Source organism: Rana temporaria (assembly GCF_905171775.1).
Source record: "Rana temporaria chromosome 2 unlocalized genomic scaffold, aRanTem1.1 chr2p, whole genome shotgun sequence".
In the NCBI taxonomy this organism is placed as follows: domain Eukaryota; kingdom Metazoa; phylum Chordata; class Amphibia; order Anura; family Ranidae; genus Rana; species Rana temporaria.
This window is the reverse complement of record NW_024404418.1, coordinates 53,010-197,188: the sequence shown is the minus strand read 5'-3', so window position 1 is coordinate 197,188 and position 144,179 is coordinate 53,010. Positions and strand designations below refer to the sequence as shown.

Sequence of the window (144,179 nt, the reverse complement as noted above, 5' to 3'; positions counted from 1 at the left end):
GCCAGACACAGAACAATGGAGCAGTCTGGAGCCTTAAGACAGAGCAGAAGACCCCCCACTGTGTAACAGATTTCAAGGAAGAACACTTCCGCATTCCAAGGTCCATGACAGGGTATCAGTAGGGTTTGGGACTGGTGTGGTGCAGATGGGGTACAAGTAGGGTTTGGGGCTGGTGTGGTAGATAAGATAAGGTACTAGTAAGGGCTGGCGTGGTGCAGATGGGGTACCGGCAAGGATCAGACACTGTGGAAGCCTCTGCAGCAGATTGTATGGGAGGGTCCTGCATCCCGTGTCCTACAATACATTCTGTATATTTCCCATTTGTTACCCAATCTAGATGAAATGGATGGAGTCCTAGGTCCTTGTCCTATGAATGGATGGAGTCCTAGGTCCATGTCCTATGAATGGACAGAGTCCTAGGTCCATGTCCTATGAATGGATGGAGTCCTACGTATATATGTCTTATGAATGAATGAAGTCATTACAATATCTTTTGCAGGTGAGGCTCTCCAGGAATCTCGGGTGAAATGCTCTGCCATGTTCTCTTCTCCAGCATTATGCTGCATTCAAACTGCACAGCAGATAGTAGAAGGTAAGTGAACCCTTCAATTTCTACCCTTCATTAGGAAGGGAAACCTAAAATGTTTACCAATGTATCAATATTATCTCCAATATGGAAGTAAATGGGCGGACCTTATTAATAGGGGTGATGGGTCTGACCATAGGATGGGTGATGGGTCTGATCATAGGATGGGGTGATGAGTCTGACCATAGGATGGGGTGATGGGTCTGACCATAGGATGGGGTGATGAGTCTGACCATAGAATGGGGGATGGGTCTGACCATAGGATGGGGGATGGGTCTGACCATAGGATGGGGTGATGAGTCTGACCATAGGATGGGGTGATGGGTCTGACCATAGAATGGGGTGATGAGTCTGACCATAGAATGGGGGATGGGTCTGACCATAGGATGGGGTGATGAGTCTGACCATAGGATGGGGTGATGGGTCTGATCATAGGATGGGGTGATGAGTCTGACCATAGAATGGGGTGATGGGTCTGACCATAGAATGGGGTGATGGGTCTGACCATAGAATGGGGTGATGGGTATGACCATAGGATGGGGGATGGGTCTGACCATAGGATGGGGTGATGACTCTGACCATAGGATGGGGTGATGGGTCTGACCATAGGATGGGGGATGGGTCTGACCATAGGATGGGGGATGGGTCTGATCATAGGATGGGGGATGGGTCTGACCATAGAATGGGTGATGGGTCTGATCATAGAATGGGTGATGGGTCTGACCATAGGATGGGGTGATGAGTCTGACCATAGGATGGGGTGATGAGTCTGACCATAGAATGGGTGATGGGTCTGACCATAGGATGGGGTGATGAGTCTGACCATAGAATGGGGGATGGGTCTGACCATAGAATGGGGGATGGGTCTGACCATAGGATGGGGTGATGGGTCTGACCATAGGATGGGGGATGGGTCTGACCATAGGATGGGGGGTGGGTCTGATCATAGGATGGGTGATGGGTCTGACCATAGAATGGGGTGATGGGTCTGATCATAGAATGGGTGATGGGTCTGACCATAGGATGGGGTGATGAGTCTGACCATAGGATGGGGTGATGAGTCTGACCATAGGATGGGGTGATGGGTCTGACCATAGGATGGGGGATGGGTCTGACCATAGGATGGGGGATGGGTCTGATCATAGGATGGGGGATGGGTCTGACCATAGAATGGGTGATGGGTCTGACCATAGGATGGGGGATGGGTCTGATCATAGGATGGGGTGATGGGTCTGATCATAGGATGGGGTGATGGGTCTGACCATAGAATGGGGGATGGGTCTGACCATAGGATGGGGTGCTGGGTCTTACCATAGGATGGGGTGCTGGGTCTTACCATAGGATGGGGTGATGGGTCTGACCATAGGATGGGGTGATGGGTCTGACCATAGAATGGGGGATGGGTCTGATCATAGGATGGAGTGATGGGTCTGACCATAGGATGGGGTGATGAGTCTGACCATAGAATGGGGGATGGGTCTGATCATAGGATGGAGTGATGGGTCTGACCATAGGATGGGGGATGGGTCTGATCATAGGATGGGTGATGAGTCTGACCATAGAATGGGGGATGGGTCTGACCATAGAATGGGGGATGGGTCTGATCATAGGATGGAGTGATGGGTCTGACCATAGGATGGGGGTGATGAGTCTGACCATAGAATGGGGGATGGGTCTGACCATAGAATGGGGGATGGGTCTGCCCATAGAATGGGGTGATGGGTCTGCCCATAGAATGGGTGATGGGTCTGACCATAGGATGGGGTGATGAGTCTGACCATAGAATGGGGGATGGGTCTGACCATAGAATGGGGGATGGGTCTGACCATAGGATGGGGTGATGGGTCTGACCATAGGATGGGGTGATGGGTCTGACCATAGGATGGGGTGATGGGTCTGACCATAAGATGGGGGGATGGGTCTGACCATAGAATGGGGTGATGAGTCTGACCATAGAATGGGGTGATGGGTCTGACCATAGCATGGGGTGATGGGTCTGACCATAGGATGGGGGGATGGGTCTGACCATAGGATGGGGTGATGGGTCTGACCATAGGATGGGGTGATGGGTCTGACCATAGAATGGGGGATGGATCTGTCCATAGAATGGGGGATGGGTCTGACCATAGAATGGGGGGATGGGTCTGACCATAGAATGGTTGATGGGTCTGTCCATAGAATGGGGGATGGGTCTGATCATAGGATGGGGGATGGGTCTGTCCATAGAATGGGGGATGGGTCTGATCATAGGATGGGGGATGGGTCTGTCCATAGAATGGGGGATGGGTCTGATCATAGGATGGGGGATGGGTCTGACCATAGAATGGGGGATGGGTCTGATCATAGGATGGGGTGATGGGTCTGACCATAGGATGGGGGATGGGTCTGTCCATAGGATGGGGTGATGGGTCTGATCATAGGATGGGGTGATGAGTCTGACCATAGAATGGGGGATGGGTCTGATCATAGGATGGAGTGATGGGTCCGACCATAGGATGGGGGATGGGTCTGATCATAGGATGGGTGATGAGTCTGACCATAGAATGGGGGATGGGTCTGACCATAGAATGGGGGATGGGTCTGATCATAGGATGGAGTGATGGGTCTGACCATAGGATGGGGTGATGAGTCTGACCATAGAATGGGGGATGGGTCTGACCATAGAATGGGGGATGGGTCTGCCCATAGAATGGGGTGATGGGTCTGCCCATAGAATGGGTGATGGGTCTGACCATAGGATGGGGTGATGAGTCTGACCATAGAATGGGGGATGGGTCTGACCATAGAATGGGGGATGGGTCTGACCATAGGATGGGGTGATGGGTCTGACCATAGGATGGGGTGATGGGTCTGACCATAGGATGGGGTGATGGGTCTGACCATAGGATGGGGGGATGGGTCTGACCATAGAATGGGGTGATGAGTCTGACCATAGAATGGGGTGATGGGTCTGACCATAGCATGGGGTGATGGGTCTGACCATAGGATGGGGGGATGGGTCTGACCATAGGATGGGGTGATGGGTCTGACCATAGGATGGGGTGATGGGTCTGACCATAGAATGGGGGATGGATCTGTCCATAGAATGGGGGATGGGTCTGACCATAGAATGGGGGGATGGGTCTGACCATAGAATGGTTGATGGGTCTGTCCATAGAATGGGGGATGGGTCTGATCATAGGATGGGGGATGGGTCTGTCCATAGAATGGGGGATGGGTCTGATCATAGGATGGGGGATGGGTCTGTCCATAGAATGGGGGATGGGTCTGATCATAGGATGGGGGATGGGTCTGACCATAGAATGGGGGATGGGTCTGATCATAGGATGGGGTGATGGGTCTGACCATAGGATGGGGGATGGGTCTGTCCATAGGATGGGGTGATGGGTCTGATCATAGGATGGGGTGATGGGTCTGACCATAGAATGGTTGATGGGTCTGTCCATAGAATGGGGGATGGGTCTGATCATAGGATGGGGGATGGGTCTGTCCATAGAATGGGGTGATGGGTCTGACCATAGAATGGGGGATGGGTCTGACCATAGAATGGGGGATGGGTCTGATCAGATGAAGGTAACCAGGTAAAGCTCTGTCTTGTAGGAATGACTCTGCAGCATCAGGTGAAGATCTGTGTGGATCGGCGTCTCTGTGATTGGATGGAGAGTTCGGATCGTCCACATTTCATGGGTATGGAGGACCTGGAGAGAGGCGGGTACAATGTGGATTATAGGTGAGAACATACATAGATTATCACCCGTCATTACCGTGTGTCATGTGATGGACGAGTCTCTGTGCTTATTCCCGGGTCGGTGTATAGACGGTGACTGTGCCTATTCCCGGATTGGTGTATAGACGGTGATATGGTGACTGTGCCTATTCCCGGGTCGGTGTATAGACGGTGATATGGTGACTGTGCCTATTCCCGGGTCAGTGTATAGACGGTGATATGGTGACTGTGCCTATTCCCGGGTCAGTGTATAGACGGTGATATGGTGACTGTGCCTATTCCCGGGTCAGTGTATAGACGGTGATATGGTGACTGTGCCTATTCCCGGGTCGGTGTATAATGACTGTGCCTATTCCCGGGTCGGTGTATAATGACTGTGCCTATTCCCGGGTCGGTGTATAGACGGTGATATGGTGACTGTGCCTATTCCCGGCACACCCGCTTATAGTTATAGTATAATCTCCAGGAACTATTCTTAGTAAAGTATAGCATGTATGTAGCGCTCACCCCGAAGGAGCCGCTGGTTGATTTTGGGATCGGCCTCCTAAGTTACCCTGGCGGTGTCTAGGGGTGTAGTTGTGGGAACAGCGGTAGTGAGCGAAGGTCCAGACAGCCCATAAAAGGTTTTCAATGCTTTATTGTCCAGGCCAAACACGGCAACATCACCATGTATTGGGAAGGTTGATGAAGGAAAGAAAGAGAAAAATGGGGTATCCAGCCTGGATAACAATGGAGGAGTCAGTACTGCTCTGTATAGTACCAATTTCTCTAACTCGTCCCCACTCTGCTCGGAGTGGGTAAAGTGCCCCCCGGACAGACCCCTATAATAGGCCTGGCAGCCGAAGCGTCACTCTGAACTAGCTGGGAGGAACGAGTCTCTCTCACAGATCCGGCTCTAGGGTCTCTCTCACAGACCCGGCTCTAGGGCCTCTCTCACAGACCCGGCTCTAGGGCCTCTCTCACAGACCCGGCTCTAGGGCCTCTCTCACAGACCCGGGTCTAGGGTCTCTCTCACAGACCCGGCTCTAGGGTCTCTCTCACAGACCCGGCTCTAGGGCCTCTCTCACAGACCCGGCTCTAGGGCCTCTCTCACAGACCCGGCTCTAGGGCCTCTCTCACAGACCCGGCTCTAGGGCCTCTCTCACAGACCCGGCTCTAGGGCCTCTCTCACAGACCCGGCTCTAGGGCCTCTCTCACAGACCCGGCTCTAGGGCCTCTCTCACAGACCCGGCTCTAGGGCCTCTCTCACAGACCCGGCTCTAGGGCCTCTCTCACAGACCCGGCTCTAGGGCCTCTGCCACAGGCCAATCACAATAAAGGACTTTGGTGAATAACGAGAGCGAATCCTCCCAGTAGACTTTTCCTATATAGGCCCCCGGATGACAGCAAGCATACCTGTCAGTGGTCCGGACGCCCGATCCCAGACTGGGATTCTCTCAACAAGTCATGGAACCCAGCGAAACACTGGGGTCCCTTTTCTCCTTAGGATGAGGTTCAATGCAGCTTTCAGCTTTGGCCAGGTGGGCCGCGCCGGCGGGGTCCATGGATGCGCATACCATGAAGGTGGATACCGCACCTGGAACGGGGACCCCGCAAAGATTTTTCAACACATGACCCCTGTCACAGATATACTCTCCCCCCCCAGCATGCCCCACGAGGGAAAACTCCTCTAATTGGCTGCTGGGGAAACCTTGCTCTGCCAGAACCCCTCTGGCGCTAACTGCTGGCCAGGGGTGGTATTGCACCCCTTGACCACAGACTGACCCAGTGGACATTTCAGGGTGTAAGGGCTTACCTTGAGTGGAGTCCATTTTGCAGGTTTGTAAGCTCACCCTTACAAATACACACAGCCCACAGTAATAAGGTAAGACACTACCTGGGCTGTGAGTCTGTGCATGGGGGCTTGATAGGGATTTGCCAAGGATAGTCGATGTATAGCCGTGGTCCAGGATTCCAGAGAGAGTTAGGTAACTACTGACGGAAAGTTCAGGGTTGCAGACAGGACGCAAAGACAAGTCCGGGGCACAAGCAGTGGGTCAAGGGCTGGAGAAGGCAGGGAAAATCCGAAAGTACAGGCCGGGGTCAGAGGGCAGGAGACAGCAGCATTCCAGGGTACATAAGCCAAAGGGTCAGAAGCCGGGGTCAGTCTTGTAGCTGAAGACAACCACAGGAACACAGGAACCGTTGGCACAGACAGGACCATCAGAGAACAATGAACTGACACCTCCCTCATAGTGAGGCAGGGCTTTATATCCTGGTTGATTAGGAAACCTGCCTCAGCTGGACCAGGATAGACAGGTGCAGATTGCAGGGAGATCCAAAGGCAATCAGCACGTAGTTCAGAACCAGGCTCTGACGGACAGCAAGCAGAATATCAACTTGAGAAGTGGCTCAGAGGCAAAGACCTGGAGCAGCAATGGAGAGGTCCTGGGTTCAATTCCACCCAGAGCCACCTGGGGCGTGACCACGTCTCGCTGTCTGGCACGGTAGCGATCGTGACACAGGGATGACAGAAGTCCCACATTTAGACAAACCACAAATGGGAGCAAAGTAACTCTCCCATTCCCACTAACTTTAGCGTAGTGCCCATGCTGAAAGCAAGGGGGCGCTACATACTCCCCCCACTTGAAATGACACTGTCCCCAGTGTCCTAAGGCATTCAAGCCTGAATGCTGACCTGATACCTAACAAAAAAAATAGAAAAAGGAGGAAAAGAAGAGAGGACAGAATTCACACATGGTAATACAATTCTTAAAATGGCCTAAGACATACAACATACACACAATCCTGCTATCTATCTGCCCATTCTCCGCAGTGTTTGATAGCAGGTGGGTCCAGAAGAAATCCTGTATATAGAAAAAAAAACACAAAAAGCATACAGGATGTACAATATACTCTCTAATATTTACAACCTCTGAGGTTGATATTGAGGCTGTACGCTCAAGCCTGAACGCAAAGTCTCCTCCCCCAAAGAGCTCTAAACTGTAAGTGCTGTGGAAGATACTCTGTGCAAGAATTATCAAAGGTAAAATTTAACAGTATAATCCTACAAAGAACGGTGCAGAACACTGCCCCTAGCGGTCAGTGCACTGGTACTACAACAGTCACAAATGCAAAGGTGAAAAAATAGCAGCAAAGGGAAGTGAATACAAAAATAGTTCTTTCTCTTGGTAGAATGTTCCAAAGCTGCTCAAAGAAAGTTGGCAAAGTCCCCACTCTAACTGACTGATCCCAAACCCCTCCCAAGAGTTCTGCACAACAGTTTATGTGGTTCTGGAGAAGTAGGGGGGGGGGGAAACTGGGAAGAAAATTTAAATTTAGTGGGGGGCATACTTGTCCGTAACTTCTGTGAGGTAAACAGGCCATGCAAGGTCCGCATGATCTTTACTTATAATAACAAGGGTCAGGCAGCCAAACAGTGTCTCCTCTTGAAGTAGTAGATTGCACTGTGAAGACCTGGTCCTCTTTTCCGGGACACTTCACCACCACCCGATCCTGGTAGATGTGGCGGCCCCAGCTCCAATCTCGGCGGCAGTGCTCAGATCTTCTGTTTAAATAAGGCACTTGAGGATCAGCCCCCACCAAAATGCAGGGTGCCTTCAGATGTACCCAAATGGCCTTTTGACACCAAGCTTCTCTCTCCTGGTCGATTTGGTAAAGGAGAGGGGGCGGCACATATGGGTATTCATACCCGTATTCAGTGGCAACCTTCTGGTCTACCACACATTGTAATCGAGCTAGTCTAGGTAGGGTGCAAGGATCCCCACATCCCGGTAACACCAAAGCGTCCGGTGCCCTCCTCAGAATGGGAATAGCCCGGGGCACGGGGGTAGTGAGAGTAGTAACAGACATAAAACTCGACTCACCAACTCCCCAGGTCAAGCGCGGGACTTCCACGGGCAGCTGTCGAGACCCATTCGGTGCGCTCAGATCCTCAGAACATCGTCGGAGGTGCTGGGTTCCCGAGAGTCTTGCGATTCTGAGGGACAGTCACGGTCATCAATAACAGAGTCATCTGGTGGTAGGTCAAAGTCTGTTAGACGCCATTCTTCGGCCGACAGGAAGGTGCAGGGTCCGACCGCTGCAGGGCCCTCCGGCCAATCTAAAGATTGCTGAGCCGGTAGGCCTCGACCGCTGCTGCGGGCGGCCGGAGAAGTTCCTTTTCGATCAGGGGCACGCCACACGGAGATTGCTGTGGAAGTTGTAGTCGTCTCCGACATGGTCTCACCCTGGGTGCTTGTCACGTCCGATAAGCTTGTCACACTGGATAGAACGCTCTCTCTTTCCCCGAGGCTTACCTCCAATGAGGAAGGTGGTGAGGTAGCCGAAGGTAAAGTTAAGGTGGACGACACTGAAATCACATCGGAGTCCCGGACTTCTGGTTCCACGATCATCACCGACGGGGAGGGTTCTGGCCATGAGACTTCCTCCTCGGCGGTAAGGGTGGCGATGATAAAGTTGACCCGATACTCCTTCGGTGCCTGTGTAGATGAGACAGCCACAAACAAGTACGCTCGGCATCGCTGGCATCGAGCAAAAGGCTGGATCTTTACAGATAGGTCCCCGCAACGGGGACAGGTCAAGCCCAGCATTTCCGTTCCGCCACTAGACAGGAGGACAAACCGCCCTTGGGTAGATAGGTGAACGCCTGTATCTGTCACAGGCACTCCCGATGGTGCAAATGCACTGAAACCCCTCGGCAAAGTGGTTGGAGGCCTCAGCCTCGGGGCGGCAACACCCGGCTGTCGGAAGGCAGACATCTTAGTAATAATCCGTCTGCTTAAGGAAAAGGGTGGGACTGCTGATTTTGGCGTGCTAGTAGGCGTTTCTCCCTCACTTGGTGCGAAACTCTCTGCACGTTGCACGCAGGGGAGGGTGGCTCCGCCCACTTGAAATGAACTTGTCCAGACACGCTGCAGGCGCATGCTAGGCTGCACGCACGCCCAAGCTTAGTGATGCAAGGTTAACCCCCTCGCTGCCGGACAGTTCAAAGTACACAACACCGGACACTCTTCGCTCTTCAATAAATAATCTCACTTTCTGGTTGCCAATGGTAACGGCCGATTCCCGGACGAGCCCCCACGTGTAGCGCTCACCCCGAAGGAGCCGCTGGTTGATTTTGGGATCGGCCTACTGAGTTACCCTGGCGGTGTCTAGGGGTGTATTTGTGAGAACAGCGGTAGTGAGTGAAGGTCCAGACAGCCAATAAAAGGTTTTCAATGCTTTATTGTCCGGGCCAATCACGGCAACATCAACATGTATCATGTATTGGGAAGGTTGATGAAGGAAAGAGAAGAGAACATTGTGGTATCAGGCCTGGATGTTGAATGGAGCAGTCAGTACTGCTCTGTATAGTACCAATTTTTGTAACTCATCGCCACTCTACTTGGAGTGGGAAAAGTGCCTCCGGACAGACCCCTATAATAGGCCTGGCAGCCAAAGCGTCACTCTGAACTAGGGTGACCACGTGTCCCGGTTTGCCCGGGATCGTCCCGTAATATACACTTTTGTCCCGTGTCCCGGGAGCCTTCAAACCGGGACAATAGAGAGTCCCGGAATCAACTGCCTGCCACACTCACTGCCGCTGCTGCCGCTGTAATTAAATGATTCTAAATCACTGGTTGCTAGGGACGCCCCGCTTGGCGTGTAGCAACCAGTGACGTCACCGTGTCCCGCTCTCTCTGCGGCTCCGACTCCACCCCCACCTCCTCCTCCTCCAGCGGCCAGCCGCGGTTCTTGCTGCAGAGAGAGCAGCAGCGTAACAGGCAGAGAGACAGTCAGTGAGTCACCTACCGCGGCACAGACCAAGACCTCCTCCTCCTCCCCTCCAGGCCTCGGTTGCTCAGCTGGACTCGATCCACCGTCCGTCCTGAGTCCCGACCTCCCACGAGTCCCGACTTCCGCTGCGCCGCGCCGGCCATCCTTGGAGCAGGGGCAGAAAAGGTAGGTGCACGGGGAGGGGGGGTTGACCATGCAATGGGGGGAGAGATTATACAATCCAGATTACAATTTGCAGGGGCAGCAGAGGTGAGAGAGGGGGGGGGTTGCATGGTGCACCCCCCTTTCTCTGTCACCTTTGCTGCCCCTGCAAATTGTAATCTGTACTGTATAATCTCTCTCTACCCAGTCCCTCTGTCACCCAGTCCCCTGTCACCCAGTCCCTCTGTCACCCAGTCCCTCTGTCACCCAGTCCCCTGTCACCCAGTCCCTCTGTCACTCTGTCACCCAGTCCCTCTGTCACCCAGTCCCTCTGTCACCCAGTCCCCTGTCACCCAGTCCCTCTGTCACTCTGTCACCCAGTCACTCTGTCACCCAGTCCCTCTGTCACCCAGTCCCTCTGTCACCCAGTCCCCTGTCACCCAGTCACCTGTCACCCTGTCACCCAGTCACTCTGTCACCCAGTCCCTCCGTCACCCAGCTCTCCGTCACCCAGCTCTCCGTCACCCAGCTCCTCTGTCACCCAGTCCCTCTGTCACCCAGCTCTCCGTCACCCAGCTCTCCGTCACCCAGCTCTCCGTCACCCAGCTCTCCGTCACCCAGCTCTCCGTCACCCAGCTCTCCGTCACCCAGTCACTCTGTCACCCAGTCACTCTGTCACCCAGTCCCTCTGTCACCCAGTCCCTCTGTCACCCAGTCACTCTGTCACCCAGCTATCCATCACCCAGCTCTCCGTCACCCAGCCATCCGTCACCCAGCTCTCCGTCACCCAGCTCTCCGTCACCCAGCCGTCCGTCACCCAGCTCTCCGTCACCCAGCTCTCCGTCACCCAGCCCTCCGTCACCCAGCCATCCGTCACCCAGCTCTCCGTCACCCAGCCGTCCGTCACCCAGCCCTCCGTCACCCAGCTCTCCGTCACCCAGCCCTCCGTCACCCAGCCCTCCGTCACCCAGCCCTCCGTCACCCAGCCCTCCGTCACCCAGCTCTCCGTCACCCAGCTCTCCGTCACCCAGCCCTCCGTCACCCAGCCCCATGTCACCCAGCCCCATGTCACCCAGTCCTCTGTCACCCAGTCCTCTGTCACCCCGCCCTCTGTCACCCTGTCCCCTCACCCAGCCCTCTGTCACCCAGTCCTCTGTCACCCAGTCCTCTGTCACCCCGCCCTCTGTCACCCTGTCCCCTCACCCAGCCCTCTGTCACCCAGTCCTCTGTCACCCAGCCCTCTGTCACCCAGCCCTCTGTCACCCATCCCTCCGTCACCCAGCCCTCCGTCACCCAGCCCTCCGTCACCCAGCCCTCCGTCACCCAGCCCTCCGTCACCCAGCCCTCCGTCACCCAGCTCTCCGTCACCCAGCCCTCCGTCACCCAGCCGTCCGTCACCCAGCTCTCCGTCACCCAGCCGTCCGTCACCCAGCCCTCCGTCACCCAGCTCTCCGTCACCCAGCCCTCCGTCACCCAGCCCTCCGTCACCCAGCCCTCCGTCACCCAGCTCTCCGTCACCCAGCTCTCCGTCACCCAGCCCTCCGTCACCCAGCCCCATGTCACCCAGTCCTCTGTCACCCAGTCCTCTGTCACCCCGCCCTCTGTCACCCTGTCCCCTCACCCAGCCCTCTGTCACCCAGTCCTCTGTCACCCAGTCCTCTGTCACCCCGCCCTCTGTCACCCTGTCCCCTCACCCAGCCCTCTGTCACCCAGTCCTCTGTCACCCAGCCCTCTGTCACCCAGCCCTCCGTCACCCAGCCCTCCGTCACCCAGCCCTCCGTCACCCAGCTCTCCGTCACCCAGCCCTCCGTCACCCAGCCCTCCGTCACCCAGCTCTCCGTCACCCAGCTCACCGTCACCCAGTCCTCCGTCACCCAGCTCCCTGTCACCCAGCCCCCTGTCAACCAGCCCTCTGTCACCCAACCCTCTGTCACCCAACCCTCTGTCACCCTGTCCCATGTCACCCAGTCCCATGTCACCCCACCCTCTGTCACCCTGTCCCCTCACCCAGCCCTCTGTCACCCAGCCCTCTGTCACCCAGCCCTCTGTCACCCAGCCCTCTCTCACCCAGTCCTCTGTCACCCAGTCCCCTGTCACCCAGTCCCCTGTCACCCAGTCCTCTGTCACCCTGTCCCCTGTCACCCAGTCCTCTGTCACCCAGCCCTCTGTCACTCCGCCCTCTGTCACCCCGCCCTCTGTCACCAAGACCTCTGTCACCCAGTCCTCTGTCACCCAGTCCTCTGTCACCCAGTCCTCTGTCACTCAGTCCCCCCTCACCCAGTCCTCTGTCACCCAGTCCTCTGTCACCCAGTCCTCTGTCACCCAGCCCTCTGTCACCCAGCCCCATGTCACCCAGCCCCATGTCACCCAGTCCTCTGTCACCCTGTCCCCTCACCCAGCCCTCTGTCACCCAGTCCTCTGTCACCCAGCCCTCTGTCACCCAGTCCCCTCACCCAGTCCTCTGTCACCCAGCCCTCTGTCACCCAGCCCTCTGTCACCCTGTCCCCTCACCCAGCCCTCTGTCACCCAGTCCCCTCACCCAGTCCTCTGTCACCCAGCCCTCTGTCACCCAGCCCTCCGTTACCCAGCTCTCCGTCACCCAGCCCTCCGTCACCCAGCCCTCCGTCACCCAGCCCTCCGTCACCCAGCCCTCCGTCACCCAGCTCACCGTCACCCAGTCCTCCGTCACCCAGCTCCCTGTCACCCAGCCCCCTGTCACCCAACCCTCTGTCACCCAACCCTCTGTCACCCTGTCCCATGTCACCCTGTCCCATGTCACCCAGTCCCATGTCACCCAGTCCCATGTCACCCAGTCCTCTGTCACCCAGTCCTCTGTCACCCAGTCCTCTGTCACCCAGTCCTCTGTCACCCAGTCCTCTGTCACCCAGCCCTCTGTCACCCAGCCCTCTGTCACCCAGCTCTCCGTCACCCAGCCCTCCGTCACCCAGCCCTCCGTCACCCAGCCCTCCGTCACCCAGCCCTCCGTCACCCAGCTCTCCGTCACCCAGCTCTCCGTCACCCAGCCCTCCGTCACCCAGCCCTCCGTCACCCAGCTCACCGTCACCCAGTCCTCCGTCACCCAGCCCCCTGTCACCCAACCCTCTGTCACCCAACCCTCTGTCACCCTGTCCCATGTCACCCTGTCCCATGTCACCCAGTCCTCTGTCACCCAGTCCTCTGTCACCCAGTCCTCTGTCACCCAGCCCTCTGTCTCTCCACCCTCTGTCACCCCGCCCTCTGTCACCCCGCCCTCTGTCACCAAGCCCTCTGTCACCCAGCCCTCTGTCACCCAGTCCTCTGTCACCCAGTCCTCTGTCACCCAGTCCTCTGTCACCCTGTCACCCAGTCCGGGTCTGGAGGGTGAGTAGATGAAGCCGGGTCTGGAGAGTGAGTAGATGAAGCCGGGTCTGGAGAGTGAGTAGATGAAGCCGGGTCTGGAGGGTGAGTAGATGAAGCTGGGTCTGGGGGGCGAGTAGATGAAGCCGGGTCTGGAGGGCGAGTAGATGAAGCCGGGTCTGGAGGGCGAGTAGATGAAGCCGGGTCTGGAGGGCGAGTAGATGAAGCCGGGTCTGGAGGGCGAGTAGATGAAGCCGGGTCTGGAGGGCGAGTAGATGAAGCCGGGTCTGGAGGGCGAGTAGATGAAGCCGGGTCTGGAGAGTGAGTAGATGAAGCCGAGTCTGGAGGGTGAGTAGATGAAGCCGGGTCTGGAGGTTGAGTAGGGTGAGTAGATGAAGCCGGGTCTGGAGGGTGAGTAGATGAAGCCGAGTCTGGAGAGTGAGTAGATGAAGCCGGGTCTGGAGGGTGAGTAGATGAAGCCGGGTCTGGGGGGCGAGTAGATGAAGCCGGGTCTGGAGGGCGAGTAGATGAAGCCGGGTCTGGAGGGTGAGTAGATGAAGCCGGGTCTGGAGGGTGAGTAGATAAGGCCGGGTCTGGAGGGCGAGTAGATGAAGCCGGGTCTGGGGGGTGAGTAGATGAAGCCGGGTCTGGGGGGTGAGTAGATGAAGCCGGGTCTGGAGGGTGAGTAGATGAAGCCGGGTCTGGAGGGTGAGTAGATGAAGCCGGGTCTGGAGGGTGAGTAGATGAAGCCGGGTCTGGAGGGCGAGTAGATGAAGCCGGGTCTGGAGGGTGAGTAGATGAAGCCGGGTCTGGAGGGTGAGTAGGGTGAGCAGATGAAGCCGGGTCTGGAGGGTGAGTAGATGAAGCCGGGTCTGGAGGGTGAGTAGGGTGAGTAGATGAAGCCGGGTCTGGAGGGCGAGTAGATGAAGCCGGGTCTGGAGGGTGAGTAGATGAAGCCGGGTCTGGAGGGTGAGTAGATGAAGCCGGGTCTGGAGGGTGAGTAGATGAAGCCGGGTCTGGGGGGTGAGTAGATGAAGCCGGGTCTGGAGGGCGAGTAGATGAAGCCGGGTCTGGAGGGTGAGCAGATGAAGCTGGGTCTGGGGGGTGAGTAGATGAAGCCGGGTCTGGAGGGTGAGTAGATGAAGCTGGGTCTGGAGGGCGAGTAGATGAAGCCGGGTCTGGAGGGTGAGTAGATGAAGCCGGGTCTGGAGGGTGAGTAGGGTGAGCAGATGAAGCCGGGTCTGGAGGGTGAGTAGATGAAGCCGGGTCTGGAGGGTGAGTAGGGTGAGTAGATGAAGCCGGGTCTGGAGGGCGAGTAGATGAAGCCGGGTCTGGAGGGCGAGTAGATGAAGCCGGGTCTGGAGGGCGAGTAGATGAAGCCGGGTCTGGAGGGTGAGTAGATGAAGCCGGGTCTGGGGGGCGAGTAGATGAAGCCGGGTCTGGGGGGTGAGTAGATGAAGCCGGGTCTGGGGGTGAGTAGATGAAGCCGGGTCTGGGGGTGAGTAGATGAAGCCGGGTCTGGAGGGTGAGTAGATGAAGCCGGGTCTGGGGGGCGAGTAGATGAAGCCGGGTCTGGGGGGTGAGTAGATGAAGCCGGGTCTGGAGGGTGAGTAGATGAAGCCGGGTCTGGAGGGTGAGTAGATGAAGCCGGGTCTGGAGGGTGAGTAGATGAAGCCGGGTCTGGAGGGTGAGTAGATGAAGCCGGGTCTGGAGGGTGAGTAGATGAAGCCGGGTCTGGAGGGCGAGTAGATGAAGCCGGGTCTGGAGGGTGAGCAGATGAAGCCGGGTCTGGGGGGTGAGTAGATGAAGCCGGGTCTGGAGGGTGAGTAGATGAAGCCGGGTCTGGAGGGTGAGTAGGGTGAGTAGATGAAGCCGGGTCTGGAGGGCGAGTAGATGAAGCCGGGTCTGGAGGGTGAGTAGATGAAGCCGGGTCTGGAGGGTGAGTAGATGAAGCCGGGTCTGGAGGGTGAGTAGATGAAGCCGGGTCTGGAGGGTGAGTAGATGAAGCCGGGTCTGGAGGGTGAGTAGATGAAGCCGGGTCTGGAGGGCGAGTAGATGAAGCCGGGTCTGGAGGGTGAGCAGATGAAGCCGGGTCTGGGGGGTGAGTAGATGAAGCCGGGTCTGGGGGGTGAGTAGATGAAGCCGGGTCTGGGGGGTGAGCAGATAAAGCCGGGTCTGGAGGGTGAGTAGATGAAGCCGGGTCTGGAGGGTGAGTAGATGAAGCCGGGTCTGGAGGGTGAGTAGATGAAGCCGGGTCTGGGCGGTGAGTAGATGAAGCCGGGTCTGGGGGGTGAGTAGATGAAGCCGGGTCTGGGCGGTGAGTAGATGAAGCCGGGTCTGGGGGGTGAGTAGATGAAGCCGGGTCTGGAGGGTGAGTAGATGAAGCCGGGTCTGGGGGTGAGTAGATGAAGCCGGGTCTGGAGGGTGAGTAGATGAAGCCGGGTCTGGAGGGTGAGTAGATGAAGCCGGGTCTGGGGGGTGAGTAGATGAAGCCGGGTCTGGGGGGTGAGTAGATGAAGCCGGGTCTGGAGGGTGAGTAGATGAAGCCGGATCTGGGGGGTGAGTAGATGAAGCCGGGTCTGGAGGGTGAGTAGATGAAGCCGGGTCTGGGGGGCGAGTAGATGAAGCCGGGTCTGGGGGGTGAGTAGATGAAGCCGGGTCTGGAGGGTGAGCAGATAAAGCCGGGTCTGGAGGGTGAGCAGATAAAGCCGGGTCTGGGGGGTGAGCAGATGAAGCCGGGTCTGGAGGGTGAGTAGATGAAGCCGGGTCTGGAGGGTGAGTAGATGAAGCCGGGTCTGGAGGGTGAGTAGATGAAGCCGGGTCTGGAGGGTGAGTAGATGAAGCCGGGTCTGGAGGGTGAGTAGATGAAGCCGGGTCTGGAGGGTGAGTAGATGAAGCCGGGTCTGGAGGGTGAGTAGATGAAGCCGGGTCTGGAGGGTGAGTAGATGAAGCCGGGTCTGGGGGGTGAGTAGATGAAGCCGGGTCTGGAGGGGTGAGTAGATGAAGCCGGGTCTGGAGGGTGAGTAGATGAAGCCGGGTCTGGGGGGTGAGTAGATGAAGCCGGGTCTGGGGGGTGAGTAGATGAAGCCGGGTCTGGGGGGTGAGTAGATGAAGCCGGGTCTGGGGGGTGAGTAGATGAAGCCGGGTCTGGGGGGTGAGTAGATGAAGCCGGGTCTGGGGGGTGAGTAGATGAAGCCGGGTCTGGGGGGTGAGTAGATGAAGCCGGGTCTGGAGGGTGAGTAGATGAAGCCGGGTCTGGAGGGTGAGTAGATGAAGCCGGGTCTGGAGGGTGAGTAGATGAAGCCGGGTCTGGGGGGTGAGTAGATGAAGCCGGGTCTGGAGGGCGAGTAGATGAAGCCGGGTCTGGAGGGCGAGTAGATGAAGCCGGGTCTGGAGGGTGAGTAGATGAAGCCGGGTCTGGAGGGCGAGTAGATGAAGCCGGGTCTGGAGGGCGAGTAGATGAAGCCGGGTCTGGAGGGTGAGTAGATGAAGCCGGGTCTGGAGGGTGAGTAGATGAAGCCGGGTCTGGGGGGTGAGTAGATGAAGCCGGGTCTGGAGGGTGAGTAGATGAAGCCGGGTCTGGAGGGTGAGTAGATGAAGCCGGGTCTGGGGGTGAGTAGATGAAGCCGGGTCTGGGGGTGAGTAGATGAAGCCGGGTCTGGAGGGTGAGTAGATGAAGCCGGGTCTGGAGAGTGAGTAGATGAAGCCGGGTCTGGAGGGTGAGTAGATGAAGCCGGGTCTGGAGGGTGAGTAGATGAAGCCGGGTCTGGAGGGTGAGTAGATGAAGCCGGGTCTGGGGGGCGAGTAGATGAAGCCGGGTCTGGGGGGCGAGTAGATGAAGCCGGGTCTGGAGGGTGAGTAGATGAAGCCGGGTCTGGAGGGTGAGTAGATGAAGCCGGGTCTGGAGGGCGAGTAGATGAAGCCGGGTCTGGAGGGTGAGTAGGGTGAGTAGATGAAGCCGGGTCTGGAGATTGAGTAGATGAAGCCGGGTCTGGGGGGCGAGTAGATGAAGCCGGGTCTGGAGGGCGAGTAGATGAAGCCGGGTCTGGAGGGTGAGTAGGGTGAGTAGATGAAGCCGGGTCTGGAGATTGAGTAGATGAAGCCGGGTCTGGGCGGTGAGTAGATGAAGCCGGGTCTGGGGGGCGAGTAGATGAAGCCGGGTCTGGGGGGTGAGTAGATGAAGCCGGGTCTGGAGGGTGAGTAGATGAAGCCGGGTCTGGAGGGTGAGTAGATGAAGCCGGGTCTGGAGGGTGAGTAGATGAAGCCGGGTCTGGAGGGCGAGTAGATGAAGCCGGGTCTGGAGGGTGAGTAGATGAAGCCGGGTCTGGAGGGTGAGTAGATGAAGCCGGGTCTGGGCGGTGAGTAGATGAAGCCGGGTCTGGAGGGCGAGTAGATGAAGCCGGGTCTGGGGGGCGAGTAGATGAAGCCGGGTCTGGAGGGTGAGTAGATGAAGCCGGGTCTGGGCGGTGAGTAGATGAAGCCGGGTCTGGAGGGCGAGTAGATGAAGCCGGGTCTGGGGGGCGAGTAGATGAAGCCGGGTCTGGAGGGTGAGTAGATGAAGCCGGGTCTGGAGGGTGAGTAGATGAAGCCGGGTCTGGAGGGTGAGTAGACGAAGCCGGGTCTGGAGGGTGAGCAGATAAAGCCGGGTCTGGAGGGTGAGTAGATGAAGCCGGGTCTGGAGGGCGAGTAGATGAAGCCGGGTCTGGAGGGCGAGTAGATGAAGCCGGGTCTGGAGGGCGAGTAGATGAAGCCGGGTCTGGAGGGCGAGTAGATGAAGCCGGGTCTGGAGGGCGAGTAGATGAAGCCGGGTCTGGAGGGTGAGTAGATGAAGCCGGGTCTGGGGGGTGAGTAGATGAAGCCGGGTCTGGAGGGCGAGTAGATGAAGCCGGGTCTGGAGGGTGAGTAGATGAAGCCGGGTCTGGGGGGTGAGTAGATGAAGCCGGGTCTGGGGGGCGAGTAGATGAAGCCGGGTCTGGGGGGCGAGTAGATGAAGCCGGGTCTGGGGGGTGAGTAGATGAAGCCGGGTCTGGAGGGCGAGTAGATGAAGCCGGGTCTGGAGGGTGAGTAGATGAAGCCGGGTCTGGGGGGTGAGTAGATGAAGCCGGGTCTGGAGGGCGAGTAGATGAAGCCGGGTCTGGGGGGTGAGTAGATGAAGCCGGGTCTGGAGGGTGAGTAGATGAAGCCGGGTCTGGAGGGTGAGTAGATGAAGCCGGGTCTGGAGGGTGAGTAGATGAAGCCGGGTCTGGAGGGCGGATAGATGAAGCCGGGTCTGGGGGGTGAGTAGATGAAGCCGGGTCTGGAGGGTGAGTAGATGAAGCCGGGTCTGGAGGGTGAGTAGATGAAGCCGGGTCTGGGGGGTGAGTAGATGAAGCCGGGTCTGGGGGGTGAGTAGATGAAGCCGGGTCTGGAGGGTGAGTAGATGAAGCCGGGTCTGGGGGGTGAGTAGATGAAGCCGGGTCTGGACGGTGAGTAGATGAAGCCGGGTCTGGGGGGTGAGTAGATGAAGCCGGGTCTGGAGGGTGAGTAGATGAAGCCGGGTCTGGAGGATGAGTAGATGAAGCCGGGTCTGGAGGGCGAGTAGATGAAGCCGGGTCTGGGGGGTGAGTAGATGAAGCCGGGTCTGGAGGGTGAGTAGATGAAGCCGGGTCTGGAGGGTGAGTAGATGAAGCCGGGTCTGGAGGGTGAGTAGATGAAGCCGGGTCTGGAGGGCGAGTAGATGAAGCCGGGTCTGGAGGGCGAGTAGATGAAGCCGGGTCTGGAGGGCGAGTAGATGAAGCCGGGTCTGGAGGGGTGAGTAGATGAAGCCGGGTCTGGAGGGTGAGTAGATGAAGCCGGGTCTGGGGGGTGAGTAGATGAAGCCGGGTCTGGGGGGTGAGTAGATGAAGCCGGGTCTGGAGGGTGAGTAGATGAAGCCGGGTCTGGAGGGCGGGTAGATGAAGCCGGGTCTGGAGGGCGGGTAGATGAAGCCGGGTCTGGAGGGCGAGTAGATGAAGCCGGGTCTGGAGGGCGAGTAGATGAAGCCGGGTCTGGAGGGGTGAGTAGATGAAGCCGGGTCTGGAGGGCGAGTAGATGAAGCCGGGTCTGGAGAGCGAGTAGATGAAGCCGGGTCTGGAGGAGGGTGAGTAGATGAAGCCAGGTCTGGAGGGTGAGTAGATGAAGCCGGGTCTGGAGGGCGAGTAGATGAAGCCGGGTCTGGAGGGCGAGTAGATGAAGCCGGGTCTGGAGGGTGAGTAGATGAAGCCGGGTCTGGGGGGTGAGTAGATGAAGCCGGGTCTGGAGGGCGAGTAAATGGTAGAAATTTCAAAAGGATGGACAGCCGCACTCCAATAAAACTCTTAAGTTGTCTTTATTGGTAAAATCAATAGAAAATGCACCACAGGAAAACAGCAAAAATCGGGAAAAGAACAGCCTACGCGTTTCACACTGGTTCAGTGCTTAGTCAGGGCTAACATGCAGATAAAACACACTTAAAATATATATGATTCCTGTAAAAAAACATGTGACCACTGCTGACCAATGGCGGGTGGCCCTAGAATGAATCAGTAACAATGGTCACCTGAGCACACAGAAGAAATCTAAAAAATGCACATATACATAAAAAATACGTTCAAATAAAACACGTCATCACTAAACACAAATGTGGAAAATATATAAATATATGAGATGTGTGAAAATCCTTCCAATGATGGTGACTGAGTAAATGAAGACACGAGTAATATGGAATATCCCAGACATTATGGCTGGATAAAGTGTTATGTAAGCGAGATTTCAAAATTAAGGCCCGGATTCACAAAGCACTTGCGCCGATGTATCTTGAGATACGCCGCGTAAGTGCAAATATGCACCGTCGTATCTGTGCGCCTGACCCACAAACTGAGATACGCCTAAAAATAGGCTTCATCCCACCGACGTAACTTGCCTACGCCATTGTATCGTGGGCGCATATTTACGCTGGACGTATTTGGCGCTCCCATTGATTTTCTATTCAAATATGCAAATGAGGGAGATACGCCGATTCACAAACGTACTTGCGCCTGACGCAGGCTACGACTGGTGCGCGTAAGTTGTACGTGCGGCGTAAAGTTATGCCCCATTAAGGAGGTGTAACCCGGCAGCAGACATGTAAAGGGCTGCACCAGGGAACACAAGCCGGCGTATTTTACGTATTTTACGTGGTACGTGAATAGGGCTGGGCGTAGGTTACTTTTACGCCGTAGGCAGTGATCCGACGTATCATAGGGAGTCGTTCCGACGTGATTCTGAGCATGCGCACTGGGATGCGTCCACGGGACGGCGCATGCGCAGTTCGTTATACGTATCTGTCTGGCGCTCGACCCATCATTTGCATGGGGTCACGCCTCATTAGCATGGCTCACGCCCACTTCCACTTACGCCGACTTACCCCTTGGAAACCCAGCGCAGATTTGGCAGCATTGGCTTTGTGAATCCCAGTGCTTGCCTCTCTGCGCCGTGTCGGCGTAGTGTAAAGGAGATACGCTACGGTGGCATAAATGTGCGCTGATGTCTGTGAATCCGGGCCGTAGTGTATATATTGTTGCAATACACCATAAAAGGAAGGAAAAAAAGAAAATAAATGGTATCATTGTGTACACCTGGACAGTGTTGTGTGGAAGATGACATTCCTGTCAATAGGTGAGAAAAAAAAGTGAAATAAATCGTGTAAATTGTCCAATCACCACAATGGAAAGGTAATGAAGTGTATTAAAAAGTGAAATGTGTGATATAGAAGATAAAAGATTTTTCTTTCTCTCCAAAATTGTATAGATCCCGTATATAACAATAGTGTGGTATCTAATATATTGATTCATGTGAAAAATATATATTTTTATATATACGGTATACAAAATATCCCATCAAGTGTGTATCGTGTCTTGAAAGATGTAGACAAAAAGAAAAAATGATTGGTCCAGATTCACGTAAACGGCGCATCTTTTGGCCGGCGTAGCGCATCTCATATGCGCTGCGCCGACGTAACATAGAGAGGCAAGACCAGTATTCACAAGGCACTTCCCCTGTAAGTTACGTCGGCGCAGCGTAAATTGGTCGGCGTAAGCCCGCCTAATTCAAAGTAGGTTGAAGGAGGGCATGATACATGTAAATGAACCGTGACCCCATGCAAATGAATGGCCGAACGAACGACGCATGCGCGCGCATGCTCAGAATCACGTCGCATATACTCCTTAAGATACGACGTCTCAATGCCTTTGACGTGAACGTAACCTACGCCCAGCCCCATTCATGTACGACTTACGTAAACAACGTAAAATACGACGGCTGTTCCGACGTCCATACCCTAACATGACTTAGACCAGCTATTTGGTGGTTTATCTTTACGCCGAACGTACCCCTTACGTAAACGGTGTAGCTTACTGCGACCGGCGCAAGTACGTTCGTGAATCGGCGTATCTAGGTCATTTACATATTCAACGCGTAAATCAATGGAAGCGCCCCTAGTGGCCAGCGTAAATATGCGCCCAAGATACGACGGCGTAGGAGACTTACGTCGGTCGGATGGAGTCGAAATTCAGGCATTGTACATTAATACAAAAAGTAATAAATGGAAAAAGTTGCTGTAAAAATAGTTTGCTTAAAGCTCTCTGTATCCAAGACGGTACAGGGGGAGCGCGCTGCGCATATTAATATCCATGAACGTAATATAACAATGCACTAATGTCCATGGGACCCCTATACCCTATATGGGCCAGATTCAGAGAGATCGGCGGATCTTTAGAGCGGCGTAGCACATCTGATATGCGTTACGCCAACGTAACATAGAGAGGCTTGTACTGTATTCACAAAGCACTCGCTCCCTTTCATGCGCCGGCGTAACGTAAAATGGCCGGCGTAAGCCCGCCTAATTCAAAGTAGCAAGGCAGTGGGCGTGTAGTATTATAATGAAGCGTAACCCCATGTAAATGCATGGCCAAAGGAACGGCGCATGCGCGCGCATGCTCAGAATCACGTCGCAAATACTCCCTAAGATACGACGACTCAATGCGTACGACGTGAACGTCACCTACGCAAACGACATAAAATCCGACGTCCATACCCTAAACGACTTAGACCTGCTTTTTGGTGGTTTAACTTTACGCCGGAAAAACGCCTTACGTAAACGACGTAGATTACAGCGACGGGCGCAAGTACGTTTGTGAATCGGCGTATCTAGCTCATTTACATTTTCAACGCGTAAATCAACGGAAGCGCCCCTAGCGGCCAGCGTAAATATGCGCCCCGAGATACGACTGCGTAGGAGACTTACGTCGGTCGGATCTTGGAAGAATTCAGGTGTAGCTCATTTTAAGAATCAGCGCATAGATATGACGGCGCACATTTGGACTTACGACGGCGTATCAGTAGATACGTCGGCGTAAGTCTCTGTGAATCCGGGCCTATGTCTTCTAATAGAATATACCTGATCTAAAATGATGCATTTGAAGCTCCGGCCTATCAGTAGAGTATCAGTAGAGTATCAGTAGATTATCAGTAGATATCAGTAGAGTATCAGTAGAGTATCAGTAGAGTATCAATAGAGTATCAGTAGAGTATCAGTAGATTATCAGTAGAGTATCAGTAGATTATCAGTAGATATCAGTAGAGTATCAGTAGAGTATCAGTAGAGTATCAGTAGAGTATCAATAGAGTATCAGTAGAGTATCAGTAGATTATCAGTAGAGTATCAGTAGAGTATCAATAGATTATCAGTAGATTATCAGTAGAGTATCAGTAGATTATCAGTAGATATCAGTAGAGTATCAGTAGAGTATCAGTAGAGTATCAGTAGAGTATCAGTAGATTATCAGTAGAGTATCAGTAGAGTATCAATAGATTATCAGTAGAGTATCAGTAGATTATCAGTAGATTATCAGTAGAGTATCAATAGATTATCAGTAGAGTATCAATAGATTATCAGTAGAGTATCAGTAGATTATCAGTAGAGTATCAGTAGAGTATCAATAGATTATCAGTAGAGTATCAATAGATTATCAGTAGATACGCCGACCTAACTCGGAATCTGCGGCGTCCTAAGTGTAAGTGTATTCTATTCTCAAACAGAGATACACTTAAACCTATCTAAGATACGCCGGCCTGCGCCATCCTGTCTTAGGGTGCAATATTTAGGCTGGCCGCTAGGTGGCGCTTCCATTGCGGTCGGCGTAGAATATGTAAATCAGTAGATACACCTATCCACCAACGTACGCCCGGCCGACGCAGTACAGATACGCCGTTTACGTAACGCTTTATCAGGCCTAAAGTTATTCCATCAAATAGTTGGAATAGTAATGTTAAGTATGGCCGCCGTTCCCGCTTCGAAATTCGAAAATTTTACGTTGTTTGCGTAAGTCGTCCGTGAATAGGGATTTATGTAATTTACGTCCACGTCGAAATCAATAGGACCGTGCGGCGTACTTAGCCGCAATGCACACTGGGAAATGTAGGCGGACGGCGCATGCGCCGTTCCAAAAAAACGCCAATCACGTCAGGTTAAAGCAAATTATCATAAATTACGCCCCCTCAGCCTATTTTGAATTAGGCGCGCTTGCGCCCGCTGCATTTACGCTACGCCGTCGTAAGTTAGGAGGCAAGTACTTTGTGAATACAGTACTTGCCTCTCTGACTTAAGGCGGCGTAGCGTAAATACGATACGCTACGCCGCGTTAAAGTTGCGGCAATCTACCTGAATCTAGCTAATAACTTATAATGATGCATCATACAAAAAAAGAGGTTTTAAAAACAGACACAGGTCCGGATTCAGATACCTGAGCGCATCTGTCCGGCCGGCGTAACGTATCGCCGCTGTAACTTTGGGCGCTTAGTTCTGTATTCAGAAAGAACTTGCACCCATATTTACGGCGGCGTAACGTATGTTTTGCGGCGTAAGGCCGCGTAATTCAAATGGGGATGTTGGGGGCGTGTAGTATTTACATTTGTCTTGACCCCGCGTTTTTTACGTTTTTAAAATATCCCAGTGTGCATTGCTCTAAATGACGTCGCAAGGACGTCATTGGTTTCGACGTGAACGTAAATTACATCCAGCCGTATTCGCAAACGACGTAAATTTTTCAAAATTTGACGCGGGAACGACGGCCATACTTAAGATAGGATACGCCGCACATACCCCTCATATAGCAGGGGTAACTTTACGACGGAAAAAGCCGAACGCAAACGACGGAAAAAAAAGCGCCAGGCGGTCGTTCGTTTCTGAATCGGCGAAAATCCTAATTTGCATATTCCTTGCGTAAAAATACAGAAGCGCCACCTAGCGGCCAGCCAGAAAATGCAGCCTAAGATACGACGATGTAAGACACTTACACCTGCCGGATCTTAGGGATATCTATGCGGAACTGATTCTATGAATCAGGCGCATAGATACGACCGAGCGCACTCGGAGATACGACCGAGCGCACTCTGAGATACGACCGAGCGCACTCAGAGATACGACCGAGCGCACTCTGAGATACGACCGAGCGCACTCGGAGATAGGACCGAGAGCACTCAGAGATAGGACCGAGCGCACCCAGAGATAGGACCGAGCGCACCCAGAGATAGGACCGAGCGCACCCAGAGATACGACCGAGCGCACTCAGAGATAGGACCGAGCGCACTCAGAGATACGACCGAGCGCACTCGGAGATACGACCGAGCGCACTCTGAGATACGACCGAGCGCACTCAGAGATACGACCGAGCGCACTCAGAGATAGGACGGCCGCACTCAGAGATAGGACCGAGAGCACTCAGAGATAGGACCGAGCGCACCCAGAGATAGGACCGAGCGCACCCAGAGATAGGACCGAGCGCACCCAGAGATACGACCGAGCGCACTCAGAGATAGGACCGAGCGCACTCAGAGATACGACCGAGCGCACTCAGAGATACGACCGAGCGCACTCAGAGATACGACCGAGCGCACTCAGAGATACGACCGAGCGCACTCAGAGATAGGACCGAGCGCACTCAGAGATACGACCGAGCGCACTCAGAGATACGACCGAGCGCACTCAGAGATACGACCGAGCGCACTCAGAGATACGACCGAGCGCACTCAGAGATACGACCGAGCGCACTCAGAGATAGGACCGAGCGCACTCAGAGATAGGACCGAGCGCACTCAGAGATACGACCGAGCGCACTCAGAGATAGGACCGAGCGCACTCAGAGATACGACCGAGCGCACTCGGAGATACGACGGAGCGCACTCAGAGATACGACCGAGCGCACTCGGAGATAGGACCGAGCGCACTCGGAGATACGACCGAGCGCACTCGGAGATACGACCGAGCGCACTCGGAGATACGACGGAGCGCACTCAGAGATACGACCGAGCGCACTCAGAGATAGGACCGAGCGCACTCAGAGATAGGACCGAGCGCACTCAGAGATAGGACCGAGCGCACTCAGAGATAGGACCGAGCGCACTCAGAGATAGGACCGAGCGCACTCAGAGATAGGACCGAGCGCACTCAGAGATAGGACCGAGCGCACTCAGAGATAGGACCGAGCGCACTCAGAGATACGACCGAGCGCACTCAGAGATACGACCGAGCGCACTCGGAGATAGGACCGAGCGCACTCGGAGATACGACCGAGCGCACTCAGAGATAGGACCGAGCGCACTCAGAGATAGGACCGAGCGCACTCAGAGATACGACCGAGCGCACTCAGAGATAGGACCGAGCGCACTCAGAGATAGGACCGAGCGCACTCAGAGATAGGACCGAGCGCACTCAGAGATAGGACCGAGCGCACCCAGAGATAGGACCGAGCGCACCCAGAGATAGGACCGAGCGCACCCAGAGATACGACCGAGCGCACTCAGAGATAGGACCGAGCGCACTCAGAGATAGGACCGAGCGCACTCAGAGATAGGACCGAGCGCACTCAGAGATACGACCGAGCGCACTCAGAGATACGACCGAGCGCACTCGGAGATAGGACCGAGCGCACTCGGAGATACGACCGAGCGCACTCGGAGATACGACCGAGCGCACTCGGAGATACGACCGAGCGCACTCAGAGATACGACCGAGCGCACTCAGAGATAGGACCGAGCGCACTCAGAGATAGGACCGAGCGCACTCAGAGATACGACCGAGCGCACTCAGAGATACGACCGAGCGCACTCAGAGATAGGACCGAGCGCACTCAGAGATAGGACCGAGCGCACTCAGAGATAGGACCGAGCGCACTCAGAGATAGGACCGAGCGCACTCAGAGATACGACCGAGCGCACTCAGAGATACGACCGAGCGCACTCAGAGATACGACCGAGCGCACTCAGAGATACGACCGAGCGCACTCAGAGATAGGACCGAGCGCACTCAGAGATACGACCGAGCGCACTCGGAGATACGACCGATCGCACTCGGAGATAGGACCGAGCGCACTCAGAGATAGGACCGAGCGCACTCAGAGATAGGACCGAGCGCACTCGGAGATGGGACCGAGCGCACTCGGAGATACGACCGAGCGCACTCAGAGATAGGACCGAGCGCACTCAGAGATAGGACCGAGCGCACTCGGAGATGGGACCGAGCGCACTCAGAGATAGGACCGAGCGCACTCAGAGATAGGACCGAGCGCACTCAGAGATAGGACCGAGCGCACTCAGAGATAGGACCGAGCGCACTCAGAGATAGGACCGAGCGCACCCAGAGATAGGACCGAGCGCACCCAGAGATACGACCGAGCGCACTCAGAGATAGGACCGAGCGCACTCAGAGATAGGACCGAGCGCACTCGGAGATGGGACCGAGCGCACTCAGAGATACGACCGAGCGCACTCAGAGATACGACCGAGCGCACTCGGAGATAGGACCGAGCGCACTCGGAGATACGACCGAGCGCACTCGGAGATACGACGGAGCGCACTCAGAGATACGACCGAGCGCACTCAGAGATAGGACCGAGCGCACTCAGAGATAGGACCGAGCGCACTCAGAGATACGACCGAGCGCACTCAGAGATACGACCGAGCGCACTCAGAGATAGGACCGAGCGCACTCAGAGATAGGACCGAGCGCACTCAGAGATAGGACCGAGCGCACTCAGAGATAGGACCGAGCGCACTCAGAGATACGACCGAGCGCACTCAGAGATACGACCGAGCGCACTCAGAGATAGGACCGAGCGCACTCAGAGATACGACCGAGCGCACTCAGAGATACGACCGAGCGCACTCAGAGATAGGACCGAGCGCACTCAGAGATACGACCGAGCGCACTCGGAGATACGACCGAGCGCACTCGGAGATAGGACCGAGCGCACTCAGAGATAGGACCGAGCGCACTCAGAGATAGGACCGAGCGCACTCGGAGATGGGACCGAGCGCACTCGGAGATACGACCGAGCGCACTCAGAGATAGGACCGAGCGCACTCAGAGATAGGACCGAGCGCACTCGGAGATGGGACCGAGCGCACTCAGAGATACGACCGAGCGCACTCAGAGATAGGACCGAGCGCACTCAGAGATAGGACCGAGCGCACTCAGAGATAGGACCGAGCGCACTCAGAGATAGGACCGAGCGCACCCAGAGATAGGACCGAGCGCACCCAGAGATAGGACCGAGCGCACCCAGAGATACGACCGAGCGCACTCAGAGATAGGACCGAGCGCACTCAGAGATAGGACCGAGCGCACTCGGAGATGGGACCGAGCGCACTCAGAGATACGACCGAGCGCACTCAGAGATACGACCGAGCGCACTCGGAGATAGGACCGAGCGCACTCGGAGATACGACCGAGCGCACTCAGAGATACGACCGAGCGCACTCAGAGATAGGACCGAGCGCACTCAGAGATACGACCGAGCGCACTCAGAGATAGGACCGAGCGCACTCAGAGATACGACCGAGCGCACTCAGAGATAGGACCGAGCGCACTCGGAGATACGACGGAGCGCACTCAGAGATACGACCGAGCGCACTCAGAGATAGGACCGAGCGCACTCAGAGATAGGACCGAGCGCACTCAGAGATACGACCGAGCGCACTCAGAGATACGACCGAGCGCACTCAGAGATAGGACCGAGCGCACTCAGAGATAGGACCGAGCGCACTCAGAGATAGGACCGAGCGCACTCAGAGATAGGACCGAGCGCACTCAGAGATACGACCGAGCGCACTCAGAGATACGACCGAGCGCACTCAGAGATAGGACCGAGCGCACTCAGAGATAGGACCGAGCGCACTCAGAGATAGGACCGAGCGCACTCAGAGATAGGACCGAGCGCACTCAGAGATACGACCGATCGCACTCGGAGATAGGACCGAGCGCACTCAGAGATACGACCGAGCGCACTCGGAGATGGGACCGAGCGCACTCGGAGATACGACCGAGCGCACTCAGATACGCCGTCGTATCTCTTTCTGAGTCCGGCCCACAGAGTCCATGATTTCATGCGCATAAATATAATATATTGGTTGTAAAGTGAAAAGCTTCATGTGGGGACAAACAACCCGATAGAGACTTCCCGATTCCAATATATCAAACCGGAGTTCCCAGCAAAGGGCGGGAAATATAAAATATATGGACTCCGTGTAGCAAAACCTCTACAGAGGCCCAGATTCACAGAGAGCGGGCGCACAATACACAATAATATTCGCTACGCCGACGCAGCGCAGAGAGGCAAGCAGGGAATTCACAAAGCCAGTGCTCCCAAAACTGCGCTGGGTTTCGAAGGCGTAAGTCGGCGTAGGTGGAAGTGGGCGTGAGCCATGCAAATGATGGGCCGAGCGCCAGACAGATACGTATCACCAACTGAGCATGCGCCGGGACGTGGACGCATCCCTCTGCGCATGCTCACAACCACGTCGGAACAACTGCCTAAACTACGCCGGATCACTGCCTACGGCGTGAACGTAACCTACGCCCAGCCAGACACACGACCAACGTAAACAACGTAAAATACGCCGGCTTGAGTTCCCTGGTGTAGACCTTTGCATGTCTGCTGCTGAGTTACACCTCCTTTATGAGGCGGGGAGGGAAGGATCATTGATGGAGGTGGGGGAGGGAAGGCTCATTGGTGGAGGTGGGGAGGGAAGGCTCATTGATGGAGGTGGGGGAGGGAAGGCTCATTGATGGAGGTGGGGGAGGGAAGGATCATTGATGGAGGTGTGGCGGGAAGGATCATTGATGGAGGTGGGGGAGGGAAGGATCATTGATGGTGGTGGGGAGGGAAGGCTCATTGATGGAGGTGGGGAGGGAAGGATCATTGATGGAGGTGGGGAGGGAAGGCTCATTGATGGAGGTGGGGGAGGGAAGGATCATTGGTGGAGGTGGGGAGGGAAGGCTCATTGATGGAAGTGGGGAAGGGAAGGCTCATTGATGGAGGTGGGGAGGGAAGGATTATTGATGGAGGTGGAGAGGGAAGGCTCATTGATGGAGGTGGGGGAGGGAAGGATCATTGATGGAGGTGGGGAGGGAAGGCTCATTGATGGAGGTGGGGAGGGAAGGCTCATTGATGGAGGTGGGGAGGGAAGACACATTGATGGAGGTGGGGGAGGGAAGGCTCATTGATGGTGGTGGGGAGGGAAGGCTCATTGATGGAGGTGGGGAGGGAAGGCTCATTGATGGAGGTGGGGAGGGAAGACACATTGATGGAGGTGGGGGAGGGAAGGCTCATTGATGGTGGTGGGGAGGGAAGGCTCATTGATGGAGGTGGGGAGGGGAAGGATCATTGATGGATGTGGGGGGAGGGAAGGCTCATTGATGGTGGTGGGGAGGGAAGGCTCATTGATGGAGGTGGGGAGGGAAGACACATTGATGGAGGTGGGGGAGGGAAGGATCATTGATGGAGGTGGGGAGGGAAGGCTCATTGATGGTGGTGGGGAGGGAAGGATCATTGATGGAGGTGGGGAGGGAAGGCTCATTGATGGAGGTGGGGGGGCTCATTGATGGAGGTGGGGGGAAGGCTCATTGATGGAGGTGGGGGGAGGGAAGGATCATTGATGGAGGTGGGGAGGGAAGGATCATTGATGGAGGTGGGGGAGGGAAGGCTCATTGATGGAGGTGGGGGAGGGAAGGATCATTGATGGAGGTGGGGAGGGAAGGATCATTGATGGAGGTGGGGAGGGAAGGATCATTGATGGAGGTGGGGAGGGAAGGATCATTGATGGTGGTGGGGAGGGAAGGCTCATTGGTGGAGGTGGGGAGGGAAGGCTCATTGATGGAGGTGGGGGAGGGAAGGATCATTGATGGAGGTGGGGGAGGGAAGGATCATTGATGGAGGTGGGGAGGGAAGGCTCATTGGTGGAGGTGGGGAGGGAAGGATCGTTGATGGAGGAGGGGAGGGAAGGCTCATTGATGGAGGTGGGGAAGGAAGGCTCATTGATGGAGGAGGGGAGGGAAGGCTCATTGATGGAGGTGGGGAGGGAAGGATCATTGATGGAGGCGGGGAGGGAAGGCTCATTGATGGAGGCGGGGAGGAAAGGCTCATTGATGGAGGTGGGGAGGGAAGGATCATTGATGGAGGTGGGGAGGAAAGGCTCATTGATGGAGGTGGGGAGGGAAGGCTCATTGATGGTGGGGGAGGGAAGGATCATTGATGGAGGTGGGGAGGGAAGGATCATTGATGGTGGGGGAGGGAAGGATCATTGCTGGAGGTGGGGAGGGAAGGATCATTGATGGAGGTGGGGAGGGAAGGATCATTGATGGAGGTGGGGAGGGAAGGATCATTGATGGAGGTGGGGAGGGAAGGATCATTGATGGTGGGGGAGGGAAGGCTCATTGATGGAGGTGGGGAGGGAAGACTCATTGATGGAGGTGGGGAGGGAAGGATCATTGATGGAGGTGGGGAGGGAAGGATCATTGATGGTGGGGGAGGGAAGGCTCATTGATGGAGGTGGGGAGGGAAGGCTCATTGATGGAGGTGGGGAGGGAAGGCTCATTGATGGTGGGGGAGGGAAGGATCATTGATGGAGGTGGGGAGGGAAGGATCATTGATGGTGGGGGAGGGAAGGCTCATTGATGGAGGTGGGGAGGGAAGGCTCATTGATGGAGGTGGGGGGAAGGCTCATTGATGGAGGTGGGGAGGGAAGGATCATTGATGGAGGTGGGGGGAAGGCTCATTGATGGAGGTGGGGAGGGAAGGATCATTGATGGAGGTGGGGGGAAGGCTCATTGATGGAGGTGGGGGGAGGGAAGGATCATTGATGGAGGTGGGGAGGGAAGGATCATTGATGGAGGTGGGGAGGGAAGGCTCATTGATGGAGGTGGGGAGGGAAGGATCATTGATGGAGGTGGGGGGAAGGATCATTGATGGAGGTGGGGGAGGGAAGGCTCATTGATGGAGGTGGGGGGGCTCATTGATGGAGGTGGGGAGGGAAGGCTGGTACATGTTGTCCAATCCAATAGAGGAGCCTCTGGATCTCAGAGTCTCGGGTGGCTGTAGTGGTGAATGCTGGTTGATAGAAAGGGGTCGCAGTTTGTTGTGTAATTGTGGAGCGGTCCGGGTGCCCGTGCTGTCCGGTGTCTGCAGCCATAAGCACGTGAGCATGAGACCTGGGGCAATGGAATGTGGATGGCCGGGTGGGTCACTTACCTGGGGAAGAGATGCCACCAGGATGCATTATGGGAAGAAGACAAGCTGGCAGAGGTAGAGGAGTTCATGGAACCCGGACAGGTCCGGGTTGTTCTGGTGATAAGGGGAGGAGCTTCTCAGTTCTCACATTGCTGGATATTAATGATGAAGAAGCCTTCGGGAAACTATTGGGGTCCTATAAATCTGATCCTGTCGTGTCTTACAGAACCTCCCCCGAGGAGCCGCAGACCCCCATGGAATCAGCAATGCAATTCTTACAGTCCATCTACCCTCCCCCCGGAGACCCCGAGAGTTCTGGAGACTCCCAACAGAACAGCTGAGTAACCAATCAGATACATCATGTAGATCGCATAGTGGGGGGTGGTACGTGTGACCATCGATCATGTGACCAGCCCCAAACTATGTACATAAGTGCACGCCATCGATCATGTGACCAGCCCCAAACTATGTACATAAGTGCACGCCATCGATCACGTGACCAGTCCCAAACTATGTACATAAGTGCACGCCATCGATCATGTGACCATCCCCAAACTATGTACATAAGTGCACACCATCGATCATGTGACCATCCCCAAACTATGTACATAAGTGCACGCCATCGATCATGTGACCAGCCCCAAACTATGTACATAAGTGCACGCCATCGATCATATGACCAGCCCCAAACTATGTACATAAGTGCACGCCATCGATCATGTGACCAGCCCCAAACTATGTACATAAGTGCACGCCATCGATCATGTGACTAGTCCCAAACTATGTACATAAGTGCACGCCATCGATCATGTGACCAACCCCAAACTATGTACATAAGTGCACGCCATCGATCATGTGACCAGCCCCAAACTATGTACATAAGTGCACGCCATCGATCATGTGACCAGCCCCAAACTATGTACATAAGTGCACGCCATCGATCATGTGACCAGCCCCAAACTATGTACATAAGTGCACGCCATCGATCATGTGACCATCGATCATGTGACCAGCCCCAAACTATGTACATAAGTGCACGCCATCGATCATGTGACCAGTCCCAAACTATGTACATAAGTGCACGCCATCGATCATGTGACCAGCCCCAAACTATGTACATAAGTGCACGCCATCGATCATGTGACCAGCCCCTAACTATGTACATAAGTGCACGCCATCGATCATGTGACCAGCCCCAAACTATGTACATAAGTGCACGCCATCGATCATGTGACCAGTCCCAAACTATGTACATAAGTGCACGCCATCGATCATGTGACCAACCCCAAACTATGTACATAAGTGCACGCCATCGATCATGTGACCAACCCCAAACTATGTACATAAGTGCACGCCATCGATCATGTGACCAGCCCCAAACTATGTACATAAGTGCACGCCATCGATCATGTGACCAGCCCCAAACTATGTACATAAGTGCACGCCATCGATCATGTGACTAGCCCCAAACTATGTACATAAGTGCACGCCATCGATCATGTGACCAGTCCCAAACTATGTACATAAGTGCACGCCATCGATCATGTGACCAGCCCCAAACTATGTACATAAGTGCACGCCATCGATCATGTGACCAGTCCCAAACTATGTACATAAGTGCACGCCATCGATCATGTGACTAGTCCCAAACTATGTACATAAGTGCACGCCATCGATCATATGACCAGCCCCAAACTATGTACATAAGTGCACGCCATCGATCATGTGACCAGCCCCAAACTATGTACATAAGTGCACGCCATCGATCATGTGACCATTGATCATGTGACCAGTCCCAAACTATGTACATAAGTGCACGCCATCGATCATGTGACTAGTCCCAAACTATGTACATAAGTGCACGCCATCGATCATGTGACCAGTCCCAAACTATGTACATAAGTGCACGCCATCGATCATGTGACCAGTCCCAAACTATGTACATAAGTGCACGCCATCGATCATGTGACCATCGATCATGTGACTAGCCCCAAACTATGTACATAAGTGCACGCCATCGATCATGTGACCAGCCCCAAACTATGTACATAAGTGCACGCCATCGATCATGTGACCAGTCCCAAACTATGTACATAAGTGCACGCCATCGATCATGTGACTAGTCCCAAACTATGTACATAAGTGCACGCCATCGATCATGTGACCAGTCCCAAACTATGTACATAAGTGCATGCCATCGATCATGTGACCATCGATCATGTGACCAGCCCCAAACTATGTACATAAGTGCACGCCATCGATCATGTGACCATCGATCATGTGACCAGCCCCAAACTATGTACATAAGTGCACGCCATCGATCATGTGACCAGCCCCAAACTATGTACATAAGTGCACGCCATCGATCATGTGACCAGCCCCAAACTATGTACATAAGTGCACGCCATCGATCATGTGACCAGCCCCAAACTATGTACATAAGTGCACGCCATCGATCATGTGACCAGCCCCAAACTATGTACATAAGTGCACGCCATCGATCATGTGACCAGCCCCAAACTATGTACATAAGTGCACGCCATCGATCATGTGACCATCGATCATGTGACCATCCCCAAACTATGTACATAAGTGCACGCCATCGATCACGTGACCAGCCCCAAACTATGTACATAAGTGCACGCCATCGATCATGTGACCAGCCCCAAACTATGTACATAAGTGCACGCCATCGATCATGTGACCAGCCCCAAACTATGTACATAAGTGCACGCCATCGATCACGTGACCAGCCCCAAACTATGTACATAAGTGCACGCCATCGATCATGTGACCAGCCCCAAACTATGTACATAAGTGCACGCCATCGATCATGTGACTAGTCCCAAACTATGTACATAAGTGCATGCCATCGATCATGTGACCATCGATCATGTGACCATCCCCAAACTATGTACATAAGTGCACGCCATCGATCATGTGACCAGCCCCAAACTATGTACATAAGTGCACGCCATCGATCATGTGACTAGCCCCAAACTATGTACATAAGCGCATGCCATCGATCATGTGAGCTCTCGTGGCTCAGGTCATATATAGCAACAAAGTTTAACTTGTGCCCCCAAGTATTTCCGGCACGGTCATGTGACCTAAAGATTGTCCCATGTCCCGCGTCCCCTGTCCCGCATCCCGTGTCCCCTGTCCCATGTCCCCTGTCCCGTATCCCATGTGCCCTGTCCCCTGTCCCGTATCCCATCTCCCGTGTCCCATTTCCCCTGTCCCATGTCCCCTGTCCTGTGTCCCCTGTCCTGTGTCCCGTGTCCCCCGTCCCCTGTCCCGTATCCCATGTCCCATGTCCCGTGTCCCCTGTCCCATGTCCCCTGTCCCGTGTCCCCTGTCCCCTGTCCCGTGTCCCCTGTCCCATGTCCCGTGTCCCCTGTCCCCTGTCCTGCATCCCGTGTCCCGTGTCCCCTGTCCCATGTCCCCTGTCCCGCATCCTGTGTCCCGTTGTATATTCTCCATGATAGGATGACTATTGGATTGCGTGTTTCTGAATGTTCCTCATCGTCTCATCACACAGGAGGTGTCACCATTATCGTTGGCTCCAGTTCTTTCCTGATTCCTCTCAGCCGCATGATTCTGGGGATCCCCCCTCAGCAGGGAGAAGGCGGCTCAGCTGGAGCCACTATGAAGGTAAGTCCTTCCCCCACTTGGACCCTCGGAGTACCTACAGACATGAGGGGCCCGTTGTCTGATCCCCCGGCTGAGGGCTGCTTGGGGTTCTAGAGGGTAGAAAGGTGGAAAACTCATGTCCCATAATAAGCCGATACCAGCTTTCTACACCATTCCCGCTCCTTTCCCGCTCCCTCCATTATTCCCGATCCCTTCCCGCTCCCTCCATTGTCCACACCATTCTCCGATCCCTTCCCGCTCCCTCCATTGTCCACACCATTCTCCGATCCCTTCCCACTCCCTCCATTGTCCACACCATTCCCGATCCCTTCCCACTCCCTCCATTATTCCCGATCCCTTCCCGCTCCCTCCATTGTCCACACCATTCTCCGATCCCTTTCCGCTCCCTCCATTGTCCACACCATTCTCCGATCCCTTCCCGCTCCCTCCATTGTCCACACCATTCTCCGATCCCTTCCCGCTCCCTCCATTGTCCACACCATTCTCCGATCCCTTCCCGCTCCCTCCATTATTCCCGATCCCTTCCCACTCCCTCCATTATTCCCGATCCCTTCCCACTCCCTCCATTGTCCACACCATTCTCCGATCCCTTCCCACTCCCTCCATTGTCCACACCATTCCCAATCCCTTCCCGCTCCCTCCATTATTCCCGATCCCTTCCCACTCCCTCCATTGTCCACACCATTCCCAATCCCTTCCCGCTCCCTCCATTATTCCCGATCCCTTCCCACTCCCTCCATTGTCCACACCATTCCCAATCCCTTCCCGCTCCCTCCATTATTCCCGATCCCTTCCCGCTCCCTCCATTGTCCACACCATTCTCCGATCCCTTCCCGCTCCCTCCATTGTCCACACCATTCCCGATCCCTTCCCACTCCCTCCATTGTCCACACCATTCCCGATCCCTTCCCACTCCCTCCATTATTCCCGATCCCTTCCCGCTCCCTCCATTGTCCACACCATTCTCCAATCCCTTCCCGCTCCCTCCATTGTCCACACCATTCCCGATCCCTTCCCACTCCCTCCATTATTCCCGATCCCTTCCCGCTCCCTCCATTGTCCACACCATTCTCCGATCCCTTCCCGCTCCCTCCATTGTCCACACCATTCTCCGATCCCTTCCCGCTCCCTCCATTGTCCACACCATTCTCCGCTCCCTTCCCGCTCCCTCCATTATTCCCGATCCCTTCCCGCTCCCTCCATTATTCCCGATCCCTTCCCACTCCCTCCATTATTCCCGATCCCTTCCCGCTCCCTCCATTGTCCACACCATTCTCTGATCCCTTCCCGCTCCCTCCATTGTCCACACCATTCCCGATCCCTTCCCGCTCCCTCCATTATTCCTGATCCCTTCCCGCTCCCTCCATTGTCCACACCATTCTCCGATCCCTTCCCGCTCCCTCCATTGTCCACACCATTCCCGATCCCTTCCCGCTCCCTCCATTATTCCTGATCCCTTCCCGCTCCCTCCATTGTCCACATCATTCTCCGATCCCTTCCCTCTCCCTCCATTGTCCACACCATTCCCGATCCCTTCCCGCTCCCTCCATTATTCCCAATCCCTTCCCACTCCCTCCACTGTCCACACCATTCTCCGATCCCTTCCCGCTCCCTTCCCGCTCCCTCCATAGTCCACACCATTCTCCGATCCCTTCCCGATCCCTCCATTGTCCACACCATTCTCCGATCCCTTCCTGCTCCCTCCATTGTCCACACCATTCTCCGATCCCTTCCCACTCCCTCCATTGTCCACACCATTCTCCGATCACTTCCCACTCCCTCCTCTGTCCACACCATTCTCCGATTCCTTCCCTCTCCCTCCATTGTCCACACCATTCCCGATCCCTTCCCGATCCCTCCATTGACCACACCATTCTCCGATCCCTTCCCACTCCCTCCATTGTCCACACCATTCTCCGATCCCTTCCCACTCCCTCCATTGTCCACACCATTCTCCGATCCCTTCCCGCTCCCTCCATTGTCCACACCATTCCCGATCCCGCTCCCTCCATTGTCCACACCATTCCCGATCCCACTCCCTCCATTGTCCACACCATTCCCGATCCCTTCCCGATCCCTCCATTGACCACACCATTCTCCGATCCCTTCCCACTCCCTCCATTGTCCACACCATTCTCCGATCCCTTCCCGCTCCCTTCATTGTCCACACCATTCTCCGATCCCTTCCCGCTCCCTTCCCGACATCACAGCCCTATTTCTATCCCCACTCCTCCAGCCACCCCATCCAATAGGATGACCTCCTCTGACCTATAGGACATCACAGCCTCATTTCTTTTCCCCACTTGTCCACATCCATGCTCCACCACATTCTGCTCCAGCCCCTTCCTGCTTTCTCCATATTCCCCCTCCTCTCTGTTCTGACCACTTCCGGGTCCCTGAATACTCCACTTCCCCCATTAACCACACCCTGCTCTGACCCCTTCCTGCTCCCTCCATACTCTACCTTCTTTCCTGCCCCTTACATTGTCCACACCCTGCCCTGACACCTTCCTGCTCCTTCCATACTCCACTTCTTTCCCGCCCCTTACATTGTCCACACCCTACTCTGACCTCTTCCTGCTCCTTCCATACTCCACTTCTTTCCCGCCCCTTACATTGTCCACACCCTGCCCTGACACCTTCCTGCTCCTTCCATACTCCACTTCTTTCCTGCCCCTTACATTGTCCATACCCTACCCTGACACCTTCCTTCTTCTTCCATACTCCACTTCTTTTCTGCCCCTTACATTGTCCACACCCTGCCCTGACACCTTCCTGCTCCTTCCATACTCCACTTCTTTCCTGCCCCTTACATTGTCCACACCCTGCCCTGACACCTTCCTGCTCCTTCCATACTCCACTTCTTTTCTGCCCCTTACATTGTCCATACCCTGCCCTGACAACCTTCCTGCTCCTTCCATACTCCACTTCTTTCCTGCCCCTTACATTGTCCATACCCTGCCTTGACCCCTTCCTTCTCCTTCCATACTCCACTTCTTTCCTGCCCCTTACATTGTCCACACCCTGCCCTGACACCTTCCTGCTCCTTCCATACTCCACTTCTTTCCTGCCCCTTACATTGTCCATACCCTGCCCTGACACCTTCCTGCTCCTTCAGTACTCCACTTCTTTCCTGCCCCTTACATTGTCCACACCCTGCCCTGACACCTTCCTGCTCCTTCCATACTCCACTTCTTTCCTGCCCCTTACATTGTCCATACCCTACTCTGACCCCTTCCTGCTCCTTCCATACTCCACTTCTTTTCTGCCCCTTACATTGTCCACACCCTGCCCTGACACCTTCCTGCTCCTTCAGTACTCCACTTCTTTCCTGCCCCTTACATTGTCCACACCCTGCCCTGACACCTTCCTGCTCCTTCCATACTCCACTTCTTTCCTGCCCCTTACATTGTCCATACCCTGCCCTGACACCTTCCTGCTCCTTCAGTACTTCACTTCTTTTCTGCCCCTTACATTGTCCACACCCTGCCCTGACCCCTTCCTGCTCCTTCAGTACTCCACTTCTTTCCTGCCCCTTACATTGTCCACACCCTGCCCTGACACCTTCCTGCTCCTTCCATACTCCACTTCTTTTCTGCCCCTTACATTGTCCACACCCTGCCCTGACACCTTCCTGCTCCTTCAGTACTCCACTTCTTTCCTGCCCCTTACATTGTCCACACCCTGCCCTGACACCTTCCTGCTCCTTCCATACTCCACTTCTTTTCTGCCCCTTACATTGTCCACACCCTGCCCTGACACCTTCCTGCTCCTTCCATACTCCACTTCTTTCCTGCCCCTTACATTGTCCATACCCTGCCCTGACCCCTTCCTGCTCCTTCCATACTCCACTTCTTTCCTGCCCCTTACATTGTCCACACCCTACTCTGACCCCTTCCTGCTCCTTCCATACTCCACTTCTTTCCTGCCCCTTACATTGTCCACACCCTGCCCTGACACCTTCCTGCTCCTTCCATACTCCACTTCTTTCCTGCCCCTTACATTGTCCACACCCTGCCCTGACACCTTCCTGCTCCTTCCATACTCCACTTCTTTCCTGCCCCTTACATTGTCCACACCCTGCCCTGACACCTTCCTGCTCCTTCCATACTCCACTTCTTTCCTGCCCCTTACATTGTCCATACCCTGCCCTGACACCTTCCTGCTCCTTCCATACTCCACTTCTTTTCTGCCCCTTACATTGTCCATACCCTGCCCTGACAACCTTCCTGCTCCTTCCATACTCCACTTCTTTCCTGCCCCTTACATTGTCCACACCCTGCCCTGACACCTTCCTGCTCCTTCCATACTCCACTTCTTTCCTGCAGCTTACATTGTCCATACCCTACTCTGACACCTTCCTGCTCCTTCCATACTCCACTTCTTTCCTGCCCCTTACATTGTCCATACCCTGCCCTGACACCTTCCTGCTCCTTCCATACTCCACTTCTTTCCTGCCCCTTACATTGTCCACACCCTGCCCTGACACCTTCCTGCTCTTTCCATACTCTACTTCTTTTCTGCCCCTTACATTGTCCACACCCTGCCCTGACACCTTCCTGCTCCTTCCATACTCCACTTCTTTTCTGCCCCTTACATTGTCCACACCCTGCCCTGACCCCTTCCTGCTCCTTCCATACTCCACTTCTTTTCTGCCCCTTACATTGTCCATACCCTGCCCTGACACCTTCCTGCTCCTTCCATACTCCACTTCTTTCCTGCCCCTTACATTGTCCATACCCTGCCCTGACCCCTTCCTGCTCCTTCCATACTCCACTTCTTTTCTGCCCCTTACATTGTCCACACCCTGCCCTGACCCCTTCCTGCTCCTTCAGTACTCCACTTCTTTCCTGCCCCTTACATTGTCCACACCCTGCCCTGACCCCTTCCTGCTCCTTCAGTACTCCACTTCTTTCCTGCCCCTTACATTGTCCACACCCTGCCCTGACACCTTCCTGCTCCTTCCATACTCCACTTCTTTTCTGCCCCTTACATTGTCCACACCCTGCCCTGACACCTTCCTGCTCCTTCAGTACTCCACTTCTTTTCTGCCCCTTACATTGTCCACACCCTGCCCTGACACCTTCCTGCTCCTTCCATACTCTACTTCTTTCCTGCCCCTTACATTGTCCACACCCTGCCCTGACACCTTCCTGCTCCTTCCATACTCCACTTCTTTTCTGCCCCTTACATTGTCCATACCCTGCCCTGACAACCTTCCTGCTCCTTCCATACTCCACTTCTTTCCTGCCCCTTCCATTGTCCACACCCTGCCCTGACACCTTCCTGCTCCTTCCATACTCCACTTCTTTCCTGCAGCTTACATTGTCCATACCCTACTCTGACACCTTCCTGCTCCTTCCATACTCCACTTCTTTCCTGCCCCTTACATTGTCCATACCCTGCCCTGACACCTTCCTGCTCCTTCCATACTCCACTTCTTTCCCGCCCCTTACATTGTCCATACCCTGCCCTGACACCTTCCTTCTCCTTCAGTACTCCACTTCTTTCCTGCCCTTTACATTGTCCACACCCTGCCCTGACCCCTTCCTTCTCCCTCCATACTCCACTTCTTTCCTGCCCTTTACATTGTCCATACCCTGCCCTGACCACTTCCTGCTCCTTCCATACTCCACTTCTTTCCTGCCCCTTACATTGTCCATACCCTGCCCTGACCCCTTCCTTCTCCTTCCATACTCCACTTCTTTCCTGCCCCTTACATTGTCCACACCCTGCCCTGGCACCTTCCTGCTCCTTCCATACTCCACTTCTTTCCTGCCCCTTACATTGTCCATACCCTGCCCTGACCCCTTCCTTCTCCTTCCATACTCCACTTCTTTCCTGCCCCTTACATTGTCCACACCCTGCCCTGACCCCTTCCTGCTCCTTCCATACTCCACTTCTTTCCTGCCCCTTACATTGTCCATACCCTACTCTGACCCCTTCCTGCTCCTTCCATACTCCACTTCTTTCCTGCCCCTTACATTGTCCACACCCTACTCTGACCCCTTCCTTCTCCTTCCATACTCCACTTCTTTCCTGCCCTTTACATTGTCCATACCCTGCCCTGACACCTTCCTGCTCCTTCCATACTCTACTTCTTTCTTGCCCCTTACATTGTCCATACCCTACTCTGACCCCTTCCTGCTCCTTCCATACTCCACTTCTTTCCCGCCCCTTACATTGTCCATACCCTGCCCTGACCCCTTCCTGCTCCTTCCATACTCTACTTCTTTCCTGCCCCTTACATTGTCCACACCCTACTCTGACCCCTTCCTGCTCCTTCCATACTCCACTTCTTTCCCGCCCCTTACATTGTCCATACCCTGCCCTGACACCTTCCTGCTCCTTCCATACTCCACTTCTTTCCTGCCCCTTACATTGTCCATACCCTACTCTGACCCCTTCCTGCTCCTTCCATACTCCACTTCTTTCCCGCCCCTTACATTGTCCATACCCTGCCCTGACCCCTTCCTGCTCCTTCCATACTCTACTTCTTTCCTGCCCCTTACATTGTCCATACCCTAATCTGACCCCTTCCTGCTCCTTCCATACTCCACTTCTTTTCTGCCCCTTACATTGTCCACACCCTGCCCTGACACCTTCCTGCTCCTTCCATACTCCACTTCTTTCCCGCCCCTTACATTGTCCATACCCTGCCCTGACACCTTCCTGCTCCTTCCATACTCCACTTCTTTCCTGGCCCTTACATTGTCCATACCCTACTCTGACCCCTTCCTGCTCCTTCCATACTCCACTTCTTTCCTGCCCCTTACATTGTCCACACCCTGCCCTGACACCTTCCTGCACCTTCCATACTCCACTTCTTTCCTGCCCCTTACATTGTCCATACCCTGCCCTGACACCTTCCTGCTCCTTCCATACTCTACTTCTTTCCTGCCCCTTACATTGTCCATACCCTACTCTGACCCCTTCCTTCTTCTTCCATACTCTACTTCTTTCCTGCCCCTTACATTGTCCATACCCTGCCCTGACCTCTTCCTGCTCCTTCCATACTCCACTTCTTTCCTGCCCCTTACATTGTCCATACCCTGCCCTGACCCCTTCCTGCTCCTTCCATACTCCACTTCTTTTCTGCCCCTTACATTGTCCATACCCTGCCCTGACACCTTCCTGCTCCTTCCATACTCCACTTCTTTCCTGCCCCTTACATTGTCCACACCCTGCCCTGACACCTTCCTTCTCCTTCCATACTCTACTTCTTTCCTGCCCCTTACATTGTCCATACCCTGCCCTGACACCTTCCTGCTCCTTCCATACTCCACTTCTTTCCTGCCCCTTACATTGTCCATACCCTGCCCTGACACCTTCCTGCTCCTTCCATACTCCACTTCTTTTCTGCCCCTTACATTGTCGATACCCTGCCCTGACCCCTTCCTGCTCCTTCCATACTCCACTTCTTTTCTGCCCCTTACATTGTCCACACCCTGCCCTGACACCTTCCTGCTCCTTCCATACTCCACTTCTTTCCTGCCCCTTACATTTTCCACACCCTGCCCTGACACCTTCCTGCTCCTTCCATACTCTACTTCTTTCCTGCCCCTTACATTGTCCATACCCTACTCTGACCCCTTCCTTCTTCTTCCATACTCTACTTCTTTTCTGCTCCCTCCATTACCACACCCTGCCCTGACCCCTTCCTGCTCCTTCCATACTCCACTTCTTTTCTGTCCCTTACATTGTCCACACCCCGCCCTGACACCTTCCTTCTCCTTCCATACTCTACTTCTTTCCTGCCCCTTACATTGTCCATACCCTGCCCTGACACCTTCCTGCTCCTTCCATACTCCACTTCTTTCCTGCCCCTTACATTGTCCATACCCTGCCCTGACCCCTTCCTGCTCCTTCCATACTCCACTTCTTTCCTGCCCCTTACATTGTCCATACCCTGCCCTGACCCCTTCCTGCTCCTTCCATACTCCACTTCTTTTCTGCCCCTTACATTGTCCATACCCTGCCCTGACACCTTCCTTCTCCTTCCATACTCCACTTCTTTTCTGCCCCTTACATTGTCCATACCCTGCCCTGACACCTTCCTTCTCCTTCCATACTCCACTTCTTTCTTGCCCCTTACATTGTCCACACCCTGCCCTGACACCTTCCTGCTCCTTCCATACTCTACTTCTTTCCTGCCCCTTACATTGTCCACACCCTACTCTGACCCCTTCCTGCTCCTTCCATACTCCACTTCTTTCCTGCCCCTTACATTGTCCACACCCTGCCCTGACACCTTCCTGCTCCTTCCATACTCCACTTCTTTCCTACCCCTTACATTGTCTATACCCTGCCCTGACACCTTCCTGCTCCTTCCATACTCCACTTCTTTTCTGCCCCTTACATTGTCCATACCCTACTCTGACCCCTTCCTGCTCCTTCAGTACTCCACCACCTCTGGTTGGGAAACTACTGTAAGGAAGCTGTGACCAGCGAGGGGACACCATACTTTGGGGCACATTAAGAATTCTGACAGTATTACAAAATGCTGGGAGCCACATAAATATCCCCCAGCGTGGAAGACCCCCTGGCTCAGGAAAGGGCCGGGACACATTCCCAGTGGCCCCTTCAAGTCATAATGTAATCCAAAGTAATGTATTTGTCATCCTCAGGTCCCACCATTGGCTTCCTGCCTGTGCGAAAAGGTGTCGGAGGGAAGATGGGCCATGATGGAGCCTCTGCTGAAGAATTTCACTCACTCCTCCAAGCACCCTGTCCAATGGGATGACCTCCTCTGATCTACAGGACATCACTGACCAATGGGATGATCTCCTCTGATCTACAGGATATCACCGACCAATGGGATGACCTCTGATCTACGAGACACCACTGACCAATGGGATGACCTCTGATCTGCGAGACACCACTGACCAATGGGATGACCTCCTCTGATCTACAGGACATCACTGACCAATGGGATGACCTCTGATCTACAAGACACCACTGACCAATGGGATGACCTCTGATCTACGAGACACCACTGACCAATGGGATGACCTCTGATCTACAGGACATCACTGACCAATGGGATGACCTCCTCTGATCTACAGGACATCACTGACCAATGGGATGACCTCCTCTGATCTACAGGACATCACTGACCAATGGGATGACCTCCTCTGACCTATAGGACATCACAGCCCCATTTCTATCCCCACTCCTCCAACCACCCCGCCCAATGGGATGACCTCCTCTGACCTATAGGACATCACAGCCCCATTTCTATCCCCACTCCTCCAACCACCCCGCCCAATGGGATGACCTCCTCTGACCTATAGGACATCACAGCCCCATTTCTATCCCCACTCCTCCAGCCACCCCGCCCAATGGGATGACCTCCTCTGACCTATAGGACATCACAGCCCCATTTCTATCCCCACTCCTCCAACCACCCCGCCCAATGGGATGACCTCCTCTGACCTATAGGACATCACAGCCCCATTTCTATCCCCACTCCTCCAACCACCCCGCCCAATGGGACAACCTCCTCTGACCTATAGGACATCACAGCCCCATTTCTATCCCCACTCCTCCAGCCACCCTGCCCAATAGGATGACCTCCTCTGACCTATAGGACATCACAGCCCCATTTCTATCCCCACTCCTCCAGCCACCCCGCCCAATGGGACAACCTCCTCTGACCTATAGGACATCACAGCCCAATTTCTATCCCCACTCCTCCAACCACCCCGCCCAATGGGATGACCTCCTCTGACCTATAGGACATCACAGCCCCATTTCTATCCCCACTCCTCCAACCACCCCGCCCAATGGGATGACCTCCTCTGACCTATAGGACATCACAGCCCCATTTCTATCCCCACTCCTCTAACCACCCCGCCCAATGGGACAACCTCCTCTGACCTATAGGACATCACAGCCCCATTTCTATCCCCACTCCTCCAGCTAACCCGCCCAATGGGACAACCTCCTCTGATCTATAGGACATCACAGCCCCATTTCTATCCCCACTCCTCCAGCCACCCCGCCCAATGGGACAACCTCCTCTGACCTATAGGACATCACAGCCCCATTTCTATCCCCACTCCTCCAACCACCCCGCCCAATGGGATGACCTCCTCTGACCTATAGGACATCACAGCCCTATTTCTATCCCCACTCCTCCAACCACCCCGCCCAATGGGATGACCTCCTCTGACCTATAGGACATCACAGCCCCATTTCTATCCCCACTCCTCCAACCACCCCGCCCAATGGGACAACCTCCTCTGACCTATAATACATCACAGCCCCATTTCTATCCCCACTCCTCCAACCACCCCGCCCAATGGGATGACCTCCTCTGACCTATAGGACATCACAGCCCCATTTCTATCCCCACTCCTCCAACCACCCCGCCCAATGGGATGACCTCCTCTGACCTATAAGACATCACAGCCCTATTTCTATCCCCACTCCTCCAACCACCCCGCCCAATGGGATGACCTCCTCTGACCTATAGGACATCACAGCCCTATTTCTATCCCCACTCCTCCAGCCACCCCGCCCAATGGGACAACCTCCTCTGATCTATAGGACATCACAGCCCCATTTCTATCCCCACTCCTCCAGCTAACCCGCCCAATGGGACAACCTCCTCTGACCTATAGGACATCACAGCCCCATTTCTATCCCCACTCCTCCAGCCACCCCGTCCAATGGGATGACCTCCTCTAACCTATAGGACATCATCACAGCCCCATTTCTATCCCCACTCCTCCAACCACCCCGTCCAATGGGATGACCTCCTCTGACCTATAGGACATCACAGCCCCATTTCTATCCCCACTCCTCCAACCACCCCGCCCAATGGGACGACCTCCTCTGACCTATAGGACATCACAGCCCCATTTATATCCCCACTCCTCCAACCACCCCGCCCAATGGGACAACCTCCTCTGACCTATAGGACATCACAGCCCCATTTATATCCCCACTCCTCCAACCACCCCGTCCAATGGGATGACCTCCTCTCATTGATAGAATACATATAATGGGACGACCTCCTATTTCCTTGTAGGGCGTCACTATGCAATGGGACAGCCCCCCCCCCCGGGCCCTTCTATATCACCATCCAATGGGACAACCTCCTCTGACCTATAGGACATCACAGCCCCATTTCTATCCCCACTCCTCCAACCACCCCGCCCAATGGGACAACCTCCTCTGACCTATAATACATCACAGCCCCATTTCTATCCCCACTCCTCCAACCACCCCGCCCAATGGGATGACCTCCTCTGACCTATAGGACATCACAGCCCCATTTCTATCCCCACTCCTCCAACCACCCCGCCCAATGGGATGACCTCCTCTGACCTATAAGACATCACAGCCCTATTTCTATCCCCACTCCTCCAACCACCCCGCCCAATGGGATGACCTCCTCTGACCTATAGGACATCACAGCCCCATTTCTATCCCCACTCCTCCAACCACCCCCCCCAATGGGACAACCTCCTCTGACCTATAGGACATCACAGCCCCATTTCTATCCCCACTCCTCCAACCACCCCGTCCAATGGGATGACCTCCTCTGACCTATAAGACATCACAGCCCTATTTCTATCCCCACTCCTCCAACCACCCTCCAACCACCAGTGGGGATAGAAATTGGGACAACCTCCTCTGATCTATAGGACATCACAGCCCCATTTCTATCCCCACTCCTCCAGCCACCCCGTCCAATGGGATGACCTCCTCTAACCTATAGGACATCATCACAGCCCCATTTATATCCCCACTCCTCCAGCCACCCCGCCCAATGGGACAACCTCCTCTGACCTATAGGACATCACAGTCCCATTTCTATCCCCACTCCTCCAACCACCCCGTCCAATGGGATGACCTCCTCTGACCTATAGGACATCACAGCCCCATTTCTATCCCCACTCCTCTAACCACCCCGCCCAATGGGACAACCTCCTCTGACCTATAGGACATCACAGCCCCATTTCTATCCCACTCCTCCAGCCACCCCGCCCAATGGGACAACCTCCTCTGACCTATAGGACATCACAGCCCCATTTCTATCCCCACTCCTCCAACCACCCCGTCCAATGGGATGACCTCCTCTGACCTATAGGACATCACAGCCCTATTTCTATCCCCACTCCTCCAACCACCCCGCCCAATGGGATGACCTCCTCTGACCTATAGGACATCACAGCCCCATTTCTATCCCCACTCCTCCAGCCACCCCGCCCAATGGGACAACCTCCTCTGACCTATAATACATCACAGCCCCATTTCTATCCCCACTCCTCCAACCACCCCGCCCAATGGGATGACCTCCTCTGACCTATAGGACATCACAGCCCCATTTCTATCCCCACTCCTCCAACCACCCCGCCCAATGGGATGACCTCCTCTGACCTATAAGACATCACAGCCCTATTTCTATCCCCACTCCTCCAACCACCCCGCCCAATGGGATGACCTCCTCTGACCTATAGGACATCACAGCCCTATTTCTATCCCCACTCCTCCAGCCACCCCGCCCAATGGGAAAACCTCCTCTGATCTATAGGACATCACAGCCCCATTTCTATCCCCACTCCTCCAGCCACCCCGTCCAATGGGATGACCTCCTCTAACCTATAGGACATCATCACAGCCCCATTTCTATCCCCACTCCTCCAACCACCCCGTCCAATGGGATGACCTCCTCTGACCTATAGGACATCACAGCCCCATTTCTATCCCCACTCCTCCAACCACCCCGCCCAATGGGACGACCTCCTCTGACCTATAGGACATCACAGCCCCATTTATATCCCCACTCCTCCAGCCACCCCGTCCAATGGGACGACCTCCTCTGACCTATAGGACATCACAGCCCTATTTCTATCCCCACTCCTCCAGCCACCCTGCCCAATAGGATGACCTCCTCTGACCTATAGGACATCACAGCCCCATTTCTATCCCCACTCCTCCAACCACCCCGTCCAATGGGATGACCTCCTCTGACCTATAGGACATCACAGCCCCATTTATATCCCCACTCCTCCAACCACCCCGCCCAATGGGACAACCTCCTCTGACCTATAGGACATCACAGCCCCATTTATATCCCCACTCCTCCAACCACCCCGTCCAATGGGATGACCTCCTCTCATTGATAGAATACATATAATGGGACGACCTCCTATTTCCTTGTAGGGCGTCACTATGCAATGGGACAGCCCCCCCCCCCCCGGCCCTTCTATATCACCATCCAATGGGACAACCTCCTCTGACCTATAGGACATCACAGCCCCATTTCTATCCCCACTCCTCCAACCACCCCGCCCAATGGGACAACCTCCTCTGACCTATAATACATCACAGCCCCATTTCTATCCCCACTCCTCCAACCACCCCGCCCAATGGGATGACCTCCTCTGACCTATAGGACATCACAGCCCCATTTCTATCCCCACTCCTCCAACCACCCCGCCCAATGGGATGACCTCCTCTGACCTATAAGACATCACAGCCCTATTTCTATCCCCACTCCTCCAACCACCCCGCCCAATGGGATGACCTCCTCTGACCTATAGGACATCACAGCCCCATTTCTATCCCCACTCCTCCAACCACCCCCCCCAATGGGACAACCTCCTCTGACCTATAGGACATCACAGCCCCATTTCTATCCCCACTCCTCCAACCACCCCGTCCAATGGGATGACCTCCTCTGACCTATAAGACATCACAGCCCTATTTCTATCCCCACTCCTCCAACCACCCTCCAACCACCAGTGGGGATAGAAATTGGGACAACCTCCTCTGATCTATAGGACATCACAGCCCCATTTCTATCCCCACTCCTCCAGCCACCCCGTCCAATGGGATGACCTCCTCTAACCTATAGGACATCATCACAGCCCCATTTCTATCCCCACTCCTCCAGCCACCCCGCCCAATGGGATGACCTCCTCTGACCTATAGGACATCACAGCCCCATTTCTATCCCCACTCCTCCAACCACCCCGCCCAATGGGATGACCTCCTCTGACCTATAGGACATCACAGCCCCATTTCTATCCCCACTCCTCCAACCACCCCGCCCAATGGGATGACCTCCTCTGACCTATAGGACATCACAGCCCCATTTCTATCCCCACTCCTCCAGCCACCCCGCCCAATGGGATGACCTCCTCTGACCTATAGGACATCACAGCCCCATTTCTATCCCCACTCCTCCAACCACCCCGCCCAATGGGATGACCTCCTCTGACCTATAGGACATCACAGCCCCATTTCTATCCCCACTCCTCCAACCACCCCGCCCAATGGGACAACCTCCTCTGACCTATAGGACATCACAGCCCCATTTCTATCCCCACTCCTCCAACCACCCCGCCCAATGGGACAACCTCCTCTGACCTATAGGACATCACAGCCCCATTTATATCCCCACTCCTCCAGCCACCCCGCCCAATGGGACAACCTCCTCTGACCTATAGGACATCACAGCCCCATTTCTATCCCCACTCCTCCAGCCACCCTGCCCAATAGGATGACCTCCTCTGACCTATAGGACATCACAGCCCCATTTCTATCCCCACTCCTCCAGCCACCCCGCCCAATGGGACAACCTCCTCTGACCTATAGGACATCACAGCCCCATTTCTATCCCCACTCCTCCAACCACCCCGTCCAATGGGACGACCTCCTCTGACCTATAGGACATCACAGCCCCATTTCTATCCCCACTCCTCCAACCACCCCGCCCAATGGGATGACCTCCTCTGACCTATAGGACATCACAGCCCCATTTCTATCCCCACTCCTCTAACCACCCCGCCCAATGGGACAACCTCCTCTGACCTATAGGACATCACAGCCCCATTTCTATCCCCACTCCTCCAGCTAACCCGCCCAATGGGACAACCTCCTCTGATCTATAGGACATCACAGCCCCATTTCTATCCCCACTCCTCCAGCCACCCCGCCCAATGGGACAACCTCCTCTGACCTATAGGACATCACAGCCCCATTTCTATCCCCACTCCTCCAACCACCCCGTCCAATGGGATGACCTCCTCTGACCTATAGGACATCACAGCCCTATTTCTATCCCCACTCCTCCAACCACCCCGCCCAATGGGATGACCTCCTCTGACCTATAGGACATCACAGCCCCATTTCTATCCCCACTCCTCCAACCACCCCGCCCAATGGGACAACCTCCTCTGACCTATAATACATCACAGCCCCATTTCTATCCCCACTCCTCCAACCACCCCGCCCAATGGGATGACCTCCTCTGACCTATAGGACATCACAGCCCCATTTCTATCCCCACTCCTCCAACCACCCCGCCCAATGGGATGACCTCCTCTGACCTATAAGACATCACAGCCCTATTTCTATCCCCACTCCTCCAACCACCCCGCCCAATGGGATGACCTCCTCTGACCTATAGGACATCACAGCCCTATTTCTATCCCCACTCCTCCAGCCACCCCGCCCAATGGGACAACCTCCTCTGATCTATAGGACATCACAGCCCCATTTCTATCCCCACTCCTCCAGCTAACCCGCCCAATGGGACAACCTCCTCTGACCTATAGGACATCACAGCCCCATTTCTATCCCCACTCCTCCAGCCACCCCGTCCAATGGGATGACCTCCTCTAACCTATAGGACATCATCACAGCCCCATTTCTATCCCCACTCCTCCAACCACCCCGTCCAATGGGATGACCTCCTCTGACCTATAGGACATCACAGCCCCATTTCTATCCCCACTCCTCCAACCACCCCGCCCAATGGGACGACCTCCTCTGACCTATAGGACATCACAGCCCCATTTATATCCCCACTCCTCCAGCCACCCCGCCCAATGGGACAACCTCCTCTGACCTATAGGACATCACAGTCCCATTTCTATCCCCACTCCTCCAACCACCCCGCCCAATGGGACAACCTCCTCTGACCTATAGGACATCACAGCCCCATTTATATCCCCACTCCTCCAACCACCCCGTCCAATGGGATGACCTCCTCTCATTGATAGAATACATATAATGGGACGACCTCCTATTTCCTTGTAGGGCGTCACTATGCAATGGGACAGCCCCCCCCCCCCCCGGGCCCTTCTATATCACCATCCAATGGGACAACCTCCTCTGACCTATAGGACATCACAGCCCCATTTCTATCCCCACTCCTCCAACCACCCCGCCCAATGGGACAACCTCCTCTGACCTATAATACATCACAGCCCCATTTCTATCCCCACTCCTCCAACCACCCCGCCCAATGGGATGACCTCCTCTGACCTATAGGACATCACAGCCCCATTTCTATCCCCACTCCTCCAACCACCCCGCCCAATGGGATGACCTCCTCTGACCTATAAGACATCACAGCCCTATTTCTATCCCCACTCCTCCAACCACCCCGCCCAATGGGATGACCTCCTCTGACCTATAGGACATCACAGCCCCATTTCTATCCCCACTCCTCCAACCACCCCCACCAATGGGACAACCTCCTCTGACCTATAGGACATCACAGCCCCATTTCTATCCCCACTCCTCCAACCACCCCGTCCAATGGGATGACCTCCTCTGACCTATAAGACATCACAGCCCTATTTCTATCCCCACTCCTCCAACCACCCTCCAACCACCAGTGGGGATAGAAATTGGGACAACCTCCTCTGATCTATAGGACATCACAGCCCCATTTCTATCCCCACTCCTCCAGCCACCCCGTCCAATGGGATGACCTCCTCTAACCTATAGGACATCATCACAGCCCCATTTCTATCCCCACTCCTCCAGCCACCCCGCCCAATGGGATGACCTCCTCTGACCTATAGGACATCACAGCCCCATTTCTATCCCCACTCCTCCAACCACCCCGCCCAATGGGATGACCTCCTCTGACCTATAGGACATCACAGCCCCATTTCTATCCCCACTCCTCCAACCACCCCGCCCAATGGGATGACCTCCTCTGACCTATAGGACATCACAGCCCCATTTCTATCCCCACTCCTCCAGCCACCCCGCCCAATGGGATGACCTCCTCTGACCTATAGGACATCACAGCCCCATTTCTATCCCCACTCCTCCAACCACCCCGCCCAATGGGATGACCTCCTCTGACCTATAGGACATCACAGCCCCATTTCTATCCCCACTCCTCCAACCACCCCGCCCAATGGGACAACCTCCTCTGACCTATAGGACATCACAGCCCCATTTCTATCCCCACTCCTCCAACCACCCCGCCCAATGGGACAACCTCCTCTGACCTATAGGACATCACAGCCCCATTTATATCCCCACTCCTCCAGCCACCCCGCCCAATGGGACAACCTCCTCTGACCTATAGGACATCACAGCCCCATTTCTATCCCCACTCCTCCAGCCACCCTGCCCAATAGGATGACCTCCTCTGACCTATAGGACATCACAGCCCCATTTCTATCCCCACTCCTCCAGCCACCCCGCCCAATGGGACAACCTCCTCTGACCTATAGGACATCACAGCCCCATTTCTATCCCCACTCCTCCAACCACCCCGTCCAATGGGATGACCTCCTCTGACCTATAGGACATCACAGCCCCATTTCTATCCCCACTCCTCTAACCACCCCGCCCAATGGGACAACCTCCTCTGACCTATAGGACATCACAGCCCCATTTCTATCCCACTCCTCCAGCCACCCCGCCCAATGGGACAACCTCCTCTGACCTATAGGACATCACAGCCCCATTTCTATCCCCACTCCTCCAACCACCCCGTCCAATGGGATGACCTCCTCTGACCTATAGGACATCACAGCCCTATTTCTATCCCCACTCCTCCAACCACCCCGCCCAATGGGATGACCTCCTCTGACCTATAGGACATCACAGCCCCATTTCTATCCCCACTCCTCCAACCACCCCGCCCAATGGGACAACCTCCTCTGACCTATAATACATCACAGCCCCATTTCTATCCCCACTCCTCCAACCACCCCGCCCAATGGGATGACCTCCTCTGACCTATAGGACATCACAGCCCCATTTCTATCCCCACTCCTCCAACCACCCCGCCCAATGGGATGACCTCCTCTGACCTATAAGACATCACAGCCCTATTTCTATCCCCACTCCTCCAACCACCCCGCCCAATGGGATGACCTCCTCTGACCTATAGGACATCACAGCCCTATTTCTATCCCCACTCCTCCAGCCACCCCGCCCAATGGGAAAACCTCCTCTGATCTATAGGACATCACAGCCCCATTTCTATCCCCACTCCTCCAGCCACCCCGTCCAATGGGATGACCTCCTCTAACCTATAGGACATCATCACAGCCCCATTTCTATCCCCACTCCTCCAACCACCCCGTCCAATGGGATGACCTCCTCTGACCTATAGGACATCACAGCCCCATTTCTATCCCCACTCCTCCAACCACCCCGCCCAATGGGACGACCTCCTCTGACCTATAGGACATCACAGCCCCATTTATATCCCCACTCCTCCAGCCACCCCGTCCAATGGGACGACCTCCTCTGACCTATAGGACATCACAGCCCTATTTCTATCCCCACTCCTCCAGCCACCCTGCCCAATAGGATGACCTCCTCTGACCTATAGGACATCACAGCCCCATTTCTATCCCCACTCCTCCAACCACCCCGTCCAATGGGATGACCTCCTCTGACCTATAGGACATCACAGCCCCATTTCTATCCCCACTCCTCTAACCACCCCGCCCAATGGGACAACCTCCTCTGACCTATAGGACATCACAGTCCCATTTCTATCCCCACTCCTCCAGCTAACCCGCCCAATGGGACAACCTCCTCTGACCTATAGGACATCACAGCCCCATTTATATCCCCACTCCTCCAGCCACCCCGCCCAATGGGACAACCTCCTCTGACCTATAGGACATCACAGTCCCATTTCTATCCCCACTCCTCCAACCACCCCGCCCAATGGGACAACCTCCTCTGACCTATAGGACATCACAGTCCCATTTCTATCCCCACTCCTCCAGCTAACCCGCCCAATGGGACAACCTCCTCTGACCTATAGGACATCACAGCCCCATTTATATCCCCACTCCTCCAGCCACCCCGCCCAATGGGACAACCTCCTCTGACCTATAGGACATCACAGTCCCATTTCTATCCCCACTCCTCCAACCACCCCGCCCAATGGGATGACCTCCTCTGACCTATAAGACATCACAGCCCTATTTCTATCCCCACTCCTCCAACCACCCCGCCCAATGGGATGACCTCCTCTGACCTATAGGACATCACAGCCCTATTTCTATCCCCACTCCTCCAGCCACCCCGCCCAATGGGAAAACCTCCTCTGATCTATAGGACATCACAGCCCCATTTCTATCCCCACTCCTCCAGCCACCCCGTCCAATGGGATGACCTCCTCTAACCTATAGGACATCATCACAGCCCCATTTCTATCCCCACTCCTCCAACCACCCCGTCCAATGGGATGACCTCCTCTGACCTATAGGACATCACAGCCCCATTTCTATCCCCACTCCTCCAACCACCCCGCCCAATGGGACGACCTCCTCTGACCTATAGGACATCACAGCCCCATTTCTATCCCCACTCCTCCAACCACCCCGCCCAATGGGATGACCTCCTCTGACCTATAGGACATCACAGCCCCATTTCTATCCCCACTCCTCTAACCACCCCGCCCAATGGGACAACCTCCTCTGACCTATAGGACATCACAGCCCCATTTATATCCCCACTCCTCCAGCCACCCCGTCCAATGGGACGACCTCCTCTGACCTATAGGACATCACAGCCCTATTTCTATCCCCACTCCTCCAGCCACCCTGCCCAATAGGATGACCTCCTCTGACCTATAGGACATCACAGCCCCATTTCTATCCCCACTCCTCTAACCACCCCGCCCAATGGGACAACCTCCTCTGACCTATAGGACATCACAGTCCCATTTCTATCCCCACTCCTCCAGCTAACCCGCCCAATGGGACAACCTCCTCTGACCTATAGGACATCACAGCCCCATTTATATCCCCACTCCTCCAGCCACCCCGCCCAATGGGACAACCTCCTCTGACCTATAGGACATCACAGTCCCATTTCTATCCCCACTCCTCCAACCACCCCGCCCAATGGGACAACCTCCTCTGACCTATAGGACATCACAGCCCCATTTCTATCCCCACTCCTCCAGCCACCCCGTCCAATAGGATGACCTCCTCTGACCTATAGGACATCACAGCCCCATTTATATCCCCACTCCTCCAACCACCCCGTCCAATGGGACGACCTCCTCTGACCTATAGGACATCACAGCCCCATTTCTATCCCCACTCCTCCAGCCACCCCGTCCAATGGGACGACCTCCTCTGACCTATAGGACATCACAGCCCCATTTCTATCCCCACTCCTCCAACCACCCCGCCCAATGGGATGACCTCCTCTGACCTATAAGACATCACAGCCCTATTTCTATCCCCACTCCTCCAACCACCCCGCCCAATGGGATGACCTCCTCTGACCTATAGGACATCACAGCCCTATTTCTATCCCCACTCCTCCAGCCACCCCGCCCAATGGGAAAACCTCCTCTGATCTATAGGACATCACAGCCCCATTTCTATCCCCACTCCTCCAGCCACCCCGTCCAATGGGATGACCTCCTCTAACCTATAGGACATCATCACAGCCCCATTTCTATCCCCACTCCTCCAACCACCCCGTCCAATGGGATGACCTCCTCTGACCTATAGGACATCACAGCCCCATTTCTATCCCCACTCCTCCAACCACCCCGCCCAATGGGATGACCTCCTCTGACCTATAGGACATCACAGCCCCATTTCTATCCCCACTCCTCTAACCACCCCGCCCAATGGGACAACCTCCTCTGACCTATAGGACATCACAGCCCCATTTATATCCCCACTCCTCCAGCCACCCCGTCCAATGGGACGACCTCCTCTGACCTATAGGACATCACAGCCCTATTTCTATCCCCACTCCTCCAGCCACCCTGCCCAATAGGATGACCTCCTCTGACCTATAGGACATCACAGCCCCATTTCTATCCCCACTCCTCTAACCACCCCGCCCAATGGGACAACCTCCTCTGACCTATAGGACATCACAGTCCCATTTCTATCCCCACTCCTCCAGCTAACCCGCCCAATGGGACAACCTCCTCTGACCTATAGGACATCACAGCCCCATTTATATCCCCACTCCTCCAGCCACCCCGCCCAATGGGACAACCTCCTCTGACCTATAGGACATCACAGTCCCATTTCTATCCCCACTCCTCCAACCACCCCGCCCAATGGGACAACCTCCTCTGACCTATAGGACATCACAGCCCCATTTCTATCCCCACTCCTCCAGCCACCCCGTCCAATAGGATGACCTCCTCTGACCTATAGGACATCACAGCCCCATTTATATCCCCACTCCTCCAACCACCCCGTCCAATGGGACGACCTCCTCTGACCTATAGGACATCACAGCCCCATTTCTATCCCCACTCCTCCAGCCACCCCGTCCAATGGGACGACCTCCTCTGACCTATAGGACATCACAGCCCCATTTCTATCCCCACTCCTCCAACCACCCCGCCCAATGGGACGACCTCCTCTGACCTATAGGACATCACAGCCCCATTTCTATCCCCACTCCTCCAACCACCCCGTCCAATGGGATGACCTCCTCTCATTGATAGAATACATATAATGGGACGACCTCCTATTTCCTTGTAGGGCGTCACTATGCAATGGGACAGCCCCCCCCCCCCGGGCCCTTCTATATCACCATCCAATGGGACAACCTCCTCTGACCTATAGGACACCACAGAGCACAGTGACTAAGTGGTTAGCGCCTCTGTCTGACATCACTGGGGTAATTGGTTCAAATCGCCACCATGGCACTGCCTGCCTGGAGTTTGCATGTTCTCCCGGTTTCCTCCCAAACGTCAAAGACCTGCTAGGGGGCAGTTGGCTCCTGTCTAAGTACATGTATGAATGTTGGGGCCCCTAGATTGTAAGCTCCCTGGGAGCAGAGACAATGTACAGCGCTGTAGAAATATCTGTAAGAAATAAACTCTTAAATTTAAAAAAAAAGTTGGATAATGAAAATGTTGTACATAATGGTGGAGGAGAGCGGTGCATGATGGGAACTCAGGAGAATATGTCTGCGCTCTCTCTCTGCAGGAGGACAACTGCGCTCTCTCTCTGCAGGAGGACAACTGCGCTCTCTCTCTGCAGGAGGACAACTGCGCTCTCTCTCTGCAGGAGGACAACTGCGCTCTCTCTCTGCAGGAGGACAACTGCGCTCTCTCTCTGTGCAGGAGGACAACTGCGCTCTCTCTTTGTGCAGGAGAACAACTGCGCTCTCTCTCTGTGCAGGAGGACAACTGCGCACTCTTTCTGTGCAGGAGGACAACTGCGCTCTCTCTCTGTGCAGGAGGACAACTGCGCTCTCTCTCTGTGCAGGAGGACAACTGCGCACTCTTTCTGTGCAGGAGGACAACTGCGCTCTCTCTCTGTGCAGGAGGACAACTGCGCTCTCTCTCTGTGCAGGAGGACAACTGCGCTCTCTCTCTGTGCAGGAGGACAACTGCGCTCTCTCTCTGTGCAGGAAGACAACTGTGCTCTCTCTCTGTGCAGGAGGACAACTGCGCTCTCTCTCTGTGCAGGAGGACAGAGAGAGAGTGCAGTTGTACACGCCCCCCCAGCGCTCCCCCATGACGTGTACACGCCCCCCATCCAGCGCTCCCCCATGACGTGTACACGCCCCCCATCCAGCGCTCCCCCATGACGTGTACACGCCCCCCATCCAGCGCTCCCCCATGACGTGTACACGCCCCCCATCCAGCGCTCCCCCATGACGTGTACACGCCCCCCCCCATCCATCGCTCCCCCATGACGTGTACACGCCCCCCCCCATGACGTGTACACGCCCCCCCCCATGACGTGTACACGCCCCCCCCATCCATCCCTCCCCCATGACGTGTACACGCCCCCCCCCCATCCATCGCTCCCCCATGACGTGTACACGCCCCCCCCCATGACGTGTACACGCCCCCCCCATCCATCCCTCCCCCATGACGTGTACACGCCCTCCCCATCCAGCACTCCCCCATGACGTGTACACGCCCCCATCCAGCGCTCCCCCATGACGTGTACACGCCCTCCCCATCCAGCACTCCCCCATGACGTGTACACGCCCCCCATCCAGCGCTCCCCCATGACGTGTACACGCCCTCCCCATCCAGCACTCCCCCATGACGTGTACACGCCCCCCATCCAGCGCTCCCCCATGACGTGTACACGCCCCCCATCCAGCGCTCCCCCATGACGTGTACACGCCCCCCATCCAGCGCTCCCCCATGACGTGTACACGCCCCCCATCCATCGCTCCCCCATGACGTGTACACGCCCCCCCCATGACGTGTACACGCCCCCCCATCCATCCCTCCCCCATGACGTGTACACGCCCCCCCCCCCCATCCAGCGCTCCCCCATGACGTGTACACGCCCTCCCCATCCAGCGCTCCCCCATGACGTGTACACGCCCCCCATCCAGCGCTCCCCCATGACGTGTACACGCCCCCCCCATCCAGCGCTCCCCCATGACGTGTACACGCCCCCCATCCAGCACTCCCCCATGACGTGTACACGCCCCCCATCCAGCGCTCCCCCATGATGTGTACACGCCCCCCATCCAGCGCTCCCCCATGACGTGTACACGCCCCCCATCCAGCGCTCCCCCATGACGTGTACACGCCCCCCATCCATCGCTCCCCCATGACGTGTACACGCCCCCCCCATCCATCCCTCCCCCATGACGTGTACACGCCCCCCCCCATCCAGCGCTCCCCCATGACGTGTACACGCCCCCCCCATCCAGCGCTCCCCCATGACGTGTACACACCCCCCCCATGACGTGTACACGCCCCCCCCATCCAGCGCTCCCACATGACGTGTACACGCCCCCTCCATCCAGAGCTCCCCCATGACGTGTACATGCCCCCCCCATCCAGCGCTCCCCATGACGTGTACACCCCCCCCCCATGACGTGTACACCCCCCCCCCATGACGTGTACACCCCCCCATGACGTGTACATGCCCCCCCCATCCAGCGCTCCCCATGACGTGTACACCCCCCCCCAATGACGTGTACACCCCCCCCATGACGTGTACACGCCCCCCCATCCAGCACTCCCCCATGACGTGTACACGCCCCCTCCGTCCAGCGCTCCCCCATGACGTGTACACGCCCCCCCCTTCATGATGTGTACATGCCCCCCCCATGACGTGTACACCCCCCCCATGACGTGTACACGCCCCCCCCCATGACGTGTACACCCCCCCCCCATGACGTGTACACCCCCCCATGACGTGTACATGCCCCCCCATCCAGCGCTCCCCATGAAGTGTACACCCCCCCCCCCCATGACGTGTACACGCCCCCCCATCCAGCACTCCCCCATGACGTGTACACGCCCCCATCCGTCCAGCGCTCCCCCATGACGTGTACACGCCCCCCCTTCATGATGTGTACATGCCCCCCCCATGACGTGTACACCCCCCCCCATGACGTGTACACGCTCCCCCCCCATGACGTGTACACACACCCCCCATGACGTGTACACGCCCCCCCATGACGTGTACACGCCCCCCCCATGACGTGTACACACTCCAGCCCTTAAGATCAATAAATTCTCCTATCAGATATAAAAGTGGAGGAGATGATTATCTGCAGACAAACAAAGTGTGACGCAATTGCTGCATTTCTGGGTGTGGCCGTCACCTGGAGACATTCCTGGCAACTGGTCCAACCTGTCTGATCACCTGTAATAAAAGGAGGAGGGGCCACAGGTGAGGGTGGGAGGGGCTGGAGAGCTGCAGGTGAGAAGAGTGACTATGAGGAAGTTTATTCACTTCACTCTGAGCTTCTCCTGTAACCAGGAAACAGAGAGAAGAGACACAGAGAGATCACCAGAGAGGAGAGGAGAGACCGACTGAGAGGAGAGACCACCAGACACAGAGAGACCACCTGAGAGAGAGAGCTAAGGGGGGAGACCACCAGACACTGAGAGGAGAGACCACTAGAGACTGAGGAGACCACCTGAGAGAGAGGAGAGACAACCAGAGAGAGAGAGACCACCAGAGACTGAGGAGAGAGACCACCAGACACAGAGAGCTGAGAGGAGAGACCACCAGAGAGGAGTGGAGAGACCACCAGAGAGGAGAGGAGAGACCACCAGAGACTGAGAGGAGACCACCAGAGAGAGAGGAGACCACCAGACACAGAGAGCTGAGAGGAGAGACTACCAGAGACACCGAAATAGACCACCTAAGGCACAGAGAGAGCTAAGGGGGGAGACCACCAGAGACTTACACATTGCAGGTAAGTGATATGTGTTAACATTTCAGGTACATTGGTGGGACGGTATGGATGTGTGGGGCTCAGGGGTGGTGGAGATGATGGGGTGTAGGACTCAGGGGTGGTGGAGATGATGGGGTATGGGGGGCTCAGGGGTGGTGGAGATGATGGGTATGTGGGGCTCAGGGGTGGTGGAGATGATGGGGTATGTGGGGATCAGGGGTGGTGGAGATGATGGGGGGGTGTGGGGCTCAGGGGTGGTGGAGATGATGGGGTATGGGGAGCTCAGGGGTGGTGGAGATGATGGGGTATGGGGGGCTCGGGGGTGGTGGAGATGATGGTTTGGGGCTCAGGGGTGGTGGAGATGATGGGGGTGTGAGGCTTGGGGGTGGTGGAGATGATGGGGTATGGGGGGCTCAGGGGTGGTGGAGATGATGGGGTGTGGGGGGCTCAGGGGTGGTGGAGATGATGGGGTATGGGGGGCTCAGGGGTGGTGGAGATGATGGGGGGTGTGAGGTTTGGGGGTGGTGGAGATGATGGGGGTGTGGGGATGGGGTTTGTGGGATGGTGGCATGGCTGTGTGGGGTATGGGGTGGTGGAGATGATGGGTATGTGGGGCTCAGGGGTGGTGGAGATGATGGGGTATGGGGGGCTCAGGGGTGGTGGAGATGATGGGTATGTGGGGCTCAGGGGTGGTGGAGATGATGGGGGGGTGTGGGGCTCAGGGGTGGTGGAGATGATGGGGTATGGGGAGCTCAGGGGTGGTGGAGATGATGGGGTATGGGGGGCTCGGGGGTGGTGGAGATGATGGTTTGGGGCTCAGGGGTGGTGGAGATGATGGGGGTGTGAGGCTTGGGGGTGGTGGAGATGATGGGGTATGGGGGGCTCAGGGGTGGTGGAGATGATGGGGTATGGGGGGCTCAGGGGTGGTGAAGATGATGGGGGTGTGGGACTCAGGGGTGGTGGAGATGATGGGGTGTGGGGGGCTCAGGGGTGGTGGAGATGATGGGGTATGGGGAGCTCAGGGGTGGTGGAGATGATGGGGTATGGGGGGCTCGGGGGTGGTGGAGATGATGGTTTGGGGCTCAGGGGTGGTGGAGATGATGGGGTGTGAGGCTTGGGGGTGGTGGAGATGATGGGGTGTGGGGGGCTCAGGGGTGGTGGAGATGATGGGGTATGGGGGGCTCAGGGGTGGTGGAGATGATGGGGGGTGTGAGGTTTGGGGGTGGTGGAGATGATGGGGGTGTGGGGATGGGGTTTGTGGGATGGTGGCATGGCTGTGTGGGGTATGGGGTGGTGGAGATGATGGGGTATGTGGGGCTCGGGGGTGGTGGAGATGGGGTGGTGGAGATGGTGGCATGGCTGTGTGGGGCGCAGGGACGGTGTAGACATGTCCAGTATACGGCTGTGCGGAGAGTCCAGGGGTGGTGGGGTATGGGGATGGTGGCATGGCTGTGTGGGGCTTGGGGGTATGGGGTGGTGGAGATGATGGGGTATGGGGGGCTCGGGGGTGGTGGAGATGGTGGGGATGGTGGCATGGCTGTGTGGGGCGCAGGGACGGTGTAGACATGTCCACTATACGGCTGTGTGGAGAGTCCAGGGGATGGGGGTATGGGGTGGTGGGGATGGTGGCATGGCTGTGTGGGGCGCAGGGACGGTGTAGACATGTCCAGTATACGGCTGTGTGGAGAGTCCAGGGGTGGCGGGGATGGGATGGTGGCATGGGGGGCTCAGGGATGGTGGGGTGGTGGGGTTTGGGGGTGGTGGCATGGCTGTGCTGAGAGTCCAGGGGATGGAGGTATGGCTGTGCTGAGAGTCCAGTATCTGACATGTTTCTCTCTCTTTGGACACTAAAATGGTCATTAGAGTTTCTCCTGCAGCCCAGAAATTGCCAATCTACAGACATGAAGGAATCTCCTGGGTGATGCCATTTGCTGCCTGATATCAGTGTGAAGGAGATAAGTGGGCCTGTGATGTGATTGGTCTGTCTGTGATTGGAGATAAGTGGGCCTGTGATGTGATTGGTCTGTCTGGAGATAAGTGGGCCTGTGATGTGATTGGTCTGTGATTGGAGATAAGTGGGCCTGTGATGTGATTGGTCTGTGATTGGAGATAAGTGGGCCTGTGATGTGATTGGTCTGTGATTGGAGATAAGTTGGTCTCTCAGGTCCGGCTCCATGGCGTCTCCTTCGCTGACGTTTCGCTTTGTTTAGCTTTGTTTGGATTTGCATTGTGACGTCTCATTGTTCAGAATTAGCACAAATCTCATTACTGAGTAATCTCCTCCCCCCGGGGGGGTCACTGATAGAGAGACGTTCAGGACGTTTGTTTGTTGGGCGGCTTCATCCCAATCAGAGTTGGATGTTCTTCCTCACATCACATTGTACAATTGTCTGGTGACCCCAACCTCGCTGACAACCAGTGACCACCAGGGAGCCCCGCTGACAACCAGTGACCACCAGGGAGCCCCGCTGACAACCAGTGACCACCAGGGAGCCCCGCTGACAACCAGTGACCACCAGGGAGCCCCGCTGACAACCAGTGACCACCAGGGAGCCCCGCTGACAACCAGTGACCACCAGCGGGCCCCGCTGACAACCAGTGACCACGAGGGAGCCCCGCTGACAACCAGTGACCACGAGGGAGCCCCGCTGACAACCAGTGACCACGAGGGAGCCCCGCTGACAACCAGTGACCACGAGGGAGCCCCGCTGACAACCAGTGACCACGAGGGAGCCCCGCTGACAACCAGTGACCACGAGGGAGCCCCGCTGACAACCAGTGACCACCAGGGAACCCCGCTGACCACCAGGGAGCCCCGCTGACAACCAGTGACCACCAGCAAGCCCCGCTGACCACCAGGGAGCCCCGCTGACAACCAGTGACCACCAGGGGGCCCTGCTGACAACCAGTGACCACCAGGGAGCCCTGCTGACAACCAGTGACCACCAGGGAGCCCTGCTGACAACCAGTGACCACCAGGGAGCCCTGCTGGCAACCAGTGACCACCAGGGAGCCCCGCTGACAACCAGTGACCACCATGAAATATCAAAAACTCTCACTGATCACCAGTGGGGTTCTTTGGTGTCCATTGGTCATTACTGGGGGGGTCATTGGTGCTCCATGGGAATAGTTGGGGGTTATTGGTGTTCAAGAAGAATTACTGAAGGTCCCTGGTGGTCATTAGTGATCCATGGGGGTGTCATTAGTGTTCCATAGCGTGCCCTGGTGTTCATTGATTCTCTATGGGATTTATTGGACATCATTGGGGGGGGGGGGCATTGGTGTTCAATCGTGCTCCATGGGGGACATTTATGGTCATTGGGTGTTATTCCGGCTCCATGGTATTTATTGGACATCATTGGGGGGTCTTTGGGGCTCCATGGGAATTATTGGGGGTCATTGGTAATCAATAAACAGCCCAGTATTGGTCTCGGGGAACCCCAAGGACCCCAGAGACAAATGGGCAGAGGACTATCCCGGGAACAGGACGAGGAGATGAACTCGGAGAAGAGCAGAAATATAAAAACATAGAAACATTTATTAGTATAACAAACAAGTAAATACAAAACATTAAAGGACAATAAAAACGATCCACATATCAGGACAACCGATCAAATCACCGAAACTGCAATCCCCTGATGGGGAGTCCAGGTAAGTGTTGGGGTCACGGGGAGTCTCTCTACTAGTTTCGCCATATTACATCGGCTTCGTCAGGAGAAATTCCAGGAGCAGGTGTCCCGTCGGCTCGAATAGCCACGGAAAGGGGGGTAAGTATGGAGAGGAACCTGCATGACCTACACAGCAGGAGATCCTTGTGGCCACCCCTTACTAGTACAGGACCCCCCCCCCCACCATAGAGCTCCTCGTCCCCAGGGACCCCCCCTACCATAGAGCTCCTCGTCCCCAGGGACCCCCCCCCCCCACCATAGAGCTCCTTGTCTCCAGGGACCCCCCCCCCCTACCATAGAGCTCCTTGTCCCCAGGGACCCCCCCCCCCACCATAGAGCTCCTCGTCCCCAGGGACCCCCCCTACCATAGAGCTCCTCGTCCCCAGGGACCCCCCCCCCTACCATAGAGCTCCTCGTCCCCAGGGACCCCCCCCCCACCATAGAGCTCCTTGTCCCCAGGGCCCCCCCCCCACCATAGAGCTCCTTGTCCCCAGGGACCCCCCCCACCATAGAGCTCCTTGTCTCCAGGGACCCCCCCCTACCATAGAGCTCCTCGTCCCCAGGGACCCCCCCCCCACCATAGAGCTCCTTGTCCCCAGGGACCCCCCCCCCTACCATAGAGCTCCTTGTCCCCAGGGACCCCCCCCCCCCACCATAGAGCTCCTTGTCTCCAGGGACCCCCCCCCACCATAGAGCTCCTTGTCTCCAGGGACCCCCCCCCTACCATAGAGCTCCTCGTCCCCAGGGACCCCCCCCCCACCATAGAGCTCCTTGTCCCCAGGGACCCCCCCCTACCATAGAGCTCCTCGTCCCCAGGGCCCCCCCCTACCATAGAGCTCCTTGTCTCCAGGGACCCCCCCTACCATAGAGCTCCTTGTCCCCAGGGACCCCCCCCTACCATAGAGCTCCTCGTCCCCAGGGACCCCCCCCCTACCATAGAGCTCCTTGTCCCCAGGGACCCCCCCCCTCCTAATGGTCCTCATCCCCGGGGAACTGCTCATGTTGGGATGGAGATGTGATAATGCAGAGTTGCTGAACGTTCCAGGATTTCTTTTGTCACAGAATTCTCCCTCCCGGCACACCTGACAACCTCCACATCCTGGTCACATCCTGCTGGTGTGTCGCCTTTATACAGAGAGCGTGTGACTGCCAAGAACTGCCGCACCACCCCCACCGCGTCTCCATCCCTTACCTAGTATTACTTCCCTGACTGCCACCCCACCCCCACCACACTGCGTCTCCATACCTTACCTAGTATTACTTCCCTGACTGCCACCCCACCCCCACCACACTGCGTCTCCATACCTTACATAGTATTACTTCCCATCCTATTTATAATCAACATAATTCTCGGTATCTCTCCTTATTCTGTATGTATGGACTCTGCACAGTACTACTTCTCCTGTCCTGTATGTCGGGTGTAATTCTCGGTATGACATCTCCCGCCCTGGGTGGTGGAGGTCCGGAAGCATTAATAAGATGCAGGAAGTTGTAGTTCCTCTTTCCTCTGAGGGGTCATGTGACTGACGGTTCAGAATTTCAGGTGAATTGCTGGGACATTCTGTCCTCCCTCGTTCCCCCCCTCTTCCTCCCTCGTCCCCCCCCTTTTCCTCCCTCGTCCCCCCCCTTTTCCTCCCTCGTTCCCCCCTCTTCCTCCCTCGTCCCCCCCCTCTTCCTCCCTCGTTCCCCCCCTCTTCCTCCCTCGTTTCCCCCCTCTTCCTCCCTCGTTTCCCCCCTCTTCCTCCCTCGTTCCCCCCTCTTCCTCCCTCGTTTCCCCCCTCTTCCTCCCTCGTTTCCCCCCTCTTCCTCCCTCGTTCCCCCCCTCTTCCTCCCTCGTTCCCCCCTCTTCCTCCCTCGTTCCCCCCTCTTCCTCCCTCGTTCCCCCCTCTTCCTCCCTCGTTCCCCCCCTCTTCCTCCCTCGTTCCCCCCCTCTTCCTCCCTCGTTCCCCCCCCCTCTTCCTCCCTCGTTCCCCCCCCTCTTCCTCCCTCGTTCCCCCCCTCTTCCTCCCTCGTTCCCCCCCTCTTCCTCCCTCGTTCCCCCCCTCTTCCTCCCTCGTTCCCCCCCTCTTCCTCCCTCGTTCCCCCCCCTCTTCCTCCCTCGTTCCCCCCCTCTTCCTCCCTCGTTCCCCCCCTCTTCCTCCCTCGTTCCCCCCCTCTTCCTCCCTCGTTCCCCCCCTCTTCCTCCCTCGTTCCCCCCCTCTTCCTCCCTCGTTCCCCCCCTCTTCCTCCCTCGTTCCCCCCTCTTCCTCCCTCGTTCCCCCCTCTTCCTCCCTCGTTCCCCCCTCGTTCCCCCCTCGTTCCTCCCTCGTTCCCCCCTCGTTCCCCCCTCGTTCCTCCCTCGTTCCCCCCTCGTTCCTCCCTCGTTCCTCCCTCGTTCCTCCCTCGTTCCTCCCTCTTCCCCCCCTCTTCCTCCCTCGTTCCCCCCTCTTCCCCCCTCTTCCTCCCTCGTTCCCCCCTCTTCCTCCCCTCTTCCTCTCTCTCGTTCCCCCTCTTCCTCCCCTCTTCCTCTCTCTCGTTCCCCCTCTTCCTCCCCTCTTCCTCTCTCTCGTTCCCCCTCTTCCTCCCCTCTTCCTCTCTCGTTCCTCCCCTCCCTCCCTCGTTCCTCCCTCGTTCCTCCCCTCCGTCCCCCCTCTTCCTTCCCTCCCTCGTTCCCCCCTCTTCCTTCCTTTCCTCCCTCGTTCCCCCCTCTTCCTTCCTTCCTTCCTTCCTTCCTTCCTTCCTTTCCTCCCTCGTTCGTTCCTTTCCTTCCTTCCTTCCTTCCTTCCTTCCTTTCCTCCCTCGTTCCCCCCCTCTTCCTCCCCTCCCTCCCTCGTTCCCCCCCTCTTCCTCCCCTCCCTCCCTCGTTCCCCTCCCTCCCTCGTTCCCCCCCCTCTTCCTCTCTCGTCCCCCTCTTCCTCCCCTCCCTCGTTCCCCCCTCTTCCTCCCCTCCCTCGTTCCCCCCTCTTCCTCCCCTCCCTCGTTCCCCCCTCTTCCTCCCCTCCCTCTTCCTCCCCTCCCTCTTCCTTCCCTCCCTCGTCCTTCCTTTCCTCCCTCATTCCCCCCTCTTCCTTCCTTCCTTCCTTCCTTCCTTCCTTCCTTTCCTCCCTTGTTCTCCCCTCTTTTCCTTTCCTTTCCTTTCCTTTCCTTTCCTCGTTCCCCCCCTCTTCCTTCCTTCCTTCCTTCCTTCCTTCCTTCCTTTCCTCCCTCGTTCTCCCCTCTTCCTTTCCTTTCCTTTCCTTTCCTTTCCTTCCTTTCCTCCCTCGTTCCCCCCCTCTTCCTTCCTTCCTTTCCTTTCCTCCCTCGTTCTCCCCTCTTCCTTTCCTTTCCTTTCCTTTCCTTTCCTTTCCTTTCCTTTCCTTCCTTTCCTCCCTCGTTCCCCCCCTCTTCCTCCCCTCCCTCCCTCGTTCCCCCCCTCTTCCTCCCCTCCCTCCCTCGTTCCCCCCCTCTTCCTCCCCTCCCTCCCTCTTCCTCCCCTCCCTCTTCCTTCCTTTCCTCCCTCATTCCCCCCTCTTCCTTCCTTCCTTCCTTCCTTCCTTTCCTCCCTCGTTCTCCCCTCTTTTCCTTTCCTTTCCTTTCCTCGTTCCCCCCCTCTTCCTTCCTTCCTTCCTTCCTTCCTTCCTTTCCTCCCTCGTTCTCCCCTCTTTCCTTTCCTTTCCTTTCCTTTCCTTTCCTTTCCTTTCCTTTCCTCCCTCGTTCCCCCCCTCTTCCTTCCTTTCCTTTCCTCCCTCGTTCTCCCCTCTTCCTTTCCTTTCCTTTCCTTTCCTCCCTCGTTCCCCCCCTCTTCCTTCCTTTCCTCCCTCGTTCTCCCCTCTTCCTTTCCTTTCCTTTCCTTTCCTTTCCTTTTCCTTTCCTTTCCTTTTCCTTTCCTTTCCTTTTCCTTTCCTCTTCCCTTCCCTTTCCCTTCCCTTCCCTTTCCTTTCCTTTCCCTTTCCTTTTCCTTTCCTTTTCTTTCCTTTTCCTTTCCTTTCCTTTTCCTTTCCTTTCCTTTTCCTTTCCCTTTCCTTTCCTTTTCCTTTTCCTTTTCCTTTCCTTTCCTTTTCCTTTTCCTTTTCCTTTTCCTTTCCTTTCCTCCCTCGTTCCCCCCTCTTCCTTCCTTTCCTCCCTCGTTCTCCCCTCTTCCTTTCCTTTCCTTTCCTTTCCTTTCCTCCCTCGTTCCCCCCCTCTTCCTTCCTTTCCTCCCTCGTTCTCCCCTCTTCCTTTCCTTTCCTTTCCTTTCCTCCCTCGTTCCCCCCCTCTTCCTTCCTTTCCTCCCTCGTTCTCCCCTCTTCCTTTCCTTTCCTTTCCTTTCCTTTTCCTTTTCCTTTTCCTTTCCTTTCCTTTCCTTTCCTTTTCCTTTTCCTTTTCCTTTCCTTTCCTTTCCTTTTCCTTTTCCTTTTCCTTTCCTTTCCTTTCCTTTCCTTTCCTTTCCTTTTCCTTTCCTTTCCTTTTCCTTTCCTTTTCCTTTCCTTTTCCTTTCCTTTTCCTTTCCTTTCCTTTTCTTTTCCTTTCCTTTCCTTTCCTTTCCTTTCCTCCCTCGTTCCCCCCCTCTTTCCTTTCCTTTCCTTTCCTTTCCTTTCCTTTCCTTTCCTTTCCTTTCCTTTCCTTTCCTTTCCTTTCCTTTCCTTTCCTTTCCTCCCTCGTTCCCCCCCTCTTCCTTCCTTTCCTCGTTTTGATTTTCAGCCAACTTAGGTGCTCTTGATGAAGGTCAGCTGCTGACCTGTAGTGAGGACTTTTAACAGGAACTCTAATCGCTGGTATATATATATATTTTTTTAGCTGACGTGGGGGGGGGGCGGCTCCCCCCCCGCGACTGCCGCGATGAGCGCCGCCGAATCGGAGTGCCGAGCACCACGGTACAAGAGGAGGGGGGGTTGCGGGGTGACACCGCAGCACCACCTATCCCCTCCTCTCACAGCCACGGGCTGTTAGCGGTGCTCGGCAGTCGGCACACAGGCACAGCCCCCTCCTCTCTGTGTGTACAGAGGGGGAGGGGCCGAGGGGACCTTCTGTCCATGTGCCGTGGCGCTGCGATTATCTGAGGTACTGAATGGGGAGGGGGGGATTTCACTGAGGGGGGGTTTGCACTGGGGGTTTGCACTGAGGGGGGTGGATTTGCACTGAGGGGGGTGGATTTGCACTGAAGGGGGTGTCTGCACTGAAGGGGGTGTCTGCACTGAAGGGGGTCTGTGTAACATGCAGGGGTGCAGGGGGCTGTGTAATGTAAAAGGGGTGCAGTGATGCAGGGTGCTGTGTAATGTAAAAGGGTCCAGAGGTGCAGGTGGCTGTGTAGTGTAAAGGGGTCCAGTGATGCAGGGTGCTGTGTAATGTAAAAGGGGTGCAGAGGGCTGTGTAGTGTGAAAGGGTCCAGAGGTGCAGGCGGCTGTGTAATGTAAAAGGGGTGCAGGCGGCTGTGTAATGTAAAAGGGGTGCAGGCGGCTGTGTAATGTAAAAGGGGTGCAGGCGGCTGTGTAATGTAAAAGGGGTGCAGTGGTGCAGGGGGCTGTGTAATGTAAAGGGGTCCAGTGGTGCAGGGGGCTGTGTAATGTAAAGGGGTCCAGAGGTCCAGGGGGCTATGTGATGTAAAGGGGTCCAGTGGAGCAGGGGGCTGTGTAATGTAAAGGGGTCCAGAGGTGCAGGGTGCTGTGTACTGTAAAGGGGTGCAGAGGGCTGTGTAGTGTAAAAGGGTCCAGAGGTGCAGGCGGCTTTGTAATGTAAAAGGGGTCCAGTGATGCAGGGTGCTGTGTAATGTAAAGAGGTCCAGTGATGCAGGGGGCTGTGTAATGTAAAGGGGTCCAGTGATGCAGGGGGCTGTGTAATGTAAAAGAGGTCCAGTGATGCAGGGGGCTGTGTAATGTAAAGGGGTCCAGTGATGCAGGGGGCTGTGTAATGTAAAAGGGTCCAGTGATGCAGGGGGCTGTGTAATGTAAAGGGGTCCAGTGATGCAGGGGGCTGTGTAATGTAAAGGGGTCCAGTGATGCAGGGGGCTGTGTAATGTAAAGGGGTCCAGTGATGCAGGGGGCTGTGTAATGTAAAAGGGTCCAGAGGTGCAGGGTGCTATGAGATGTAAAGGGGTCCAGTGATGCAGGGTGCTGTGTAATGTAAAGGGGTCCAGTGATGCAGGGGGCTGTGTAATGTAAAAGGGTCCAGAGGTGCAGGGTGCTATGAGATGTAAAGGGGTCCAGTGATGCAGGGTGCTGTGTAATGTAAAGGGGTCCAGTGATGCAGGGGACTGTGCAATGTAAAGTGGTCCAGTGGTGCAGTTGTGGAGAGGGGTACACACCAGTAACAAAAAGATATTGAAGAATGCAGAGGTATGCAGGGGGCACAGTGGGGTGTTTTTACATTTTAACGTGGGGGGGGGTGCCAGATATTGGATCCGCCCCGGGTGCCAAATGCTCTAGGTATGCCCCGCTGGGCAGCCACAAAGGCTGGGAGAGAGGAGCGGGCTCCAGGGATAGCCCAGCTGGGCAGCCACAAAGGCTGGGAGAGAGGAGCGGGATTCAGGAACAGCCCAGCTGGGCAGCCACAAAGGCTGGGAGAGAGGAGCGGGATTCAGGAACAGCCCAGCTGAGCAGCCACAAAGGCTGGGAGAGAGGAGCGGGATTCAGGGACAGCCCAGGTGGGCAGCCACAAAGGCTGGGAGAGAGGAGCGGGATTCAGGAACAGCCCAGCTGAGCAGCCACAAAGGCTGGGAGAGAGGAGCGGGATTCAGGGACAGCCCAGGTGGGCAGCCACAAAGGCTGGGAGAGAGGAGCGGGATTCAGGGACAGCCCAGCTGGGCAGCCACAAAGGCTGGGAGAGAGGAGCGGGATTCAGGGACAGCCCAGGTGGGCAGCCACAAAGGCTGGGAGAGAGGAGCGGGATTCAGGGACAGCCCAGCTGGGCAGCCACAAAGGCTGGGAGAGAGGAGCGGGATTCAGGAACAGCCCAGCTGAGCAGCCACAAAGGCTGGGAGAGAGGAGCGGGATTCAGGGACAGCCCAGGTGGGCAGCCACAAAGGCTGGGAGAGAGGAGCGGGATTCAGGAACAGCCCAGCTGAGCAGCCACAAAGGCTGGGAGAGAGGAGCGGGATTCAGGGACAGCCCAGCTGGGCAGCCACAAAGGCTGGGAGAGAGGAGCGGGATTCAGGGACAGCCCAGGTGGGCAGCCACAAAGGCTGGGAGAGAGGAGCGGGATTCAGGGACAGCCCAGCTGGGCAGCCACAAAGGCTGGGAGAGAGGAGCGGGATTCAGGAACAGCCCAGCTGAGCAGCCACAAAGGCTGGGAGAGAGGAGCGGGATTCAGGGACAGCCCAGCTGGGCAGCCACAAAGGCTGGGAGAGAGGAGCGGGATTCAGGGACAGCCCAGCTGGGCAGCCACAAAGGCTGGGAGAGAGGAGCGGGATTCAGGAACAGCCCAGCTGGGCAGCCACAAAGGCTGGGAGAGAGGAGCGGGATTCAGGGACAGCCCAGGTGGGCAGCCACAAAGGCTGGGAGAGAGGAGCGGGATTCAGGAACAGCCCAGCTGGGCAGCCACAAAGGCTGGGAGAGAGGAGCGGGATTCAGGGACAGCCCAGCTGGGCAGCCACAAAGGCTGGGAGAGAGGAACGGGCTCCAGGGACAGCCCAGCTGGGCAGCCACAAAGGCTGGGAGAGAGGAGCGGGCTCCAGGGACAGCCCAGCTGGGCAGCCACAAAGGCTGGGAGAGAGGAGCGGGCTCCAGGGACAGCCCAGCTGAGCAGCCACAAAGGCTGGGAGAGAGGAGCGGGATTCAGGAACAGCCCAGCTGGGCAGCCACAAAGGCTGGGAGAGAGGAGCGGGATTCAGGAACAGCCCAGGATTAGGTGACCCCTGGCAAATCCTCATTTGACCCCCCAGGGGGGTCCCGAGAGCCACTGCCCTATACAATTCCTCAGAAAGCCAGTCACTCTCCTCAGGCTGGGGACCACATTGTGGTGTGAAGGAGAATAATATAGAGTGACTATGATCGGAGTAGGTGGGGCGGTGGACTTGACATCCAATATGGCGGCACCCAGTTGTAGAGCTGTTGGACGTCTACCCAAGGGAGAAGTAAATCTCAAGGTTCGCTCAAATTGCCTGGGCCCCTCCCCCCTTACAGATGAATATTAGTGGGTGTGCTCGTTAGAATTCCATTGTCTTCTCCTTCACTGGGCGCGATGATGTCACCACCTCTCCAGGAATCCAGCAAATGGCCGACACTTGTGAGGTCCTCTATCTGGTGAGGTTTGAATTTAGGTGGATGACGTGACCCGCCATGTTGGGCACCCCATTGGGGTCACTTGTACCCCGATATTGATATCCTGGTCTGACACGTCCTCAAACCTTTGGCTTCCCTCTTGGGATCTCCGGATGTCGGATGAGTCGGTTCCTCCGGACTTCAGGAATTCTAGGAAGTTGTTTCAGTCGTTTTGCCTGTTTTCTGTATAGTGGGGATTGTAGTGACCCCCAAACCGCTCGTATCTGTTGTAGATTGGTGTGTCTATGGTGAGATTGGGGAGCGCTGACCCCACTCCACTAACCTTCACTTGTTCTCCTTCCAGACCAACCCGCCAAGACCGACTCTCCTCCTCCGAGCAGCCAATGGCAGTTCTGCCTCCTGGGATCCGCTTTTTCATTTCCTTCTCACGGGACGAGTGGTAAGTGTCCTGCAGACCTACCTGAGGCTTCTACAATGTCCTGATTACAGGTGTGAGGAGGCGTGAGTGGGGTGGGTGTGAGGGAGGAGGTGTGAGGTGGGTGTGAGGGGGGCGTGTGAGTGGGGCGTGAGGAGGTGGGTGTGTGAGTGGGGGGGCGTGAGGTGGGTGTGGGAGGGGGTGTGAGTGGGGCATGAGGAGGTGTGAGGAGGTGGGTGTGTGAGGGGGGCGTGTGAGTGGGTGTGAGGTGGGTGTGTGAGGGGGGCGTGTGAGTGGGTGTGAGGTGGGGCGTGTGAGGGGGGCGTGAGTGGGGCATGAGGGGGGCGTGTGAGGTGGGGTGTGTGTGAGGGGGGGTGTGTGAGTGGGTGTGAGGTGGGGCGTGTGAGTGGGGGGCATGAGGGGGGCGTGTGAGGTGGGGCGTGTGAGGGGGTGGGAGTGGCGTGTGAGGGGGGCGTGTGAGGGTGGTGGTGTGAGGGGGGCGTGTGAGGGAGGGGGTGTGAGGCGTGGGGTGTGAGGGGGGCGTGTGAGTGGGGCATGAGGGGGCGATGAGCTCAATGTCGCACGTTCTATTCTGAATTTGTCATTGACCTTTATAAAGTAGTAATTCTGTGTGGTGCGTAATATAGAAACAAGATGGCGGTCCTGGAAATCTCCGCAGGTTGGTCCTCCTGCCTCCTCTAATTCTGTAGATTTCTGCCATGGCAGGTTTGGCTGTCTGTACGGCCGGGCTGCAGTGCGGGGCAGGCGTGTCTGGACTTGTGTATGATGACTGATCTCCTCTCTCTGCAGGTTCCGGGCTCTGGTGCTGCTCCTCACCTACCTCCTCTACTGCAGCTTCCACCTGTCCAGAAAGCCCATCACCATCGTCAAGGTGTGTGGGGGTGGGGGATGGAAGATGGGGGTGGGGGATGGAAGGGTCATGGGTAGAGGGATGGCAATGGGAGACGGGGTGGGGGATGAGAGGTGATGGGATTGGTAACGGGGCCATTTTATGGGCAATGGAGGGCAGATAGGAAGTGGGGGGATGATGGGAAGAGGGTGATTGGTATCGGGGGGGGGATGAGGGGGAAGTGGGGTGATTGGAGAGGAATGGGGGTGAGGGGATTGGTATGGGGGGTGATGAGGGGGATGATGGGAGATGAATGGGGGGGTAAGGGGATTTGTAACGGGGTGATCGGAGGGGATTGGTGGTATCGGGGGGGGGGGGGGGGATGAGGGGAAGTGGGGTGATCGGAGGGGATTGGTATCGGGGGGGGGGGGTGAGGGGATTGGTAACAGGGTAGGGGGGGATGAGGGGAAGTGGGGTGATCGGAGGGGGACGAGGGGAAGTGGGGTGATCAGAGGGGATTGGTAACGGGGGGGATGAGGGGAAGTGGGGTGATCAGAGGGGATTGGTAACGGGGGGGATGAGGGGAAGTGGGGTGATCGGAGGGGATTGGTAACGGGGGGAAGTGGGGTGATCGGAGGGGGACGAGGGGAAATGGGGTGATCGGAGGAGAATGCGGGATGAGGGGAAGTGGGGTGATCAGAGGGGATTGGTAACGGGGGGGGATGAGGGGAAGTGGGGTGATCGGAGGGGGACGAGGGGAAATGGGGTGATCGGAGGAGAATGCGGGATGAGGGGAAGTGGGGTGATCAGAGGGGATTGGTAACGGGGGGGGATGAGGGGAAGTGGGGTGATCGGAGGGGGACGAGGGGAAATGGGGTGATCGGAGGAGAATGCGGGATGAGGGGAAGTGGGGTGATCAGAGGGGATTGGTAACGGGGGGGGATCAGAGGGGATTGGTAACGGGGGGGGATGAGGGCAAGTGGGGTGATCGGAGGGGGACGAGGGGAAGTGGGGTGATCAGAGGGGAATGCGGGATGAGGGGAAGTGGGGTGATCAGAGGGGATTGGTAACGGGGGGGGATGAGGGGAAGTGGGGTGATCAGAGGGGATTGGTAACGGGGGGGGGGGGGGGGCGGGGAAGTGGGGTGATCGGAGGGGATTGGTAACGGGGGGGAATGCGGGGAAGTGGGGTGATCAGAGGGGATTGGTAACGGGGGGGATGAGGGGAAGTGGGGTGATCAGAGGGGATTGGTAACGGGGGGGATGAGGGGAAGTGGGGTGATCGGAGGGGATTGGTAACGGGGGGGATGAGGGGAAGTGGGGTGATCGGAGGGGATTGGTAAGAGGGTAGGATGAGGGGAAGTGGGGTGATCGGAGGGGATTGGTAACGGGGGGGATGAGGGGAAGTGGGGTGATCGGAGGGGATTGGTAACGGGGGGGATGAGGGGAAGTGGGGTGATCGGAGGGGATTGGTAACGGGGGGGAGGATGAGGGGAAGATTGCATAAACACTGTTCAGAGCCCCATGAATACTAGTGATCGTCTCTCTATTGTCTTCTAGGGGGAATTACATAAACACTGTTCAGAGCCCCATGAATACTAGTGATCGTCTCTCTATTGTCTCCTAGGGGGAATTACATAAACACTGTTCAGAGCCCCATGAATACTAGTGATCGTCTCTCTATTGTCTCCTAGGGGGAATTACATAAACACTGTTCAGAGCCCCATGAGATTGAGCCTCACAGCTACAAGGAATTTGTCATCTTGAAGCCGTCTTCAGAGAATGCCGTTCAGAACGCTTCCCGCTGTGGCTGGGCACCATTTGGTAAGATCTTGTGACGTCACTTCCTGTCCCGGTGATCGTATATTAATGTTGTGACGTCACTTCCTGTCCCGGTAATCGTATATTAATGTTGTGACGTCACTTCCTGTCCCGGTAATCGTGTATTAATGTTGTGACGTCACTTCCTGTCCCGGTAATCGTGTAATGTTGTCACTTTCTGTCCCGGTGATCGTGTATTAATGTTGTGACGTCACTTCCTGTCCCGGTAATCGTGTAATGTTGTCACTTCCTGTCCCGGTGATCGTGTATTAATGTTGTGACGTCACTTCCTGTCCCGGTGATCGTATATTAATGTTGTGACGTCACTTCCTGTCCCGGTGATCGTGTATTAATGAATGAATATCGGATCCCAGCTCACCGTCTCCATTCATCTCTCAACAGATAAGCAGAACTACAAGCAGTTACTGGGAGCTCTGGATTATTCCTTCCTGTGTGCATACGCGGTGGGCATGTTCCTCAGGTAACATTCATCTGCCATGGGAGCACCAATGGGATGGCTGCAGGTCATGGGAGCACCAATGGGATGGCTGCAGGTCATGGGAGCACCAATGGGGTGGCTGCAGGTCATGGGAGCACCAATGGGGTGGCTGCAGGTCATGGGAGCACCAATGGGATGGCTGCAGGTCATGGGAGCACCAATGGGGTGGCTGCAGGTCATGGGAGCACCAATGGGATGGCTGCAGGTCATGGGAGCACCAATGGGGGGCGGGGGGGTTGTTGGGTAGTGGATTGTCAGGGTGGTGTGTGTTTTTTATTTTTTTTTATTTACATTTTTTTATTTATTGCAATTTTTTTTTTTTTATCAGCCCTATTGGGGGGGCTTTGGTGAGATATCGGGGGTCGTAACAGACCTCTGACATCTCCCCTCTGAGACAGGGAAAGGGGTTAGGGACACATGTTCCCCTTTCTCTGCAGCCTCAGCTGCGCTGAAAATGAATGGAGAGAAGACAGCCGCTCCTCTCCATTCATAAACTGAAACATTGTAATCACAGTTTACAATGTTTCAGTTATGTGAATGGACAGAGTCAGTGATCACTGTACATTCAGAGCAGTAAGGAGCCGGATTTACTGGCTCCTACCCCACTCTCCATCCTGATAGTTCCAGGGGGTGGAGGAGGAGGAGAGAGAAACACAGAGGGGGACACGTGGATGGAGATGGCAGCGTGGAGGGGGACACGTGGATGGAGATGGCAGCGCGGAGGGGGACACGTGGATGGAGATGGCAGCGCGGAGGGGGACACGGAGGGAGGGGGACTGCAGCAAAACGGAGGGGGGCTGGAGGAGGAAAACGGGACAGTCAGCGGTGATCGTGTGTGGGGGAATTACAAGCACCGATCACAGCTGATTTTAAAGCAGCTGAAAGCCGCGCGGGGGGGAGGGGTGTAGAGAGAAGCGGAGAAATGAATTTTAAATCTATACAGCGGTGATCGGTACTTGTAACTTCCCCGCGCACTGATCACCACCGACAGTACAAGTATCGGGTGAGGCATCGGGAGCATTTGCCCGAGTACAAGTATCGGGTGAGGCATCGGGAGCATTTGCTGAGTACAAGTATCGGGTGAGGCATCGGGAGCATTTGCCCGAGTACAAGTATCGGGTGAGGCATCGGGAGTACAAGTGTCGGGTGAAGCATCGGGAGCATTTGCCCGAGTACAAGTATCGGGTGAGGCATCGGGAGCATTTGCCCGAGTACAAGTATCGGGTGAGGCATCGGGAGCATTTGCCCGAGTACAAGTATCGGGTGAGGCATCGGGAGCATTTGCCCGAGTACAAGTATCGGGTGAGGCATCGGGAGCATTTGCCCGAGTACAAGTATCGGGTGAGGCATCGGGAGTACAAGTGTCGGGTGAAGCATCGGGAGCATTTGCTGAGTACAAGTATCGGGTGAGGCATCGGGAGCATTTGCCCGAGTACAAGTATCGGGTGAGGCATCGGGAGCATTTGCCCGAGTACAAGTATCGGGTGAGGCACCGGGAGCATTTGCCCGAGTACAAGTATCGGGTGAGGCATCGGGAGCATTTGCCCGAGTACAAGTATCGGGTGAGGCATCGGGAGCATTTGCTGAGTACAAGTATCGGGTGAGGCATCGGGAGCATTTGCCCGAGTACAAGTATCGGGTGAGGCATCGGGAGTACAAGTATCGGGTGAGGCATCGGGAGCATTTGCCCGAGTACAAGTATCGGGTGAGGCATCGGGAGCATTTGCCGGAGTACAAGTATCGGGTGAGGCATCGGGAGTACAAGTATCGGGCTAATGCTTGGTATCGGGACAACCCTAGTTCCTATAAAGGATCCCATTGGAGGGCGGATGATTGTGTTTTTCTGTGGCTCCTCCTTCTTTATCCCGTTTTTATGACTCTGGAATCTTCCGCTCTTCTCTCCTCTTAGTGGGATGATTGGGGAGCGCTTACCCCTCCGCTATTTCCTGTCCTGTGGAATGGTGGCCAGCGGCTTCTTCACCGCGCTCTTCGGACTCGGCTATTTCTACAACATCCACAACCTAACCTATTATATTATCATCCAGGTAAGTGATCTTCCTTGCGGGTCTGTAGGTTGGTCCGGGACACACGGGGGGCGTAATTCATCCTTTCCTCTCCCCCCCAGGTGCTGAATGGTTTGGTGCAGACTACCGGGTGGCCGAGTGTGGTCACCTGCATCGGGAACTGGTTTGGGAAAGGGAGGTAAGTGATCTCTGGTAACTGCTGGGCTGGGAGTTGCTGGAAATGGTGGTCAGGAGGGACATACAGCAAGTACTATGGCTGGAATACCCTCCCCCCTCCCCCTCTCAGCACTTTGTCACCTCATCTATGGGCTTCATTCTTCATTGTATCTGACCTGATGACCCCTTCTGGGTCCTTCCCGTCCTCTTCACCTTCTGTGTCCTTCCCGTCCTCTTCACCTTCTGTGTCCTTCCCGTCCTCTTCACCTTCTGGGTCCTTCCCGTCCTCTTCACCTTCTGTGTCCTTCCCGTCCTCTTCACCTTCTGTGTCCTTCCCGTCCTCTTCACCTTCTGGGTCCTTTCCCGTCCTCTTCACCTTCTGTGTCCTTCCCGTCCTCTTCACCTTCTGGGTCCTTTCCCGTCCTCTTCACCTTCTGTGTCCTTCCCGTCCTCTTCACCTTCTGGGTCCTTTCCCGTCCTCTTCACCTTCTGTGTCCTTCCCGTCCTCTTCACCTTCTGGGTCCTTCCCCGTCCTCTTCACCTTCTGGGTCCTTCCCGTCCTCTTCACCTTCTGTGTCCTTCCCGTCCTCTTCACCTTCTGTGTCCTTCCCGTCCTCTTCACCTTCTGGGTCCTTTCCCGTCCTCTTCACCTTCTGTGTCCTTCCCGTCCTCTTCACCTTCTGGGTCCTTCCCCGTCCTCTTCACCTTCTGTGTCCTTCCCGTCCTCTTCACCTTCTGGGTCCTTTCCCGTCCTCTTCACCTTCTGTGTCCTTCCCGTCCTCTTCACCTTCTGGGTCCTTTCCCGTCCTCTTCACCTTCTGTGTCCTTCCCGTCCTCTTCACCTTCTCTGTCCTTCCCCGTCCTCTTCACCTTCTGGGTCCTTCCCGCCCTCTTCACCTTCTCTGTCCTTCCCCGCCCTCTTCACCTTCTCTGTCCTTCCCCGTCCTCTTCACCTTCTCTGTCCTTCCCCGTCCTCTTCACCTTCTCTGTCCTTCCCCGTCCTCTTCACCTTCTCTGTCCTTCCCCGTCCTCTTCACCTTCTCTGTCCTTCCCCGTCCTCTTCACCTTCTCTGTCCTTCCCCGTCCTCTTCACCTTCTCTGTCCTTCCCCGTCCTCTTCACCTTCTCTGTCCTTCCCTGTCCTTCCCCGTCCTCTTCACCTTCTCTGTCCTTCCCCGTCCTCTTCACCTTCTCTGTCCTTCCCCGTCCTCTTCACCTTCTCTGTCCTTCCCCGTCCTCTTCACCTTCTCTGTCCTTCCCCGTCCTCTTCACCTTCTCTGTCCTTCCCCGTCCTCTTCACCTTCTCTGTCCTTTCCCTCTCCCACCAGAATTCTCTGGCCTCCCCATGTGGGTCTCTCATCCATCCTCTGCTATTCTTTGTGAGCCTCTCTGGCTGTCTTGGTGACGCTCTCTCATCCTTCTTCTGACTGTCTTGGTGAGGATCTTGGCTCATCCTTTCTCTGGCTCTCTACCGGATCTTCTGAGTTTCTTCCTCTCTTAGCTGTGATCTCTTGGTCCATTTTCCATCCATTCGCTGTCTTGCTGAGGCTCCTGGTCCCTCTACTTTCCTCGGGTGTCTTGGTGGGATTATTGATCTCTAATGCTTTTTCTGGCCATTTTGATAATCCTCCCAAATGCTCCTCCTTTCTGACTATCTCAGTGAGTCTCTCGCCCCCTCCTTCTATCGGCCCCCCTTCTTCTATCCTCTGACTATCTTGGTGAGGCTCTCGGCCCCCCTTCTTCTATCCCGACTATCTCAGTGAGTCTCTCGCCCCCTCCTTCTTCTATCCCGACTATCTCAGTGAGTCTCTCGGCCCCCCTTCTTCTATCCTCTGACTATCTCAGTGAGTCTCTCTGCCCCCCTTCTTCTATCCTCTGACTATCTCAGTGAGTCTCTCGGCCCCCCTTCTTCTATCCTCTGACTATCTCAGTGAGTCTCTCGGCCCCCCTTCTTCTATCCTCTGACTATCTCAGTGAGTCTCTCGGGCCCCCTTCTTCTATCCTCTGACTATCTCAGTGAGTCTCTCGGGCCCCCTTCTTCTATCCTCTGACTATCTCAGTGAGTCTCTCGGCCCCCCTTCTTCTATCCTCTGACTATCTCAGTGAGTCTCTCGGCCCCCCTTCTTCTATCCTCTGACTATCTCAGTGAGTCTCTCGGCCCCCCCTTCTTGAATGAATGAAAAACTTATATAGCGCAGCACATGCGAACTGAATCGCCTCTGGGCGCTCGTTGTTCCTGTCTCCTTTGATATCAGAAGAGATGAGTTTTAATCTTTTTCCTGAAGGCCAAGTGGTTTTCCTCCAGTAGGATGCTGGTTGGTAGAGCGTTCCATAGTCTGGGACCCTGGACCGCGAATCTCCTTTCTCCTTTGGACTTGTATGTGGCTTTGGGTATCTGGAGGAGGCTTTGATTGGTGGATTGCAGAATGCGATTGGGGTTATGGGCTTTTATTTTTTCGCATAGATAATGGAGAGCATTTCCATAGATACATTTATGCGTTAGACAGAGTGCTTTAAAAGTGATTCTGTCTTTTACTGGCAACCAATGAAGGGCTCTCGGCGAAGGGCTCTCGGCGAAGGGCTCTCGGCGAAGGGCTCTCGGCGAAGGGATCTCGGCGACGGGCTCTCGGCGACGGGCTCTCGGCGACGGGCTCTCGGCGACGGGCTCTCGGCGACGGGATCTCGGCGACGGGCTCTCGGTGACGGGATCTCAGTGAAGGTGAGATTGATTCCCATGTTTTTTCCCGTCACAAGTCTAGCGGCCGTATTTTGAACGACTTGCAGACGGGAGATTTGGTACTTTGGGAGACCGAGGTAAAGGGCATTTGCATAATCCAATCTTGAGTTTACAATCGCTCCCACCACGACCGCTATGTCTTCTTTGGGAATAAAAGGAGTCAGTCTGCGTAGTAGGCGCAACAGATGGTGGGATCCGCTGACTACTGACCCTATTTGTGCCTCCATTGTCATGTAGGAGTCGAAGATGACCCCAAGACTTTTGACTTTGGCGCTAGGGGTGATGATTTTGCCCAGAATTGGCGGGGGGGGGGGTCCAAGTTGTTGCCCGTTGATTCATACGCTTGGCGTGAGAAGTTCTGTTTTCTCTCCGTTGAGTTTAAGATAACTCTTTGTCATCCAGTTATCTATTAGAGTGTGGCATTTCTCTAGATTGGGATGATGATCCTTTTTGTTGCAAATGCGGAAATACAGTTGCGTGTCGTCTGCATAAGAGTGATAGAGTAGTTTTTGGCTGCTGATGATTTCAAAAAGAGGGCGAAGATAGATGTTGAACAACACCGGCGACAGGGGGGATCATTGAGGGACTCCGCACGATACCGTGCGTTTCTCAGAAGTAAAAGGTCCCAATTTCACTATTTGTGATCGGTTTTCCAAAAGAGGAGAACCAGGGTAAATCGCCTTCTGCGACTCTGGCTACTTCAGCTAGCCGAGTCAATAATAGTTTGTGGTCTACCGTGTCGAAAGCTGCGCTCAGGTCTAACAGAACCAGAAGACAAGATTCTCCCTCGTCTGCGGCCTCGAGAGCGTCGTCCCATATTTTGAGCAATGCTGTTTCCTTCCCGTGTCCGGGTCGGAAACCCGATTGAAATGGGTCAAGTAGGTTGTGGGTATCTAGATGCTGTTGCAGCTGTTGTACCACTACTTTCTCCATTACCTTTGAAAAAACATTTAGGCCTGTTATTGGACGGCGGTGAATTGTGGGTCCTTGGGGTCTAGGGTGGGTTTCTTCAAGATGGGTTGGATTATGCCCTCTTTCAACTGGGAGGGCACTATGCCTTCCTTGAAAGACTGGTTTATAAGGTGCGTGATCGGGGGTGCCAGGATATCGGCGCATTCCTTCAGCAGTTTGGTGGGGATGATATCATTGGGCGCTGTGCTGTTTCGCAGAGTACCAATGATATTTTTTAGTGGCCTCGATAGAGATGGGTTCTTCTGTCCTCTGACTATCTCAGTGAGTCTCTCGGCCCCCCTTCTTCTATCCTCTGACTATCTCAGTGAGTCTCTCGGCCCCCCTTCTTCTATCCTCTGACTATCTCGGTGAGTCTCTCGGCCCCCCTTCTTCTATCCTCTGACTATCTCGGTGAGTCTCTCGGCCCCCCTTCTTCTATCCTCTGACTATCTCGGTGAGTCTCTCGGCCCCCCTTCTTCTATCCTCTGACTATCTCAGTGAGTCTCTCGGCCCCCCTTCTATCCTCTATCTCAGTGAGTCTCTTGGCCCCCCTTCTATCCTCTATCTCAGTGAGTCTCTCGGCCCCCCTTCTTCTATCCTCTATCTCGGTGAGTCTTTTGGCCCCCCTTCTTCTATCCTCTGACTATCTCAGTGAGTCTCTCGGCCCCCCCTTCTTCTATCCTCTGACTATCTCAGTGAATCTCTCGCCCCCCTTCTTCTATCCTCTGACTATCTCAGTGAGTCTCTCGGCCCCCTTCTTCTATCCTCTGACTATCTTAGTGAGTCTCTCGCCCCCCCTTCTTCTATCCTCTGACTATCTCAGTGAGTCTCTCGGCCCCCCTTCTTCTATCCTCTGACTATCTCAGTGAGTCTCTCGGCCCCCCTTCTTCTATCCTCTGACTATCTCAGTGAGTCTCTCGGCCCCCCTTCTTCTATCCTCTGACTATCTCAGTGAGTCTCTCGGCCCCCCTTCTTCTATCCTCTGACTATCTCAGTGAGTCTCTCGGCCCCCCTTCTTCTATCCTCTGACTATCTCAGTGAGTCTCTCGGCTCCCCTTCTATCCTCTGACTATCTCAGTGAGTCTCTCGGCCCCCTTCTTCTATCCTCTGACTATCTTAGTGAGTCTCTCGCCCCCCCTTCTTCTATCCTCTGACTATCTCAGTGAGTCTCTCGGCCCCCCTTCTTCTATCCTCTGACTATCTTAGTGAGTTTCTCGGCTCCCCTTCTATCCTCTGACTATCTCAGTGAGTCTCTCGGCCCCCCCTTCTTCTATCGGCCCCCCTTCTTCTATCCTCTGACTATCTCAGTGAGTCTCTCGGCCCCCCTTCTATCCTCTGACTATCTCAGTGAGTCTCTCGGCCCCCCTTCTTCTATCCTCTGACTATCTCAGCGAGTCTCTCGGCCCCCCTTCTTCTATCCTCTGACTTTCTCAGTGAGTCTAGATTAGAATGTAGTATATACTGCGCTGTTAATGGAAAATATAAATATATACACAGCAGCCAGAACAGCTAAAGACACAAAGCAATGTGAAAGGATAAAGAAAAAATGCAGCACTAATAATATATTCCGGTATTGTGATGAACCTGTTTGTGAATAAGATACAAGGAATGCAATAGTCACACATTAGACTCCTCTATAGAGAAACCAGAATACATTATGAAAGGGACCACAGATGTGAATCATGTGACTAATGGAGGCCAAACAAAATGAATGCTAATATCCAAAGGACTAAAAGTCCAAAGAATGTTTCTTTTCAAGTGAAGAGCAAAGTTTCTATAGAAGCACCACCAATGGAAAGGAGGCTCACCGCATATGGGGCTTGGAGGCTCACCGCATATGGGGCTTGGAGGCTCGCCGGATATGGGGCTTGGAGGCTCGCCGGATATGGGGCTTGGAGGCTCGCCGGATATGGGGCTTTTGATCATTGCGAGTACGTGGATACCGGCTGTTTGTCTCCATAAGAACCACGCCATACACTTTTTGAAGACTCGGTTTGCTGAGCTTTACCAACCAGTTCAGATCCAGGACCAGCTGTACCTTTTTGGTTTTCACCAACAAGCCCTCCATGACTTATGAGGTAGAAGCCTCCAAGCCCGATATCCGGTGAGCCTCCAAGCCCGATATCCGGTGAGCCTCCAAGCCCGATATCCGGTGAGCCTCCAAGCCCGATATCCGGTGAGCCTCCAAGCCCGATATCCGGTGAGCCTCCAAGCCCGATATCCGGTGAGCCTCCAAGCCCGATATCCGGTGAGCCTCCAAGCCCGATATCCGGTGAGCCTCCAAGCCCGATATCCGGTGAGCCTCCAAGCCCGATATCTAGTGAGCCCTCCAAGCCCGATATGCGGTGAGCCTCCAATTGGTGGTGCTTCGAGCAACTTTGCATCCTTTAGACTTTGTTTAGTCCCTTGGATATTAACATTCATTTTTGTTTGGCCTCCATCAGTCACATGATTCACATCTGTGGTCCCTTTCATAATTTATTCTGGTTTCTCTTTAGAGGATTCTAATGTATGACTATTGCATTCCTTGTATCTTATTCACAAACAGGTTGATCACAATACTGGAATATATTATTGTTTGTCCCTCTTCCATCCTCTGGCTACCATGGGGAATCTCTTGGTCCCTCTTCCATCCTCTGGCTACCATGGGGAATATCTTGGTCCCTCTTCCATCCTCTGGCTACCATGGGGAATATCTTGGTCCCTCTTCCATCCTCTGGCTACCATGGGAAATATCTTGGTCCCTCTTCCATCCTCTGGCTACCATGGGGAGTCTCTTGGTCCCTCTTCCATCCTCTGGCTACCATGGGAAATATCTTGGTCCCTCTTCCATCCTCTGGCTACCATGGGGAGTGTCTTGGTCCCTCTTCTATCCTCTGACTGGTGAGGCTCTTGGTCCCTCTTCCATCCTCTGACTGGTGAGGCTCTTGGTCCCTCTTCCATCCTCTGGCTTCCATGGGGAGTCTCTTGGTCCCTCTTCCATCTTCTGGCTACCATGGGGAGTCTCTTGGTCACTCTTCATCCTCTGGCTACCATGGGGAATCTCTTGGTCCCTCTTCTATCCTCTGACTGGTGAGGCTCTTGGTCCCTCTTCCATCCTCTGACCGGTGAGGCTCTGAGTCCCTCTTCCATTCTCTGGCTACCTTAGTGAGACTCTGTCTTTAATCTTTTCTCTGGCTGTCCGGATGACTCTCTAGGCCTCATCCATCTTCATTCTGTCTCGGCAAAGCCTGATCTCTAACCCACGTCATCTACCTTCTGTCCACAGGAGAGGTTTCATCATGGGAGTTTGGAATTCGCACACATCTGTTGGAAATATTTTGGGGTCCCTGATTGCTGGTTTCTGGGTGTCCTCATGTTGGGGGATGTCCTTTATTGTTCCGGGTATAATCATTGGAGTGATGGGGATCGTCTGTTTCCTGTTCCTCATAGAACGTAAGTGACCCATTTTGGAATGTGTGGCGTTGTGATCCTTGGCTATCTTACATGTGACTCTCTCTTCTCTACCTTCAGATCCTCGAGACGTCAACTCCGATCCTCCTCAGGTAAGAAGAATCTTCCAGCCAGGGGGTCCGGTCTTCTCCCTGTTCTGCCACACCTGGACCCACCGGACACGTCCACCCTTCCCCCTCCCTTCTCCTCTAGTGCTCCCTTTAGGCTTCACACACATGAGCATCTCCATACCTGGGGAGACAAATGCCCATAGTAATGAATGGAGGTCCTAACCCTAAGCCATGTATGCGTAAAGTTGGGTATGGGCTAAATAGTGGAGCATACAAGAAATCTGCAGAACCTCTCCCTGTGTACAGCCGTGCGTTGCTATCGACGGGCCGTACAATGCATCCCGATAAAGAAAAGTTCCTGCAATTTCCGTCTAGTGCCTAAACGCGTCCGTGTGCGCGAGTCCTCATTGTACGACATTCCCGGGAAGGTCTGTCCTCTTCCTCTTCCAATGTTCCTTCATTTGTATGACTCCCATCCCCCGACATGCTCCTCCTCTATTCACCACCTGATGTTCTTTTATCATGACTCCTCCTCCATTACCTGACACAGGTGTTCTCCCATCCACAGACTCCTCCCAGTTTGTCGTGTAACGGGTTCAAGATCCAGAATCAAATATTAAGAGCAGAAGAGTCTCTACCTGAGAAGGTAAATAATAATGGGGGTGCGGGGGTGGGGATTCTGGGTATTTCTGGTGCCGCCCGGCCTGTGGTAATCTAGCTGGGTAAAGGTTCCGCATGCCATGTTTTCTTGATACAGAACAATATACACCCGCTATATTCTGCTAGCCCAGTGATGGTGAACCTCGGCACCAAAGATGTTTTGGAACTTCATTTCCCATGATGCTCAACTACACTGCAGAGTGCCTGAGCATCATGGGAAATGTAGCCCCAAAACATCTGGGGTGCCGAGGTTCACCATCACGGAGCTAGTCTTATGATTGACAATGCACAGCCAGAGAGGTACTCCACCATTGTCTATGGCGGCTTCCATGTACCTATGACACATCGGCAAAGTCCGGAGGTTCCCATGTGCCTGAAACATGTTAGCTTGGGAACACTATGTAATACAATAGAGCCTTACTGTCTGACGTGTGCGCCATTAGCCAAGTACCAGTTGGGTGCTTCTCACCAAGTCTGCCACCCACCCCCCCCTTTCTATGCAAATGTTACTTCCATGCAGGCTCATTCAGAATATTGATGGCCAGAATTTTTATGTTCCAGAGTTGGGAAACCCAGAGCATGCTGGGACCATCCCCCGTCTACCCAACACATCACGTCGTTGTCCTACAGAAGGAGCCCAGTAATGGGAAAAGCGCTACATCTGCCATCAGCTTTATTGGCGCCCTCAAAATTCCGGTGAGTGTGACATACCATGCCAACCTACATCTGTCTGGGCTGGGGGGGGGGGGGGGGCGAGAGGAGTGTCTGGGGGGGGGGGGGGGGTTCACAGGTTCTGGATTATTTCCCATCGGTCTTCTCTGGGAAGATCCAGAAGGTTATATTTTGTGATGTCCAATGTATCTGGTGGGATGAGCAGAATGTCTTTGGGAGAGAAGGTCCTCAGATTGTCTCTGGGAAGGTCCAATAGGTTGTCCCTGGGGAGGATATGAACCCCTCCTATTCTTGGTGATCCGAAGGTTGTCCCTGGGGAGACTATGAACCCCTCCTATTTTTTGTGGTGATCCGAAGGTTGTCTCTGGGGAAGTTCAGAAACAGTAGAGTTCCATTTTCTTGAATTTTTACAACGGAAAACCCACCTCACTTTCCAGTATGACCTCCTTCTTCCCGCTGGGGATCCCTCTACTGATAAAGATCTATATAGAGGAATCTGGACCCCCTTCCTCCTGATGAAGACCCCTCTAGTGATATAAAGAGCTATATAGAGGAATCAGGACCCCCTATCTCCTGATGAAGACCCCTCTAGTGATATAAAGATCTATATAGAGGAATCAGGACCTCCTTCACCCTGATGAAGACCCCTCTAGTGATATAAAGAGCTATATAGAGGAATCAGGACCTCCTTCCTCCCCCTGATGAAGACCCCTCTAGTGATATAAAGATCTATATAGAAGAATCAGGACCTCCTTCCTCCCGCTGGGGATCCCTCTACTGATAAAGATCTATATAGAGGAATTGGGGCCCCCTTCCTCCTGATGAAGACCCCTCTAGTGATATAAAGAGCTATATAGAGGAATCAGGACCTCCTTCCCCCTGATAAAGACCCCTCTAGTGATATAAATATCTATATAGAGGAATCGGGACCTCCTTCCTCCCCCTGATGAAGACCCCTCTAGTGATATAAAGATCTATATAGAAGAATCAGGACCTCCTTCCTCCCGCTGGGGATCCCTCTACTGATAAAGATCTATATAGAGTATTCGGGACCACCTTCCTCCTGATGAAGACCCCTCTAGTGATATAAAGATCTATATAGAGGAATCAGGACCTCCTTCCTCCTGCTGGTGACCCCTCTAGTGATATAAAGATCTATATAGAGGAATCAGGACCTCCTTCCCCCTGATGAAGACCCCTCCTAGTGATATAAAGATCTATATAGAGGAATCAGGACCTCCTTCTCCTGCTGGTGACCCCTCCTGAGATATATGGAGGGATCAGGACCTCCTTATGCTGGTGACCCCTCTAGTGATATAAAAATCTATATAGAGGAATCAGGACCTCCTCCTGGTGACCCCTCATGAGATATACGGAGGAATCAGGACCTCCTTCCCCCTGATGAAGACCCCTCTAGTGATATAAAGATCTATATAGAGGAATCAGGACCTCCTTCCTCCTGATGAAGACCCCTCTAGTGATATAAAGATCTATATAGAGGAATCAGGACTCCCTTCCTCCTGCTGGGGATCCCTCTACTGATAAAGATCTATATAGAGGAATCGGGACCCCCTTCCTCCTCCTGGTGACCCCTCTAGTGATATAAAGATCTATATAGAGGAATCAGGACCTCCTTCCTCCTGATGGTGACCCCTCTAGTGATATAAAGATCTATATAGAGGAATTGGGGCCCCCTTCCTCCTGATGAAGACCCCTCCAGTGATATAAAGATCTATATAGAGGAATCAGGACCTCCTTCCTCCTGATGAAGACCCCTCTAGTGATGAATTCTATTCACTTTTCGCACTGCCTGGCCATGCCCTCATATCCCTTTCCTCTGTTATTCTGGGCAGCGCTGTACTCCCAATATTGTACTCTATCAAGGAATTCTCTTTTCCATGTGCAGATCTTCCCTCATAGGAGCTGCTGGATAGGTCCTCGGCCCCTCTGACACACCAGGCTGAGTGTACAAAGTATACAATATCACAGAAAATCATTGAAGGTAATGTCTGGTAACCATTAATACTACGATGTCCAAGAAAATAGGCAAAATGAATATATTGTCGCCCACTCTGGTGACCAAGGAGGCAAGAAAATGGATTTACAAAGGCAGTGACCGTTATACAGATTACCAGTGAGGAGGATTGGGTAAAAGATGGCTCCTGGCAACCAGATCGGCATAAACCGTAGGAAGGCCACCCTAGTGCAGGAGTAGCAAAGCTTACCGAGTACAGGAGACTCTACAGCCGAAGTGTACTGATGGTGACTATGCTAGGCCTAGACCAACTGGAGGGGCACTATCCAAAGAAAAGGGGTTTGCAGGATAAGTATTATGGGAGGGGCAGTCCTTATGTTCTTCTGCCGGCCATTGTTGGGACCCTTTAAAAGCATTGGTGTACTTAATTACAGTCCCAATTAACCTGGTACAAATGCTGGATCGGTATGGCAAAGGTGCGGTCTGGCTGTGGCAGACTTGACATCTGTGATGTGTGTGGAGCTGCGCTGCCCCCTGGTGTCCTCACTCTTAATCTCAGGCTTGTATTCCCGCTGGCAGGTGAATATTTGGACACAGTACCCCTCTCCTCTGTGCCAAGACCCAGAACCCCCCCCGGGAGTTTAATAAGAATCCCCTGCCGCTCCTCTTGCTGCCCTGGCCACACTGGAACCTGTAGTTCAGAAAGACCGTTCCTATATTCCCAGGATTCCAAGCGCCCTGCATTGAAGTCTATGGGGTTTCTTGGCTTTCTCCCAGCTGGCCAGAGGAAGATGGTTCCGTATCTCCAGTAGTAATTTGATTGTAAAGAGAGAAATGTCTCCTCTTCCATGTTTCTGTAGTCCAGCACCTGGCTACACATAAAGGTAGGGGAATTATTTTACATTTAGAAACTGCAGTTTCTATCACTTTGACCAATCTTTCAGCAAAGCGAAATCGTGTTCCATGTCGCAGACCCCCCCAGGAATATCTACCCGATTGCATCGGTGTAGCACTGCCCCCTTGGGGACTGCTTGGATTTACCTGCTCATCTGCACCATGGGAACATTCCAACCCACCTGACACTCTGGGTTCAGACATCCTAAAGTAATAAGTCAAACCACTCAATGAATTTATATTCTAATAATGTTTACAAAGAAGATTTTGTTGCACAAAGGAGGAAATAAATCAACTGAACTTTGGAGAACCATCCAAGCTCAGCAGAAGAATTCCTCCACAAAAGTACAAGTTGAGGCAATCTGGGAATACCAGTTTATTCTATACACGTATGTACAATGGAGTACTGCTTGAACAGGACCTGAAAGGATAAGAGACAGTTGGGCATTATTTCTGGCAAGACTTCTAAAGGGGGGGCCACAGGCCGGTCTATTCAACTTCTATCCTAATGAGAGATCAATTAAACAAGAACGGTATGAGGGCCCTTAGTGATGACCATGTTGCAGGCCCGATGGTCTTCACCGGCAGTTGGAGCTCATTGACTGTATCCAATCAGGTGCAGCAACAAGGCCATAGTATTTATTGGAATGGTTGGTGTGTATAAAATATAATTCTATGTTCAGTAGAGATGCAGTAAAGTGTTTCCCGGGTACAGTTGTCTGGACACGGCGTCCCAGTGACGCAACAAAAAGGTTTGTAAAGTTGGGCGATTTTAATGCCTTCTGAACAGCGGGTTCCCGGAGAGGCGTCCTTGCAGCGGCTCCCCTCGCGGCGATCATCCGATACGAAGCGCGGGTTGTCTGATTATCGGGGTGGTGCTGGAAAGATGTCTGATCAGAACGCGGCCATGGGCCCTTCTGGGCCGGGTTGGAATGTTGTACACCATGTGGTAGGCCGCGACCTCACTCTCCCGGTACAGAGAGATCATCACACACCAGGCCCAGGAGGAAGAGGGCGAGGGGCCAGCATTCTCTCTGATAGCAAAGATCCCTGGGATATGTAGTCCGGGTGCAAAGTCATACGGAGCAATTTCCATTCTGGGGAACTACTAATCCCACAATCCCTTTGGTTTGGCTCACAGATATGTCGGTGACGCTGAGGACTAGAGGAACAATACATTACATGGAAATGACGGGGAATCGCCATGCTTTGCAATTGTAGTCCACAATCCTACATCAGGGGAATGACCCCTTACCCACCAATCCTTCTATTACGAATGAACAGTGGAAGTAGAGCCTTGGGGTCCACCCCTAGTCAGGGCTGTCTTAATGAGAGGGCACACCTGGGCACTGCCCAGGGGCCCCAGCTGCATGAGGGGCCCCTGCACTTTCCCCAAAGCAGCTGGTCTTTGAGCCCACGCTGCCCTGAAATTGGGGGGCCTATGATGGCACTGAGTGATAGATACAAAGGGGAGGCAATCTGTCTCCTACCTACTTGATGTCCGTTTACCTGCACTGTCATCACTGTAGGGGCCCATGATGCTATTAAGACGGCACTGCCCCTAGTGACTGGCGTCTGTTCTGCATGAACCCCATTTATTACCACACTCTGAAATCTATTATTCAGCCAACGACACCTTGACCTATGATTGGCCAAATTCTGAACGGTTTATGAGCGTAACGTTGGTTTATTTTTGTGTCTCGCCAGGGCGTGGTGGAGTTCTCCATGTGCTTGTTGTTCGCCAAGCTGGTCAGTTACACCTTCCTCTTCTGGCTGCCCCTGTACATGGCAAGTGTCGGTGAGTATTATCCCCAGAAACACGCCAATCCCATACCATCTGTCCTCTTATCCAGAGAGACCCTCCATAGAGCTCCTCACCTACACCTCTAATACACCACCACTCCTATTATTACTGTACAGGACTACTGCTGAATAGAACTCCTCCCACCTGCCTAGAAGCCCCTCCCTCATACCACTCTATGGAGCTCCTCTGATATGACCTCATATTACTTCTTGGAACCCCAACCGCTTCTTCACATATCTTCTCCTCCTGCTACACCTTTTGGTGCCGCAATATTCCACAGTACTCCTCCTCCTTCCATGTAGCTCCTCCCACTGGTAACCTAACACTCCCCTTTGCTCTGCATCCATCCTATGATCTCCGTATAGTAAGTGTTTCCGCCATCTTGTTCTCCTGGCAGGTGGGATGGACGCCCGTCATGCTGGTGACATGTCCACTCTCTTCGATGTGGGTGGAATTTTTGGTGAGTTTGAAGTTTGGCTTGGCGGAGGGATTGGTGAGCAGTAAAGGGTGGGGATGGCGGAGGGATTGGTGAGCAGTAAAGGGTGGGGATGGCGGAGGGATTGGTGAGCAGTAAAGGGTGCGGATGGCGGAGGGATTGGTGAGCAGTAAAGGGTGGGGGATGGCGGAGGGATTGGTGAGCAGTAAAGGGTGGGGATGGCGGAGGGATTGGTGAGCAGTAAAGGGTGCGGATGGCGGAGGGATTGGTGAGCAGTAAAGGGTGGGGGATGGCGGAGGGATTGGTGAGCAGTAAAGGGTGCGGATGGCGGAGGGATTGGTGAGCAGTAAAGGGTGGGGGATGGCGGAGGGATTGGTGAGCAGTAAAGGGTGGGGATGGCGGAGGGATTGGTGAGCAGTAAAGGGTGCGGATGGCGGAGGGATTGGTGAGCGGTAAAGGGTGGGGGATGGCGGAGGGATTGGTGAGCAGTAAAGGGTGGGGATGGCGGAGGGATTGGTGAGCAGTAAAGGGTGGGGATGGAGGGATTGGTGAGCAGTAAAGGGTGGGGATGGAGGGATTGGTGAGCAGTAAAGGGTGGGGATGGCGGAGGGATTGGTGAGCAGTAAAGGGTGGGGACGGCGGAGGGATTGGTGAGCAGTAAAGGGTGGGGGATGGCGGAGGGATTGGTGAGCAGTAAAGGGTGGGGGATGGCGGAGGGATTGGTGAGAAGTAAAGGGTGGGGGATGGTGGAGGGATTGTTGAGCAGTAAAGGGTGGGGATGGAGGGATTAGTGAGTAGTAAAGGGTGGGGGATGGAGGAGGGATCGGTGAGCAGTAAAGGGTGGGGATGGAGGGATTGGTGAGCAGTAAAGGGCGGGGGATGGCGGAGGGATTGGTGAGCAGTAAAGGGCGGGGGATGGCGGAGGGATTGGTGAGCAGTAAAGGGTGGGGATGGAGGGATTGGTGAGCAGTAAAGGGTGGGGGATGGCGGAGGGATTGGTGAGCAGTAAAGGTTGGGGATGGCGGAGGGATTGGTGAGCAGTAAAGGGTGGGGATGGAGGGATTGGTGAGCAGTAAAGGTTGGGGATGGCGGAGGGATTGGTGAGCAGTAAAGGTTGGCGATGGCGGAGGGATTGGTGAGTAGTAAAGGGTGGGGATGGCGGAGGGATTGGGGAGCAGTAAAGGGTGGGGGATGGCGGAGGGATTGGTGAGCAGTAAAGGTTGGGGATGGCGGAGGGATTGGTGAGCAGTGAAGGGTGGGGGATGGCGGAGGGATTGGTGAGCAGTAAAGGTTGGGGATGGCGGAGGGATTGGTGAGCAGTAAAGGGTGGGGATGGAGGGATTGGTGAGCAGTAAAGGGTGGGGATGGCAGAGGGATTGGTGAGCAGTAAAGGGTGGGGATGGAGGGATTGGTGAGCAGTAAAGGGTGGGGGATGGCGGAGGGATTGGTGAGCAGTAAAGGGTGGGGATGGCGGAGGGATTGGTGAGCAGTAAAGGGTGGGGGATGATGGAGGGATTGGTGAGCAGTAAAGGGTGCGGATGGCGGAGGGATTGGTGAGCAGTGAAGGGTGGGGGATGGCGGAGGGATTGGTGAGCAGTAAAGGTTGGGGATGGCGGAGGGATTGGTGAGCAGTAAAGGGTGGGGGTGGCGGAGGGATTGGTGAGCAGTAAAGGGTGGGGATGGCGGAGGGATTGGTGAGCAGTAAAGGGTGGGGATGGCGGAGGGATTGGTGGGGGTGGCGGAGGGATTGGTGAGCAGTAAAGGGTGGGGGTGGCGGAGGGATTGGTGAGTAGTAAAGGGTGGGGATGGCGGAGGGATTGGTGAGTAGTAAAGGGTGGGGGATGGCGGAGGGATTGGTGAGCAGTAAAGGGTGGGGGTGGCGGAGGGATTGGTGAGCAGTAAAGGGTGGGGATGGCGGAGGGATTGGTGAGCAGTAAAGGTTGGGGATGGCGGAGGGATTGGTGAGCAGTAAAGGGTGGGGATGGCGGAGGGATTGGTGAGTAGTAAAGGGTGGGGATGGCGGAGGGATTGGGGAGCAGTAAAGGGTGGGGGATGGCGGAGGGATTGGTGAGCAGTAAAGGGTGGGGATGGCGGAGGGATTGGTGAGCAGTAAAGGGTGGGGGATGATGGAGGGATTGGTGAGCAGTAAAGGGTGGGGATGGCGGAGGGATTGGTGAGCAGTGAAGGGTGGGGGATGGCGGAGGGATTGGTGAGCAGTAAAGGTTGGGGATGGCGGAGGGATTGGTGAGCAGTAAAGGGTGGGGGTGGCGGAGGGATTGGTGAGCAGTAAAGGGTGGGGATGGCGGAGGGATTGGTGAGCAGTAAAGGGTGGGGATGGCGGAGGGATTGGTGGGGGTGGCGGAGGGATTGGTGAGCAGTAAAGGGTGGGGGAGGCGGAGGGATTGGTGAGTAGTAAAGGGTGGGGATGGCGGAGGGATTGGTGAGTAGTAAAGGGTGGGGATGGCGGAGGGATTGGTGAGCAGTAAAGGGTGGGGATGGAGGGATTGGTGAGCAGTAAAGGGTGGGGGATGGCGGAGGGATTGGTGAGCAGTAAAGGGTGGGGATGGCGGAGGGATTGGTGAGCAGTAAAGGGTGGGGGATGATGGAGGGATTGGTGAGCAGTAAAGGGTGGGGATGGCGGAGGGATTGGTGAGCAGTGAAGGGTGGGGGGGTGGCGGAGGGATTGGTGAGCAGTAAAGGTTGGGGATGGCGGAGGGATTGGTGAGCAGTAAAGGGTGGGGGTGGCGGAGGGATTGGTGAGCAGTAAAGGGTGGGGATGGCGGAGGGATTGGTGAGCAGTAAAGGGTGGGGATGGCGGAGGGATTGGTGGGGGTGGCGGAGGGATTGGTGAGCAGTAAAGGGTGGGGGTGGCGGAGGGATTGGTGAGTAGTAAAGGGTGGGGATGGCGGAGGGATTGGTGAGTAGTAAAGGGTGGGGATGGCGGAGGGATTGGGGAGCAGTAAAGGGTGGGGGATGGCGGAGGGATTGGTGAGCAGTAAAGGGTGGGGGATGGCGGAGGGATTGGTGAGCAGTAAAGGTTGGGGATGGCGGAGGGATTGGTGAGCAGTAAAGGGTGGGGGATGGCGGAGGGATTGGTGAGCAGTAAAGGTTGGGGATGGCGGAGGGATTGGTGAGCAGTGAAGGGTGGGGGATGGCGGAGGGATTGGTGAGCAGTAAAGGTTGGGGATGGCGGAGGGATTGGTGAGCAGTGAAGGGTGGGGGATGGCGGAGGGATTGGTGAGCAGTAAAGGGTGGGGATGGCGGAGGGATTGGTGAGCAGTAAAGGGTGGGGGTGGCGGAGGGATTGGTGAGCAGTAAAGGGTGGGGGTGGCGGAGGGATTGGTGAGCAGTAAAGGGTGGGGATGGAGGGATTGGTGAGCAGTAAAGGGTGGGGGATGGCGGAGGGATTGGTGAGCAGTAAAGGGTGGGGATGGCGGAGGGATTGGTGAGCAGTAAAGGGTGGGGATGGAGGGATTGGTGAGCAGTAAAGGGTGGGGATGGAGGGATTGGTGAGCAGTAAAGGGTGGGGATGGCGGAGGGATTGGTGAGCAGTAAAGGGTGGGGACGGCGGAGGGATTGGTGAGCAGTAAAGGGTGGGGGATGGCGGAGGGATTGGTGAGAAGTAAAGGGTGGGGATGGAGGGATTGGTGAGCAGTAAAGGGCGGGGGATGGCGGAGGGATTGGTGAGAAGTAAAGGGTGGGGATGGAGGGATTGGTGAGCAGTAAAGGGTGGGGGATGGTGGAGGGATTGTTGAGCAGTAAAGGGTGGGGATGGAGGGATTGGTGAGCAGTAAAGGGCGGGGGATGGCGGAGGGATTGGTGAGCAGTAAAGGGCGGGGGATGGCGGAGGGATTGGTGAGCAGTAAAGGGTGGGGGATGGCGGAGGGATTGGTGAGCAGTAAAGGGTGGGGATGGAGGGATTGGTGAGCAGTAAAGGGTGGGGGATGGCGGAGGGATTGGTGAGCAGTAAAGGTTGGGGATGGCGGAGGGATTGGTGAGCAGTAAAGGTTGGCGATGGCGGAGGGATTGGTGAGTAGTAAAGGGTGGGGATGGAGGGATTGGTGAGCAGTAAAGGGTGGGGGATGGCGGAGGGATTGGTGAGCAGTAAAGGTTGGGGATGGCGGAGGGATTGGTGAGCAGTAAAGGGTGGGGATGGAGGGATTGGTGAGCAGTAAAGGGTGGGGGATGGCGGAGGGATTGGTGAGCAGTAAAGGTTGGGGATGGCGGAGGGATTGGTGAGCAGTAAAGGTTGGCGATGGCGGAGGGATTGGTGAGTAGTAAAGGGTGGGGATGGCGGAGGGATTGGGGAGCAGTAAAGGGTGGGGGATGGCGGAGGGATTGGTGAGCAGTAAAGGTTGGGGATGGCGGAGGGATTGGTGAGCAGTGAAGGGTGGGGGATGGCGGAGGGATTGGTGAGCAGTAAAGGTTGGGGATGGCGGAGGGATTGGTGAGCAGTAAAGGGTGGGGATGGAGGGATTGGTGAGCAGTAAAGGTTGGGGATGGCGGAGGGATTGGTGAGCAGTAAAGGTTGGCGATGGCGGAGGGATTGGTGAGTAGTAAAGGGTGGGGGATGGCGGAGGGATTGGTGAGTAGTAAAGGGTGGGGATGGCGGAGGGATTGGGGAGCAGTAAAGGGTGGGGGTGGCGGAGGGATTGGTGAGCAGTAAAGGGTGGGGATGGCGGAGGGATTGGGGAGCAGTAAAGGGTGGGGGATGGCGGAGGGATTGGTGAGCAGTAAAGGTTGGGGATGGCGGAGGGATTGGTGAGCAGTAAAGGGTGGGGATGGAGGGATTGGTGAGCAGTAAAGGGTGGGGATGGCGGAGGGATTGGTGAGCAGTAAAGGGTGGGGATGGCGGAGGGATTGGTGAGCAGTAAAGGGTGGGGATGGAGGGATTGGTGAGCAGTAAAGGGTGGGGGATGGCGGAGGGATTGGTGAGCAGTAAAGGGTGGGGATGGCGGTGGGATTGGTGAGCAGTAAAGGGTGGGGGATGATGGAGGGATTGGTGAGCAGTAAAGGGTGGGGATGGCGGAGGGATTGGTGAGCAGTGAAGGGTGGGGGATGGCGGAGGGATTGGTGAGCAGTAAAGGTTGGGGATGGCGGAGGGATTGGTGAGCAGTAAAGGGTGGGGGTGGCGGAGGGATTGGTGAGCAGTAAAGGGTGGGGATGGCGGAGGGATTGGTGAGCAGTAAAGGGTGGGGATGGCGGAGGGATTGGTGGGGGTGGCGGAGGGATTGGTGAGCAGTAAAGGGTGGGGGTGGCGGAGGGATTGGTGAGTAGTAAAGGGTGGGGGATGGCGGAGGGATTGGTGAGCAGTAAAGGGTGGGGGTGGCGGAGGGATTGGTGAGCAGTAAAGGGTGGGGATGGCGGAGGGATTGGTGAGCAGTAAAGGTTGGGGATGGCGGAGGGATTGGTGAGCAGTAAAGGGTGGGGATGGAGGGATTGGTGAGCAGTAAAGGTTGGGGATGGCGGAGGGATTGGTGAGCAGTAAAGGTTGGCGATGGCGGAGGGATTGGTGAGTAGTAAAGGGTGGGGATGGCAGAGGGATTGGTGAGCAGTAAAGGGTGGGGGATGGCGGAGGGATTGGTGAGCAGTAAAGGGTGGGGATGGCGGAGGGATTGGTGAGCAGTAAAGGGTGGGGGATGATGGAGGGATTGGTGAGCAGTAAAGGGTGGGGATGGCGGAGGGATTGGTGAGCAGTGAAGGGTGGGGGATGGCGGAGGGATTGGTGAGCAGTAAAGGTTGGGGATGGCGGAGGGATTGGTGAGCAGTAAAGGGTGGGGATGGAGGGATTGGTGAGCAGTAAAGGGTGGGGGATGGCGGAGGGATTGGTGAGCAGTAAAGGGTGGGGGATGGCGGAGGGATTGGTGAGCAGTAAAGGGTGGGGATGGCGGAGGGATTGGTGAGCAGTAAAGGGTGGGGGATGATGGAGGGATTGGTGAGCAGTAAAGGGTGGGGATGGCGGAGGGATTGGTGAGCAGTGAAGGGTGGGGGATGGCGGAGGGATTGGTGAGCAGTAAAGGTTGGGGATGGCGGAGGGATTGGTGAGCAGTAAAGGGTGGGGGTGGCGGAGGGATTGGTGAGCAGTAAAGGGTGGGGATGGCGGAGGGATTGGTGAGCAGTAAAGGGTGGGGATGGCGGAGGGATTGGTGGGGGTGGCGGAGGGATTGGTGAGCAGTAAAGGGTGGGGGTGGCGGAGGGATTGGTGAGTAGTAAAGGGTGGGGATGGCGGAGGGATTGGTGAGTAGTAAAGGGTGGGGATGGCGGAGGGATTGGGGAGCAGTAAAGGGTGGGGGATGGCGGAGGGATTGGTGAGCAGTAAAGGGTGGGGGATGGCGGAGGGATTGGTGAGCAGTAAAGGTTGGGGATGGCGGAGGGATTGGTGAGCAGTAAAGGGTGGGGGATGGCAGAGGGATTGGTGAGCAGTAAAGGTTGGGGATGGCGGAGGGATTGGTGAGCAGTGAAGGGTGGGGGATGGCGGAGGGATTGGTGAGCAGTAAAGGTTGGGGATGGCGGAGGGATTGGTGAGCAGTAAAGGGTGGGGATGGCGGAGGGATTGGGGAGCAGTAAAGGGTGGGGATGGCGGAGGGATTGGGGAGCAGTAAAGGGTGGGGGATGGCGGAGGGATTGGTGAGCAGTAAAGGGTGGGGATGGAGGGATTGGTGAGCAGTAAAGGTTGGGGATGGCGGAGGGATTGGTGAGCAGTAAAGGTTGGGGATGGCGGAGGGATTGGTGAGCAGTAAAGGGTGGGGATGGCGGAGGGATTGGTGAGCAGTAAAGGGTGGGGATGGCGGAGGGATTGGTGAGCAGTAAAGGGTGGGGGTGGCGGAGGGATTGGTGAGCAGTAAAGGGTGGGGATGGCGGAGGGATTGGTGAGCAGTAAAGGGTGGGGGATGGCGGAGGGATTGGTGAGCAGTAAAGGGTGGGGATGGCGGAGGGATTGGTGAGCAGTAAAGGGTGGGGATGGCGGAGGGATTGGTGAGCAGTAAAGGGTGGGGGATGGTGGAGGGATTGGTGAGCAGTAAAGGGTGGGGATGGCGGAGGGATTGGTGAGCAGTAAAGGGTGGGGATGGCGGAGGGATTGGTGAGCAGTAAAGGGTGGGGGATGGTGGAGGGATTGGTGAGCAGTAAAGGGTGGGGATGGCGGAGGGATTGGTGAGCAGTAAAGGGTGGGGATGGCGGAGGGATTGGTGAGCAGTAAAGGGTGGGGGATGGTGCAGGGATTGGTGAGCAGTAAAGGGTGGGGATGGCGGAGGGATTGGTGAGCAGTAAAGGGTGGGGGATGGTGCAGGGATTGGTGAGCAGTAAAGGGTGGGGGTGGCGGAGGGATTGGTGAGCAGTAAAGGGTGGGGATGGCGGAGGGATTGGTGAGCAGTAAAGAGTGGGGGTGGCGGAAGGAATAAGGGTGTGGTTGATGTAAGCATTAAAGGGTAGCAAAAAGTGTGGAGGGTTTGCAAGGCAGAATGAGGGTAGTAAAGGTTCTGATTGGTGCATGGCTTGGAGGGTAGTAAAGAACATGGCAGATGGAGAATTGGGATGGAAGGACTGGTGGGTAGTAATGGGCGTGGATGGTCCAGGGATTGGTGGGTAGTAATGGGCGTGGATGGTCCAGGGATTGGTGGGTAGTAATGGGTGTGGATGGTCCAGGGATTGGTGGGTAGTAATGGGCGTGGATGGCCCAGGGATTGGTGGGTAGTAATGGGCGTGGATGGTCCAGGGATTGGTGGATAGTAATGGGCGTGGATGGTCCAGGGATTGGTGGGTAGTAATGGGCGTGGATGGTCCAGGGATTGGTGGGTAGTAATGGGCTTGGATGGTTTAGGGATTGGTGGGTAGTAATGGGTGTGGATGGTCCAGGGATTGGTGGGTAGTAATGGGCGTGGATGGTCCAGGGATTGGTGGGTAGTAATGGGCGTGGATGGTCCAGGGATTGGTGGGTAGTAATGGGTGTGGATGGTCCAGGGATTGGTGGGTAGTAATGGGCGTGGATGGTCCAGGGACTGGTGGGTAGTAATGGGCGTGGATGGTCCAGGGATTGGTGGGTAGTAATGGGTGTGGATGGTCCAGGGACTGGTGGGTAGTAATGGGTGTGGATTGCCCAGGGACTGGTGGGTAGTAATGGGCTTGGATGGTTTAGGGATTGGTGGGTAGTAGTGGGCGTGGATGGTCCAGGGACTGGTGGGTAGTAATGGGCGTGGATGGCCCAGGGATTGGTGGGTAGTAATGGGCGTGGATGGTCCAGGGATTGGTGGATAGTAATGGGCGTGGATGGTCCAGGGATTGGTGGGTAGTAATGGGCTTGGATGGTTTAGGGATTGGTGGGTAGTAATGGGTGTGGATGGTCCAGGGACTGGTGGGTAGTAATGGGTGTGGATGGTTCAGGGATTGGTGGGTAGTAATGGGTGTGGATGGTCCAGGGATTGGTGGGTAGTAATGGGCGTGGATGGCCCAGGGACTGGTGGGTAGTAAAGGGTGTTGGTTCAGGGACTGGTGGGTAGTAATGGGCGTGGATGGTCCAGGGATTGGTGGGTAGTAATGGGCGTGGATGGTCCAGGGATTGGTGGGTAGTAATGGGCGTGGATGGCCCAGGGATTGGTGGGTAGTAATGGGCGTGGATGGTCCAGGGACTGGTGGGTAGTAATGGGCGTGGATGGTCCAGGGACTGGTGGGTAGTAATGGGCGTGGATGGTCCAGGGACTGGTAGGTAGTAATGGGCGTGGATGTCCCAGGGACTGGTGGGTAGTAATGGGTGTTGGTTCAGGGACTGGTGGGTAGTAATGGGCGTGGATGGCCCAGGGACTTGGTGGGTAGTAATGGGCGTGGATGGTTCAGGGATTGGTGGGTAGTAATGGGCGTGGATGGCCCAGGGATTGGTGGGTAGTAATGGGCGTGAATGGTCCAGGGATTGGTGGGTAGTAATGGGCGTGGATGGTCCAGGGACTGGTGGGTAATAATGGGCGTGGATGGCCCAGGGACTGGTGGGTAGTAAAGGGTGTTGGTTCAGGGACTGGTGGGTAGTAATGGGCGTGGATGGTCCAGGGATTGGTGGGTAGTAATGGGCGTGGATGGTCCAGGGATTGGTGGGTAGTAATGGGCGTGGATGGTGCAGGGACTGGTGGGTAGTAATGGGCGTGGATGGCCCAGGGATTGGTGGGTAGTAATGGGCCTGGATGGTCCAGGGATTGGTGGGTAGTAATGGGTGTGGATGGTCCAGGGATTGGTGGGTAGTAATGGGTGTGGATGGTCCAGGGATTGGTGGGTAGTAATGGGCGTGGATGGTCCAGGGACTGGTGGGTAGTAATGGGCGTGGATGGTCCAGGGACTGGTGGGTAGTAATGGGCGTGGATGGTCCAGGGACTGGTAGGTAGTAATGGGCGTGGATGGTCCAGGGATTGGTGGGTAGTAATGGGCGTGGATGGCCCAGGGATTGGTGGGTAGTTATGGGCGTGGATGGCCCAGGGATTGGTGGGTAGTAATGGGCGTGGATGGTCCAGGGATTGGTGGGTAGTAATGGGCGTGGATGGCCCAGGGATTGGTGGGTAGTAATGGGTGTGCATGGTCCAGGGATTGGTGGGTAGTAATGGGCTTGGATGGTTTAGGGATTGGTGGGTAGTAAAGGGTGTTGGTTCAGGGACTGGTGGGTAGTAATGGGCGTGGATGGTCCAGGGATTGGTGGGTAGTAATGGGCGTGGATTGTCCAGGGATTGGTGGGTAGTAATGGGCGTGGATGGTCCAGGGACTGGTGGGTAGTAATGGGCTTGGATGGTTTAGGGATTGGTGGGTAGTAGTGGGCGTGGATGGTTCAGGGACTGGTGGGTAGTAATGGGCGTGGATGGTGCAGGGACTGGTGGGTAGTAGTGGGCGTGGATGGTCCAGGGACTGGTGGCCAGTAATGGGCGTGGATGGTTCAGGGACTGGTGGGTAGTAATGGGTGTTGGTTCAGGGATTGGTGGGTAGTAATGGGTGTGGATGGTCCAGGGACTGGTGGGTAGTAATGGGCGTGGATGGTGCAGGGACTGGTGGGTAGTAGTGGGCGTGGATGGTCCAGGGACTGGTGGGCAGTAATGGGCGTGGATGGTTCAGGGATTGGTGGGTAGTAATGGGCGTGGATGGTTCAGGGACTGGTGGGTAGTAATGGGCGTGGATGGTGCAGGGACTGGTGGGTAGTAATGGGCTTGGATGGTTTAGGGATTGGTGGGTAGTAGTGGGCGTGGATGGTCCAGGGACTGGTGGGTAGTAATGGGCGTGGATGGTGCAGGGATTGGTGGGTAGTAAAGGGTGTTGGTTCAGGGATTGGTGGGTAGTAATGGGCGTGGATGGTGCAGCGACTGGTGGGTAGTAATGGGCGTGGATGGTGCAGGGACTGGTGGGTAGTAATGGGCGTGGATGGTTCAGGGATTGGTGGGTAGTAATGGGTGTTGGTTCAGGGATTGGTGGGTAGTAGTGGGCGTGGATGGTTCAGGGACTGGTGGGTAGTAATGGGCGTGGATGGTCCAGGGATTGGTGGGTAGTAATGGGCGTGGATGGTCCAGGGACTGGTGGGTAGTAATGGGTGTGGATGGTTCAGGGACTGGTGGGTAGTAATGGGCGTGGATGGCCCAGGGACTGGTGGGTAGTAATGGGTGTGGATGGTCCAGGGATTGGTGGGTAGTAATGGGCGTGGATGGTCCAGGGACTGGTGGGTAGTAATGGGCGTGGATGGTCCAGGGATTGGTGGGTAGTAATGGGCGTGGATGGTCCAGGGATTGGTGGGTAGTAATGGGTGTGGATGGTCCAGGGACTGGTGGGTAGTAATGGGTGTGGATGGTGCAGGGACTGGTGGGTAGTAATGGGCGTGGATGGTTCAGGGACTGGTGGGTAGTAATGGGCGTGGATGGCCCAGGGACTGGTGGGTAGTAATGGGTGTGGATGGTCCAGGGACTGGTGGGTAGTAATGGGCGTGGATGGTCCAGGGATTGGTGGGTAGTAATGGGCGTGGATGGTCCAGGGATTGGTGGGTAGTAATGGGCGTGGATGGTCCAGGGATTGGTGGGTAGTAATGGGCTTGGATGGTCCAGGGACTGGTGGGTAGTAATGGGTGTGGATGGTTCAGGGACTGGTGGGTAGTAATGGGCGTGGATGGTCCAGGGATTGGTGGGTAGTAATGGGCGTGGATGGTCCAGGGACTGGTGGGTAGTAATGGGTGTGGATGGTCCAGGGACTGGTGGGTAGTAATGGGCGTGGATGGCCCAGGGACTGGTGGGTAGTAATGGGCGTGGATGGTCCAGGGACTGGTGGGTAGTAATGGGCGTGGATGGTCCAGGGATTGGTGGGTAGTAATGGGCGTGGATGGTCCAGGGACTGGTGGGTAGTAATGGGTGTGGATGGTCCAGGGATTGGTGGGTAGTAATGGGCGTGGATGGTCCAGGGATTGGTGGGTAGTAATGGGCGTGGATGGTCCAGGGACTGGTGGGTAGTAATGGGCGTGGATGGTCCAGGGATCGGTGGGTAGTAATGGGCGTGGATGGTCCAGGGATTGGTGGGTAGTAATGGGCGTGGATGGTCCAGGGATTGGTGGGTAGTAATGGGCGTGGATGGTTCAGGGACTGGTGGGTAGTAATGGGTGTGGATGGTCCAGGGATCGGTGGGTAGTAATGGGCGTGGGTGGTCCAGGGACTGGTGGGTAGTAATGGGCGTGGATGGTCCAGGGATTGGTGGGTAGTAATGGGTGTGGATGGTCCAGGGACTGGTGGGTAGTAATGGGTGTGGATGGTGCAGGGACTGGTGGGTAGTAATGGGCGTGGATGGCCCAGGGACTGGTGGGTAGTAATGGGTGTGGATGGTCCAGGGATTGGTGGGTAGTAATGGGCGTGGATGGTCCAGGGATTGGTGGGTAGTAATGGGCGTGGATGGTCCAGGGACTGGTGGGTAGTAATGGGTGTGGATGGTCCAGGGACTGGTGGGTAGTAATGGGCGTGGATGGCCCAGGGACTGGTGGGTAGTAATGGGCGTGGATGGTCCAGGGACTGGTGGGTAGTAATGGGCGTGGATGGTCCAGGGACTGGTGGGTAGTAATGGGCGTGGATGGCCCAGGGACTGGTGGGTAGTAATGGGTGTGGATGGTCCAGGGACTGGTGGGTAGTAATGGGCGTGGATGGTCCAGGGATTGGTGGGTAGTAATGGGCGTGGATGGTCCAGGGATTGGTGGGTAGCAATGGGCGTGGATGGTCCAGGGATTGGTGGGTAGTAATGGGTGTGGATGGTCCAGGGACTGGTGGGTAGTAATGGGTGTGGATGGTCCAGGGACTGGTGGGTAGTAATGGGCGTGGATGGCCCAGGGACTGGTGGGTAGTAATGGGCGTGGATGGTCCAGGGACTGGTGGGTAGTAATGGGTGTGGATGGTCCAGGGATTGGTGGATAGTAATGGGCGTGGATGGTCCAGGGATTGGTGGGTAGTAATGGGCGTGGATGGTCCAGGGACTGGTGGGTAGTAATGGGTGTGGATGGTCCAGGGATTGGTGGGTAGTAATGGGCGTGGATGGTCCAGGGATTGGTGGGTAGTAATGGGCGTGGATGGTCCAGGGACTGGTGGGTAGTAATGGGCGTGGATGGTCCAGGGATCGGTGGGTAGTAATGGGCGTGGATGGTCCAGGGACTGGTGGGTAGTAATGGGCGTGGATGGTGGAGGGACTGGTGGGCAGTAATGGGCGTGGATGGTGGAGGGATTGGTGGGTAGTAATGGGTGTGGATGGTGCAGGGACTGGTGGGTAGTAATGGGCGTGGATGGTCCAGGGACTGGTGGGTAGTAATGGGTGTGGATGGTGGAGGGATTGGTGGGTAGTAATGGGCGTGGATGGTGCAGGGACTGGTGGGTAGTAATGGGCGTGGATGGTCCAGGGACTGGTGGGTAGTAATGGGCGTGGATGGTGGAGGGACTGGTGGGCAGTAATGGGCGTGGATGGTGGAGGGATTGGTGGGTAGTAATGGGTGTGGATGGTGCAGGGACTGGTGGGTAGTAATGGGCGTGGATGGTGGAGGGACTGGTGGGTAGTAATGGGCGTGGATGGTCCAGGGACTGGTGGGTAGTAATGGGCGTGGCTGGTCCAGGGACTGGTGGGTAGTAATGGGCGTGGATGGTCCAGGGACTGGTGGGTAGTAATGGGCGTGGATGGTGGAGGGACTGGTGGGTAGTAATGGGCGTGGATGGTCCAGGGACTGGTGGGTAGTAATGGGCGTGGCTGGTCCAGGGACTGGTGGGTAGTAATGGGCGTGGATGGTCCAGGGACTGGTGGGTAGTAATGGGCGTGGCTGGTCCAGGGACTGGTGGGCAGTAATGGGCGTGGATGGTTTAGGGATTGGTGGGTAGTAATGGGCGTGTCTGGTTCAGGGATTGGTGGGTAGTAATGGGCGTGGATGGTTCAGGGACTGGTGGGTAGTAATGGGCGTGGATGGTCCAGGGACTGGTGGGTAGTAATGGGCGTGTCTGGTTCAGGGATTGGTGGGTAGTAATGGGTGTGGATGGTGCAGGGACTGGTGGGTAGTAATGGGCGTGGATGGTCCAGGGACTGGTGGGTAGTAATGGGTGTGGATGGTCCAGGGATTGGTGGGTAGTAATGGGCGTGGATGGTCCAGGGACTGGTGGGTAGTAATGGGCGTGGATGGTCCAGGGATTGGTGGGTAGTAATGGGCGTGGCTGGTCCAGGGACTGGTGGGTAGTAATGGGCGTGGCTGGTCCAGGGACTGGTGGGTAGTAATGGGCGTGGATGGTGCAGGGACTGGTGGGTAGTAATGGGCGTGGATGGTCCAGGGACTGGTGGGTAGTAATGGGCGTGGATGGTGGAGGGACTGGTGGGCAGTAATGGGCGTGGATGGTGGAGGGATTGGTGGGTAGTAATGGGTGTGGATGGTGCAGGGACTGGTGGGTAGTAATGGGCGTGGATGGTGGAGGGACTGGTGGGTAGTAATGGGCGTGGATGGTCCAGGGACTGGTGGGTAGTAATGGGCGTGGCTGGTCCAGGGACTGGTGGGTAGTAATGGGCGTGGATGGTCCAGGGACTGGTGGGTAGTAATGGGCGTGGATGGTGGAGGGACTGGTGGGTAGTAATGGGCGTGGATGGTCCAGGGACTGGTGGGTAGTAATGGGCGTGGCTGGTCCAGGGACTGGTGGGTAGTAATGGGCGTGGATGGTCCAGGGACTGGTGGGTAGTAATGGGCTTGGATGGTTTAGGGATTGGTGGGTAGTAATGGGTGTGGATGGTCCAGGGACTGGTGGGTAGTAATGGGCGTGGATGGTCCAGGGATTGGTGGGTAGTAATGGGCTTGGATGGTTTAGGGATTGGTGGGTAGTAATGGGTGTGGATGGTCCAGGGACTGGTGGGTAGTAATGGGCGTGGATGGTCCAGGGACTGGTGGGTAGTAATGGGCGTGGATGGTCCAGGGACTGGTGGGTAGTAATGGGCGTGGATGGTCCAGGGACTGGTGGGTAGTAATGGGCGTGGCTGGTCCAGGGACTGGTGGGTAGTAATGGGCGTGGATGGTTCAGGGACTGGTGGGTAGTAATGGGCGTGGATGGTCCAGGGACTGGTGGGTAGTAATGGGCGTGGCTGGTCCAGGGACTGGTGGGTAGTAATGGGCGTGGATGGTCCAGGGACTGGTGGGTAGTAATGGGCGTGGCTGGTCCAGGGACTGGTGGGCAGTAATGGGCGTGGATGGTTTAGGGATTGGTGGGTAGTAATGGGCGTGTCTGGTTCAGGGATTGGTGGGTAGTAATGGGCGTGGATGGTTCAGGGACTGGTGGGTAGTAATGGGCGTGGATGGTCCAGGGACTGGTGGGTAGTAATGGGCGTGTCTGGTTCAGGGATTGGTGGGTAGTAATGGGTGTGGATGGTGCAGGGACTGGTGGGTAGTAATGGGCGTGGATGGTCCAGGGACTGGTGGGTAGTAATGGGTGTGGATGGTCCAGGGATTGGTGGGTAGTAATGGGCGTGGATGGTCCAGGGACTGGTGGGTAGTAATGGGCGTGGATGGTCCAGGGATTGGTGGGTAGTAATGGGCGTGGCTGGTCCAGGGACTGGTGGGTAGTAATGGGCGTGGCTGGTCCAGGGACTGGTGGGTAGTAATGGGCGTGGATGGTCCAGGGACTGGTGGGTAGTAATGGGCGTGTCTGGTTCAGGGATTGGTGGGTAGTAATGGGCGTGGATGGTCCAGGGACTGGTGGGTAGTAATGGGTGTGGATGGTCCAGGGATTGGTGGGTAGTAATGGGCGTGGATGGTCCAGGGACTGGTGGGTAGTAATGGGCGTGGATGGTCCAGGGATTGGTGGGTAGTAATGGGCGTGGCTGGTCCAGGGACTGGTGGGTAGTAATGGGCGTGGCTGGTCCAGGGACTGGTGAGGAGTCACAATGAATGTGTTTTTATTCCATGTCTAGGTGGAATTCTAGCGGGCGTGATCTCCGATAAATCTCACAAACGCGCCACAACCTGCGGAGTCATGCTGATGTGCGCCGCCCCCACTGTGAGTATCAATAGACGGGATAAAAGTCTCCCGGGATTTTTCCAAGATATCGGAAAACACAACAGGATCTGATTTGGAGAGGAGGGTCATCCCTGGCAGAGCCGTGACATCACTGATGACATCACACTGATCTATATAACATAGAAGTAGTCAGATGGGAGGGATCTAATATAGAGGGGTGGGGTCATCCCTGGCGGAGCGGTGACATCACACTGATCTATATAACATAGGAGTAGTCAGATGGGAGGGATCTAATATAGAGGGGTGGGGTCATCCCTGGCAGAGCGGTGACATCACACTGGGGTAGATTCAGGAACAATTTCCGCCGGTGTAGACTGAGATGCGCGGCGTAAATGCCAATTTGCGCCGGCGTATCTCCGCGCCGTATTCAGCAAACAATATTACGCCGTAACGTAGATTTTTTTTTTCGTTTGGACCTTTCCACGCCGGTGCGGCGTGGGCGCCCATTTACGCTGGTCTGAACTAGCGCGGCCCTGGTTTTTCTATTTTAAATATGCAAATGAGGGAGTTGGTCCGATTCAGCAAATTACGAATTGCCGGCGCAGGCTACTCCCGGTGCGTGTAACTCTGGTTTGCAGCGGAAAGTTACCCTTTATAAAGCAGGGGTAACTTTGCACCAGACTTGCTCAAGTCAGCTGGAGAGGGCCCGGATGGGAACCCCCTTAAAGGTCCGGAGGCCACCAGGGCCCCAGATGGCAACCCCCCTTTTTTTTATAAAAATAAATTACCAAATAAAGGGGGCTTTCCATCCGGGACCTCTGGGCCCTTTAATAATAATAATAATAATGATAATAATAATTATATATATATATATTTTTGTCCGAAAGGCACTGGCCATGAACTTGTTCTGCATACAGACGGCAGAACTTTTTCAGCCAACATTCACGAAACTACGTAGTTTTTCTGCTCTTTTGTCCAATGGAGTGTACAGATGGTTTGATTATACGACACAACATGTCCATCGGAATATTCGATCCCAAAGGTGTTGAGGTCAGGACTCTGTGCAGGCCAGTCCAGTTCCTCCACCCCAAACTCACTCATTTATGTCTTTATGGTCCTTGCTTTGTGGACTGGTCCAAATCATTTGATGAAAGGGGGGATTATGGTGGGGGGTTGTTTTTCAGGGGTTGGGTTGGCCCCTTAGTTCCATTGAAGGGAACTCTTAAGGCGTCAGCATACCAAGACATTTTGGACAATTTCATGCTCCCAACTTTGTGGGAAGAGTTTGGGGGACGGCCCCTTCCTGTTCCAACATGACTGCTCACCAGAGCACAAATGAAGGTCCATAAAGACATGGATGAGCAAGTTTGGGGTGGAGGAACTTGACTGGCCTGCACAGAGTCCTGACCTCAACTCGATAGAACACCTTTGAAATGAATTAGAGCAGAGACTGCAAGACAGGCCTTCTTGTCCATCAAAAAAATATAATTACAAATATATAAAAAAAAATTTTTTTTTTTTTTAAAAAAAGGGGGGTTCCCATCTGGGCCCCTGGGGACCCCCGGGCCCCTTACAGGTGTACTGCCTGTACCCCCCTGATGGTGGCCCTGGTCATAAGTCTCCATTGCTGTTATGAGGGCTGACATCTCCTGGGTGTTAAAGTTTTGTTTCCTCCTCTGCCTGTGGGGAACGGGAGTAGCCATCTCACAGCAAATGTACCTTCCCTGGGGGGGGGAATAAAACTGGATGTACATTTGCATCGGCTGGGCGTAAGTTGGGCCGGCGTATCTCTGTAAGTTGGGCCGGCATAGTTGTGAGCATGCTCAGAAGGGAACGAATGTACTGAGCATGCTCCGTTCAAGATACGCCGGGCGTAAATCACTGCTCCACGTTCAGAACATCATTTGCATAAGGTCACACCCACTTCCACTTAACGCCGAGGAAATTAAGTTAGGCCGGTGCAAAGTTAGGCACAAGTGCTTTGTGAATACCCTACCTGCCTCTCCACGCTGGTCCGGCGTAGTGTAAAAAAGATGCACTACGCCGGTCCAAAGATGCGCCATTGTACATGAATCTGGCCCACTGATCTATATAACATAGAAGGAGTCCGATGGGAGGGATCTAATATAGAGGGGTGGGGCCATCCCTGGCAGAGCACTATGATGTCATGTATACTATGACGGGAACCTGTCTCTGTTCTCCTGATTCTTGTCTTTTCCCTTCGCAGCTCTATTTCTTCTCGGCGGTCAGTAAGACGGGTCCCGTGTTCACCGTGTGTGAGTATCGAAGTTTGCGTCCCTCCCATATGGAGGAAGGACAAGTGTCACAGTGACCAATCAGAGGGGCTCTCATTGTATTGGAAATGACAGCTGCGATCTGATTGGTGGTTGTGGGCGGAGCCTCCATAGTACAATGTCTGTATTCCTATTGGTCACTGACTGTCCTTTGTACCTTCCAGTGATGCTGCTGGTGTGCGGAGCGCTGGTGAACGGGCCGTATTCCCTCATCACAACCGCCGTGTCAGCTGACCTGGTGAGTCTTCCATTGTGATGTCATAGTGTGCGGCCGGAGGACCTCCTCACTTTACACAACTATGTGGGTGGAGTTATGGGGGTTTCACCCGATTCCTGAGAGATTCTCCTCCTCCGAGGTCTCCCGAAATAAATCTCCTCCTCCGTCTCTTCACAGGGGACCCACAAGTCGCTCAAGGGAAACGCGCATGCTCTGTCTACCGTGACGGCCATTATAGACGGAACCGGATCTGTAGGTGAGACGCCAACTCTTCCATTTCCTACCGATCACCCCGGAACATTCCCAACTCTTCCATTTCCTACCGATCACCCCGAATATTCCCAACTCTTCTATTTCCTACCGATCACCCGGAATATTCCCAACTCTACCATTCCCTACCGATCACCCGGAATATTCCCAACTCTTCCATTTCCTACCGATCACCCGGAATATTCCCAACTCTACCGATCACCCGGAATATTCCCAACTCTACCGATCACCCGGAATATTCCCAACTCTACCGATCGCCCCGAACATTCCCAACTCTACTATTTCCTACCGATCACCCGGAATATTCCCAACTCTACCATTCCCTACCGATCACCCCGAACATTCCCAACTCTACCGATCGCCCCGAACATTCCCAACTCTACCGATCGCCCCGAACATTCCCAACTCTACCGATCGCCCCGAACATTCCCAACTCTACCGATCGCCCCGAACATTCCCAACTCTACCATTTCCCACTGATCACCCCGAATATTCCCAACTCTTCCATTTCCTACCGATCACCCCGAATATTCCCAACTCTTCCATTTCCTACCGATCACCCCGGAACATTCCCAACTCTTCCATTTCCTACCGATCACCCCGAATATTCCCAACTCTACCGATCGCCCCGAACATTCCCAACTCTTCTATTTCCTACCGATCACCCCGAATATTCCCAACTCTTCTATTTCCTACCGATCACCCGGAATATTCCCAACTCTACCATTCCCTACCGATCACCCGGAATATTCCCAACTCTTCCATTTCCTACCGATCACCCGGAATATTCCCAACTCTACCGATCACCCGGAATATTCCCAACTCTACCGATCGCCCCGAACATTCCCAACTCTACTATTTCCTACCGATCACCCGGAATATTCCCAACTCTACCATTCCCTACCGATCACCCCGAACATTCCCAACTCTACCGATCGCCCCGAACATTCCCAACTCTACCGATCGCCCCGAACATTCCCAACTCTACCGATCGCCCCGAACATTCCCAACTCTACCGATCGCCCCGAACATTCCCAACTCTACCATTTCCCACTGATCACCCCGAATATTCCCAACTCTTCCATTTCCTACCGATCACCCCGAATATTCCCAACTCTTCCATTTCCTACCGATCACCCCGAATATTCCCGACTCTACCGATCACCCCGAACATTCCCAACTCTACCATTCCCTACCGATCACCCCGAACATTCCCAACTCTACCGATCGCCCCGAACATTCCCAACTCTACCGATCGCCCCGAACATTCCCAACTCTACCGATCGCCCCGAACATTCCCAACTCTACCGATCGCCCCGAACATTCCCAACTCTACCGATCGCCTCGAACATTCCCAACTCTACCATTTCCCACTGATCACCCCGAACATTCCCAACTCTACCATTCCCTACCGATCACCCGGAATATTCCCAACTCTTCCATTTCCTACCGATCACCCCGAATATTCCCAACTCTTCCATTCCCTACCGATCACCCCGAATATTCCCAACTCTTCCATTCCCTACCGATCACCCCGAATATTCCCAACTCTACCATTCCCTACCGATCACCCCGAATATTCCCAACTCTTCCATTCCCTACCGATCACCCCGAATATTCCCAACTCTTCCATTCCCTACCGATCACCCCGAATATTCCCAACTCTTCCATTCCCTACCGATCACCCGGAATATTCCCAACTCTACCGATCGCCCCGAACATTCCCAACTCTACCGATCGCCCCGAACATTCCCAACTCTACCGATCGCCCCGAACATTCCCAACTCTACCGATCGCCCCGAACATTCCCAACTCTACCGATCGCCCCGAACATTCCCAACTCTACCGATCGCCCCGAACATTCCCAACTCTACCGATCACCCCGAATATTCCCGACTCTTCCATTTCCTACCGATCACCCCGAATATTCCCGACTCTTCCATTTCCTACCGATCACCCAGAACATTCCCGACTCTTCCATTTCCTACCGATCACCCGGAATATTCCCAACTCTACCATTTCCTACCGATCACCCCGAATATTCCCAACTCTACCATTTCCTACCGATCACCCCGAATATTCCCAACTCTTCCATTTCCTACCGATCACCCCGAATATTCCCAACTCTACCATTTCCTACCGATCACCCCGAATATTCCCAACTCTACCATTTCCTACCGATCACCCCGAATATTCCCGACTCTACCGATCACCCCGAACATTCCCAACTCTACCATTTCCTACCGATCATCCAGAACATTCCCAACTCTACCGATCACCCCGAATATTCCCGAATATTCCTGACTCTACCGATCACCCCGAATATTCCCAACTCTACCGATCACCCCGAATATTCCCAACTCTACCATTTCCTACCGATCACCCGGAATATTCCCAACTCTTCCATTTCCTACCGATCACCCCGAACATTCCCAACTCTTCCATTTCCTACCGATCACCCCGAATATTCCCAACTCTACCGATCGCCCCGAACATTCCCAACTCTTCTATTTCCTACCGATCACCCCGAATATTCCCAACTCTTCTATTTCCTACCGATCACCCGGAATATTCCCAACTCTACCATTCCCTACCGATCACCCGGAATATTCCCAACTCTTCCATTTCCTACCGATCACCCGGAATATTCCCAACTCTACCGATCACCCGGAATATTCCCAACTCTACCGATCACCCGGAATATTCCCAACTCTACCGATCGCCCCGAACATTCCCAACTCTACTATTTCCTACCGATCACCCGGAATATTCCCAACTCTACCATTCCCTACCGATCACCCCGAACATTCCCAACTCTACCGATCGCCCCGAACATTCCCAACTCTACCGATCGCCCCGAACATTCCCAACTCTACCGATCGCCCCGAACATTCCCAACTCTACCGATCGCCCCGAACATTCCCAACTCTACCATTTCCCACTGATCACCCCGAATATTCCCAACTCTTCCATTTCCTACCGATCACCCCGAATATTCCCAACTCTTCCATTTCCTACCGATCACCCCGGAACATTCCCAACTCTTCCATTTCCTACCGATCACCCCGAATATTCCCAACTCTACCGATCGCCCCGAACATTCCCAACTCTTCTATTTCCTACCGATCACCCCGAATATTCCCAACTCTTCTATTTCCTACCGATCACCCGGAATATTCCCAACTCTACCATTCCCTACCGATCACCCGGAATATTCCCAACTCTTCCATTTCCTACCGATCACCCGGAATATTCCCAACTCTACCGATCACCCGGAATATTCCCAACTCTACCGATCGCCCCGAACATTCCCAACTCTACTATTTCCTACCGATCACCCGGAATATTCCCAACTCTACCATTCCCTACCGATCACCCCGAACATTCCCAACTCTACCGATCGCCCCGAACATTCCCAACTCTACCGATCGCCCCGAACATTCCCAACTCTACCGATCGCCCCGAACATTCCCAACTCTACCGATCGCCCCGAACATTCCCAACTCTACCATTTCCCACTGATCACCCCGAATATTCCCAACTCTTCCATTTCCTACCGATCACCCCGAATATTCCCAACTCTTCCATTTCCTACCGATCACCCCGAATATTCCCGACTCTACCGATCACCCCGAACATTCCCAACTCTACCATTCCCTACCGATCACCCCGAACATTCCCAACTCTACCGATCGCCCCGAACATTCCCAACTCTACCGATCGCCCCGAACATTCCCAACTCTACCGATCGCCCCGAACATTCCCAACTCTACCGATCGCCCCGAACATTCCCAACTCTACCGATCGCCTCGAACATTCCCAACTCTACCATTTCCCACTGATCACCCCGAACATTCCCAACTCTACCATTCCCTACCGATCACCCGGAATATTCCCAACTCTTCCATTTCCTACCGATCACCCCGAATATTCCCAACTCTTCCATTCCCTACCGATCACCCCGAATATTCCCAACTCTTCCATTCCCTACCGATCACCCCGAATATTCCCAACTCTACCATTCCCTACCGATCACCCCGAATATTCCCAACTCTTCCATTCCCTACCGATCACCCCGAATATTCCCAACTCTTCCATTCCCTACCGATCACCCCGAATATTCCCAACTCTTCCATTCCCTACCGATCACCCGGAATATTCCCAACTCTACCGATCGCCCCGAACATTCCCAACTCTACCGATCGCCCCGAACATTCCCAACTCTACCGATCGCCCCGAACATTCCCAACTCTACCGATCGCCCCGAACATTCCCAACTCTACCGATCGCCCCGAACATTCCCAACTCTACCGATCGCCCCGAACATTCCCAACTCTACCGATCACCCCGAATATTCCCGACTCTTCCATTTCCTACCGATCACCCCGAATATTCCCGACTCTTCCATTTCCTACCGATCACCCAGAACATTCCCGACTCTTCCATTTCCTACCGATCACCCGGAATATTCCCAACTCTACCATTTCCTACCGATCACCCCGAATATTCCCAACTCTACCATTTCCTACCGATCACCCCGAATATTCCCAACTCTTCCATTTCCTACCGATCACCCCGAATATTCCCAACTCTACCATTTCCTACCGATCACCCCGAATATTCCCAACTCTACCATTTCCTACCGATCACCCCGAATATTCCCGACTCTACCGATCACCCCGAACATTCCCAACTCTACCATTTCCTACCGATCATCCAGAACATTCCCAACTCTACCGATCACCCCGAATATTCCCGAATATTCCTGACTCTACCGATCACCCCGAATATTCCCAACTCTACCGATCACCCCGAATATTCCCAACTCTACCATTTCCTACCGATCACCCGGAATATTCCCAACTCTTCCATTTCCTACCGATCACCCCGAATATTCCCAACTCTTCCATTCCCTACCGATCACCCGGAATATTCCCAACTCTACCATTTCCTACCGATCATCCAGAACATTCCCAACTCTACCGATCACCCGGAATATTCCCAACTCTACCATTTCCTACCGATCGCCCCGAACATTCCCAACTCTACCGATCGCCCCGAACATTCCCAACTCTACCGATCGCCCCGAACATTCCCAACTCTACCGATCGCCCCGAACATTCCCAACTCTACCATTCCCTACCGATCGCCCAGAATATTCCCGACTCTTCCATTTCCTACCGATCGCCCAGAATATTCCCGACTCTTCCATTTCCTACCGATCGCCCCGAACATTCCCAACTCTACCATTTCCCACTGATCACCCCGAATATTCCCAACTCTTCCATTTCCTACCGATCACCCCGAATATTCCCGACTCTACCGATCACCCCGAACATTCCCAACTCTACCATTTCCTACCGATCACCCGGAATATTCCCAACTCTTCCATTTCCTACCGATCACCCCGAATATTCCCAACTCTACCATTTCCTACCGATCATCCAGAACATTCCCAACTCTACCGATCACCCCGAACATTCCCAACTCTTCCATTTCCTACCGATCACCCCGAACATTCCCGACTCTTCCATTTCCTACCGATCGCCCTGAATATTCCCAACTCTTCCATTCCCTACCGATCACCCGGAATATTCCCAACTCTACCATTTCCTACCGATCACCCAGAATATTCCCAACTCTACCATTTCCTACCGATCACCCGGAATATTCCCAACTCTACCATTTCCTACCGATCACCCAGAACATTCCCGACTCTTCCATTTCCTACCGATCACCCCGAATATTCCCAACTCTTCTATTTCCTACCGATCACCCCGAATATTCCCGACTCTACCGATCACCCCGAACATTCCCAACTCTACCATTTCCTACCGATCACCCGGAATATTCCCAACTCTACCATTTCCTACCGATCACCCGGAATATTCCCAACTCTTCCATTTCCTACCGATCACCCGGAATATTCCCAACTCTTCCATTTCCTACCGATCACCCCGAATATTCCCGACTCTACCGATCACCCCGAACATTCCCAACTCTACCATTTCCTACCGATCACCCCGAATATTCCCAACTCTACCGATCACCCCGAATATTCCCAACTCTACCATTTCCTACCGATCACCCCGAATATTCCCAACTCTACCATTTCCTACCGATCACCCAGAATATTCCCAACTCTACCATTTCCTACCGATCACCCGGAATATTCCCAACTCTACCATTTCCTACCGATCACCCGGAATATTCCCAACTCTTCCATTTCCTACCGATCACCCGGAATATTCCCAACTCTTCCATTTCCTACCGATCACCCCGAATATTCCCGACTCTACCGATCACCCCGAACATTCCCAACTCTACCATTTCCTACCGATCACCCCGAATATTCCCAACTCTACCGATCACCCCGAATATTCCCAACTCTTCCATTTCCTACCGATCACCCCGAATATTCCCAACTCTACCATTTCCTACCGATCACCCAGAATATTCCCAACTCTACCATTTCCTACCGATCACCCCGAACATTCCCAACTCTACCATTTCCTACCGATCACCCAGAACATTCCCGACTCTTCCATTTCCTACCGATCACCCGGAATATTCCCAACTCTACCGATCACCCCGAATATTCCCAACTCTTCCATTTCCTACCGATCACCCCGAATATTCCCAACTCTACCATTTCCTACCGATCACCCCGAATATTCCCAACTCTACCATTTCCTACCGATCATCCAGAACATTCCCAACTCTACCGATCACCCCGAATATTCCCAACTCTACCATTTCCTACCGATCGCCCCGAACATTCCCAACTCTACCGATCGCCCCGAACATTCCCAACTCTACCGATCGCCCCGAACATTCCCAACTCTACCATTCCCTACCGATCGCCCAGAATATTCCCGACTCTTCCATTTCCTACCGATCGCCCAGAATATTCCCAACTTTTCCATTTCCTACCGATCACCCCGAATATTCCTAACTTTTCCATTTCCTACCGATCATCCAGAACATTCCCAACTCTACCATTCCCTACCGATCACCGGGAATATTCCCGACTCTCCCATTTCCTACCGATCACCCCGAACATTCCCAACTCTACCGATCGCCCCGAACATTCCCAACTCTACCATTTCCTACCGATCACCCCGAATATTCCCAACTTTTCCATTTCCTACCGATCACCCCGAATATTCCCAACTTTTCCATTTCCTACCGATCATCCAGAACATTCCCAACTCTACCATTCCCTACCGATCACCGGGAATATTCCCGACTCTCCCATTTCCTACCGATCACCCCGAACATTCCCAACTCTACCGATCACCCCGAACATTCCCAACTCTACCATTTCCTACCGATCACCCCGAATATTCCCAACTCTACCATTTCCTACCGATCACCCGGAATATTCCCAACTCTACCGATCACCCGGAATATTCCCAACTCTACCATTTCCTACCGATCACCCCGAATATTCCCAACTCTACCAATCACCCGGAATATTCCCAACTCTACCATTTCCTACCGATCACCCCGAATATTCCCAACTCTACCATTCCCTACCGATCACCGGGAATATTCCCGACTCTCCCATTTCCTACCGATCACCCCGAACATTCCCAACTCTACCGATCACCCCGAATATTCCCAACTCTACCGATCACCCCGAACATTCCCAACTCTACCGATCGCCCCGAACATTCCCAACTCTACCATTTCCTACCGATCACCCCGAATATTCCCAACTCTACCGATCACCCGGAATATTCCCAACTCTACCATTTCCTACCGATCACCCAGAATATTCCCAACTCTACCATTTCCTACCGATCACCCAGAATATTCCCAACTCTACCATTTCCTACCGATCATCCCGAATATTCCCAACTCTACCATTTCCTACCGATCACCCAGAATATTCCCAACTCTACCATTTCCTACCGATCGCCCCGAACATTCCCAACTCTACCATTTCCTACCGATCACCCCGAATATTCCCAACTCTACCATTTTCCAGTGTCCACTTCCCGGGATCTCTTCCCTCCGCCCCCCCAATGTTTCTTTCTGGTATCGTTACTTCCAATGTCCCCTTCCCGGTATTCCCCCCCCCCCCCCCAAATGATCCCTCCTGGTATCGTTCCCGCCAGTGTTCCCTTCCCAGGATCTCTCCCCCCCCCCCATGTTCCCTCCTTGTATCGCTCCTACCACTGTTACACCCCCTCATGTTCTCTTCCCTCCGTGTTCCTTTCCCGGGATCTCTGCCCATATTATTTGTTCCCAGCATTCCTCCATGTTTCCTTCCTGGTATTGCTCCGCCCCCCCATGTTCCCTTCTCGTGATTTCTGCCCCCCAGTAATCCCTTACATTCCTCACATGTCTCAGTATTTGTTCCCAGAATTCCTCCAGTGTTCTCTTCCTGTGTGCTTTTCTTGAGAATCCCGTACCCCCCCCCCCCCCCCGGCATCCATTGCGGTATCCAGCGTCCCTTCCGCCATCGCGGTATCCAGCGTCCCTTCCGCCATGGCGGTATCCAGCGTCCCTTCCTCCATCGCTGTATCCAGCGTCCCTTCCTCCATCGCTGTATCCAGCGTCCCTTCCGCCATGGCGGTATCCAGCGTCCCTTCCGCCATGGCGGTGTCCAGCGTCCCTTCCGCCATGACGGTGTCCAGCGTCCCTTCCGCCATGGCGGTGTCCAGCGTCCCTTCCGCCATGGCGGTGTCCAGCGTCCCTTCCGCCATGGCGGTGTCCACCATCGCGGTATCCACCGTCCCTTCCGCCATCGCGGTATCCACCGTCCCTTCCGCCATGGCGGTGTCCAGCGTCCCTTCCGCCATGGCGGTGTCCAGCGTCCCTTCCGCCATGGCGGTGTCCAGCGTCCCTTCCGCCATGGCGGTGTCCAGCGTCCCTTCCGCCATGGCGGTGTCCACCATCGCGGTATCCACCGTCCCTTCCGCCATCGCGGTATCCACCGTCCCTTCCGCCATGGCGGTGTCCAGCGTCCCTTCCTCCATCGCTGTATCCAGCGTCCCTTCTTCCATCGCTGTATCCAGCGTCCCTTCCGCCATGGCGGTATCCAGCGTCCCTTCCGCCATGGCGGTATCCAGCGTCCCTTCCGCCATGGCGGTGTCCAGCGTCCCTTCCGCCATGACGGTGTCCAGCGTCCCTTCCGCCATGGCGGTGTCCAGCGTCCCTTCCGCCATGGCGGTGTCCAGCGTCCCTTCCGCCATGGCGGTGTCCAGCGTCCCTTCCGCCATGGCGGTGTCCAGCGTCCCTTCCGCCATGGCGGTGTCCACCATCGCGGTATCCACCGTCCCTTCCGCCATCGCGGTATCCACCGTCCCTTCCGCCATGGCGGTGTCCAGCGTCCCTTCCGCCATGGCGGTGTCCAGCGTCCCTTCCGCCATGGCGGTGTCCAGCGTCCCTTCCGCCATGGCGGTGTCCACCATGGCGGTGTCCAGCGTCCCTTCCGCCATGGCGGTGTCCAGCGTCCCTTCCGCCATGGCGGTGTCCAGCGTCCCTTCCGCCATGGCGGTGTCCAGCGTCCCTTCCGCCATGGCGGTGTCCAGCGTCCCTTCCGCCATGGCGGTGTCCAGCGTCCCTTCCGCCATGGCGGTGTCCACCATCGCGGTATCCACCGTCCCTTCCGCCATGGCGGTGTCCAGCGTCCCTTCCGCCATGGCGGTGTCCAGCGTCCCTTCCGCCATGGCGGTGTCCAGCGTCCCTTCCGCCATGGCGGTGTCCACCATCGCGGTATCCACCGTCCCTTCCGCCATCGCGGTATCCACCGTCCCTTCCGCCATGGCGGTGTCCAGCGTCCCTTCCTCCATCGCTGTATCCAGCGTCCCTTCCTCCATCGCTGTATCCAGCGTCCCTTCCGCCATGGCGGTATCCAGCGTCCCTTCCGCCATGGCGGTATCCAGCGTCCCTTCCGCCATGGCGGTATCCAGCGTCCCTTCCGCCATGACGGTGTCCAGCGTCCCTTCCGCCATGGCGGTGTCCAGCGTCCCTTCCGCCATGGCGGTGTCCAGCGTCCCTTCCGCCATGGCGGTGTCCAGCGTCCCTTCCGCCATGGCGGTGTCCAGCGTCCCTTCCGCCATGGCGGTGTCCACCATCGCGGTATCCACCGTCCCTTCCGCCATCGCGGTATCCACCGTCCCTTCCGCCATGGCGGTGTCCAGCGTCCCTTCCGCCATGGCGGTGTCCAGCGTCCCTTCCGCCATGGCGGTGTCCAGCGTCCCTTCCGCCATGGCGGTGTCCACCATCGCGGTATCCACCGTCCCTTCCGCCATGGCGGTGTCCAGCGTCCCTTCCGCCATGGCAGTGTCCAGCGTCCCTTCCGCCATGGCGGTGTCCAGCGTCCCTTCCGCCATGGCGGTGTCCAGCGTCCCTTCCGCCATGGCGGTGTCCAGCGTCCCTTCCGCCATGGCGGTGTCCAGCGTCCCTTCCGCCATGGCGGTGTCCAGCGTCCCTTCCGCCATGGCGGTGTCCACCATCGCGGTATCCACCGTCCCTTCCGCCATGGCGGTGTCCAGCGTCCCTTCCGCCATGGCGGTGTCCAGCGTCCCTTCCGCCATGGCGGTGTCCAGCGTCCCTTCCGCCATGGCGGTGTCCAGCGTCCCTTCCGCCATGGCGGTGTCCAGCGTCCCTTCCGCCATGGCGGTGTCCAGCGTCCCTTCCGCCATGGCGGTGTCCACCATCGCGGTATCCACCGTCCCTTCCGCCATGGCGGTGTCCATCGTCCCTTCCGCCATGGCGGTGTCCAGCGTCCCTTCCGCCATGGCGGTGTCCAGCGTCCCTTCCGCCATGGCGGTGTCCAGCGTCCCTTCCGCCATGGCGGTGTCCAGCGTCCCTTCCGCCATGGCGGTGTCCAGCGTCCCTTCCGCCATGGCGGTGTCCAGCGTCCCTTCCGCCATGGCGGTGTCCAGCGTCCCTTCCGCCATGGCGGTGTCCAGCGTCCCTTCGGCCATGGCGGTGTCCACCATCGCGGTATCCACCGTCCCTTCCGCCATGGCGGTGTCCAGCGTCCCTTCCGCCATGGCGGTGTCCAGCGTCCCTTCCGCCATGGCGGTGTCCAGCGTCCCTTCCGCCATGGCGGTGTCCAGCGTCCCTTCCGCCATGGCGGTGTCCAGCGTCCCTTCCGCCATGGCGGTGTCCAGCGTCCCTTCCGCCATGGCGGTGTCCACCATCGCGGTATCCAGCGTCCCTTCCGCCATGGCGGTATCCAGCGTCCCTTCCGCCATGGCGGTGTCCAGCGTCCCTTCCGCCATGGCGGTGTCCAGCGTCCCTTCCGCCATGGCGGTGTCCAGCGTCCCTTCCGCCATGGCGGTGTCCAGCGTCCCTTCCGCCATGGCGGTGTCCAGCGTCCCTTCCGCCATGGCGGTGTCCAGCGTCCCTTCCGCCATGGCGGTGTCCAGCGTCCCTTCCGCCATGGCGGTGTCCAGCGTCCCTTCCGCCATGGCGGTGTCCAGCGTCCCTTCCGCCATGGCGGTGTCCACCATCGCGGTATCCACCGTCCCTTCCGCCATGGCGGTGTCCAGCGTCCCTTCCGCCATGGCGGTGTCCAGCGTCCCTTCCGCCATGGCGGTGTCCAGCGTCCCTTCCGCCATGGCGGTGTCCAGCGTCCCTTCCGCCATGGCGGTGTCCAGCGTCCCTTCCGCCATGGCGGTGTCCAGCGTCCCTTCCGCCATGGCGGTGTCCAGCGTCCCTTCCGCCATGGCGGTGTCCAGCGTCCCTTCCGCCATGGCGGTGTCCAGCGTCCCTTCCGCCATGGCGGTGTCCAGCGTCCCTTCCGCCATGGCGGTGTCCAGCGTCCCTTCCGCCATGGCGGTGTCCAGCGTCCCTTCCTCCATCGCGGTATCCAGCGTCCCTTCCTCCATCGCTGTATCCAGCGTCCCTTCCTCCATCGCTGTATCCAGCGTCCCCCCTCCTCCTTTGTGACTCTCCGTCCCTCTTCTCTCCCTCCAGGTGCTGCTCTCGGCCCCCTGTTGGCGGGACTCCTGTCACCGTACGGTTGGCACAATGTCTTCTTCATGTTGATGATGAGCGATGCCTTTGCCTTGTTGGTGAGTATTGTCAGAATGATGGAGACCGCTATGAATCTGATCCAATCTCCTGCAATAAGTCCCACCCTCCGATCCTCTCGATGACATCACATAATATGACATCACATAATATGACATCACATGGTACAGCTGCCCTCTCTCTGATCATAGCACTGGCTGTTGTGACCGTTTTATGTATGATGTCATTTCTGCCTGTGATGTCACAATAATGAAGTGTGCCGACTCGCTGGACCTCGCCTTCTTTCCCGTCATCACTCTTCTGTGTTTCTATACTTCTGTCTATGATGTCATAACGTTTCCCTCTGATGTCATTTTCTCAGTTCTTGTTGCGTCTGATCAGGAAGGAGCTGAATTGCAGGAGGCCGACGGGAGGAGAACAGACCGAGTAAGTGACGTCTTGTTGGTTCCAGGGTGTTCGGGGGTCAGAGGAGTAATTGGGGGGGGGGGGGGGTGAGTAGTGCCCCCCCCCCCCCGTCATCTAACTTATGGGGGAGGAAATGATGTGACTTCACCCTCCCCCAATAGAAACTTCTACATTGGAGGTAGAAGCCATAAAGTAGTCTCATATGATTCATCTCCATTTATTTGTATCTGGACCACTGAGGATGGGTGGGGGAGGGGGGACAGGCGACAGATGTGGAGACCGGGTGGGGGGGACAGATGGGGGAGGGGGACAGGTGACAGATGTGGAGACTGGGTGGGGGGACAGATGGGAGAGACATGGGGGAGGGGGACAGGTGACAGACATGGAGACAGGGTGGGGGGCAGGCCGCAGAGACGTGGGAGGGGCGGAGCAGGTGGGAGAGGAGAGGGGGGACAGGCAACAGATGTGGAGACGGGGTGGGGGGACAGATGGCAGACACATGGGGGAGGAGGACAGATGGGGGAGGGCGACAGGTGACAGACATGGAGACAGGGTGGGGGGCAGGCGGGAGTGACGTAGGGGGGTGGGGACAAGTGCGAGAGACATGGGGGAGGGTATACAGACGTGGAGACCGGGGGGGCGGCAGGTGGGAGAGATGTGGTGAAGGGGGGACAGGCGACAGATGTGGAGACCGGTTGAGGGGCAGGTGGCAGAGACGTGTGTTGGGGGGGGGGGGGGCAGAAGAGAGAAGTCACATGGGTATTTAGAGGTATGATTGGCGGTTTAGGATCTGTTGCTGTGAACAATGACATCACGATGACATCACAACCTCGTAGTACTTTGCTGGTCTCTCTTATGACTTTCTGTTGTATTTTCAGGTGGAAGGAACATTAGGAGGATCGTGGTTGTCATGGAGATCTGGGTTCCATCTGTGGACATTCCCGTCTTTTCCCGATCAGATGGACTTCTATGGGGAATCTTCCATAATATGGATATTTGGGGGGACCTCAGACGTTGGTGGGTTCAGTGAACCTCGGAATGAGCAGCTCCTTTCTTTGTCTTTGGACTCTGTGTACTACTGCCCCAAAATCCAGCCAATCACAGGGCAGCAATACATTAATATAATTTATATCTAGAGGAATCGAGGATTGTACCGTCTCCACACGGCCTACGGGGTCTCCATCCAATGAGGGCCTTGTGTCATTCCTGGGGGGGGTCTCTAGCCCACCATAACCCTCATAGGAGTGTCTAATTCTTTGGCCAACACTTGCAATGCTCACAGCTGGATTCTGATAGGCTGGGAGTGTCCTGGGATGGATGGCGTGTACCCGGTGTCACTATTGTCCGGTATTGTGTCACAGCCGGGCGCTGCTCCCGGAAAGTGTAACTGTAGGCGTGGGAATATTTGCCCCCCCCCCCCCCCCATCATTCCATCTGCTATATCCTGCAATGTATAGAGGGTGGGGCCTATCACTCTAGACTCCTCCCACTCAAGGCCAGCTGTATGGGATTATCCTATGTAGTATACCCCTCCCCTCTCTGTTCATAATATATACAGAGAACTGTATAGATGATGTAAATGGTATTTTGTGTAGAATAATGTATATATTGTGTGTGTCCCATAATATGTATATACAGTGCACGAGGCACACAATGTTCTGTATATAGGAGTGTGCAATCGAGGTACGTCCTCTCTAGATGGGTGTGCGTGTGAAGGACGTCCTCTCTAGACGGGTGTGTGTGTGTGAAGGACGTACGTCCTCTATAGACGGGGGTGTGTGTGAAGGACGTCCTCTATAGACGGGTGTGTGTGAAGGACGTACGTCCTCTATAGACGGGTGTGTGTGTGAAGGACGTACGTCCTCTATAGACGGGGGTGTGTGAAGGACGTACGTCCTCTATAGACGGGTGTGTGTGAAGGACGTACGTCCTCTATAGACGGGTGTGTGTGAAGGACGTACGTCCTCTATAGACGGGTGTGTGTGAAGGACGTACGTCCTCTATAGACGGGGGTGTGTGAAGGACGTACGTCCTCTATAGATGGGGGTGTGTGAAGGACGTCCTCTATAGACGGGTGTGTGTGAAGGACGTACGTCCTCTATAGACGGGGGTGTGTGAAGGACGTACGTCCTCTATAGATGGGGGTGTGTGAAGGACGTCCTCTATAGACGGGTGTGTGTGAAGGACGTACGTCCTCTATAGACGGGGGTGTGTGAAGGACGTACGTCCTCTATAGATGGGGGTGTGTGAAGGACGTCCTCTATAGACGTGTGTGTGAAGGACGTACGTCCTCTCTAGATGGGTGTGTGTGAAGGACGTCCTCTCTAGATGGGTGTGTGTGAAAGACGTCCTCTCTAGATGGGTGTGTGTGAAGGACGTACGTCCTCTATAGACGGGGGTGTGTGAAGGACGTACGTCCTCTATAGACGGGGGTGTGTGTGAAGGACGTACGTCCTCTATAGACGGGGGTGTGTGAAGGACGTACGTCCTCTATAGATGGGGGTGTGTGAAGGACGTCCTCTATAGACGGGTGTGTGTGTGAAGGACGTCCTCTATAGACGGGTGTGTGTGTGTGAAGGACGTACGTCCTCTATAGATGGGTGTGTGTGAAGGACGTCCTCTATAGACGGGTGTGTGTGAAGGACGTATGTCCTCTATAGACGGGTGTGTGTGTGTGTGAAGGACGTATGTCCTCTATAGACGGGGGTGTGTGAAGGACGTATGTCCTCTATAGATGGGTGTGTGTGAAGGACGTCCTCTATAGATGGGTGTGTGTGAAGGACGTCCTCTATAGATGGGTGTGTGTGAAGGACGTACGTCCTCTCTAGATGGGTGTGTGTGAAGGACGTACGTCCTCTCTAGATGGGTGTGTGAAGGACGTACGTCCTCTCTAGATGGGTACATGTGAAGGACGTACGTCCTCTATAGACGGGGGTGTGTGTGAAGGACGTACGTCCTCTATAGACGGGTGTGTGTGTGAAGGACGTACGTCCTCTATAGATGGGGGTGTGTGTGAAGGACGTCCTCTATAGACGGGTATATGTGAAGGACATACGTATGTCCTCTATAGACGGGTACACTGTATGTATGAAGGTCACACAGAGATCATAATATTTATTACAAACTGTCTCTATAAGAAGTCTAATCAGGGAAAAGTGTCTTCCTGTGCCCCCTTATGGGGTCCCTCTCTGCTCACCCTCAGGTCAGTCTCTCTTTATTTTCTCTCTTAGGTCAGTCTATTTTGTGTGGTTCCTTTTTTATCTCTCGTGACCATCCAGTCAATCTCTCTGCGTGGGGCCTTCCTCTGCTCGCTCGCTCTCCTTCCTCTGCTCGCTCTCCTTCCTCTGCTCGCTCTCCTTCCTCTGCTCGCTCTCCTTCCTCTGCTCGCTCTCTCTTGCTCTCCTTCCTCTGCTCGCTCTCTCTCGCTCTCCTTCCTCTGCTCGCTCTCCTTCCTCTGCTCGCTCTCTCTCGCTCTCCTTCCTCTGCTCGCTCTCCTTCCTCTGCTCGCTCTCTCTCGCTCTCCTTCCTCTGCTCGCTCTCCTTCCTCTGCTCGCTCTCTCTCGCTCTCCTTCCTCTGCTCGCTCTCCTTCCTCTGCTCGCTCTCTCTCGCTCTCCTTCCTCTGCTCGCTCTCCTTCCTCTGCTCGCTCTCCTTCCTCTGCTCTCTCGCTCTCCTTCCTCTGCTCTCTCGCTCTCCTTCCTCTGCTCTCTCGCTCTCCTTCCTCTGCTCGCTCTCCTTCCTCTGCTCACTCTCCTTCCTCTGCTCGCTCTCTCTCGCTCTCCTTCCTCTGCTCGCTCTCTCACACTCTCCTTCCTCTGCTCGCTCTCGTTACAAATAGTAATAATTTTGTCTCATGCTCGGCCTTGGTGATATTTTTGCACAGATAGTCGGAATCGGGTCTTCTTCTTCTTCTTGCACTGTAATATGATTGTGATGAAGGGAATTGCTGCCCATACACTGTGAATCCTGACAATTGTTGTACTAATGACTGGTGGCTGGTCCCATCTGTTGTATTTTATGATCTTAATAAAGGGGGCTCCTGGCCCCATCTATTGATGTGAAGGCTCTGGGTCATCTGTTGGGTGTCCATCAAACATGTGAGAACCAATAATTTCACCTCTCAATGGGAATCTCGCAGGAACGCCATCGGAGGTGAAGGTTTGTAGAACGGGCTTTTCAGGTAACATCTTCCACACTGATCAGAAGAAAGATGGAGAAGATTCTTGCGATGGACCCCCGTACTCAAGATGAGTCTGTCCGCCCTAAATCCTTCCTCTGTCCAGTACCACACAATCCAAGACCCCTTAGGTCTCCCATTCACTAGTCGTAGCTCAGTGTAGAGTAAAACATCAGCCTGTTTATTAGAACAAGAGTACAAGTCTTATATACTGTACAGTAGAAGAGGGGGTTCCCCGCTCCTGCTCATATTACTCTAACAATACACCTGTAACCAGAAGCATAAATTTACATGAGCTAATTAACTAATCCCTTAAAGCAGCCGATATGACTGCCTAACTACAATACACATCATACATATCAACACAGAACTCCTTCATACAATTGCAGGGTCAATTATCACAACAATGGATGATAGACCCTTAGTAGCCACACTAGACTCATTTACATTATAACAGACAGACATGTGGCTGGAGGTGATGACATCAGCATCTCCAAACATTATGAATCAGTGAGTCACTATGTCTTGGGGGGACATGGACCTGAATCCGAAGTAACACCACCTCAGGGGTCCCCAGGCATACAGCTCACAAAGGGCACCGTTCCCCCAAATGCCAGGGCCCATGATCGCAAGGCAAGAGGCGAGCATTCAGTCCTCTCCACAAGCCTCTGTCCCGGGGGAGTCTGTCACATTTCTAATCACACATTTTCTTGCTAATCTGTTAACCATCCCGACACCGTTCCTCCTCCTCCATCTTCTCCTCTTCTTCCTCCTCCATCATCATGATATGTGAAGGTTGTCTTCTTCTGTTTCCTCCTCTGTGAAGGTTGTCTTCTTCTGTTTCCTTCTCCTCTGTGAAGGTTGTCTTCTTCTGTTCCCTCCTCCTCCATCATCATGATATGTGAAGGTTGTCTTCTTCTGTTTCCTCCTCTGTGAAGGTTGTCTTCTTCTGTTTCCTCCTCTGTGAAGGTTGTCTTCTTCTGTTTCCTTCTCCTCTGTGAAGGTTGTCTTCTTCTGTTCCCTCCTCCTCCATCATCATGATATGTGAAGGTTGTCTTCTTCTGTTTCCTCCGTGAAGGTTGTCCCCTTCTATTTCCTCCTCCTCCTCCATCATCATGATATGTGAAGGTTGTCTTCTTCTGTTTCCTCCCCGTTCTCAGACCTCCTGGATCTCGATGTATGACGGTTTCTTACATGAAGACCAGAGGCGGGGGAAGAAAGAGCCGCACTCGGCTTCCTGTACCATTTCCTGTCTTACTGGAAAACGATCGTATTTCTCTGCAAAGAAGAAACCGACAAGTAACTTTGTATTCTACAAAAAAGGAGGATTCCCGGCGCAGCGCGAGACGCATTTCTATAGAAAATATAATTTCATACTTTTTTACACGTTTATTACACATGCAAAGCTTTGTGTGTGTGCTTTTTGTGTGTGCTTTTTTTTTTAACCACTTCAGACTCAACCACAGCAAGAGACTTGCTCCCGATTTCATTCATTAGTATCGTCTCTTCTTTGGTTTTGCATCATTTGTTACTTGTCGGTTTCTTCTTTTTGCGTTTGATTGTTGGAGGTGGGAAAATGAAAGCCTGATCTCTACTTTCATATCTCTGTGTTGTACATCAAGCAATAGTATTCATACCCTTTGCGGGGTTCCCAACCTTCTGTAAATTTAGTTTATAAAAATAATATATACAGGGCCTTGCAAATGTATTCCCCCCCCCCGGCTTTACATTGCAAAGTGTGTGTGATTATATGTCAGAAATCTATCGATGCTCCTCCCCTGCTGAGACCACCACCTGTGGAAGGGAATTCCACATCCTTGCCGCGTACACACGACCGTTATTAATGTCATTGAAAAAAAACTAAGTTTTTCTCGACGTGATTCTTGTCGAGCCGGCGTTGCCTACACATGATTGAGAGAAAAAAAATGCTCTAGCAAAGCGCGGTGACGTACAACACGTATGACGCACTATAAAGGGGAGGTTCCATGCGGATGGCGCCACCCTTTGGGCTGCTTTTGCTGATTCCGTGTTAGTAAAAGACGATTCGCGCTTTTCTGTCTGTTACAGCGTGATGAATCTGCGATCTCCATTACGAACGCTAGTTTTACCAGAACGAGCGCTCCCGTCTCATAACTTTCTTCTGAGCATGCGCTTTTTTTTCCCGCAGTTAAAGCCCACACACCATCATTTTTTACAACGTGAAAAACAACACGAAAATTTAGAGCATGTTCTAAATTTTTAATGCCCATTTTTCACGTCCTGAAAAATGCTCTGGAGCCGACACACCATCGTTTTTATTGGCATTTTTCACGTCATGAAAAGCAGTCGTGTGCACGCGGCATTAGTGTTGTTCTCACGCCTATGCTGCGCCGTAAGGACTTAAGTCTTCCATTTTTTTCACTTCCTAAGCCAACACGCACTGGTCAGTGGGCAATGTTGTTCCCAATAGAGAGGTATGCATGCCTTGGCGGCATTTAGCACGTGACACACAAGTGATTTTTTTTTTTGTACTGTAGGTTTTGGCTGATATTTGTGGTGTAGGAGGAAGAACGCGGCATCCTCCGGAATGTTATGTGTATGCAACACAAGTTTGAACCAACATTCCGTCGGAAAAAATCCACGGTTTTCTTGATGGATTTTTCGATCGGGAGATCTACGTTGCTGTAGATATCGAGGTTCTTTACTCAAGGAACCCCCATGAGCAGGGTGTCGGGACACTCAGGTCCTTTCTCATGGGACAGGATCAGGCAGTCTGGGCACCAAATGAATTTGTGCTCCGCCTCCTTTTCCTTATTTTGACCGGGAATTACTTTGTCCTTCTGGACTCTCACTACATTCAGGTACAGGGTGTGGCTATGGGCTATTGTTCTGGACTCTCACTACCTCCAGGTACAGGGTGTGGCTATGGGCTCTTGTTCTGGACTCTCCCTACCTCCAGGTACAGGGTGAGGCTATGGGCTCTTGTTATGGACTCTCAATACCTCCAGGTACAGGGTGAGGATATGGGCTCTTGTTATGGACTCTCACTACCACCAGGTACAGGGTGTGGCTATGGGCTCTTGTTCTGGACTCTCAATACCTCCAGGTACAGGGTGTGGCTATGGGCTCTTGTTCTGGACTCTACTTCCAGGTACAGGGTGAGGCTATGGGCTCTTGTTCTGGACTCTCACTACCTCCAGGTACAGGGTGTGGCTATGGGCTCTTGTTCTGGACTCTCACTACCTCCAGGTACAGGGTGTGGCTATGGGCTCTTGTTCTGGACTCTACTTCCAGGTACAGGGTGAGGCTATGGGCTCTTGTTCTGGACTCTCACTACCTCCAGGTACAGGGTGAGGCTATGGGCTCTTGTTCTGGACTCTCACTACCTCCAGGTACAGGGTGAGGCTATGGGCTCTTGTTCTGGACTCTCACTACCTCCAGGTACAGGGTGAGGCTATGGGCTCTTGTTCTGGACTCTCAATACCTCCAGGTACAGGGTGAGGCTATGGGCTCTTGTTCTGGACTCTCACTACCTCCAGGTACAGGGTGTGGCTATGGGCTCTTGTTCTGGACTCTACCTCCAGGTACAGGGTGTGGCTATGGGCTCTTGTTCTGGACTCTACTTCCAGGTACAGGGTGAGGCTATGGGCTCTTGTTCTGGACTCTCACTACCTCCAGGTACAGGGTGAGGCTATGGGCTCTTGTTCTGGACTCTACTTCCAGGTACAGGGTGAGGCTATGGGCTCTTGTTCTGGACTCTCACTACCTCCAGGTACAGGGTGAGGCTATGGGCTCTTGTTCTGGACTCTACTTCCAGGTACAGGGTGAGGCTATGGGCTCTTGTTCTGGACTCTCACTACCTCCAGGTACAGGATGAGGCTATGGGCTCTTGTTCTGGACTCTCACTACCTCCAGGTACAGGGTGTGGCTATGGGCTCTTGTTCTGGACTCTACTTCCAGGTACAGGGTGTGGCTATGGGCTCTTGTTCTGGACTTTCAATACCTCCAGGCACAGGCTGAGGCCATGGGCTCTTGTTGTGCACCAACCTCTACCTTGGGGGTGGAAGAGACATTTTCTCTGATGAGAAGTTAGCATGTATTCTGCACCCCCGTGATATGTTGCACATTGATGGCTTATTCATTGTATGGACTGGTATATTGGCCGAGTTGGAGTTATTTATGTTGGCGCTCAGTAACACCTCCCATCTTCAATTTAAAATGAATCCTAGTAAAGTGGAAGCTCGGATTACAAGCATAATTAGTTCCAGGAGAATGCTTGTAATCCAAAGCACTCGCATATCAAAGCAAATTTCCTCATTGAAGTCATTGGAAACGAAAATAATTTGTTCCACATTGACTTCAATGGCATGCAATACCACATGCGGCCAGCGGCAGCGGAGAGCCTCTGAAACAGCCGAAAAGGCCCGAGGACACTTCAGCTGACCTCAGCAAACCTCGGAAAGACTTTGTTCACAAGATTTGCCGAGGTCAGCCAAGCTGTTCTCTGGCCTTTCCGATGAGCTCCGGCGCCTCCCCACCTCAGGCCAAACACGGTACTGCACATCGCTTTGGCCGGAATCCTGCTTGTATTGGGAGCCAACACTCGCAAACCGAGTTACGATTTTAAAAAAATACAGCGCTCGTTAACCGCGTTACTTGCAATCTGAGGTTCCCCTGTACCTTATTCAGGAGGATGGTGACCAACTTTCACTGGAGTAAGATATCTGTATATTGCTATCATATCTCCTCTAAGGAGTCTCTTCTCTGCGGAGAATACGTTTAACGCTTGTAGTCGTAGCTGAGATCCTCCAGCCCCCTTTTTTGCTTTGTCACCCTTCCCTGGACTCTCTCCAGTTCCAGCACATCCCTCCTGAGGACTGGAGCCCAGAACTGGACGGCATAGATGTGGCTGGACCTTGTAGAGTACTATGGCTGAGATTGTGATCTACTGGGCCCCCCAGATCCTTTTCAATCCTAGATTCCCCCAGAGATTCTCCATTATTTTTTTTGGCTTCTAAATGCATTCCGTGTAGTTGCCCCCCCCCCCTCTTTTATTGAGGTCCTCTTGTAAAGTTTCTATATCCTGCTGTGAAGTTATTGCTTCACTTTGTATCGTCAGCAAACACCGTGTCAGGACCTGGACTTGAACCTGGGACCACTGTGTCTGGCACTGACTCTTCTCGTTGAGCTACCTCAAACGCTGGACAGCTCCCTCTCTGATCCATTGGACAATCCTCCATTGTGCCTTGACTTCTGCTGAACCTTGAACTCTTTGCTCCTCCCATGAACTTCCTGCTATAAGCCATGTCTCTGCACTTCCTGTTTGCTAGATTATTGTGCTCTCTCCAGCCAATATCTTGCTGTTTTCTCTACTGCTGTCCCCATCTTTGCTACCACTCGTTACTGACCCTTGCCTTGTTCCTCGACTACACTTCTGCCTGATCCCAACCGGCAACCACCTGTTACTGACCTCTGGCTTGTTTACTGACTATGCTTCTGTTTGACCCTTACCTGCTATATCTGCCTGTGGACCCCGGGTTGCTCACCTCCTGGTGGGACGCTGATCCAGAACAACGCAACCTGGTACTAACATGCAGCAAAACTGATCTCTATCATCACAAGCTCGGATAAATACCAGTTAGTACCTAGACCGCGCACCTGAAGTGAGCCCGTGTCATCCACCAGGGTGACCTGCTTGTATAACTATGCTGCTGGTCGGTGGAAGTCCCGTTACCGCTATAGCAACTGGTCTTCAAGCCTGACCCCCTGAGATTAAACTATCTATCTACATGTCCTTAAACACTTCAATACTTCCCCCTTCCTGCCCAAAGCCAATTTCCAGCTTTCAGCGCTGTCGCTTTTTAAATGACATGTAGCAGGGTCATACTATCATGGACTATTGATAGTGATGTAGACCTGAATCCCCACCAGAGTTCTAGTTAAATTGTACATTTGTGTTTATTTTTCTTAGAAGCAATGCATTGTGGGACTAGAGGTACCAGGAGAAACGGACTCCATTGACAATTAGTAGGAATAGACTACACCTCCCACAATGCCTTGCCTTCCCGGAGCACATGACACCTCCGCACAGCCTTATGGGGGAGGTTACTTAAAGGCGGGGAGGAGCTGAATTCGCTCTCATGGGATCTGCGCTCTTCCCTCTGCGGAGCAGGGGAGAGCATTACAGCTAAGCAGTTAGGCCTGAAGCCTGAGAGGAGATCCATCTGGAGACCGGTCATCCGGATAGAGACATGACCAAGTGCCTCCAGCTCGTGCTTCCAAGAGACCGGAGCAGCTCACCAGCTGACAATCGTAGCAGTGGAGAGCCGGAGACCGTGTGTTGGGGAGCGGTGACTGATTGGCGCGTCTTTCGTGAAGGACTCAGGAGGACTGGGCCTGCTCGGGTGAGAGGGCACTTGCCCAAGTTCCAATATTACCCCTACTAATAGTACTCCATAAACCGGAGCCACGTATTGTTCACTGATTTAGCTGAGAGGCCTAACATCTGAAAGTTACGCTAGCAGAGTTGACTGATGCTGACTGGATGATCGGTCCACAAGCACTTGTGTTCATCATACCCCTTCGACTGAGTTTAACTTCTTTTTTGGATTACAATTAAATTAAGTGCACCAACGTTTTCAACATAGACTTCATCCTTGAGGAACATTCTGAAGCTATTTGAGCCAGGCCTGGCCAAGGGTTTCTGCACTCGTGTTTTGCAGAACTGCCCACTAGGGGGAGATCGCGAGCATAGACTACCTACAGTTACTTATAAGGGGCCATATTCTCAAAGAAGTTACGCCGGCGTATATGGAGATGCGCGGTGTAAGTGTAAAGATGCGCCGTCCTATCTATGCGCCGTAGTCACAGAACCAGATGCGACTGAAACAAGGCTTTTCCCGTCCGTCTTAACTAGTTTAAGTTTACGCAGCGTAGGCGCATATTTCCGCTGATGGCATCCTGCGCTGCCATAGAATTAGTATTCAAATATGCAAATGATGTAGATGTGCTGATTCCCGAATCTACGCGCGATCGGCGTAGGCTACGCGCTGTGCGCGTAAGACGAATGGCCGGCCGAAAGTTACCCCTCATAAAGCTCGGGTAACTTTGCCCCAGACCTGAGTAAGTCAGCTTGAAAGCAAATACAGCAGCACCATCCCGGACGAGCTGAGCAACCACACTTATAGGACAACACATTCGTATGCCAACATGCCAGGGGCAGGCGTGGTCTTAGCACTACTAGTGTGTGCAGAGGCAGAGGCGCGTAGAAGGAGGAGGGCACGTGAGAGGATATACCCACCACGCATTAGCCTCTTTGGCATGGCTGATTTGGAGGTGTATCGCCGTTTCAGATTCAGCCCTGCTGCCATCCTGGAAATTACCAGAGCCCTGAAGGATGACATCACCAGCCAGACACACCGCTCACATGCAGTGCAGCCACTGGTGAAGGTCCTGGCAACACTGCATTTCCTGGCCACTGGTTCTTTTCTTTTTTTTTTATCAATAACAATTTTATTGGTCAATGGTTCAAATGTACATAACATAGAGCCCCAGGCCCGCAGGGGGAACATAAAGAATAAACACCTTAACAGTAGCCTAGGGCGTTCATGTTATCTCTGCCTAGCAATTGCAAGTATGCCAGCTTGCCTATTAAAACCAGTGCCGCCAACATGGCGAAGTGCAAGCTGGCCATTGTCCTTCCGGACTAACCACATGTTATGGCTATACTAAGCAGTAGACTTAACTTCTAAGTATCAAAGCAACCGGAGACACTAGGGGTCTTCAAAGAGAAAAGGAAAGAAAAGAGGGGAAAAGAGAGGGAGAGTGATGGAGAGAGGGAGTGTCGTCATTTCGGCCCATGTACCTTCTCAGGGTGGATCCTCCCGGCGGTGCCACAGTTCCCAGACCTTGTCGTGAGCCTCCTGCCGATCCCGTAACCTGGCCGTCATCCCCTCCATGATCTCCACGTCTTTAATCCTGGCGTATAGGGCTTCAGGGGGAGGGGGAGACCGACGCTTCCAATGCAACGCCACCAGGCAGCGGGCTGCTGTGAGAATGTGTCGGGCCAGTTTCTTATATGGAGGCGGTAGTCTTACTGGAGGAAGTCCCAGGATGAAATATTTTGGGGAGGAAGGGATCTTCCTCTCTAGGAGCCGCTCCAGCAGCTGCCGGACCGAGTCCCAGAAAAGAGCAATCAGTGGGCACTCCCAGTATACATGGAGGAGGGTGCCCCTCGCCCCCAGGCACCGCCAGCATCGGTCCGAGCTAGTGGGATAAATGGCATGGAGGACGTCCGGGGTCATGTACCAGAAACACAGTATTTTATAAATGTTTTCTTTGTATAACGTGCAAATCGAGCTCTTTGCCGCCTGCCCCCAGATCTCGTGCCATTGTTCCATAGGGATCTCCTCGCCCAGGGCCTTTTCCCATTTAATCATGTATGCATGCTTGCCCTTCGCCTCCATGGGCCAGGCATTCAGTATAGAGTATATCCCCGAGAATACCCGTAGAATTCCCGGTACGGGAGACCGTGTTGGGACCGCAGTTCAGCAAAGGAGCGTAATTTACGGGTCAAAGGGTCAACCAGATTGCCAAAGTGGAAGAGGTTCCTAGAGGTCCACGGGAATGACATGCGGTGGGTGAGGCTGTCCGGCACCTTGGGATTACAGGCAAAAGAGGTCAGGAGCGAGCCACTGGAGGTCAGCCTATGGTGGGGTATTAGCTTACGCCACATCCGTCAGAGCACCGACATTGGGCCAAGCATGCGATCGGGGTCTACGTCCGCATTTGCGCTCCACAGGAGACTATTGGGGTGAACTGGGGCCAGCCATAGCTTCTCAATTTCCGTCCACTTGTTGTATGAACGCAGTGTAAACCAAGAAGCTATGGCTCGCAGCTGGGCTGCTTGATAGTACCTGACAAGGTCTGGGAAGGCCAGGCCTCCATCCGTACGCGCCGCCGTCAGGACTGACCATGGTATCCTATGACGCTTGTAGTTCCAAGTAAACTGCAACAGATCTGTCTGGAGTTTTCTCAGGTGGGCATACGGGACTTGGATGGGTAGTGTTTGGAACAAGTATAGGACCTTTGGGAGGATAGTCATTTTCACCGACGCGACTCTCCCCAGGAGAGATATATGATGCTTTCTCCACTGTAACAGGAGGGCTCTGATGGAGCGGAAGAGCGGGGGGAAATTTTCCTGATAAAGTGTGCCAAAGCTCGGGGTAATATAAACACCCAAGTACTTTAGGGCGGTTTTTTTTCCACGTGTAGGGGAAGTTCATTTGCAGATGGGTCGCTTCACCAATCTGCATGTTAAGCGGGAGCGCCTCCGATTTGGACGCATTGATTTTATACCCCGAAAGAGCGCCGTACCGATCGAGTTCCGCGTGGAGATTCGGAAGGGATGTTCTAGGCTGGGTCAGAGTCCAAATCACGTCATCTGCGAACAACGAGATTTTGAACTCCCGATCTCTGACCATAATGCCCTTAATACTAGCATTCCCTCGGATAGTGGCCGCCAGGGGTTCTACACATAATGCGAATAGCAAGGGGGAAAGCGGACAGCCCTGCCTGGTGCCATTTGTCACCGGGAACGAGGGGGAGAGGGCAAAGGGAGTCTTAACTTGGGAGGAGGGGTTTGCATATAGGTGCCGAATTGCCTGCAGGAAGGGTCCCCGGAATCCCACGTGTTGTAACGTGGCGAACAGGAAGGGCCAGCCCAGGCGATCAAAGGCCTTTTCCGCGTCCAAACTGAGTAGCAGAGACTGCAGGCCCTCCCTGTTCGCCACCTCCACCAGGTCGATTATCTTCCTGGTGTTGTCACCTGCTTGGCGGAGAGGGACAAAGCCCACCTGGTCTTTATGGATAAGGGAGGGGAGGACTGCGTTCAGACGGACAGAGAGTACTTTAGTGAAGATTTTGAGGTCTGAGTTTAAAAGGGCGATATGCCTATAGTTGGCACAGATGGAAGGGTCCTTATCCTGTTTGGGTATCACTGTGACGAAGGACCTCTGCATGTCCACTGGGATGGGGGTCTCACGAAGAAATGCATTGAATAGTTTGCACATGTAGGGGAGCAATATAGGATGAAACGCTTTATAATATTCATAAGGGAAGCCGTCTGGCCCTGGGGCCTTGCTAGATGGCATGGGTTTGATGGTGGACTCTAATTCTTCTTCCGTAATCGGGGCATTTAGAGAGGACAAGTCCTCAGGCCTCAGCCGGGAGACCCCACTATTCTCCAGATATTGGGCCATACGTCGGGCTACGCCGGGAGAGAGAGGGGTGCTTGGGATGTCCGGGTTGTTATAAAGATGCGTGTAAAATTCCGCGAATGAGTGGGCTATGTCCCTTGGGTGCGTAAGCAAGGTACCCGTGGCAGATTTAATTTGGTGAGGCGTCGAGGCCTGCGTGCTGTCCCGCAGTTTCCGAGCCAGGAGGGAGTGGGCCTTATTCCCCTTATCATAGAACAACTGCCTTAGTCTGACCAAGGCCTTTTCCACCCGACCTATCGCTAGGTCATTCAGGGTCGCCCGCAGGGAGGTGATCTTTTTAAGGAGCGCCAAGGTGGGGGAGCTCTGCAACTGGCCCTCCAACACCCTAAGCTCCCCTTCAGTCTGGAGTCTCAGGGCCTGCGCGTCTTTCTTCATGGCGGCCGACAGGGCTAAACACTTTCCTCGCATCACCGCCTTGTGGGCTTCCCACAAGACGGGAGGCGTCATGTCCGGTGCGTCATTCTCCGCAAAGTAATACTTCATGGCTATCTCTAGTTCGGATTTTGAGGGAAGGTGTTGTAGAAGAAGCGTATTCAGCCGCCAGGTGCATGGTCTGCGGATGGGGACCCCTAGTGCTATAGTCAGTAAGACTGGAGCATGATCTGACCAGGATATCGGGAGGATGTGCGCTGCCTGTGTTTGTCTAAGGGCCATAGAGTTAACAAAAAAATAGTCTATCCGGGAGTGGGTGCAGTGGGGAGCTGAGTAGAAAGTGTATTGTCTGTCGCCAGGGTGGAGGACCCGCCAGGCGTCAAAGAGAGCGTAGCGTCGGGAGATCTGGCGAAACAGCCTCGAGTCTCTAAGTACTCGGGGCGAGGTAGCCTTGGGGTTCAGCATGTGGCGATCGGATGCCTCCGATTGAGTCAGGTTGAAGTCCCCCCCTACCACCAACGTTCCACAGTCCGTACGATGGAGGCGAGCATAGACTCTAGATAGGAACCCATGTTGGCGAGTGTTTGGGGCGTATATCGCACAAAAGGTGACCCTCTGTTCCTGCCATAGGCCCTGTAGTATGAGGAAGTGCCCCTGCGGGTCGCTATAGTGGTGGGAGCTAACAAAGGGGGAGCCCTTCTTAATCAATATAGCAACCCCAGCCCGTTTTTGGGACCCTGAGGAAAGGAAGATCTGTGTGTAATATTTAGCGGCGAAAGCAAAGGAGCCCCCCTTGTCGAAATGTGTCTCCTGGACCATAATGACCTCCGCCCCCGATTGCCTAAATTCTTTCAGCGCCAGATGCCGTTTTCTGTTGGAATTTAGCCCGTGGACATTTAAGGATAAAATCTTAGCCATGTGGGTGGGGGGAGGGGATGAGTGGAGTACTCACCAGGTGCAGGTGGGGCCTTTCTTGGAGCCGGTGTCCGGGGTGGGCACCCCCTGGGAGGAATCGGGAGAGGATTTGACGTTGCCGCTCCAGGTCCTGTAGACGACAATAGGGGAGAGAGAGAGAGGGAGAGGAAAGCTAGAAGAGAGGAGGTAAAAAGAGAAATTAGAATCATATACTCGTAAAAAACTTTCACAAACATTATCTGCAGATCTTCAAGACCTATGAGGACGCGTACGCCCAGGTCAGGACGGCTTCCCACGAGCTCCCCCGATCCGGCCCCCAATGGGAGGGTCAGGGGAACCCGGGGGAACCCAGCATGGCCCCTCAAATTAGAGGGGCCCAGCGACATTCCTGTCAAAAAAAAGAAAACTCTAACCAAAACAAAACAACAAAAAAAAAAAAAAAAAAGAAAAAAGTCTGTGAACTTGAGAAAAAAAACTGAGGGTAGGGGGGTGAGACGTGAAGGGGCTCTCTCTAAGAATCTCGGTCGAGATTCGCCCAGGATGCTATTTTAAGACTGGAGCTAGGGCGATTAAGGGGGGGGGGGACCAGTAGTTGAAGAATGTCCAGGGGAATGTCCCAGGGGAAGCATCAAAGTGCCGAGGAGTTCCGGTGTTGTCGGTTGCGGCCTCTCGGGGGTCTCTCCGGGCCCCGGGTTCTCTTAGTCGGGGGGACCCTCTGCCAGACTGCGGGGGGGCGGAGGTGGAGTAGCAATAAGATCCCATTCCGGGAGTTGAGGGGGCCGGATCTCCAGGACATCGCAGAAAGGCTCCAAGTCCTCTGGGTATCTAAGCACCGCCGACTTGCCTTGAGTGTTGGCCGTCAGGCTAAATGGAAAGCCCCAGCGGTAGGGGATGTTCTCTTCTTGCAGAATGCGTAGCAGCGGTTTTAGCAGTCTACGTTTTTGTAGTGTTATCCATGAGAGATCTGGGTAGAGTTGAATGTGGACATCATCCAGGGTGACTTTGCGGGCCAAACGTGCTTGTCTCATGATTTCCTCTTTCAGAGGATAAGAGCTGAGTCTGCAGATAATGTCCCGTGGCTTTGAGGTGGATCCTTTCGGGCGGAGGGCCCGATGGGCTCTGTCCATATCAATAGGGCGGCTAGAGGGCTCTCCCATCAAATTGTTGAATACAGACTGTAACACAGAGCGTACATCCTCAGGGCCCTCAGTTTCTGGTATCCCGCGTACCCGGATGTTGTTCCTGCGTCCCCTGTTGTCCAGGTCTTCTACCTGGCGCTGCATGTCCCTGAGGAGGGAACGGTGGTCTGCGCCTTGGAGTTGAGTCCGGTGGACCTCTAATTTGGTTTCCTGAAGCTCTTCCTCCACTATTTCCACCCTATCTGAAAGGTGTTTAAGGCCCGATTGAAGGGCCTGAATCTCTGATCTGCAGGTGGACTGCACATCTGCAATAAGTTGTTTGAAATCCTCTTTGGTGGGCATTGCTTGTATGTAGGAGTACCACTGGTGGGGCAGTGGAGAAGTGGGGGCCAGGTTATGGGATACTGGCTGGGGGGGATACATGGTGGGATGCTGCAGGGCTTGCTGAGTGTGCTGAGCGTGCTGAGCCTGCTGAGGGGGGGCTCTGGGTGAATGAGCAGGTAACTGACCCCATGTGTCCGACCAGGATTCGGGCCTTGTTTGGGTCCAGGATCCCCTGTCTGGCTCCTGGGTCAGGGAGGGGGCATGGGAGCCGGTCATCCGGGCATAGGAGGCTGAGGCAGTCTCTTGGGACCCTGAGGTGCCAGATTCCCTGGAGCGGGAGAGGCAGGCCCGGGCCTCTCCAGGCCTGATGGAGCGAACGGGTGAAGCAGGGGGTGAGCTGGGCCCGGTAGGGCCGGAAAATCCTCCTCCTGGTCCCCAGTGCAGGCCGGGGAGCTGGCCTCCGACCCGCCGATGCATGGGTCTGATGCCGTCCGCAGAAGCCGCGGGAAGGCCTCCGTGCATGGCGTGCAGCCATCCGGGAGTCCCAAGATGGCGGCCCGCTCCTCTGCAAGCGAGGCCTCAGGTGGAAGATGTGGCCGGGACTGGGTACTCACCGGACCAGGGGGCTGCTCTGTGTCCTCCAGGTGGTGTTGTGCGGCCTGATGCAGGTCTCCGGTCTCCCGGAGCAACGCCGGGACCAATGCGGACAGATGCAGGGGGGACCCCAAAGTGTCCAGGGAAGGATCCGGCGCCATCTTGCCTGTCTCGGACGGCGGACCGTCCGTCGGGCTAAAGTATGCCCTGAGGTCCGTCGAGGATCCCGGAGGGGGTAGGGATGATCCCCGGGCTGCTGCCGAGCGAGTCGTCCTGGATTTGCCCATGGATGAGGAGCGGAAAGGTCCCAAAATCGCCTGTATGCTATGGGCTGGGAGAGAGCTAGGGAATCAGGCTGCCATCCAGGTCCTCGTCCGGCCACGCCCCCCCACTGGTTCTTTTCAAAGAACAAGTGGAGACGTGTCTGGGATATCACAAACCAGCATGAGCAGATGTGTGCACCAGGTTGTCCCCGCAATCCTCAGACGCATGTCCCACCACATCATCAGACCCACCCAGGAGGACCTGCGGCTGAAGGCAATGACAGATTTCTGCCTAATTGACGGATTCCCACGCACCGTGGGGGCCATTGATTGCACCCATGTGGCACTACAGCCCCCCCATGAGACAGAGCACATATACCGCAATAGGAAGCACTGGCATTCCATCAATGTACAGGTGATAGTGGATGCCCAAGGCCTCATATGGCACGTCCGTGCCAAACACCCAGGATCCAGCCATGACAGCTTCATATACCGCCAAAGCGACATCCCAAGACAATTTGAACAGAACATGTATGGGGACAGCTGGCTGGTTGGTGAGTGACATGGGTGTCAGGTAGAACCCCCAAACCCCAGGAGAGGAAAGATACAATGAAGCACACATACGTACCAGTGCAGTGGTGGAGCGCACATTTGGCATCCTGAAGTCCCGTTTCCGATGCCTGGATAAGACTGGGGGTACCCTGTTGTATTCCCCAAACTTTGTGTGTCAGATCATCGCTGCATGTTGCGTGCTGCACAACTTCACAGTGAGAAAGGGCCTGCAGATTGACATATGTAATGACCTGACCCCCGAACCCGACAATCCCCCCCTAACCGAGGGTACCCCATCTGATGGTACAGCAGTCAGGAGATGTCTCGTGGAACGAATCTTTGAACGTTAAAAACACACATGGCACAAGGAGAATGCACGCATGCACACCACTGTGGTCCCTAGCACACACCCCACATGCACATCACATTGGATTAGACCAAAGTACACCGCATGGTACTAAGGAGCAGCAACACCGCGTCAAGGCCCCAGGGATGTTGCTGTCCATTCATACGGACCTGGGGAGAACTTATCCCCAGCGCCCGAGGGTGATACCCCTTACTGGCAGGAGTGTCACCCCCCCCACATTCACACTGTACTCTGCACTACTGTGTGCAGCACCCAAAAAAAATAACTCTTAATCAGAGCAAATAAGAAAAAAACTCTTAATCAGAGCAAATTTAAAATCCAAAAAATAATCACTTGCCCCGGCGTGGGCTACGCCTGGTGCCCAGGTTCCTGGCCCTCACTTGCCTGGGGGGAGCCTCAGTTGGGGGGGTGGGGCATCAGGTGAAGGAGCATCCCCAGGTCCCTCCCTGGCTGCCCTCCAAAGCCACCGCTATGCGGGTGAGCAGGGCCTCCTGGGAAGCTGTCTGGGCCTGAACAGCCATTCGCAGGCACCTGACCTCCCCCACAAGTTCAGCTGTTGTATTCTGCAGCTCACCCAGGCTGGTGACTGTTCTGTTTCCAGCCACATCTTGTAGAGCATCTGGTACTGCTCCCGAGGAGGACAGGCTGTTGGACAGGCGCCTCAACTCTACCACGATTTCCCCCATATGGCGGCTCTGCTGGTCCTGCTGCCTGGCCAGATTTTCATGCAGCACTTCTGCCACACCCCTTGTTTTGTGGGTCCCCTTCCTGGGGACAGGAGTGGCTGGGGCCCTTGCATAGGGGGAGGACCTTGAGGGGCTGGAGATGAGGGGATGGGAGGGACTGGAGAGGGTGTTGGAGGACCCTGAGGGGCTGGAGATGCGGTGGCTTTGTGATGGTCCTGCCACCACATGAGACTCATCCAAAAAGAGGAACACCTCCAGATCGGTGTGGACCACCTCTTCATGGACCACCTCCTCAACCACCTCCTGCGCGGAGGACTGCCCACTCCCCTCCACCAAGGCCTGTTGGCTTCCCAGGGGGTCAGCCACAGAAGCAGGATGCTCAGGGGATGATGGTGTGTGACGGCCACTGGCAGCATCAGATGGCCCAGCTCCCTCCTGCACACCTGTGGATGACACAAAACATTCACATGTTGGTGGACCCACACACTTGTCACATGTTCCCCCCCCCAAAACATGCTACACACCAGATAGAAGATAAAACACACTTACCTGTCCTCATGGGCGGCTCACTTGAGTCATGGCCCTCCACCTGCTCCCTCCGAAGGCAGCGGGCAATGACTTCCTCCTCTTCTGTGAGCCTGATAGTACAGGGTGGCCCCCTCCAGTGCCCCTAGCATGCTTAGAAATGGTGGCCATCTTATTTCTGACCACACCACGCAGGTCATTCATCTTTTTCTGAATGTCCTGGGGGGTCCTGACCTCATGGCCTAAGGCATTGACCTGGGCAGCAACTCTACTAAGGATCTCCTCCTTTTTTGTTTTGCTGGTGCTGCCACTGTCTGCACCATGGAGACGAGAATCATATCTCTCCATAGCAGAGACTATGATGGCACTCTCATCTTGGGTGAAGTTTTTCTTCCTTCTTTCCTTCCTGGGTCCAGGCATTGCAAAGTGAAAGCTCCAAATCTCACACCACCAACAGAAATAAATGGAGTCACTTTGCACTCGTTGGGCGCATGTGGTGACGCTTTTATGCACTGGGCCGGCCCAACTCAGCGGGGATTTACGCCTAATGTTGGTTTGCGCATGCGCAGAGGGCGGGGCACGTCCGGCGCATGCTCTGTTCGGTCTGGACATCATTTGCATGGGGTCACGGTTCATTAGAATGCTTCACGCCCACATCCCTCCTACCGTCACTTGCGCCGACTTACGCCGACACATTTAAGTTACGCGAGCGCATCGTAGGACGCATGTGGTCCGGGAATATGGGACAGCTCTCTCCAAGTTAAGCCGTCGTAGCGCATCTGAGATGCGCTACGCCGGACTAAATATGCACCGATCTACGAGAATATGGCCCAGAATCATTTGTATTAACATTTTAGGTTTGTTTCATTGACTACTGCAGGGATGCTTGCAAATATTTATGTGTGTTTAACCTGTTGTTCAACCCTTTTTACTACATGCCAAGTAAAGTTACCCCTTGGTTTTACTATATTGATTGTGTGAGGTGTGTTTACTCTTGAGAAGAAGG

At 54.9% G+C, this 144,179-nt stretch overlaps 1 protein-coding gene across 1 annotated transcript; it reads left to right on the top strand.

Annotated features, from left to right (window-relative positions):
- The first annotated feature begins 61,023 nt into the window (after nucleotides 1-61,023).
- On the top strand, nucleotides 61,024-124,428 carry SLC37A1 (solute carrier family 37 member 1). Its single transcript, XM_040334192.1, has 20 exons — nucleotides 61,024-61,174; nucleotides 73,318-73,413; nucleotides 74,200-74,281; nucleotides 75,933-76,062; nucleotides 76,462-76,540; nucleotides 78,468-78,603; nucleotides 78,684-78,760; nucleotides 85,694-85,860; nucleotides 85,939-85,970; nucleotides 86,497-86,574; nucleotides 87,150-87,284; nucleotides 91,837-91,927; nucleotides 92,331-92,393; nucleotides 107,775-107,860; nucleotides 110,049-110,097; nucleotides 110,280-110,353; nucleotides 110,510-110,588; nucleotides 122,543-122,640; nucleotides 122,961-123,025; nucleotides 123,883-124,428. The coding sequence occupies exons 2-20, from the start codon at nucleotides 73,358-73,360 to the stop codon at nucleotides 123,896-123,898; spliced, it is 1,593 nt and encodes a 530-aa protein (XP_040190126.1). The 5' UTR covers nucleotides 61,024-61,174; nucleotides 73,318-73,357; the 3' UTR covers nucleotides 123,899-124,428.
- Nucleotides 124,429-144,179: the final 19,751 nt, after the last annotated feature.

Bases quoted from the DNA above. Each gene is read 5' to 3' on its own strand.
- SLC37A1 (XM_040334192.1), top strand. From the start codon at position 73,358: ATGGCAGTTCTGCCTCCTGGGATCCGCTTTTTCATTTCCTTCTCACGG. The intron at 110,354-110,509 runs GTGAGTCTTCCA...GTCTCTTCACAG, and splicing joins CCGCCGTGTCAGCTGACCTG to GGGACCCACAAGTCGCTCAA. The intron at 110,589-122,542 runs GTGAGACGCCAA...CTCTCCCTCCAG, and splicing joins AGACGGAACCGGATCTGTAG to GTGCTGCTCTCGGCCCCCTG.